At 40.0% G+C, this 126,811-nt stretch overlaps 2 protein-coding genes and 2 pseudogenes across 5 annotated transcripts; all 4 read left to right on the top strand.

Annotated features, from left to right (window-relative positions):
- The first annotated feature begins 2,888 nt into the window (after positions 1 to 2,888).
- NFU1 (NFU1 iron-sulfur cluster scaffold) lies at positions 2,889 to 48,511 on the top strand. 3 transcript variants are annotated; one of them, XM_064364196.1, is made up of 9 exons: positions 2,889 to 3,142; positions 4,142 to 4,206; positions 9,878 to 9,981; positions 18,752 to 18,887; positions 22,635 to 22,701; positions 28,368 to 28,482; positions 37,303 to 37,363; positions 44,664 to 44,838; positions 48,351 to 48,511. In XM_064364196.1, exons 3-9 carry the CDS (start codon positions 9,888 to 9,890, stop codon positions 48,393 to 48,395), a joined length of 693 nt encoding a protein of 230 aa, XP_064220266.1. In that variant the 5' UTR covers positions 2,889 to 3,142; positions 4,142 to 4,206; positions 9,878 to 9,887; the 3' UTR covers positions 48,396 to 48,511. The 3 variants fall into 3 exon arrangements, with proteins under 3 accessions (XP_064220266.1, XP_012289386.1, XP_012289387.1); XM_012433963.2 differs by lacking the exons at positions 2,889 to 3,142; positions 4,142 to 4,206 and adding an exon at positions 4,829 to 4,903; XM_012433964.3 differs by lacking the exons at positions 2,889 to 3,142; positions 4,142 to 4,206; positions 9,878 to 9,981 and adding an exon at positions 13,345 to 13,679.
- A 9,571-nt stretch (positions 48,512 to 58,082) lies between these two features.
- Positions 58,083 to 126,040, top strand: GFPT1 (glutamine--fructose-6-phosphate transaminase 1). Of its 2 annotated transcripts, XM_012433958.3 has the most exons (20): positions 58,083 to 58,253; positions 72,852 to 72,959; positions 76,740 to 76,847; positions 82,176 to 82,301; positions 88,566 to 88,624; positions 89,424 to 89,558; positions 91,034 to 91,095; positions 92,921 to 93,000; positions 93,177 to 93,230; positions 97,283 to 97,388; positions 99,098 to 99,261; positions 101,501 to 101,596; positions 108,492 to 108,589; positions 112,508 to 112,628; positions 113,012 to 113,169; positions 119,999 to 120,113; positions 120,354 to 120,481; positions 121,661 to 121,828; positions 123,334 to 123,495; positions 124,169 to 126,040. In XM_012433958.3, the coding sequence occupies exons 1-20, from the start codon at positions 58,247 to 58,249 to the stop codon at positions 124,211 to 124,213; spliced, it is 2,100 nt and encodes a 699-aa protein (XP_012289381.1). In that variant the 5' UTR covers positions 58,083 to 58,246; the 3' UTR covers positions 124,214 to 126,040. The 2 variants fall into 2 exon arrangements, with proteins under 2 accessions (XP_012289381.1, XP_012289382.1); XM_012433959.2 differs by lacking the exon at positions 93,177 to 93,230.
- LOC105704616 (ribosomal protein uL30-like) lies at positions 103,161 to 108,148 on the top strand (annotated as a pseudogene).
- On the top strand, positions 109,479 to 109,547 carry LOC135269877 (U4 spliceosomal RNA; annotated as a pseudogene).
- Positions 126,041 to 126,811: the final 771 nt, after the last annotated feature.

The raw sequence follows: 126,811 nt of genomic DNA, 5'->3' as shown, positions 1-126,811 counted from the left end.
TTTATTTGGGCCAAGGTTCAGGACTGTAGCCCTGGCCATACTTCAGGTTGTTTTGGAGAGTGCTCTGGGGAACAAAGGAGAGGCTCAACTTTTTAAAGAAAAAGACACAAATCAGGGGAGGGGAACAATTACAAAAGTTGCTGATCGGGCATTCTCATTGGACTTTTTAATTTTTTTCCTTGAGACACGGTCTTACGCTGTCACCCAGGCTGGAGTGCAGTGGTGCAATCACAGCTCACTGCAGCCTCAGCTTCCCAGGCTCAGGTGATTCTCCCACCGTAGCCTTTTTTTTAGAGACGGGGTTTTACCATGTTGGTCAAACTAGTCACGAACTCCTGACCTCAGGCAATCCACCCACCTCGGTCTCCCAAAATGCTGGGATTACAGGCGTGAGCCACCGCACCCGGCCTCCACCTTAGTCTTTCAAATAGCTGGCACTACAGGCATGTGCCACCATGTCTGGCTAATTTTTTGTGGAGACAGCATTTGCCGGTAGAGACTCCCAAAGTTCTGAGATTACAGGCATGAGCCACAGCACCCTGCCCTGATACTTTTTTTTAAGCTAGTCAATGGGCCTGATAATTTAAAGGGGCTCATCTTCCTCAGATATTCTGCCAGGTGCAGTGGCTCATGCTTGTAATCTCTCCCTGTTTCTCAAGCTGGTCTCAAACTCCTGGGCTCAAGCGATTTGCCTGCCTCGGCCTCCCAAAGTGTTGGGATTGTAAGTGTGAGCCACTACGCTCAGCAGGTGTTCTCACTGGTTTACAGAAATAATGTTGTTAGTGACTGGCTATGCACGTTGAACTATAGGATGTGTGGCATATCACAGCTTGACATTAGTCTAGTGCATACATAGCAGGTGACTTCAAGACGTTATTCTTTAGCTCAGGGGGGAATATTACTGCTGTGACATTTTAAATGCCTCTCTGGGCCTGATACTTTTTCTTTTTTAATATTTTTTATAGAAATGTGGTCTCACTATATTGCCCAGGCTAGTTTCAAACTCCCGGGCTCAAGCAATCAACCCACCTCAGCCTCCCAAAGTGCTAGGATTATAGGTGTGAACCACAGCACAGGCCTTTTTATTTATGTATTTGAGACAGGGTCTTGCCCTGTCATCCAGGCTGGAGTGCAGCAGCATAATCATGGCTTAGTGCAGTCTTGACCTCCCTAGCTCAAGCAATCTTACAGTTTATACCCACTAGGTGCAAGGGAGGCTGAGAAATAGGTTTCTTAAATTGGACTCATTGCTATTTGAACAAAATCAGTGTTCACAGGTAAGGAAGAAGGGAGAAATAGATATTGCAAGGTACCTCGCATTGTCTGCCACAAATCCTCAACAGTGCCCAGCACCGAGAACCCACTTGATGAATAGTTATTGAATCAATGAACAGATATATGAGTAAATGACCTTTTGGTCTTTGGCACATGGTCTGGGAATCTTCTTAGTCAACCAATAAAACATCTTTGCTAAGATATTAGAGAAAACATCAGTTGTCTATCAGTTATGAATGTATGTATAATGGTGCATGTGTGTATGTGTATGCATGTGTTATGGGGGTTATAGAGCTATAGATATCTTAAGTTGTATTTGTTCTTTTTCCTAAAAAGTTGCCCACTCTCTAGTATATGTAGGAAGAAGGAAAAGCTGTGTCACCTCTGCTCCTGGCTGCTGTCCCTAGTTTCACATGCCACTGGATACAGTCTTCTCCATAAAATGCAGCATCCTGGCTTGGCACAGCACCAGGTGAGGGGTGAACTGGAGAGGGCCACCCTTTCCTTCCTGACTTTCCCTTTCTGCTGTATATACAACCATCACACAGGGTGAAAAAGTGTACTGAATTTGACAAAGGGTTGAGATGAATCCATTCATTCACTCAACAAATTCTTTTTGAGCACCTACTGTGTGCCAGGCACTTACTAGGTGCTAAGGATACAAAAGTAAGGAGGCTGATATGTCCCTCAGGAGTCTGAGGCAGAAGCATCGCTTCAGCCCAGGAATTCGAGGCTGCAGTCAGCTATGATTGCACCACTGCACTTCAGCCTGGGTGACAGAGTGAGGCCCTCAACTCAAAATGAAAGAAAAGCAAGAGAGACTGACATGTCCTTCATCAAGCTTAGAGTATAGCAGGTGAAAGGATCATTAATCAGAATCCAAATTCATCATTTCAAGTTGTGAGAATGTGCTATGAAAGAAAAGGACAGGGTGTTTTGAGAGAGGCTAACAGAGGAGACAATTTAGATGGAGGTAACAGGGGGCGCTAAGGAAGGGATATTTAGGCCCAGACCTGGGGGACTCAGTACAAGGGAGTTAAGAAAAGAGGAGGGGAAAGGCATTCTCTGTAGGGGGAAGAACTTATGCAAAGGCCCTAAGGGAGAAATAATTTATCATATTTAAGGAACTAAGGATGGGATTGTGGGAGAGAAAGCTGACAATCTGCTTTTAGACACCTCTTGTGCACACATATACAAGCACACACAGACATACAATTTTATATAAATGAGATCACCCTATACACACTGTTTCTAATCTGCGTTGTTTTCATTTAAGTGATCAATAATTGGCAAAAATTAATGTTTTGTTAACCCAGATTTTGCAAGAGAGAGAAACATATTCTGGTGGCTGACAGAAATGCTAATTGGTGAAATCTGTCAATCACAAAAGAAAGGGAAGAGAAGAGGGCCTGGAATGGGGGCCCAAAAAGCACTAACATGGATGAAACCCTGCAAGGGAATCTGGGGAGGACTAACCAAAAAAGTAGCAGGGAAAATAGGGAAAATCTGTGGTTCTTGGAAAGCCAAGAAATAAGATTATAAAAGGGAGGGAGAGCTCCTCAGCCTCTGATGTTGTGGAGGTCAAGAAAGGATGGAAAACTGTCCTTGAGATTAGCAGCACAGAGGCTGTGGGTGGTTTGACTAGAGCAGGCCCGGGGAATGATGGGACACAGAAGTCTCCTTTCAGTGGCTTGAGGAGTGGGAAGTGAAAAGCTAGAGACTAAGAGTGTAGACAACTTTTTAAAGCCACTTGGCTCTGAAGGGAAGAAACGAGAGTGGAAGAGGATTTGGGTCTGGGAGCATTTTTCTTATGATAAGGAATCTACAAGAGAGAAAACAATTGAAGACAGAGAACAACTGTTCCCAGGTGGAAGAGCCACATTTTATTCTTGATTCAGGGTCAACAAGAGAGTCTTGGACTGCCTCAACCTTGAGGTCTAGAATGGTGGGGTGGGGGTGGGGACAGAGAAAGACCACTGGTGGTTAAAAACAAGTACACAGCATTGGGAAGCAAACCAAAAAGAGGCACAGCCCACTCAGCGGGGAGGCTCCAGGCGAGCTGCAGGCCTGAAACCCCACCCACCCTCTTAGATGTGTCTCTGGGCCATAGAAATGACTAGGGTTGTCTTGGGTGTGGTCTCAACCTGTTCAACAACAGGTGTGCTGTTTCCATTCTAGAAACCAGTCCTCTGTCTTCCAGAACTGTGGTTCTCAAATTCAGCAGGGATCAGAATCCCTGGAAGAGTTTGTTAAAACATTACTAGGCAAGGCCGGGCGTAGTGGCTCACGCCTGTAATCCCAGCACTTTGGGAGGCCGAGGTGAGTGGATCACCTGAGATCAGGAGTTCGAAACCACCCTGACCAACAAAGTGAAACCCCATTTCTAAAAATAAAATAAAAACATTACTAGGCAGGGCGAGGTAGCCTAAGAGCTTTTGGAGGCCTAGGTGAGAGGGATCACTTGAGGACAGCAGAGTTCAAGGACAGCCCAGGCAACATAGGGAGACCTCTTCTCTATAAAAATACTACTACTACCACTACTACTACTGCTACTACTAATAATAAAAATAGCCAGGCACGGTGGCTCACACTTGTAATCCCAGCGCTTTGGGAAGCTGAAGCTGGAGGATGAATCACTTGAGCCCAGGAGTTGGTTTTGGTGAGCTATGATTGCACTCCCGCTCTCCAGCCTGGGCAACAGATAGATCCTGTCTCTAGAAAAAACAAACAAAAAACCAAGTAACATACAAAAAGATTTCTAGTCCCCACCTATACAGATTCTGCTAAGTCTAAAGTGGGGCCCAGGATTTCTAACACGTTCTAACGTGCATTACTACCGTGTTCTCCTGCAGTTTTTGGCCTCTAGTCCGCACTTTGAGAACCGTTGTCCTAGAGAAAACTGAATTTCCCAGAAAGGTTCTGGAAGAATAGGTAATGGGCTTTGGAACTCTGCTCTGGAAACTAGTCAACGCCCACGTTAATCCAGAAAAGCGCAGCACTGTACCAGTACGTCCTCTGTACGGGTTGGTCCAAGATGACCGAGTGACTGGCGACAAGCACAGCCTATGAGGAAGGGTTAGAAACACGTCTACATCAGACCCATGGGGAAGAGAAACGCTAGAACCTTTGAGAGGGGATGCTCCGGGGAGTCTTTAGGGGCAGTCACTGAGCTGGGCCCGGAGACTGAGTAGGGTCCTACGGGGGGAAATGGGTCAGGTTTAGGGACGGGGAACAGCATTCGAAACCGTAGGACCAGCACCAGCTAAAAACCCAGCTAGCAGGGAAAGCAAAGTACGGAAACAGCCTGCGTTCAGGGTGCTACGAGAATTAACCAGAGCGCCTGCGCAAACAGCAAAGATTTTCCCCCGTCCCCGCGCCTCTCTCGGTCAGGCTGACGCAGTAGGCCGCAAACCTCCGAGCGCAGGCCACCGCACTTATCCGCAGCAGCGCCACCCGCAGCCGATGGGGTGCGCTCTTCCGAGTGGCCGCCCAGCTCCCGGCCAGCCTGCGCCTGCGCAGATCTTTAATAGTTCTGTCGGGGAGACCCCTGGGCACTCCGGACTAAGATGGCGGCGGCTGCCAGGCGGGGCTGGGGAGCTGCGGCTGTTGCCGCGGGGCTGCGCAGGCGGTAGGTGACGAGCCTGGAGCTCCGAATAGGGGTGCTGCTGGGCTTAGCCAGCGGAGCGGTCGCCGCCTTGCAGACCCTCTCTTGAGGCGGGGGGGTAGTGCATCTGATGGAGCCGGCGGGTCCGCCGCAGTTCGGGGAGAGCCCTGAGGTGTGTGGCTGTAGGTACAGGAGCTCGGAGCTTCTGTGGCCTAATCCGGGCGGACTCTGTGGAGCTTTGTGTCAGGCTCAGAGACCCGGTACTTGAGTCTCTGCGCTATGGAAGCTCGTAGAGCCTGGCTATAGAGCCAGAACGGAGGAGCTGTTTTTAAATCATGTGCCTCTCTGCCCCCAGGCCCTTTGCCAGGTGCATGTCCTCTTTTAAATACAGAATCAAACTGTCACGCAGAAGGGAAGAAAATACCTTGTCTCGTTTCTTCATTTTCCCAATAAGGCCCTGAAAGAGGAGGTGACGTGTCCACGGTCACACAGTTTCTAAGTGATGGAACTCCGAAGAAAATCCAGACCCCTAGATTCCCTGCACCCACCACCATTAAGTCCACTCCGTTCTCTTGTTTTTCTTCCTTCTCTGAGCCATACCTTTGAGTTTCACCTTTCAAAGACTTCTCTGAACATTGCTAAGAGGACATTTATGTAGGTGTACCTTAATTTTACTTCTGAAAAAAAGGCCTACAGAGAATTTGCCCTCGAGTATCGGACATTTTAGTGTTAATAATGTCTTGAGGTTTAAATGCATATCCTAAAAAGATTTAAGTTAGTAGAAGGATTTTTTGTTAGTTACCTACTGTGTTTGAGTAGATGTCGTCCTTGAATAATGTAATCCACTCTTACTTAAAAACAAGACTTTAAACTCATATGTCGGAATGTGCTTTTCTTTATTCATTCTGCTGCCTTTTCCCTGGGCTGAAGGGACAAGAATATTATTCTTCCAAATTCCAGTGCATCCGCAGATTCAGGTAGTGAGCTATAGAAAAAGGTATTTTTACCCCAAACCTTGGACTTCACTCATTTAATTAGTAATTATTGGGCACCAATTACATAATAGTGGTAGCAGCTGCCATTTATTGAGCACTTACTGCATGGCCTGGTACTGGTTTAAGCACTTTACATGGATTTTTGAATTCTTTATGAGGTAGCTGTGAAATTAATTTTATTGTGAGATGAAGAACTGAGGCCATTGTGCTAGCAGCTAGAAATGAAGACAGTTTCTCCCCTTGAGTATGCAGTCTAGCAAGAAAGATATATTAACAAATAATGACAAAGTCGTAAGTGCTGTAATAGATTCATATAATTTAAAGTGGTGACAGCTCTTACCAGGATGAATACTGTTTGGAGCTAGTGTGGGGAATGGCAGTCAGGACTTCACAGATTATTTGATTCTCATTCAGTGTTGACTCCATTGTTCTCTCGAATCCTCAGTGCCAATCCTTTCATCTCTCCAATAGCATCTAAGAAACTATATGAGTTACAGTCCCACAGTATCCCAGTAAAGTCGTCTTGCTTAGCAATGGCATATAAGGATTACCGAAGGTAGGAAACAGTTAATCTGTATTCTGTTAATACTTAATTTGTGCCCACTCATTCTTTTCCACAAGCAGAATTCCAGTTTTGTGAGAGAGAAAAATGTGACAGCCACTATCTGTTGCTTCTTGCCTATTTTAAGCAGAAACTAATGAGATAAATCTTTTTTTTAAAGTGATCTTGTGTATGATCACAATTTTTGCCTTTGCAAAAGCATTTTAACAGAAAATTGTGACAGTGAAAGACTGTTGTAACCAACCACCATGTTGTCTTTAACCTCTGGACTGCCCATTCCTGGGCTTGGCCAAGCTAACTTTGGGAGACATGGATAGTTCAAATGATAGTAGCCCTTCCCCAAAATTAAACCACCTTTATAAAGCTAATGAAATACCACCAGGTTTGGAGGTTGAGAGGAGCCTGAATTCTACTAAGGTATAGATGTAAATGATTGCCTGCCATTATTCTGGAGGTCATAAGAGTTGCAACTTCCCCAATTACTCCTGCAGACAACATCACTCTTGTAGAACCCAAGATTAGCCTTTTCAGGTTTTTGCATTTCTGACTGGTCCACCCACAAACAGACTAAGCACTCAGGAGGACCATTTTCCACACCCCTGTGATTGCATCCTCAACCAATCAGCAGCACCCATTCCCTGGCCTGTCAATCTATCCTTGAAAACCCCTAGCCTCAGATTCAGAGAGACTATTTTAGTACTAAAACTCCAGTCTCCCTTTCAGCTGGCTCCGTGTGAATTAAACTCTTCATTGCAGTTCCCTTGTCCTGATGAATTAGCAGTATCGGGACAGTGGACAAAATGAACCTATTGGCAATTATAAATGACTCCTGTGCTTAAAATTTTTCCATGGCTCCTAGGAAGTGGCAATCGTAATGGATAGCGATGATATTTTCAAGTAAACTGGATTTTAAAGTAAATTGCATTAGGATTCTAAGAATTTTCACTATTAAAGTCTCCTCTTCTTTTTCTAGTAATATTTGCTTTTCTTCCTTTGTTTTCAAAAAATAGCCAATTAAGTTTTCTCTGTAAGAGTGAAGTAAAGTTACTACACTGGGTTAATATGTTTCCATCCAAAAAGCATATAAAAAGCAGGGCATGGTGGCTCACGCCTAGAATCCCAGCACTTTGGGAGGCCAAAGTGGGAGGATTGCTTGAGCCCAGGAGCTGGAGATCAGCCTGAGCAACATAGTGAGAACCCATATCTACAAAAAGTTAAAAAAAAAACCAGCTGGGCATGGTGGTGCATGCCTGTAGTCTTACCTACTTGGGAGGCTGAGGTGGGAGAATCATTTGAGCCTGGGACATCAAGGCTGCATTGAGCCCTGATCATGCCACCACACTCCAGCATGGGTGACAGAACAAGACCCTGTCTCAAAATAAAACAGGAAAAGCATTATCAAGATTGTTGGCTGCGTAATCTCAGCATTTTGGGATGCGGAGGTGGGTGGATCACTTGAGGTCAGGAGCTCAAGATCAGCCTGGCCAACATGGTGAAACCCTATCTCTACTAAAACTACAAAAAATAACCAGGTGTGATGGTATACACCTATAATCCCACCTACTAGGAAGGCTGAGGCAAGAGAATCACTTGAACTCAGGTAGAGGTTGCAGTAAGCTGGGATCGCGTCACCACACTCCAGCCCGGGCAACAGAGCAAGACCCTGTCTCAAAAAAAAAAAAAGGACAATAGTATTTCTCTCTTTCTTCCTTCCCTCCTTCCCTCCTTCCTTCCTTCCTTCCTCCCTCCCTCCCTCCTTCCCTCCCTTCCTCCTTCCCTCCCTTCCTCCCTCCTTCCCTTCCTCTTTTCCTCCCTCCCTCTCTCCCTTCCCTTCCTTTCCCTCCCTCCCTTCTTTTCTTTTCTCTTTCTTTTCTTTCTCTCTCTCTCCTTCCTTCCTTTTTTCTTTGTTTCTTTCCTTTTTCTTTCTTTCTTCCTTTCTCTCTCTCTTTCTCTCTCTCTCTCTTTCTCTTTCTTTGTTGTCTCACTCTGTTGCCCAGGCTGGAATGCAATGGTGCAATCTCGGCTCACCACAATCTGAGCCTCCCGGGTTGAAGCGATTCTCCTGCCTCAGCCTCCCAAGTAGCTGGCATTACAGGTACCCACCACCAAGCCTGGCTATTTTTTGTATTTTTTGTAGAGATGGTTTCACCATGTTGGCCAAATTCGTCTAGAACTCCTGACCTCAGGTGATCCACCTGCCTTGGCCTTCCAAAGTGTTAGGATTACAGGCATGAGCCACCGTGCCCAGCCCAATAGTATACTTTCTATTAGACTTTGTGAATTATTGAAATACTTTTCAAAACAGGTAATATGGGTTATGAGAGAGGGAAACATGGTAAGCGACAGGAAAGGAGGGAGACTTTCACTATATATGCTTTTTTCCCTTATCAATTTTGAACCATCTAACTCTATTGCCTAGTTCTAATTTTTTTTTTTTTTTTTTTTACAGAGTCTCACCTTGTGACCCAGACTGGAGTGCAGTGGTGTGATGTAGGCTCACTGTAACCGCTGCTTCCTGGGTTCAAGCGATTCTCCTATCTCAGCCTCCCGAGTAACTGGGATTACAGGCTCACCCCACCATGCTTGGCTAATTTTTTTAGTATCTTTAGTAGAGAAGGGATTTCACCATTTTGGCCAGGCTGGTCTCAAACTCCTGACCTCATGATCGGCCTACCTCAGCCTACCAAAGTGCTGGGATTACAGGCATGAGCCCCCGTGCCCAGCCCCTAGTTCTAAATTTTTAAAAAAAAGAAAAAAGAAAAGCTTATAGTTATTTGCTTCCTTTGTGCATAACTAAGAGTCTAGGACTACAGGTTATAAGTTACTAATGTAGATACAATTCTGTTTCTTATACCTGGAATGCGATATTATTCTATGCATAACCAGTTATCAAGGGTAGGAATTTCCATTTGAGCTCTACCTGATTTTGAATTGTTTGTAGATATTGCTTGCCTAAGCAAGTGGAAATAACGTAGATTAAAAATGAAAAGTCGCCGGGCGCGGTGGCTCACGCCTGTAATCCCAGTACTTTGGGAGGCCGAGGCGGGTGGATCACGAGGTCAAGAGATCTAGACCATCCTGGTCAACATAGTGAAACCCCGTCTCTACTAAAAATACAAAAAATTAGCTGGGCATGGTGGCGCGTGCCTGTAATCCCAGTTACTCAGGAGGCTGAGGCAGGAGAATTGCCTGAACCCAGGAGGCGGAGGTTGCAGTGAGCCGAGATTGTGCCATTGCACTCCAGCCTGAGTAACAAGAGCGAAACTCCGTCTCAAAAAAAAAAAAAAAAAAAAAAAAAAAATGAAAAGTCAGCTCTCTAATTATTTCTATTGCTGGTTATGTTTAAATTTTACATAGGTCTTTTTTATCATGAGAAGTAGAAACTGACTTTAAAAGATTAGAGCTCTTAAAATGTCATTCATTATGTGTTTTTAAATGTAGGTTCTGTCATATGTTGAAGAATCCACACACCATTAAGAAACAGCCTCTGCATCAATTTGTACAAAGACCATTTTTCCCACTACCTGCAGCCTTTTGTAACCCAGGTAAAATTTCACCTCTTTTATAGCAATTATGTTTCATAAACTAATGGAACTGTGCTAGGATTTTGTGGATCATAAAGGATGAGAATTTGTACATTTTCTTTTTTTTTTTTTACAACCTTATTTATTTTTTTTAATTGCATTTTAGGTTTTGGAGTACATGTGAAGAACATGCAAGATTGTTGCATAGGTGCATACGTGGCAGTGTGATTTGCTGCCTTCCTCCCCTTCACCTATATCTGGCATTTCTCCCCATGCTATCTCTCCCCAACTCTCCACCCCCCGCTGTCCCTCCCCTATTTCCCCCTGACAGACCCCAGTGTGTAGTGCTCCCCTCCCTGTGTCCATGTGTTCTCATTGTTCAACACTCGCCTATGAGTGAGAACATGCGGTGTTTGATTTTCTGTTCTTGTGTCAGTTTGCTGAGAATGATGGTTTCCAGGTTCATCCATGTCCCTACAAAGGATGCGAACTCATTGTTTTTGATGGCTGCATAATATTCCATGGTGTATATGTGCCACATTTTCCCTGTCCAGTCTATCATCAATGGGCATTTGGGTTGGTTCCAGGTCTTTGCTATTGTAAACTGTGCTGCAGTGAACATTTGTGTGCACGTGTCCTTATAGTAGAACGATTTATAATCCTTTGGATATATACCCAGTAATGGGATTGCTGGGTCAAACGGAATTTCTATTTCTAGGTCCCTGAGGAATCGCCACACTGTCTTCCACAATGGTTGAACTAATTTACACTCCCACCAACAGTGTAAAAGTGTTCCTGTTTCTCCACATCCTCTCCAGCATCTGTTGTCTCCAGGTTTTTTAATGATCGCCATTCTAACTGGCGTGAGATGGTATCTCAATGTAGTTTTGATTTGCATTTCTCTAATGACCAGTGATGATGAGCATTTTTTCATATGTTTGTTGGCCTCATGTATGTCTTCTTTTGTAAAGTATCTGTTCATATCCTTCACCCACTTTTGAATGAGCTTGTTTGTTTTTTTCTTGTAAATCTCTTTTAGTTCTTTGTAAATTCTGGATATCAGCCCTTTGTCAGATGAGTAAACTGCACAAATTTTTTCCTATTCTGTTGGTTGCCGATTCACTCTAATGACTGTTTCTTTTACCTTGCAGAAGTTGTGGAGTTTGATTAGGTCCCATTTGTCTATTTTGGCTTTTGTTGCCAATGCTTTTGGTGTTGAGAATTTGTACAATTTCTATTTAGAAGCCTTTAGAAAGAATATTGAGAAAAAAGCTGTATTTTTCTTATAGGCTTCTAAGTAGAAAATTTATTTGCAAGGACATTTACAATAGATCTATGAAATCTCAGTATCATGTGTAACACATCCCCTGCAACACAAGAGTTGCTCAATAAACGGTAATAAAAATATTGTAGAAAGAAGTTAAAATCTGACTGGGTATGGTGGCTCATGCCTGTAATCCCACTGCTTTGGGAGGCTGAGGCAGATGGATTGCTTGAGCCCGGGAGTTTGAGACCAGCCTAGGCAACACAGTGAAACCCTGTCTCTACAAAAAATACAAAAAAATAGCAGGGCATGGTGGTGTCCCAGCTGCTTGGGAGGCTGAGGTGGGATTATCACTGTAGGCCAGGAATTCAAGCTTGCAGTGAGCTGTGATCATGCCACTGTGCTCCAGCCTGGGTGGCAAGTGGAACCTTGTCTGAAAAAGAAGTTTCAAATGGGGATTGTGTTTCAAGTAATTCTGTGTATTTCAAGCTACTGCTTTCTTTTCTTTTTTTTTTTTTTTAAGAATACCCCTAAAATTAGTAAATTTCTGGCATTTATCCAGACCTTAGAACACAGGATTTTGATGTGGTAAAAAAGTACATTCAAAAAAGAGAAAGAAAAACTTTTTTGTCAAAATTGATTACTATGGTTTTGTTAATAATCTTGATTGCTAACAAGGTATATACCTTGATTTTCTTTAATATGGGAAATGGATACAAGGAAACGATTTGAAAATAATTTGAAGTGTGATGACTATAATGTAGAGTTAAGGAAGCTTAAGGGGAGAGGGTGTGTGTGTCTACATATGTGTATGTATGTAAATGTATATCTATATGTGTTATGGAGCTGTAAGCATATAAATTCAGCCTCTCCTTTCCATCACTAGCTTGAACACATTCCTGTGGCCATACTCTGGAAGGTGGATGATTCTGGTTAAGAGCATGAGTTAAATCAGGGTAGACCTTACCCTTTCTGTAGCCAGGGGCCAGAAGAGGAACACTTTCCTGCAGGCTTGCCTGACTCCTTGAATCACAGAAGAGTTTAGATGTAAATATTGTAAATACTGAATAACTCAGCCCCTTATTGGACTTTTAAACTTCCTAAGACTGAAATACGTGGTCATAAAGGCTTTTCAGATTGGAAACCCATTAATTTTAGTCATTGATACTGACTTTAAGCACACTAATCTATATTTTGGGGGAGTTTACATCTACCTACTTAGGTACCTATTAGTACCAAGCATAATAGGAAGAAATAGACTGGGTGTGGTGGCTTATGCCTGTAATCCCAACACTTTGAGAGGCTGAGGCGGGCAGATCCCTTGAGCCCAAGAAATTTGAGACCAGCCTCAGCAACATGGTGAAACCCTGTCTCTACAAAAAAAATTTAAAAATTACCTGGGCATGGTGGTGCGTGCCTGTAGTCCCAGCTACTCAGGAGGCTGAGATGGGAAAATCACTTGAGCCTGGGAGGTCGAGGCTGCAGTGAGCTGTAATCATGCCACTGCACTTCAGCCTGGGCAACAGAGTGAGACGCTATCTCCAAAAAAATAAATAAATAAAGGAAGAAATATTTTTTATCATTCTAACCTGTTGTAACTCATGACATTTTCATGAGCATGTTTCTAGGAGTCATTTTTGAAATACCAAATTAAACCCAATTGAGACTATAATTGGAATGATTTTATTAAATACCTATTCAAATTTGGTGTATTTTTATTTTAAGCAGGATCTCACTATGTTGCTCAGGCTGAAGTGCAGTGGTGTGATCTCGGCTCACTGTAACCTCTGCCTCCCGGGCTCCAGCCATCCTCCCACCTCAGCCTCCCCAGTAGCTGGGACTACAGGTGTGTACCACCACACCCAGCTAATTTTTGTATTTTTTGTAGAGACGAGGTTTTATTACATTACCTAGGCTGGTCTCGACCTTCAGAGCTCAAGTAACCTGCCTGGTTCAGCCATCGAAAGTGCTGGGATTACAGGCATGAGCCACCGTGCCCAGCCTCAAATTAGCTTTTTAGTAATAGCTTTATTTATTGTCAAAAGTAGTAAGTTCTGTAGTGATATCATTCATTTTCATACTTTCTACTTTAGACAGTATAGAGTATATGCTCTTGACTTTTTCTTTTCTTTTTTTACATTTGTAGTTTTTACCCTCAAGGATTTCTAAAAGTTTTTCTTTCTGCAGGTGTAGTTTTTCTCAAATTGATTGAGTAGAATAAAGCCAGATTTTTTTTTTTGTCTTGGCTCACTGCATCCTCTACTTCCTGGGCTCAAGCAGTAGTCCTCTTGCCTCATCCTCCCATATAGCTGGGATTATAGACACATGCCACTGCAACTGACCAATTTTTGTATTTTTTTGTAGAGACAGGATCTCTGTTTCCCAGACTGGTCTCGAACTTTTGACCTCAAGTAATCCTCCTGCCTTGGCCTACCAGAGTGCTGGGATTATAGATGTGAGTTGATGTACTCGGCCAAAGCCAGATTTAATTCTTCAAATACTGGTAGAGTACTGTGTGCAGATTTTGGTTAGCAATAAATTATTAATACAAGCTGCAATAAATGATTGGTTCAGAACCAGAGTTAGATTATTTACAGAAAGGGTTGGCAGCCCTTTGTTTAATGTGTCATTGAAAAATCATTCCCTTGTAACACAGATTTTCAGAGGAATATCTTGCTGGAAGTACACATATTTTAAAGGAAGCGCTTGGACATTGAGGTTATTTTTTCATTTTTTAGGATTTGCCTGGTGTCTGATTAGGACAGTGACTTAAGCAAAATGTATGAGAGTTCACTTTCAATTTTTTTCTTTATCCACAAAATGGTTTCATATCAGCTAGCTGGAATTGCATGGCAAAGTGCAAAAACGACTCTTAGTTGTCAAATTAGAACTTTTTCCCTAATGGCTAAGAAAAGCATTTTTGTACCAACCATATGTTTTGCCAAATTTAATCTCTTTCAAATTTAAAATAAAACTGTTGCTTTTTGATATTCTCTCTCCTAAAATAGGCAATATGAAAATTAGAACAGAAAGACTGATTTTAAATGTGTTTTCCTGTTTCGCTTGGCAGTGTTAGATAAGGATTAGCAATATGTACAGTGGCTAAAAGAGTCAGCACCTAGAAAATTGTCCAGCTTTGAATCCTGGCTCTGTCACTTAGTAGCTTAGTGACCTTTAGTTTTCTTATTATAAAATAAGATAAAAACAGTATCTTGTTGAGAGGATGTAAGGATTAAATGATCTAATACATGTAAAGTGCTTCACACCCTGCCCAGCACAGGATAGGCACTAAGTAATTTTTTTTTTTTTTTTGAGACGGAGTCTCGCTCTGTTGCTCAGGCTGGAGTGCATGGTAGCTCAATCTCAGCTCACTGCAAACTCTGTCTCCTTGGTTCAAGCAATTCTCCTGTCTCAGTCTCCTGGGTAGCTGGGATTACAGGTGCATATTACCATGCCTGGCTAATTTTTGTATTTTTACTGGAGACAGGGTGTTTCACCATGTTGACCAGGCTGATTTTGAACTCCTGACCTCAGGTGATCTGCCCACCTCAGCCTCCCAAAGTGCTGGAATTACAGGCATGAGCCACTGTGCCTGGCCAGGCACTGAATAAATTTTAACTATTATATCCTATTGTCAATCTATTTAAATATACTCCTGTAAGATGGAGGATTTCTTCTTATTCAGAAGGTTCATTTTCTTTTTTTTGAGATGGAGTCTCGCTCTGGGTCACCCAGGCTGAAATGCAATGATGTGATCTGGGGCGATTCTCCTGCCTTAGCCTCCTGAGTAGCTGGGATTACAGGTGCCTGCCACCATGCCCAACTAATGTTTGTATTTTTAGTAGAGACGGGGTTTTATCATGTGGGTCAGTCTGGTCTTGAACGTCTGACCTCAGGTGATCCCTGCCTGCCTTGGCCTCCCAAAGTGTTGGGATTATGGAGTTAGCCACTGCTTTGTTTTTTTTTTTTTTTTTTTTAACTGAATCTCACTTGTTTGCCCAGGCTGGAGTGCAGTGGTACACTCTTGGCTCACTGCAACCTCTGTCTCCTGGGTTCAAGTGATTCCCCTGCCTCAGCTGCCTGAGTAGCTGGGACTACAGACGCACGCCACCACACCCAGCTAATGTTTGTATTTTTAGTAGAGACAGGGTTTCACCATGTTAGCCAGGCTGATCTCAAACCCCTGACCTAATGATCCACCTACCTCAGCCTCCCAAAGTGCTGGAATTACAGGCATGAGCTACCATGCCTGGCCTTCTTTTTTTTTTTTTGAGACAGAGTTTCGATGTTTTTGCCCAGGCTGGAGTGCAATGCTGCGATCTCAGTTAACTACAACCTCCTCCTCCCAGGTTCAAGTGATCTTCTGCCTCAGCCTCCCAAGTAGCTGGGATTACAGACACCTGCCACCATGCTCAGTTAATTTTGTATTTTTAGTAGAGACGGAGTTTCATCATGTTGGCCAGGCTGGTTTTGAACTCCTGATCTCAGGTGATCCACCAGCCTCAGCCTCTCAAAGTGGTGGGATTACAGGTGTGATCCACCATGCATCTGACAGAAGATTCCTTTTCTTTTCTCTTTTCTTTTCTTTTTTGTTTTTGAGACAGAATCTCTGTTGCCCATGTGCTGGAGTGCAATGATGAGATCTCTGCTCACTGCAACCTCCGCCTCCCAAGTTCATGCAATACTCCTGCCTCAGCCTCCTGAGTAGCTGGGATTACAGGCATGTGCCACCACTTCCAGCTAATTTTTTTATTTTTTTAGTAGAGAGGGGGTTTCACTATGTTGGCCAGACTGGTCTCGAACTCTTGACCTCAGCTGATCCACCTGCTTGGCCTCCCAAAGTGCTGGGATTACTGGCGTGAGCCACTGCCCCTGGCCAGAAGGTTCATTTTCCATAATGAATAATCAGATCTGTTTAATAGTTTTAAAACTATTAAAACACCAATGATGTATTTTTGTCCTGCAAGCTGTTGTCATAATAGCAAAATAGGAAATTAAAGATTCTGTTATATCTTTATTGCTTTAGTGAATTCATTCTCAATCTAAATATGGTCCTAGAAAAAAAGGTAAGAAAAGAGTTGGCCAGGTGCAGTGGCTCCTGACTGTAATCCCAGCACTTTGGGAGGCCAAGGTGGGTGGATCACCTGAGGTCAAGAGATTGAGACCAGCCTGGCCAACATGGTGAAACCCCGTCTCTACTAAAAATACAAAACATAGCTGGGCGTGGTGGCGCGTGCCTGTAGTCCCAGCTACTCGGGAGGCTAAAGCAGGAAAATCGCTTGAACATGGGAGGTGGAGGTTGCAGTGAGCTGAGATAGCACCATTGCACTCCAGCCTGGCGACAGACTAAGACTCTGTCAAAAACAAACAAACAAACAAACATTAGCTGGTTATGGTGGCATGTGCCTGTAATCTCAGCTACTCAGGAGGCTAAGATGGGAGAATTGCTTGAACTCGGAAGGTGCACGTTGCAGTGAGCCGTGATCACGCCACTGCACTCCAGCCTGAGCAACAGAGCAAGACTTGTCTTAAAAAAAGAAAAGAGTCTTTAATGATATCTTTTAGGACAGGCACAGTGTCTCATGCCTTTAATCCCAGCACTTTGGGAGACCAAGGGAGGCGGATCACTTGAGGCCAGGAGTTTGAGACCAGCCTGGCCAACATTGCAAAACCCAGTCTTCTACAAAAAATACAAAAATTAGCTGGGTGTGGTGGTGCACACCTGTAGTTCCAGCCAATTGGGAGGCTGAGGCATGAGAATGGCTTGAACCCAGAAGGCGGAGGTTGTAGTAAGCTGAGACTGTGCCACTGCACTTTAGCTTGGGCAACAGTGTGAGACCTTGTCTCATTAAAAAAAAAAAAAAAGGTATCTTTTAAATATTCCAGGAAGTAAATTGCATAGATTTATGCTTATGTTGTTTTGTTATGTTACTTACTGTATCATTAGGCAACTTAATATCTCTTAGCCTTAGTGTCTTCATTTGTAAAATGGCAATAAGAGTTTCTTCTTTATAGGGTTGTTAAAGGTATACATACATTTAAAGCACTTGGGCCAGGCCACGATGGCTCCTGCCTATAATCCCAACACTTGGGGAGGCTGAAGGAGGTAGATCATTCAAGGCCAGGAGTTTGAGACCAGCCTGGGCAACATGGTGAAATACAGTTAAGAAAAATTAGGCTAAGCATAGTGGCTCACACCTGTAATCCCAGCACTTTGGGAGGCGGAGGTGGGTGGATCACCTGGGGTGAGGAGTTGGAGATCAGCTGGGCCAACATGGGGAAACCTCATCTCTATTAAAAATACAAAAATTAGCCAGATATGGTAGTGCATGCCTATAATCCATACTACTTGAGAGGCTGAGGCAGGAAAATCTCTTGAACCTGGGAGGCAGAGGTTGCAGTGAGCCAAGATCGCGCAACTTTACTCCAGTCTGGGCAAAGAACGAAACTCTGTCTCAAAAAAAAAAAAAAAAAAAAAAAACTAATTAAAAATAAATAAAGCACTTAGCCCCAGAGCTGGATATGATGGCTTACACCTGTAATCCCAACACTTTACTTTGGGAGGCCAAGGTGGGAGGATCACGTGCAGCCAGGAGTTTGAGACTAGCCTGAGCAACATTGAGAGACTCCACCTCTACAAAAATTTTTGTTTAAAAAAGGATTTGGTCCTGTATTTGGCATATAATAAGCACACAATAAATATTTATTATTACTATTATTATAAACTGCTAACTATTGTCTTTAAAACAATGATGGCACTTTGGAAAGAGGATGTAACATTTTACTGTATTAATGTCATAGCAATAAGTGATCTATGATTATGATAGCCATTGGTATGAAGTCACCAAATAGAATATATATAGGACTCCTGAATTATGAATATATATAAGACTTAAGTGTAGACTATTTCTGGAATCTGTTTCATAACACAACAACTATTTAAATAATCAGAGTATTGGCTGGGCACAGTGCTCACATTCTAATCTCAGCTCTTTGAAAGTGTGAGGTGGGAGGATCATTTGAGTCCAGGAATTTGAGACCAGCCTGGGCAACATAGTGAGACTCTGTCTCTACAAAACAAACAAACAAAAACAAAACACAAACAAACAAACACAAAAATTAACTAGGCGTGATTTAAGCTGAATAAAAGCTGGGACTTCAGGTGTGATGGTGCACACCCTAAGTCCCAGCTGTTTATTCACCTTAAATAGGAGGATTGTTTGAGCCAGGAATTTGAGGTTGTAGTAAACTGTGATTGTGCCACTGTACTCCAGCCTGGGCAACAGAGCAAGACCTTGTCTAAAACAACAACAAAAAACCCAGAGTATTAATAGACAACTGTATGCACTTAAATATAATGATATATGTCTTTGTTATCTTTATAAATGCTTTGTCAGGACAATAAAGCCCTGGGTTTTCCCCCAGTTTTTCTTATTTCTTCTGGTTCTCTGCAAATGAACACTTCATACTCCATAAACTTGTTAACTATTTTTTCTAGAATAACGTGTTCTTCTTTTTCTTTTTTAGTAAGATACATGTTTATTCAAACACAAGATACCCCAAATCCCAACAGCTTAAAGTTTATACCAGGAAAACCAGTTCTTGAGACAAGGACCATGGATTTTCCCACCCCAGCTGCAGCATTTCGCTCCCCTCTGGCTAGGTATATTACTGTTTTCATTTGCTTTTACCAAGAAATGTAAATAACTGACTTTGGGGTTAAGACAACCTTATTTAACTGCTGCCTTTCTATGTGTACTGATTTTTTTAAGTGTAGAGAATAATTTTTTTTTCTTTTCAGATAAGAGATTTTTTAAAAAATGCCTGTTGCAGTAGCTCATGCCTGTAATCCTAACGCTTTGAGAGGCCAAAGTGGGAGGATTGCTTGAGTCCAGGAGTTTGAGACCGGCCTGCACAACATAGAGAGACCCAATCTCTACCACACACACCACACACACACAACCCCATACACCCATCTCTACCACACACACACACACACACACACACACACACCCATCTCTACCACACACACATACCCACACACAAATTTAGTGGGTGTGGTGGTGTGCACCTCTGGTCTTAACTACTCAGGAGACTGAGATGGGAGAATCACTTGAGCCTGGGAGGTTGAGGCTGCAGTGAGCCATGATAGTACTACTGTGCTCCAGCCTGGGCAACAGAGTGAGACCCTGTCTCAAAAAACCCCAAAAATGTTGAGGAGGCTGAGGAGCAGGGGATCACTTGAGCTCAGGAGTTTGAGACCAGCCTGGGCAACATGGTGTAACCCTGTATACAAAAAATACAAAAATTAGCTGAGTGTGGTGGTTTGTGTCTGTAGTCCTAGCTACTAAGGAGGCTGAGGTGAGAAGATCACTTAAGCCCAGGAGGTTGAGGAAACAATGAGCTGTGATGCCATGATTGTGCCACTGCATTCCAGCCTGAGCAACAGAGTGAGACCCTGTCTCAAAAAAGAAAAGAAAAATGAGAGTTGATATTAAAAAATCTTTCTCCTGAAAAGTGTTATATTTGAGAGATCTATCGCATGAATAAATAAAAACATATTTTTACTTAAGAAAAAATATTCATCAAATTGATAAATATGGTAAATTTCCATTTCAGATCTTTAAAAATCTGATTTTTAAGAATAATGAGAACTTGCTTATTTTATTCATAAGGGTAGTTGAATTTGTAGATGTTTCAAGATGGAATAATTTATAAAATATTCAGAACTATGAATGAAAATAAGTCAGTGGAAACAGTTTTAAAATTTACCAGATAAAGGCATGTTTAAACCAGTAGTTCCCCCCTTATCTGTGGTTTCACTTTCCCTGGTTTTAGTTACCCAAGATCAGCCATAGTCTAAAAATATTAAATGGAAAATTTCAGAAATAAACAATTCATCTGTTTTAAATTGTGCTGCCTTTCTGAGTAGCATGGTGAAATCTTTCGCTGTCCTCCCCAAGGCATAAATTATCCCTTTTCCAGTATATCCGTGCCATATACACTATCCATCTGCCTGTGTCCTCCCCTCTGCTGATCCCTCCCTCCCTCCCGCCCTGCCTCCGCTGCACCATTAGTCACTTAGTAGCCATCTCTTGCAGTCAAGTAGCTGGCATATTGCTATAATTGTTCTATTTTATTATCAGTTGTTAATCTCTTTTTGTGCCTAATTTATAAATTAAACTTTATCATCGGTATATATGTATAGGCAAAAAACAGTACTTGCAGGGTTCAATACTGTGTATGGTTTTAGTGATCCACTGGGGGCCTTGGAACATATCCCTGAGGATAAGGGGGAACTACTGTATGTTAGAGATGATAAAGCACAAATGATAAAATTGTTGGAATTAACCTCTTTTTAACTGATAGAGAAGTTAATAATAAGGAATATTAGAGTCATTTAGCATCAGTTGAAATTTTTGGGAACTAAAGCCTCAATCTGATTGCCAGGAATACTCAGAAAACAGAGCTTAGGTAACTACTTCTATACATATAGCCATTTTATATGTCTCATTTAAGGAACCTAGGGATTTGCTAAGCTCTGGAATAGTTTTTAAAATTTATAATTAATAAGTACTTTTTTTACTTAAACATATCCGTTCTCATAATATACCTTAGAGTATTTATTTTTCATATTTTATTTTTTACTTTTTATTTATTTTTTGAGGTAAGGTTATACTCCTGTCACCCAGGCTGGAGTATGATGGCACGATCTTGGCTCCCTGCAACCTCCCGTCTCCTGGGTTCAAGCTATTCTCCTGCCTCAGCCTCCCAAGTAGTTGGGACTATAAGCATGTGCCACCTCACCTGGCTAAATTTGTTATTTTTTGTAGAGACTAAGTCTCATCATGTTGCCCAGGCTAGTGGTCTTAGACTCCTGAGCTCAAGTAATCTGTCCTTCTCGCCCTCCAAAGTGGTGGAATTACAGGCTGTTTTTCATACTTTTTTGATATAAGCCACAGTAAAAAATATTTTACATTATGTGTGTGTATGTGTGAGATAACAAATGTTTGATGGGATAATTTTCACTTGTTTTTTCACCCGTACAATGGGTAATAGATTCTTGCATTTCCTTTCTTCATCTCTTTTTGTTGTTATGTTTTATTTTATTAAATAAAACCCTGTCACTGCATATTTGATTCCACAACTCACTACTGGGTTTGAAAAACCCTACCCTAGAAGTTACTTGCACATGTGCCCAAGCTGTGTGGAGGGATGTATTTACTGTCATAGAAGGACATCTGAGACATACAAGTGAAGAAAGCAATTTGCAGAACAGTGAGTCCAATAAGATATTATGTATATAAATACAAAAACCACAGAACAACAAATGCACTGACAAAAAGATCTGGAAGAATATGTACAAAACTAATAACAGGATTTGGGTAGGGGTGGTCAAGGGGCATTTAAACTTTATTATTTGAAACATTTACATCAAGAATGAGTTCATATTTTGTATTAAAAAATATAAAAGTAAAAGCCCCATTTCAGCTATAGATTAGTTAAAGATTATTTCTGTCAGATGTTCGGTTGGCAAAATCTCTTTTCAAATTAGTCTTTTGGAAATAGTCTATTAAGGCCGGTCGTGGTAGCTTATACCTATAATCCCAGTATTTTGGGATGCCGAGGCGGGTGGATCACCTGAGGTCAGGCATTCAAGACCAGCCTGGCCAACATGGTGAAACCCCATCTCTATTAAAAATATAAAATTAGCTGGGCATGGTGGCATATATCTGTAATCCCAGCTACTTGGGAGGCCAAGGCAGGAGAATGGCTTGAACCCAGGAGGCGGAGGTTGCAGTGAGCCGAGACCATGCCACTGCATTCCAGCCTGGTTGACAGAGGGAGACTCCGTCTCAAAAGAAAAAAAAAAAGAAAGAAAATAGTCTGTTTAGTACTTAGTACAGTGCCTCGCACTTAGTTGGTATCAAATTATTTGTTGAATGAATGATTGATTGTATGGATATAGCAGTCTATTCATTCACCAGGTGGTGGACATTTCCATATTTTGTGTATGTGTGGCTATTTTATTTATTTTTTATTTTTCCTTAGTTCACATTTTTTAATAACATGGCACAGTTTACATTACATAAGAAGGCTCTGCCGATGAGAACATACTGAAGATTCAGTTGCTTCACTTTTCTTTGTGGCTATTTTAAATGAAGCTGCTATAAAGATTTAAGTACAAGTCTTGGTGGATCATGTGTTTTAATTTCTTTTGGGTATATACCTAGGAGTGGGATTGCTACATCATAGAGTAGGAATATGAAACAAAATTGGCCATGAGTTGATAACTGCTGAAGCTGCAAAGGATATGTGGAGAGTTTTTCACTTTTCTCTACTTTTGTGTATGTTTAAACTTTTCCATATTCAAACATTTTATTATCTCTTATTTTTTCTTTATTTGCAGGCAGTTATTTAGGATTGAAGGAGTAAAAAGTGTCTTCTTTGGACCAGATTTCATCACTGTCACAAAGGTAAACATAGAATTATATAAAATAAGACTTGAAATAATTTTTGTTTTTTTCTGAGTCCAGTGCCTCTCTCCAACATTTCCATTCTTTCTGTTCTTTAATTTTTATTTTTAATTTTTGAGACAGGGTCTTACTCACTTGCCCCCTGAATGTCACAAAATCAAGCGAAATACGCTGTTTTTCAGCAGTCAAGGCAGTATCTGCTAGAAACAGCTATTCATTTTTGATGTCTCTAGATTAATGGGACATGAACTATTTAAATTTGAACTGTGTATCTTTTTAAATCTGTTAATTGACATATATCCACTGAACTTAAGTCACTTGCCTGATAATGTATGAAAATCAAAAGTATTCATTAAACTCCCCTTAAGCAATTTGAAAGCATTAGTCTGATTTCTTTATGTCCTTAAAAGTGGACTTACTGGGTTAGTGACATGTTAAATCTAGTCCAGTATTCTCTTGTAGTTATTTATTTATTTAGAGACAAAGTCTCGGTCTGTCGCCCAGGTCAGAGTGCAGTGGCACGATCTCAGCTCACTGTAGCTTCAGCCTCCTGGGCTCAAGCAGTCCTCCCACCTTAGCCTCTCTAGTAGCTGGGACTATATGTGCATACCATCATGTTCAGCTAATTTTTGTATTTTTTGTAGAGATGGGGTTTCACCATGTTGCCCAGGCTGGTCTCAAATTCCTGAGGTCAAACAATCTGCTCACCTTGGCCTCCCAGAGTGCTGGGATTACAGGTGTGAACCACTGTGCCCAGCCCCCAATTCTTCAGTTTTCTTTCTTCCATGTTTTTTAAGGGGAAAAAGGACAAGCATTTATTTAATGTATTCAGTGTCAGATAGGGCACTAGTGCTTTACATATATTATCTAATTCTTATAGCTATTCATTTTATAAGTGGGAAATTATATGTTTATTTTTTAGTTATTTAGTTCTTTTACATGTAACCTATGCTATATAAAAATTTTTATAAATAAAAATGTGATTATATCATAAAGAGTTTTTTTTTTTTCCTTTTCCTTTTCCCTTTTTTTCTTTTTTTTGAGACAGAGTCTCAATTTGCCACCCAGGCTGGAAGTCTGGAGTGCAGTGGTGCAATCTTGGATCACTGCAGTCTCCACCTCCTGGGTTCAAGCAATTCTCCTGCCACAGCTTCCTTAGTAGCTGGGATTACAGGCATCTGCCACCACGCCCAGCTAATTTTTTTGTAATTTTTAGTAGAGACGGAGTTTCACCATGTTGGTCAAGCTGGTTTTAAACTCCTGACCTCATGATCCACCCACCTCGGCCTCCCAGAGTGCTGGGATCACAGGCATTCCCACTGGCCTCCTCCTGTTTTTCTTGATTAGATTTAGTAAGTCATTTTTTAGCTCTCTTTCTTTTTTTTTTTTTTAGTAGAGACAGGGTTTTGCCATGTTGGTCAGGCTGGTCTCTAACTCCTGACCTCGGGTGATCCACCTGTCTCGGCCTCCCAAACTGCTGGGATTACAGGCATGAGCCACTGCACCTATCAGCTCTCTTACTTTCATTATTTAGTTACCCTATTTGAAATTGCTCTAGCTCTACTGTTTTTTCTTAAGTAAAATGACATAACTAATAGACAATATTCCAAGTTAGGGTATATGTTGATATGTGTGTGTGTGTGTGTGTGTGTGTATCCATCCATCCATCCATCCATCCATCCATCCATAGATATAGATGGGATCTCGCTCTGTTTCCCAGGTTGGAAGGCAGTGGTTCGATCATGGGTCACTGCAACCACTAACTCTCAGGCTCAAGTGATCCTCCTGTCTCAGCTTCCCAAGTAGCTGGGACTACAGGTGCTTGCCACCATGCCCAGCTAATTTTTTTTTTTTCTTTTTTCCTTTTTTTTTTTTTATAGAGACAGGGTCTTTCTATGTTGCCCAGGCTTGTCTCAAACTCCTGGGCTCATGCAATCCTCCTGGCTTGGCCTCTCAAAATTTGGGATTACAGGGGTGAGCCACCACGCCTGGCCCATGTTGGTATCTAATAGATGGAATACTAGATTTGATTTGTTTTCTTTCAGTAAGCTTTCTCATCATAGACTGTCACATTTTACTGAATGTCTTCAGCAATCACCTGTTTCTATTTCTGATTTCCAGTTGGTAATTAGACTTCTTTATGCATCATTTGTGTTGCTTTTTCTAAATGTATATGTATATTTGCAGCTTATATGCTTCCTTTTTTCTCATTCAGGCAACTTGAGAATGTTTTTCTTTTTATTACCAATATTTTCCTATTTAGTAAGCCTGCTAATTTACTGAAGATCTGAGGTAGCACTCTTATTTATTTTCCAAATAATTTATTACCTGGAACTAGTTTTGTTTCCCAATCACTAAGATATTTCACTAGTTTTCCTTTACTGTTATAACCTTAGCAGTCCCTGTTTATCTCACCTTTTACGTACTATCTCTAAATTCATTCTTCGTTTGTTTTGTATTTTGTTTTTTGTTTTTTTTGAGACGGTGTCTCACTCTGCTGTCCAGCCTGGAGGGCAGTGGAGCCATCTCAGCTCACTGCAACACCAGCCTCCTGGGTTCAAGTGATTCTCCTGCCTCAGCCTTCTGAGTAGCTGGGATTACAGGCATGTGCCACCACAGCCAGCTAATTTTTGTATTTTTAGTAGAGACAGGGTTTTGCCATGTTGGCCAGGCTTGTCTTGAACTCCTGACCTCAAGTGATCCACCCTTCTCAGCCTTCCAAAATACTGGGATTACAAATGTGAGCTACTGCACTCAGCCTCTAAATTAGTTCTTAATCCATGAATTAAAATAGTTTCTTTTATCTATGTTGACTCAATTCTTTTTTTTTTTTTTTTTTTTCGAGACAGGATCTTCCTCTTTTGCCCATACTGGACTGCAGTGACATGAACATGATGTACTGCAGCCTCAACCTCCTGGGTTCAAGCAGTCCTTCTCTTCAGCCTCCTAGTAGGCAGGACTATAGGATATTACCATATCCAGCGAATTTTTTATTTTTTTGTTGAGATAGGGTCTTGCCTAGCGTGGTCTGAAACTCCTGGGCTCAAGCAATCCTCCTGCCTTGGCCTCCCAAAGTGCTGGGATTACAGTTGTGAGCCACTATGCCCAGCCTCAATTTTTAATAGTATTTAAGTATAGACTCTAGCTAACAGGATCCTAAGAGTCTAAATAGACTGCATCTAATATTTTTTCCTCCTATAGAACCTCCCTTTGAAAAACTAGAACAGGCTGAGTGCTATGGCTCACGCCTGAAATCCCAGCACTTTGGGAGGCTGAGGTAGTAAGATCACTTGAGACCAGGAGTTCGATATCAACCTGTGAAGCATAGTGAGATACCATCTTTATAAAAAAACAAAACAAAACAAAAAACATAAAAATGATTATCTAGGCTTGGTGGTACATGCCTGTAGTCTCAGCTACTCAGGAGGCTGAGGTGGGAGGATCACTTTACCCTCAGAGGTCTAGGCTGCAGTGAGCTATGATTGTGCCACTGCATTCCAGCCTGTGTGACAGAACCAGACCCTGTCTCTAAAAAAATTTTTTAATACACGAGGCCAACAAACATATGAAAAAATGCTCATTATCACTGGTCATTAGAGAAATGCAAATCAAAACTACATTGAGATACCATCTCACGCCAGTTAGAATGGCGATCATTAAAAAATCTGGAGACAACAGATGCTGGAGAGGATGTGGAGAAATAGGAACACTTTTACACTGTTGGTGGGAGTGTAAATTAGTTCAACCATTGTGGAAGACAGTGTGGCGATTCCTCAGGGACCTAGAAATAGAAATTCCATTTGACCCAGCAATCCCATTACTGGGTATATATCCAAAGGATTATAAATCGTTCTACTATAAGGACACATGCACACGAATGTTCACTGCAGCACAGTTTACAATAGCAAAGACCTGGAACCAACCCAAATGCCCATTGATGATAGACTGGACAGGGAAAATGTGGCACATATACACCATGGAATATCATGCAGCCATCAAAAACGATGAGTTCGCGTCCTTTATACGGACATGGATGAACCCGGAAACCATCATTCTCAGCAAACTGACACAAGAACAGAAAATCAAACACTGTATGTTCTCACTCATAGGAGGGTGTTGAACAATGAGAACACATGGACACAGGGAGGGGAGCACTACACACTGGGGTCTGTCAGGGGGAAATAGGGGAGGGACAGCGGGGGGGTAGAGAGTTGGGGAGAGATAGCATGGGGAGAAATGCCAGATATAGGTGAAGGGGAGGAAGGCAGCAAATCACACTGCCACGTATGCACCTATGCAACAATCTTGCATGTTCTTCACATGTACCCCAAAACCTAAAATGCAATAAAAAAAATCTAAAAAAAAAAAGTTAAAAAATAAAATTAAAAATTGAAAAACTAGAACAAAACATGGTGCCTTTCTCTTTGTAGATATTAGTACTATTTAGGTATTTAATAATTTCATCTTTTTATTTATGGAAACAACTAGTTGGCCAGGTATACTGGTGAAACAGTTATGGAATCCTTCTTTAGGAGACCAGTCTTCTTGACAGTCCACAGGTCCTCCAGCAGAATAACATTGATTCTACAGTTATATCATTGAATTTCCTTTTTTTTTGTTTGTTCATTTCTTTTTTTTTTTTTTTGGAGACAGAGTTTCACTCTTCTCATCCAGGCTGGAATGCAGTGGCACGATCTCGGCTCACTGCAACCTCCACCTCCCAGATTCAAGTGATTCTTCCTCAGTCTCCCAAGTAACTGGAATCACAGGCATGCACCACCATGCCTGGCTAATTTTTGTATTATTAGTAGAGACAGGGTTTCACCATGTTGGCCAGGTTCGTCTCAAACTCCTGACCTCAGATGATCCACCTGCTTTGGCCTCCCAAAGCGCTGGGATTATAGGCATGAGCCACCATGCCTGGCTGAATTTCTTTCATACCCTTTAAGTAATATAGGTAAGTAAATTTTTTGAACAGTCGTAGGCTGTCCTGTATACTTGATCAAGCAGTTACATCCTATTTTCTTTTAAAAGAATGGGAATCTCTTTATCATCCTCTTAAAAGACAGAAAATCCATTAAATATTTGTTTTCACATCACAAAAAAAGTCTTTTAATCATTTAAATCATCCCCTATACATAGTACATACAACACAATGAAAGTTTGATAAGTTAATAAATTAATGAATGAATGGAGGATGTTTAAGATTTTATCTTCTGAAAGTCATTTAAACAGCACCCTTTAAGATGTGGAGCTAATATGTATTCTTCAGAAATGGTTGCCATTGCATAGTATAGTATGTATATAGGAAAAGATATTTTTTTCTTTTCTTTATTTTTTCTTATTTTCCCTTTCCCTTTTCCCTTCTCCTTCACTTTGCCTGCCGGCTTGCCTTCCTTCCTCCTTTCCTTTTTTCTGCTTCTTTTTTTCTTCCTTTCCAATTATATATTATTTTTAAAAATATAAAAAGAGATGAAGTCTCACTATGTTGCCAAGGCTAGTCTTGAACTCCTGGACTCGAGCAATCCTCTTGCCTCAGCTTTGGGATTACAGGGATGAGCTATCACACCTGGCCAGGAAAAGATTCTTAAGAGGTATAAGGTAGTGTTCTGTATGGGTCTTTGTCCTTGCCTGAAAATATAGCATTTTCCTTTGAATGTTTATAGGAAAATGAAGAATTAGACTGGAATTTACTGAAACCAGATATTTATGCAACGATTATGGACTTCTTTGCATCTGGCTTACCGCTAGTTACTGAGGAAACACCTTCAGGAGAAGCAGGTAACATGTTGTATTGAGTAATTAATATCTGTCTTTTTTTTCAACTTTTCTATTTTCACATTTACCTTTATTTCAGAAGTCATATGAATATAGATGTCTATCATTTAATAGGTTTAGGTCTGGGAATTTATCATTTTGAAAACTTGTATATAAATTGGCATTAATATATAAAACCAAAATTTTTAATTATAAAAATTTTCAAACATGCAGAAAATAATGTCATGCTCACCGATATGCCCTTCACTCATATTTAACAAATGTTAATTAAGTTACAGAATGGGTTTTTAGGAAAAACAAAACAAATGTTATCTTTTGCCACAGTTGCTTTAGACTCATTTTAAATAAAATATTAAACATACAGTGTTAGATTCTAGAGCATAAAGTAAATAAAAAAAGAAACAGCTAAAACCGCTACACCCTCATCCCTTCTCCCTTTCTACTTTCAGAGATGTGTGTAAACTTATTTTGTTTTTATACTTTTATTATACATGTAAGTCTTTTCAGGGAATAGCTATTATTAGTTTTTGTTCTTAAGTTTTAAATTTTTTTTTTTTTTTTAAGACAGACTCTCACTCTGTCACCCAGGCTGGAGTGCAGTGATGTGAAGTCAGCACACTGCAACCTTCGCCTCCCAGGTTCAAATGTTTCTCATGTGTCAGCCTCCCAAGTAGCTGAGATTACAGGCGTGCACCACCACACCCAGCTAATTTTTGTATTTTTAGTAGAGGTCAGATTTCATCATGTTTGCCAAGCTGGTCTTGAACTCCTGACCTCAGGTGATCTGCCTACCTTGACCTCTCAAAATGCTGGGATTACAGGTGTGAACCACTGTGCCCAACCTTAAATATCTTGTGTTGTACTGCAGCTTGCTTTTTTTACTAAGTATAATATTTTAAAAATATATCCATTTCAAAAAATATAGTTCTAGTTTACTAATTTTACATGCTAGATAGTATTTCATTAGAGGAATAAGATATAGTTAATTTGTTCCTTTGTGTTCAAGTGAAGTTTTGTACTAATTTTTATTGTAAACATTGCCGTAGTGGGCATCCTTATACAAGTCGGTTTGTGAATATGTGGAGAGCTTCTTTCTTTATTTGTTTATTTATTTATTTTATTTTAATTTATTTTTGAGACAGACTCACTCTGTTATCCAGGCTGGAGTGCAGTGGCACCATCTCAGCCCACTGGAACCTCTGTCTCCCAGGTTCAAGATTCTCCCTCATCCTCCCGAGTTGCTGGGATTACAGGTGTGCACCACCACGCCCAGCTAACTTTTGTATTTTTAATAGAGACGGGGTTTTGCCATGTTGGCCAGGCTGGTCTCAAACTCCTGACCTCAAGTGATCCACCCCCCTTGGCCTTCCAAAGTTTTGGGATTATAGGTGTGAGCCATTGTGCCTGGCCAAGAGCTTCTTTAGATGATGTTCCTAGATGTGGAATTGCTATATCATAAGTTGATCTAATTAAATGCACATTAGCAGTATATTGTAAGAATTTCAACTTTCTTACATTTTTGTCATCATTTAGTGTCTCTTATTATTTCTTTAACCCAGTATGTTGGGTATAAACTAGTATCTTTTTTTTTTTTTTTTTGAGATGGAGTTTTGTACTTATTGCCCAGGCTGGAGTGCAATGGTGCAATTAGCAGTATATTGTTAGAATTTCAACTTTCTTACATGTTTGTCATCATTTAGTGTCTCTTATTATTGCTATTACTGTTTTTTACCAGTATGTTGGGTATAAAATGGTATCTTTTTTTTTTTTTTTTTGAGATGGAGTTTTGCTCTTGTCCCAGGCTGGAGTGTAATGGTGAGATCTCAGCTCACTGCAACCTCTGTCTCCTGGGTTCAAGCCATTCTCCTGCCTCAGCCTCTCAAGTAGCTGGGATTACAGGTGCCTGCCAATACACCCAGCTAAATTTTGTATTTTCAGTAGAGATGGGGTTTCACCGTGTTGACCAGGCTGGTCTCAAACTTCTGACCTCATGATCCAACCACCTCGGCCTCCCAAAGTATTGGGATTATAAGCCTGAGCCACCACGCCTGGCTGGTATCTTGTTTTAATTGCATTTCCTTGATTAATACTGAGTGTGAAGAGTTTCATATGTTTATTGGCCATTTACTTTTCTTGTCAGTAAATTTTCTATTTATATCTTTTCCACTTAAAAAAAAATTCAGTCATGTGTCTTTTTTTTTTTTTTGAGACAGTGACCTGCTCTGTCACCCAAGCTGGAGTGCAGTGGCATGATCATTGTTCACTACAGCCTCATCTTCCCAGGCTAAAACAATCCTCCTGCCTCCATCTTCCAAGTAGCTGGGACTATAGGCACCTGCCACCATGGCTGGTTAATGTCTTTATTTTTAAAATTATTTTGTAGAAGCCAGGCATCATGGCTCACGCCTGTAATCCCAGCACTTTGGGAAGTCAAGGTGGGGTGGGGGGTCACAAGGTCAAGAGATTGAGACCATCCTGGCCAACATGATAAAACCTCGTCTCTACTAAAAATACAAAAATTAGTTGGGCATGGTGGTACATGCCTGTAGTCCCAGCTGCTCGGGAGGCTGAGGCATGAGAATCACTTGAACCCAGGAGGCGGAGGTTGCAGTGAGTCCAGACCAGATTGCGCTATTGCACTCCAGCCTGGTAACAGAGTGAGATGCTGTCTCAAAAAAAAAAAAAATTTTTTTTTGTAGAGATGAGATCTTGTTATGTTGCCCAGGCTGGTCTCAAATTCCTGGCCTCAAGTGATCCTCCTGCCTCAGCCTCTCAAAGTATTGAGATTATAAGCATGAACCACCACCACCCGGCCCATATATTTATTTAAGTATGTTTTTAAAAAATATTCTGGGCCGGACACCATGCCCCACACCTGTGATCCCAGCACTTAGGGAGGTCAAGGCGGCAGATTGTGTGAGCTCAGAAATTTGAGACTAGCCTGGGCAATATGGCGAAACCCTGTCTCTACAAACAAATACAAAAATTAGCTGGGCATGGTAATGTGTGCCTGTAGTCCCACCTACCTGACAATCTGAGGATTGCTTGAGCCCACGAGGTTGAGGCTGCAGTGAGCCACGTTCACGCCACTACACTCCATCTCAGGTGATAGAACTAGACCACGTCTCTTAAAAAAAATAAAAAATCTCATTCTTTCTGTATATATATAAATATTCTGAATATTAATTCTTCCTTAGGTATATTCTTAGCAAATGATAGCTCCCTAACTATGACTTAACTTTTCACTTTGTTTATGATGTCTTTTGTCATACAGAAGATTTCCATTTTAATGTAGTCACTTTTCTTCATCTTTTTCCTTTGTGGCTTGTGCCTTTTGTACCTTGTTTTAGTAAGTTATTTAGTGTAAAGTCCTTGGAAAAGTAACTATACCTGGAGTTCAATAAGTATTTGCTGATACTGTTATATTTGTTGTTGATGAAGTTTTTCCTTTCTTTAGTATCACAAAGATATTGTCATATGTGTATATGTGTTTTTGTTTGTTTTATTTTTTATACTTACATATTTAATCACTGTGGGATTTGTTTTTCTATATAAAGTATAACAATTTTATCTTTGTCTACGTAGGTAATCAATTATCCCAGTCTGTTCTTTCCTCATGAATTTATAATTTTATACGTGGGTCTTTTTCTAAGATGTTTTTCGTTCGTGTGGTCTTTTTGCTTCCCTTCCTATTTCAATAACATATATGATTTTAATTACAGTAGCTCTGTAACAATTAGTATAGTATATGATAATATCTGGAAGAAACAGTTCCTCAAAAAAACTTTCTGGTGGTCTGATCGCTTTATTCTTCTTTGTAAATTTAATAATCATCTTGTAAAGTCTCTGAAAAACTCTTTCAAGAGTTTGGTTGAAATTGCATTAAATGTATAGATTAAATTTGGGAGAATTAACATTTCTGCAACATTGATATTTTTTCATCCCCAAATTTTCCCATTTACTTGAGACTTCTCTTATGTTATTTTCTTGATATGAGCTCATATTAGTTCTAGGTACCATATAGGTTTTGTTGTCATAAATGGTTCTTATTTTGTTCGTAAGCACAACTCTAAGCACTTTACAAGTATAAACTCACTTAATTCTTAAAATAACCTTATAAGATAGGAACTGTTACCACATTTCATACATGAGAAAGCTCAGGCACTGAAAGGTTGAGTAATTTGTTGAAGGTCACACAGGTAGTAAGTGGCAGAGATAGATACTAACTTTGGGCAGTCTGGCTCCAGCATTCATACTCTTAACCACTCACCATGCTGCCTGTATCTGTTTTTTGGGGTTTTTTTGACAGAGTCTTGCTTTATCGTCCAGGCTAGAGTGTGATGGTGCAATCTCGGCTCACTGCAACCTCTGCCTCCCAGGTTCAAGCAATGCTCCTGCCTCAGCCTCTTGAGCAGCTGATTTTTGTATTTTTAGTAGAGATGTGGTTTTTGCCATGTTGGCCAGGCTGCTCTCGAACTTCTGACCTCAGGTGATCTGCCCGCCTTGGCCTGCCAAAGTGCTGGGATTACAGATGTGAGCCATCTCACTTGGCCCTGTATCTGTTTTAAAATAATGTTTTCTAATTTGGGGCATTGGATATAGGAATACTGTTGATTTTTATATTGATCTTATATCTGTCAGGGTTAACGCTCATTAGTTTTAATAGTTGATCAATGTTAATAAGCATTGACCACAAAAACTGAACGTTTATATGTGCATACATATACATATATACTGCTGTAGTTTGGATGTTTGTCCCCTCCAAATCTCATGTTGAAATTTGATCCCAGTGTTGGAGGTGGAGCCTAATGGGAGGTGAGTGGGTCATGAATGCCCTCTGGAAGAGCTGAGGGTGTGAGGGGATGTGAGTAAGTTCTTACTCTATTAGTTCTCTTGAGAGCTGAGTGCTAAGAAGAGCCCCAGTAACCCATCTCCTTCCTATCTCACCATGTGATCTCTGCATGGGCCAGCTCCCCTTCTCCTTCTTCCATGAGGTGAAGCAGCTTGAGGCCCTCAACCAGATGCCAAGTCAACTTTTCTAGACATCAGAATCAACCAAATTTTTTTTTCTTTATAAATTACCCAGACTCAGTCATTCCTTTGTAGCAACACTAAATAGACTATGACATACAGAAACATTTGTATAATTGTCTTTAGATGATACAGGTATACTTTTAGACATAGAGTAAGAGTCTTAGACATGTGCACAAGGCAACAGGTATAAACATGTTCACTGAAAAATTTTTTTTTTTTTGAATGGAGTCTTGCTCCCATCGCGCAGGCTGGAGTGCAGTGGCACAATCTCAGCTCACTGCAACCTCTACCTCCCAGGTTCAAGTGATTCTCCTTCCTCAGCCTCCCAAGTAGCTAGGATTACAGGCGTGTGCCACCATGCCTGGCTAAATTTTGTATTTTTAGTAGAGACAGGGTTTTGCCATGTTGGCCAGGCTGGTCTCGAACTCGACCTCAGGTGATCCACTTGCCTCAGCCTCCCAAAATGCTGGGATTACAGGCATGAGCCACTGTGCCTGGCCCACTGAAATATTTTTTAACTATACTGGCAGTTAAAAGGAATGAACTAGATTGGGAGATACCAACATGGAAACATAAAAAAGAAAATATTAAGTGAAAAAGGAAAATTCAAATGTATGTACATTTATAAATGTGTCATTTATGAAAATTTTTAGTACTACATGCTTGATTGATCTATATGTAAACCTTATGACTTTCTTAGAATAATTTGACTATATCTACTAACATTAAAAATGCACAAGCTGGCCAGGCGTGGTGGCTTATGCCTGTAATCCCGGTAATTTGGGAGGCTGAGGCTGGTGGATCACCTGAGGTCAGGAGTTTGAGACCAGCCTGACCAACATGGCAAAACCACATCTCTACTAAAAATACAAAAACTTAGCCATGTGTGATGGCAGATGCCTATAATCCTAACTACTTAGGAGGCTGAGGTAGGAGAATTGCTTGAATTCAAGAAGCAGAGGTTGCAGTGAGACAAGGTTACGCCATTACAATCCAGCCTGGGCAAAAAGAGCAAACCTCTGTCTCAAAAAAAAAAAAAAAAGCACAAGCCTGTTTACTCAGATATCCCACCAGTAAGAATTTATCTCATAAATATAATTGCAAAAGTACATTGATTGTGTGTGTGTGTGTGTGTGTGTGTGTAAATAATTTTTTTTTGAGACTGCGTTTCACTCTGTCACCCAGGCTGGAATGCAGTAGTGCGATTTCAGCTCACTGCAACCTCCACCTCCCAGGTTCAGCGATTCTTCTGCCTCAGCCTCCTGAGTAGCTGGAATTATAGGCACCTGCCACCACACCCAGCTAATTTTTGTATTTTTAGTAGAGATAGGGTTTCACCATCTGGCCAGGCTGGTCTCAAACTCCTGATCTCAAGTGATCCGCCCATCTCAGCCTCCTAAAGTGCTGAGATTACAGATGTAAGCCACGAAGCCCGTCCTTTTGATGTATATTTATATAAGCAAGTATGTTGCAGGATTGTTAGAAATAGCAGCAAACTGTGTAAACAACTGAAATAATGAAGAAACTGGCCAAAGACAAATCTATATAAAAGTTACTGTGCACCTATTTTAAATATTGTGACATATTTGTATATGCCAATGGGGAATGACCTTCAAGATATATTACATAGAAAAGAGCAAGATATAGAATAGTGTGTATAGTATAATCTCATTTGTGTTAATTTATACATGTAAATGTAAACACATGCTGGGAAGATATAAACTAAACTCATGACAGTGATTGTCTATGGAAGGGATGGTGGGGAAGTAGAATTTAGGTTTACTGAATTTTAGCTTTTGAGCTTTTTTCCCCCAACAAATTTATTTATTTTTATTTGTTTTATTTTATTTTATTTTTTGAGGTGGAGTCTTATTCTTTTGCCCAGGCTGGAGTACAGTGGTGCCATCTCAGCTCACTGCAGCCTCTGTCTCCTGGGTTCAAGCAATTCTCCAGCCACAGCCTCCCAAGTAGCTGAGATTATAGGCGTGTGCCACCATGTGCAGCCAATTTTTATATTTTTAGTAGAGACAGGGTTTCTCTACTAAAAATATAAATATACATGTTTAGTAGACCATGTTGGCCAGGCTGGTCTCAAACTCTTGACCTCAGGTGAGCCGCCTGCCTTGGCCTCCCAAAGTGCTGGGATTATAGGCGTGAGCCATCGTGTCCTGCCCTTCTGTGTGTTTTATTTGTCTTGTCTTGTCTTTTTTTTTTGAGACAGAGTCTTGCTCTGTCACCCAGGCTGGAGTACAGTGGCATGATCTTGGCTCACTGCAACCTCTGCATCTGGTTTCAAGTGATTCTCATGTCTCAGCCTCCCGAGTAGCTGAGATTACAGGCACCCACCACTATGCCTGGCTAATTTTTGTATTTTTAGTAAAGATAGGGTTTCGGCATATTGGCCAGGCTGGTCTGGAACTCCTGACCTCAAGTGATATGCCCACCTCAGCCTCCCAAAGTGCTGGGATTACAGGCATGAGCCATGTTTTATTTCTTTTCTTAAAAAACTCAAAGTTAATGTAATTTAATTTTAATAGTCATTATTTGTGGGGTTGCCAGAATCTAGTGTATGTTATAATGTAATATGAAATCTCTACATTTGTGGTTTTCCCAAAGGCTACCTTTTTGCTCAGAAGATTTGTAGAACATTTCAGAGTCCAGTCATGGCTCATGCTTGTAATCTCAGCACTTTGGGAGGTGAAGGCAGGAGGATCACTTGAGCCCAGGAGCTGAAGATCATCTTGGGCAACTGTATTAGTCCTGTCTCATGCTGCTAATAAAGACATACCTGAGACTGGGTAATTTATAAAGGAAAGAGGTTTAATTGACTCACAGTTCAGCATAGCTGGGGAGGCCTTAGGAAAGTTACAATCATGGCAGAAGGGGAAGCATGTCCATATTCACATGGCGGCAGCAAGGAGAACTACCAAGCAATAGGGAGAAAAGTCCCTTATAAAACCATCAGATCTTGTGAGGACTCACTCACTATCACTAGAACAGCATGAGGGTAACCACCCCCATGATTTAATTACCTCCCACCAGCTCCCTCCCACAACATGCAGGGATTATGGGAACTATAGTTCGAGACAAGATTTAACTGGGGACACAGCCAAACCATATCAGCAACATAGCAAGACCCCCATCTCTACAAAAAATAAAAAAAATTGCCTGGGTGTGGTGTCTCACACCTGTGTTCCCAAACTACTTGGGAGGCTGCGGCAGGAGGACTGCTTGAGCCCAGGAGGTTGAGGCTTCAGTGAGCTGTGATCATGCCACTGTACTCTGGGCACTGACTGGGCAACAGAGTGAAAAAGAACATTTCAGAAATTTCCAGAAGGCTTACATCTATATTTAGTATGGTTATCATTTTGAAAATCAGTCAATTGAGAAACTGAAGATGTAACTTACAAAGTAGGTGTGGCTTTTTGTCTCAAAGTTTCCATCAAAATTCAGTCTCTTTTCTCTAATACTTTCAATCCTTGAGAACAGAGAAAGTCTGCAAATTTACTGGCTTAAAATTTCAAACCCTAATATCATTAGTATATCAAGATGTTTTAGTGTATTTGTCTTTATCATCAAATGTTGAGTTGATTGGTATTCCTTAATTTTTCCAGAGAATTAAATGAATAATTGTCTCTTCAGTTTCCCGAAATATATCTCCATACCAGGTTACATGTTCTATAGTTTTATTTAATGAATCATGTAATTAAAATCATTCTGTTTTAATATTTGTATTTGCGTGGCTATAAAATTTTTACTCTTGATGTTTTTATATGTAATTATTTCTAGGATCCGAAGAAGATGATGAAGTTGTGGCAATGATTAAGGAATTGTTAGATACTAGAATACGGTACGTGCTCCTCTCTCTATCCGAAATCAAGTGCTTTGGAGGCATTTTTCATTATAGCAATATAGTTTTAGTTGGCCATGAGATTAGAGTAGATTTTTTAAATAAGTGCAAGTTAATGTAAACCACAACAGGTAACCATGACAATTGAATTTAAAGCCTGTATCTTCTTTACATTTACTTAAAATTTTAAAGCATCCAATATATTTAAACATATTCAATGAAGAAATGTATTCTTCACAGTCTCAATTTAGGTTTGATATTGTTATAATACCAAATTTCTTAAAAAGAAAAAAAAAGACTTAATGTTTGGGAAGGTTTTAAAGAGAGAATGAGTACCTATTTTTAGGATGTTGTCCATAAAGAATAAATTTAAATGAGTGGAGAACAGCAGGCTTCTACTTTTGCTTATAGCAGAACAGTCACGCTGAGAACTCCCAGAAAAGCTGGATAAAATACAATAAAAAGAATTTGTTTGAAGGCATTAAATAGCTGCCAGAGCAACTAAGATTTGAGGTGCCAAGATCCTGGAGAGAAGGGAAACTCACTGAGTTTTCCCTTCAGGCATGTGCTGTTCCTTTCTATATAGCTAGGGTAGGAGAAACTGGGCAGAGGGCAGCTGCCAAGAATCAGAGAAACCATTGGGCATTCAGAAAATTTGTTTAGATGGGAAGACATAAGTTAAAATTCTGGGTTACCAGTGAAGTCTTGATTTGAAGGACCAAGATCCTAGAAGGCAGGAAAGTTAAGAAAAGTAAGCCTGTAGTTTTTTTTTGAGATGGAGTCTCGCTCTGTCGCCCAGGCTGGAGTGCAATGGCACAATCCTGGCTTACTGTAACCTCGCCTCCTGTGTTCATGCGATTCTCCTGCCTCAGCCTCCTGAGTAGCTGGGATTACAGGTGTGTGCCATCATTCCCAGATAATTTTTGTATTTTTAGTAGAGACAGGGTTTCACCAGGTTGACCAGGCTGGTCTCTAACTCCTGACCTCGTGATCTGCCCACCCCAGCCTCCTAAAGTGTTAGGATTACAGGCGTGAGCCACTGTGCCCAGCCAAGTAAACCTATAGTTAATAACAATGTATTGTATTCTTGAAAATTACAGCTGGGCATGGTGGCTTATGCCTGTAATCCCAGCACTTTGGGAAGCTGTGGATCACCTAAGGTCAGGAGTTCAAGACCAGCCTGCCCAACATGGTGAAACTCCATCTCTACCAAAAATACAAAAATTAGCCAGGCGTAATGATGGGTACCGATAATCCCAGGTACTTGGGAGACAAGGCAGGAGAATTACTTGAACACAAGAGGGAGAGGTTGCAGTGAGCCGAGATCACACTATTGCACTCCAGCCTGGGTCACAGCAAAACTCCGTCTCAAAAAAAAAAAAAAATTGCTAAAATGGTAGCTACTAAGTGTTCTTGACACAAAAAATAAGTATGTGAGGTAATGTATATGTTAATTAGCTTGATGTAGCCATTACACAGTGTATGCATATTTTAAAACATCATGTTGTACATGTAAATATATATAGTTTCTGTCAATTAGAATAATTAATTGGCCAGGTGGGGTGGCTCATGCCTGTAATCCCAGCACTCTGGGAGGCCACCAAGGCAAGTGGATCACTTGGGGTCAGGAGTTTGAAACCAGCCTGGCCAATATGGCAAAACTGTGTCCCTACTAAAAATACAAAAATTAGCCAGATGTACCGAGTACCAGCTCGGCCAGAGAGACCCCCACCCAGGCGGTGCTGAAGGAAATGAGAGGCAGACACCCAGATAGGACAGCAAAGTGGGTCTCTGGGTGGGAGCAGGCAGCAGCCTTCCAAACTGAGAGCCTCAGGGGCTGACAGCATTCCAGGCTGACGGCATTCCAGGCTGAAGGCCTCCAGCAGATTCTGATCCACTTATTTATTCTCTCTGGACAGGTGATTATTAGTAACAGACAGGTGATCTGTATTTTCTCATAACTCAAAGATATACCAAGTAGGCAGCTGTTGCCCGCTTACCATTGATTACAGACAAACTAAAAGGTATTCTGCACGAGGGAGCCCTGGGGGCAGAGTCAGATATCTCAAATAGTTGTTATAACTGGTGTATGATATTTATACATTGTCCTGCCACTTTGAAATGCCCCAGGTGATTTTCCACTTGGAGTGGGGTGCGGCCAGGTTTTCCTTGCCATTGTTCTTCCTAGCAAACAATATATTCTATCATATACTCAGCATTCATCAATGTTCATAAACTTAATATTTCTCAACACAGGTGTGGTGGCACACCCCTATAATCCCAGCTACTTGGGAGACAGAGGCATGAGAATCACTTGAACCCGGGAGGTGGAGGTTGCAGTGAGCCAAGATTGTGTCACTGCACTTTAGAGTGAGACTCTATCTCAAAAGAAGAAAAAGAAATAGTAATAATTAATTTAAAAATAAAGAAAAATAAGCCTAACACTCAGATTTTCTATCATAAGGCACTACTTATTTGTAGCTATGTAAAAAAGGCTAAGAAGTTAAAAAAAAAAAAAGTACTTGGAAGGCAGAGCAGACTTTTGGCAGTTTTATGATGCTGGGGTGGTGGACAAAAATTAGAGTTTAAGCTCTGTCAGGGAGGTTGGGTCTTAAGAAACATTCAAGCCTGGCTAGGCTTAGTGGCTCATGTCTGTAATATGAGCATTTTGGGAGGCCAAAGTGGATGGATCACATTAAGGTCAGGAGTTTGAGACCAGCCTGGCCAACATGGTGAAACTCCATCTCTATGACAAATCCCAGCTACTCTAGTGGCTGAGGCAGGAGAATTGCTTGATCCAGAAGCAGAGGCCCAGGTTGCAGTGAGCCTAGGTCACACCATTGAATTCCAGCCTGGGCGACAAAGAGTGAGTGTGTCAAAAAAAAAAAAAAAAAAAAAAAATCCAAGCTCTTGGTTAGGCTCTCCAGAGAACTATACTCTTAAAATGAAGACACATTAGAGGTAGACTAAGCTTACAAGACTGTAGGCCAGTATTAAGTCAGTTTAATTTCAAAGTAGATGAGCTGTTGCCAGAACGTAGGATGAATCCTTTTTTTTTTTTTTTTTTTTGAGACAGAGTCTTGCTTTGTTGCCAGGTGCCAGGCTGGAGTGCAGTGGCACTATCTCGGCTCACTGCTACCTCTGCCTCCTGGGTGCAAGCAATTCTTCTGCCTCAGCCTCCTGAGTAGCTGGGACTACAGGTGCATGCCACCATGCCCAGCTAATTTTTGTATTTTTTTTTTTAGTAGAGACAAGGTTTCACCATGTTGACCAGGATGGTCTCGATCTCTTGACCTTGTGATCTGCCCGCCTCAGCCTCCCATAGTGCTGGGATTACAAGTGTGAGCCACTGCGCCCTGCCTTTTTTTAAAATTGGAGACAGGGTCACGCTTTGCTGCCCAGGCTGAAGTGCAGTGGCACGCTCATGGCTTATTGCATCCTCAGCTTCCTAAGTGTAAGTGATCCTCCCACCTTGGTCATTTGAGTAGCTGGAACTACAGGTATGTGCCACCACACCTAGCTAATTTTTATATTTTTTGTAGAGATGGGTTTTCCCCATGTTCCCCAGGGTTGTCTCAAACTCCTGTGCTCAGGTGATACACCTGCCTCAGCCTCCCAAAGTGCTGGGATTATAGTGTTCATAATTCAGTCAGATATTGCTAGGCATATCTAGAAACTAAACCAAGATAAAATAACACGGATTCATAGGAAACCTAGATATTGGATATTTTAAACACATGGTGTTTAAAAAACTGTGATTAAAAAAAAATAGCAAGATGAAGAATTTCATTAGGGAACTGGAATCTAAAAAAAGAATTAGTAACTCTGGAACTAAAATGATAATAACTGAAGAACTCATTAGGTTAACATTAGATTGGACATAGTTGAAGATAAGATTAGCATACTGGAATTTAAGTCAGTAGAAAATATTCAGCTTGAAGCACAGGGAGATAATAGAATAGAAGATATAGGAAAGAAGCATGAGAGGGTGGGCATGGTGCTCACACCTGTAATCCTAGCACTTGGGGAGGCTGAGGCAGGAGGATTGCTTGAGCCCAGAAGTTAGAGACCACCCTGGCAACATAGTGAGACATGTTAATTTTTCTCTACAAAAAATTAACAAATTAGGTGGGTGTGGTGGTGTGCACCTGTAGCCTTAGCTGCTCATGAGGCAGAAAGATTGCTTGAACCCGGGAGGTTGAGGCTTCAGTAAGCTGTGATCACACCATTGTACCCTGGTCTAGGTGATAGAGCAAGACCCTGTCTCACCAAAACAAAAAAAAAAAAGTTTCAAGCCTATGAAGGGGAGAAATAGAATAAAAAGTACTTCATCGATCCAAAACAGTGCAAAATAGGAAACAGTAAATGCTAATATAAACCCAAAAGTATTGGTGTTTAAATGACAATATTTTGATGAACAAAAATAAGATTGTCAAATTGGATGTGAAAAAACAAAACCAACTATATACTGCCTAGAAGAGATATAGGGGCCAAGCATGCAACTATATACTACTTAGAAGAGAGATAGGGGCCAAGCGTGGTGGCTCATGCCTGTAATCCTAACATTTTGGGAGGCTGAGGGGCAGATTGCTTGAGCCCAGGAGTTTGAGACCAGCCTAGGCAACATAGTGAGATACCATCTCTACACAAAAGAAAGAGAGAGAGAAAGAAAGAGAAAGAAAGACAGAGCGGGAAGGAAGGGAGGGAGGGAAAGAGGAAGGGAAAGAGAAAAGGAAAGACAAGAAAAGAAATAGAATTATTTGTATGACCTTTGGGTAGGCAAATATTTTTTTCAATGGACATAAGAAATCAGATAAAAATCAAGGAAAATACATATAAATTGGGCTACAGTAAAATTGTGACTCTCTCTTCATCAGAAGATGCCATTGGCTGGGCACAGTGGCTTATGCGTGTAATTCCAGCTACTTAGGAGGCTGAGGTGTAGGGGAGGCTCCCTTGAGCCTAGGAGTTTTAGGTAGCAGTGAGCTGTGATCATGCCACTGTACCTCCAGCCTATGTGACAAAGTGAGACTGTTAAAAAAAAGCCATTTACAGTGAAAAGGCAAAGCACAGATTAGAAGATATTTATGCATTTATATGACAGAATATATAAATAACTTGTACAAATTGGTAAGAAAAAGACAATCAGAGACTGGAGCAGATAATTCACAAAAGATAATCAAATAGCTGCTGGGAGAGGTGGCTCGCACCCATAATCACAGCACTTTGGGAGGTTGAGGTGGGTGAATCACCTGAAGTCAGTAGTTCAAGATCAGCCTGGCCAACCTGGTGAAACTCCGTCTCTACTAAAAATATAAAAAAAATTAACCAGGCATATGAACGCATGCCTATAATCCCAGCTATCCAGGAGGCTGAGGCAGGAGAATCACGTGAACCCAGGATGTGGAGGTTGCAGTGAGCTGAGATTGTGCCACTGCATTCCAACCTGGACAAGAGTGAGACTCTGTCTCAAAAAAAAAGACAATCAAGTAGCCACTAAACTTGAAAAGGTGCTTAACCTTATTAGTTATTTTTAACATTCAAACCACAATGAAATATTAGTACAAATCCACTAAGAAAGTTAAAACTATTAAGACTGGGCTGAGCGCGGTGGCTCACGCCTGTAATCCCAGCACTTTGGGAGGCCGAGGCGGGTGGATCACGAGGTCAAGAGATCGAGACCATCCTGGTCAACATCGTGAAACCCTGTCTCTACTAAAAATACAAAAAATTAGCTGGGCACCGTGGCGCATGCCTGTAATTCCAGCTACTCAGGAGGCTGAGGCAGGAGAATTGCCTGAACCCAGGAGGCGAAGGTTGCGGTGAGCCGAGATCGCGCCATTGCACTCCAGCCTGGGTAACAAGAGCAAAACTCTTGTCTCAAAAAAAAAAAAAACTATTAAGACTGGCAACACTAATTGTTGGTGAGGATGTGGAGCAACAGAAACTCTCATATACTGCTGGTGGGAATGTAAGTTTATGTAACTGGAAAACTATATGGCAGTATTTATTAGATCTCAACATATTCATACTCTTCATTCAGCAATTTCACTTTCAGGTATATTTCCAGTAGTAATATATATGCATAACAAAAACACTTCTAAGAATCTTTATAGCTGCACTATTTGTAAAAGCCAAAACCTAGTATTAACCTAAATGTCCATCAACAGTAGAATGGATAAATAAATTCTGGTATATTTACTTAATGGAACACTATGCAGCAATGTGAGTAAATGACCTAGTACTATATTCAGCAACATAGATGAATCTCACAAAGAGCACAAGAAGCCAGATACAAAAGAATTATTCTATGTTATTTATAAATATAATTCATATTTATAAATTATAAAGTTTAGAAACAGGCAGAACTAATCAGTGGTGATATGAATTAGGATAATGGCTGTGTTTTGTTTGTGGGGAGTGATTGGAAGGAAGCCCAAAGGGGACTTCTGGAGTCTTGGTGTTGTTTCTTGGTTTGGGTGGTTTTAAATATGTGTTCACTTTGTGAAAATGTAGTGAACTGTATATACATGATTTAAGCGTTTTTCTTTATTAATGTTTAATTTCAATGAAAAATTACCTGAAAATGAAGCCAGCATATGACAGTCTCCCTCTTCCTTCACTCAAAAGAAGTGACTGAGTATATCTTAGATAATCATAATAATTATTAGGAAATTTGAAATCTTAAATGCTTTAAAATGTCATAGTTTTAATTTAATTAATTAATTAATTAATTAATTTGTAGAGATGGGGTTTCACCACGTTGGCCAGGATGGTCTCGATCTCTTGACCTTGTGATCCTCCCACCTCGGCCTCCCAAAGTGCTGGGATTACAGGTGTGAGCCACCGCGCCCGGCCCATAGTTTTTATTAAACATTTTTTTTTTTTTAGACACAGGGTCTCTCTGTGTTACCCAGGCTGGACTGCAGTGGCATGATAATAGGTCACTGAGCTTCCAACTCCTGGGCTTAAGCAATCCTCCTACCTTCGCCTCCCAAATTGCTGGAATTACAAGTGTGAGCCACCATTCCCAGCCTTGAAAAGATTATTGGTAAACAAGATCAAATGTGGTAAGTGGAGTAAATATTTGTATGAGTGAATTTTGGTATTTTATCTGAGAGTGAAAAAAAAGTTAAAATTATAAATAAAACTTAGCCACAGTTATTATTCTCTGTTTTAAAAGTAGCTCTAACTTTGTGAATTTTACCATTATAACATGTAAGCTCTGAGCTGTGTTAAATTTTTTCATTGATAACTTGTATTTTAAAGAATAAGTAATAAATATTCTTTGACCTCACAGGCCAACTGTGCAGGAAGATGGAGGAGACGTAATCTACAAAGGCTTTGAAGATGGCATCGTACAGCTGAAACTCCAGGGTTCTTGTACCAGCTGCCCTAGTTCAATCATTACTCTGAAAAATGGAATTCAGAACATGCTGCAGTTTTATATTCCAGAGGTAGAAGGCGTAGAACAGGTATGCTAATATTATATGACAGTGTAGATTTTTTTTTCTTTGTAGATATAAAGGCTGGAAATAGATGTTAAGGCAAGTATTTGAAAAGAAGTTCATGACCTAGCTTTTTCTTCAAAGGATAGATTTTTGTGTTGCAATTTTTTTGTTTGTTTGTTTTTTGAGATAGAATCTCAGTCTGTTGCCCAGGCTGGAGTGCAGTGGCAGGATCTCAGTTCACTGCAACCTCTGCCTCCCGGGTTCAAGCGATTCTCCTGCCTCAGCCTCCTGAGTAGCTGGGACTACAAGCGTGTGCTACCACACCCAGCTAATTTTTTGTATTTTTAGTAAAGACAGGGTTTCACCGTGTTAGCCAGGATGGTCTCGATTTCTGGACCTCGTGATCCGCCCACCTCAGCCTCCCAAAGTTCTGGGTACAGGTGTGAGCCACCTCGCCTGGCTCATTGTCTTGCAATTTTTATCAGACTTGAAATCTCTTATTATAGAAGTAACTTTAGTGTTATGAATACCTACTATATGCCAGGCATTTTTACTAATATTACCTCATTTCATCTTCTAATAAACATAGTCCATTAAGTCATCCCCATTTGCACACAATACAACAGAGACTTAGAGGGCATATTGCTGCTCTGATTGCACAAAAATTATGAAAAAGGTTTAAACGTAACACAGTGTTTTATAGATGAAATTTAGAAATCTTTAGTGGAAGAACTCTACTACATCATATTTATTCACTCTGTTGTTATTGTTGTTGTTGTTGGTAGAGACGTGGGTCTTGCTATGTTGCCCAAGCTGGTCTTGAATTCTTGGCCTCAAGCGATTCTCCCAAAATGCTGGGATTAAGGATTAACACAACTGGCTTAATCTATGTATCCTTAAACATGCAAGCAAGAAGTCCATTAAGAAATCATAGGTTGTCGCTATATTGAGTAGAATTCTAGAGCTTTATGTATAGCACAATATCAACATTTTTTTCTTGCCAACATACCTAAGGAATATAGCATAGCACCTTGTCATCAGTGATAGACTCTCACTGCAGTGATTCTCAACCAGAAGTCATGGCTTTATGGAGAGAGATTATCAAGGAGGGAAGAGGGATGTGTGGAAATTAGAAATTTTCAACCCACAGAACCTCAGGTAATTCTGTTTTTTTTTTTTTTTAGACAGAGTCTTACTCTGTTGCCCAGGCTGGAATGCAGTGATATGATCTCCACTCACTGCAACCTCTGCCTCCCGGGTTCAAGCAATTCCCATGCCTCAGCCTCCTGAGTAGGTGGAATTACAGGCATGTGCCACCATTTTCTGTATTTTGTATTTTAGTAGAGACTGGGTTTCACTATGTTGCCCAGGCTGGTCTCGAACTCCTGAGCTCAGGCAATTTGCCCACCTCGGTCTCCCAGAGTGCTAGGATTACAGGCATGAGCCACCTCAGGTAATTCTGTGCCCTAGCTCCATTAGGAATCACTCATCCTTGGGTAGCATTAAAATTCAATGGTTCCACAGTGAACAGGTCTATACAAACCTATCCCAAAGTCTGAGGTTGCTGAGAGGCTGAAGAAAGAGGCTGACGAATCCAGTTGGTCAGAAAGAAACATTTAATATGGACTGAGGAACAGAAGCCATTTCTCCGGTGGTTGCAAGATGATGGATCCCCACATTGTTACCCCATAGACTCAGGGCTCATATACCATGAGGAATGGGTATACATGCTTCAGATGATATGCATAGGACAATTAAAGTCAATCCCTCTGGAAAAGGCAAGAATGCTTATTTCCCTAATAGCATAAGCAAATTATAGGCTAAGTATGTGTTTAGGATAACACCAAGATTGTTTTGACCTAAAGGCAGGATTAAGTAGAAATCTTAGAGGCATTCCTAGAACTGAGGTTAGTCAACATGGCAGATTAGCATTTAAGATGGAGTTGCCTTAGCCTACACACCATCGTTTTTGTCCGGTATATGCCATCTCCTCTTTGAAGTCTTTATCAGTCTTCCACTTAGAATTAAGTTCTTCTTTGATAGGTCCAAAGCTTCTGTTTTGGCTTTATGTTTATGCGACTTTCCGTATCTGTTTTAGCTTTATGTTTATGTGGAAGCTCCCTAAGAGACTTGAAATCATATCCAAGTCTTTGTATTCCCCTGCAACAACTAGCCCTGTGCCTTAAAAATGTCCTATACATGCTTTATTATTCCAAATGAAGGAACAATTCTGCCTAAAATATGAGTTCGTTGACAAAATTTTTTGGATTGGGTATTGTTAAAATTAGATGTAAAATATTAATTTTTTGGAAATACCAATTTTTACTCAACTGAAAAGATATCCTATGAAAGAATTCTTTTTCTATTGATTGTCTCAGATCAGAGCCAGAATCTATCTCTCTCTCTCTACATATATTTTTTGAGACGTAGTTTCACTCTTGTTGCCCAGGCTGGAGCCGAGTCGTGATCTCGGCTCACTGCAACCTCTATCTCCCAGGTTCAAATGATTCTCCTGCCCCAGCCTCCCGAGTAACTGGGAGTACAGGTGTGCACTACCATGCCCAGCTAATTTTTGTATTTTTAATAGAGATGTGGTTTCACCATGTTGACCAGGCTGCTCTCGAACTCCTGACTTCAGGTGATCCGCCCACCTTGGCCACCCAAAGTCCTGGGATTACAGGTGTGAGTCACCACGCCTAGCCTAGATTGTTTCTTTCTTTCTTTCTTCTTTTTTTTTTTAAAACTCTTATTTTTGTTCCATTATCATTTATATGCCTTTAAAAAATTAGTTAGTTGACAGTTTGGTGGATTGACTGAGGAACATTTTTATTCGTTTGTCCAGGGTGGGGTGATGAATTGGCCTTCAGATTATAAACTTGAATTGGCATCTAATTGTAGTAGGTGTGGTGAGGAGAAAAAACATTCTTAGGTTTATGTAACTTTTTCCTTCCCAACAGAGTTAGTCTGTTATCTTAGTAATAAGTCATGGAAAGATAATAGCTGTGGTAATGTTTTTCTGAGGTTTAAAATGATCTTTTATATGAATAAGACAAAAATAATTAGTTCCTAATATGGGTTTTTTGTTTTTTTACTTTCTTTGGGGATTCATTTTAACAAAAATAAATATTTTTATAATAACAGTTTGGTATAGCTTCACAGAATATATTTTAAGTAAATAAGATGGTTTTGAAAAAAAGAAGACAAGAAGTCAATTACATTAGTCTTATGGCTAGAGAATACCAGTTAATTATTTATAGTCATTTCTGCCTAGCTGAGACTCTGCTATGTGTAGCCTCTTAGAGACAAAGAGAAGTGATCAGTGCTTTAATTAATTTCCAAATATTTAATTTGCTTTTATGTTTTTATGATACCAGGTTATGATTCAAACCTTGTTCTTTGGGGCTGTTGATAGATTTATTCTTACTGGCTTGCCATGCATTGTTATAGAGTATATCAGGTAAAGAAGTAATATAAAAATCAGGAAAATAGCAAAATCTAATCATTTTCTTAATTCTTAAATTGTTTTTTGGTTTTAGGTTATGGATGATGAATCAGATGAAAAAGAAGTAAACTCACCTTAAAATAATCTGGATTTTCTTTGGGCACAACAGTCAGACTTGTTGATAATATATACAAGTTTTTATTATTAATATGCGGAGGAACTTGAAGATAAATAAAATATCTTCAGAGAATGATATATAAATATTGCGTGTTTGCTTTACCTCAGATGAGTTATTTATAACTTCTTGAATCATCTTCTCTACATGTGGATTTTATCCAAGGATATTTTTATTTTTGTTTCTCATTTCCCATGGCTCCTTCTTTGCATATGTGTGAAGGAGTTTAAAATACATTTCTCCTCATCTAATTTATTTACTTTTTTTACACAGGAAGAAACAGAATGCTATTAAAAAATTCTAAAATGACTTTTTGTGAAATATCTAAAACTATTTTTACTGAAGTTTTGTTGTTGTTGTTATTGTTTGAGACAGTCTTGTTCTGTCACCAGGCGCCAGGCTGGAGTGCAGTGGCACGATCTCGGCTCACTGCAACCTCTACCTCCCGGGTTCGAGCAATTCTTCTGCCTCAGCCTCCAGAGTAGCTGGGACTACAGGCGTGCACCACCACGCCCAGCTAATATTTGTATTTTAGTAGAGACAGGGTTTCACTGTGTTGGCCAGGATTGTCTTGATCTCTTGACCTCGTAATCCGCCTGCCTCGGCCTCCCAAAGTGCTGGGATTACAGGCGTGAGCCACTGCGCCCAGCCTTTTACTAAATTTTTAGCTTAAGAAACAGCTAAGCAATTCTGTTTTAAAAATCGTAGCCCCCAATTAAGTAGCACAGAACTTTTTAAGAACAAAACAAAACAAAAAATGGCCTGGTGTGGTGGCTTACGCCTGTAATCCCAGCACTTTAGTAGGTAGGCAAGGCTGGTGGATCAGGAGGTCAGGAGTTTGAGACCAGCCTGACCAACATGGAGAAACCACATCTCTACTAAAAATACAAAAATTAGCTGGGTGTGGTGGCGCACGTCTGTATTCCCAGCTACTCAGGGAATTCAGCTCTCAGGCTGAAGCAGGAGAATCGCTTGAACCTGGGAGGTGGAGGTGGCAGTGAGCCGAGACTGAGCCACTGCACTCCAGCCTGAGTGACAGCGACTCCACCTCAAAAAAAAAAAAAAGTGAAAAACTCAAAAACTAATTCCAGAATCTGGACAGTTTCTATTGGTTAAGACGGAGAGGGCTGAATAAGAAAAACTGCCTCAATATGCCCAGCCTTTACCTTATAAATCAGAATTGCTGAAGACAAGGTAAGAAGCTGCTTTGGTCCTTCCACTGGCTTCTGACTCAGTTGTCTTTCTACCATAGGGGTACTGCTTTTTCAGGTACCCAAAAGAGTGATTTAGCCTTCCCTCTCATTTTTCTATAGTAATTCAGAGACTGCACTTAACAAAATACTGGGAAAGGAAAGATGGGAAAATAGTAGTGATACATTGCATCTCTGGAATTCTAGTCCCCCAAATTAAGGAGATTAAGATACTGATGGAAGCAGGAAGAACTCTAGCAGTTGTGAGTGCTGGGAATTGAAGTTTTTACTTTTGTCCTTTGGTTCACTGAACCAGATAGTAGGGTTGGAGAATTCATTCCTTGAGATACCATGTGTGAATTTAATTTAGACACTGGGAATTGCTCTATAAGCAAGGCAACTTAACCTGCCCTTTAGTTGAAGCTACAGGAAATTAACATTGTGGATGAGATACAAGTAATGACAGATCTTGGATATGGCCATGAAATAAGTGGCTGAATTGGGTGGAGATTTAGATTATTAGAAGAGAGGAAATTGGCCAGGCATAATGGCTCATGCCTGTAATCCCAGCACTTTGGGAGGCTGAGGCAGGCAAATCACTTGAGGTAAGGAGTTCAAGACCAGCCTGGCCAACAGTGAAACCCCATCTCTACTAAAAATATAAAAATTAGCCAGATGAGGTGGCATGTGCCTGTAATCCCAGCTACTCAGGAGGCTAAGCCACAAAAATCCCTTGAACCTGGGAGCTTGCAGTGAGCTGCGATGGTGTCACTGCACTCTAGCTTGGGTGACAGAATGAGACTCTCAAAAAAAAAAAAAAAGGAAATTATTCAATTGAGAGGCCAAAGTATTGGAAAGATTTTCCATAAAAGGGAACAGCCATGAAGAATAAGGAGGAAAGGTGTGGGAAGAATATTCTAGGCATAAAGAGCAGTGTAATCAGAATTATAAGTGTGAAATGTATTTGGGAAGCTCAAGAAGCTAAGTTTGGCTTGACTATAAAGTGGAAATGGTGCACAAGTAGGCAGTGGTAGTATAGAGTGTCACAGAAACTCTTGGTTGCCTACCCAACATATACCCTCACTTCTTGTTAAGGAAAGCCCTCTCAGTAGGTCTCACCTCAGTCCCAGGGGATAAGTTAGGACTAGTTTAAACTGGTCACTTTAACTCCATTTCTTTCCCAATCATTAGTCTGTGGGTAGCCATATGACCTGGCTGTGGCCACTAAACTCGAAGAAAAAGTCTGGAGAATTCTGGAAATATTGTCTTTCCTGGTTAAGAGAGTGTGTGTATGTGAGTTAATCTCTGGAAAGAAGGCTCTTATTTTCTTCCCATCTGTTCCTTTCCTTCTTGCTTGGTATACTGTGGAGTGTGATGTTCAAAGCAATGACAGTAAACTTATAATCATGACTAAAAGATGGTCCACTAAGAATAGCAACGAGCAAAGAAAGGGAGCAAATCCTTGGCTGGGTGCGGTGGCTCACGCCTGTAATGTCAGCACTTTGGGAGGCCGAGGCGGGTAGATCATGTGAGGCCAAGAGTTTGAGACCAGCGATGCCACCGTGGTGAAAACTTGTCCCTACTTAAAAACACAAAAATTAGCCTGGTGCAGTGGCACGTGCCTGTAGTTCCAACTGCTAGGGAGGCTGAGGCTTGAGAATCACTTGAGCCTGGGGGCAGTGAGCCAAGATCATATCACTGTGCTCCACCCTGGGCGACAGAGCAAGACTCTGTCTCAGAAAAAAAAAAAGAAAGAAAGGGTCTGAATCCTTGATGCATTGTTGGCCTTTTGGCCAGACTAGGAATTACCCACTTCCAGAGTTTATATGAAGTGAGATCAATGTTTTTCTTGTTTTAGCCACTGTTACCAGGTATTCTGTAACTTGAAGCTGATTGCATTCTGAGAGACTGGTAAATCATGGAGGACTTGGTAAATGCTTTTGCTGATTTTTCATTTGTGGTATACTGTCTAATGTCAACCTTAAAATGAAAACAGGCCAGGGGTGGTGGCTCACGCCTGTAATCCCAGCACTTTGGGAGGCCGAGGCCTGATCATCTGAGGTCAGGAGTTTGAGACCAGTCTGGCCAACCTGCTGAAACCCTGTCTCTACTAAAAAAATGCAAAAAAAAATAGCTGGGCATGGTAGTGTGTTCCTGTAATCCCAGCTATTCAGGAGGCAGAGGCAGGAGAACCACTGGAACCTGGGAGAGAGGCAGTGGTTGCAGTGAGCCAAGATCACACCAACCACTGCACTCCAGCCTCCGTGACAGAGCAAGACTCCATGTCAAAAAACAAATTAACATGTACGTTTTAATTAATTGAACCACTATTCAAAGATTAATCAGGTAATAGTTTTTATTTTGGAATATTTATACTGAATTTCTCCCTATATAATCCCAAAGAAAGAATAATAATCACTATTAGTTGTGTTTAGCTAAAACAAAAATTGAAAAAAAAATCCCCAAAATGTATAAAAAATATATTTTTTAATTTTTATTTTTAAAATAGAGATGGAGTCTTACTCTGTTCCCCAGGCTGGAGTTGCAGGTATATAATCATAGCTCACTGCAGCCTCAAACTCCTGGGCTCAAGCCATCTGCCCGCCTCAGCCTCCCAAGTAGCTAAGACCACAGGCATGCACAACCATGTCCAGCTTTTATGAAATATTTTTACATGAAATATTCTGAAAACACTTTGTAAATATAGGATTCTTCAATAAGTATGTGAAACTAAGATTACTTGTCAAGAGAAAGCCAGGCACGTGGAGGATTTTTTTTCTTTTTCTTTTTTTTTATTTTTTACTTTGAGACGGAGTTTTGCTCTTGTTACCCAGGCTGGAGTGCAATGGCGCAATCTCGGCTCACCGCAACCTCCGCCTCCTGGGTTCAGGCAATTCTCCTGCCTCAGCCTCCTAAGTAGCTGTGATTACAGGCAAGCGCCACCATGCCCAGCTAATTTTTTGTACTGTTAGTAGAGACGGGGTTTCACCATGTTGACCAGGATGGTCTCAATCTCTTGACCTCGTGATCCACCCGCCTTGGCCTCCCAGAGTGTCTTTTTTTTTTTTGAGACAACGTCTCTATTGCACTGGAGTGCAGTGGCGTGATTATGGCTCAATGCAGCCTTGACTTCCCAGGCTCAAGAGATTCTCCCACCTCAGCTCCCAAGTAGTTGGGACTATAGGTGTACACTACCACACCCAGCTAATTTTCTTTCTTTTTTTTTTTTGTAGAGATGGGTTTTACCATGTTGCTTAGGTGGATCTGCAACTCCTGGGCTCAAGTGATCCAGCTGCCTCAGCCTCCCAAAGTGCTGAGATTACAGGCATGAGCCACCACGCCTAGGCTGAGGATTTTTCACAAAAATCCTCAAAATTAGGATGAAGCCCTATACAGGATAACATACAGTCATATGAGAGCAACATATGATAAAGATAGCGAATGTTCATTGACTATTCAGTGTTCATTAATTCATTGAACATCCTTTGTCCTCAAGCCTGAGGTTTTCACACTGTTTTAAGCACCTTACATTTATGGAGTCATTTAATCCTGTGAGATAGGTAACTATTGTCTCCCTTCACCCTCCCCGCCTTTTTTTTTTTTTTGAGACAAAGTCTTGTTCTGTTGTCCAGGCTGGAGTGCAGTGGCACCATCTCAGCTCACTGCAACCTCCTCCTCCCAGGTTCAAGCAATTCTTCTGCCTTAGCTTCCAGAGTAGCTGGAATTACTGGCGTGCACCACCACACCCGACTATTTTTGCATTTTTGGTAGAGACAGGATTCACCATATTGGCCAGGCTGGTCTCACACTCCTCACCTCAAGTTATCTACCCTCCTTGTCCTCCCAAAGTGCTGGGATTACAGGTGTGCGCCACTGCGCCTGGCTTATTGTTCCCATTTTTATAAACTGGAAGATGTAGGCACAAGGAAAAGCACATTGTCCATTGCCATGCAACTTGGAGTGGAAAAGCCAGGAACATGAACTCCAGCATTCTGGCTATAAGGCATGTGCATATTATAGCTATACTATTCTGCCTTAAGGAAGTTGAGCCCATACCCCTCTTGAGTATTCCTACTTGAGGGAGGAGAGACGCTTTCTTTACTTGCACAGGTGCTTACTAGTGGGCAAGAGTCTAGAACCACAGTAGACAAAAGCAGTGGTATGTACATGTATGTCCATTTTATATGCAGGAATATGAAGCTGGTTGCTCTCCAGTCCAGAGGAAATCTACATCCCTCTTGGGAAACTCCAGCCAGACACTCCATTTTGCCATCAGTGTTATCGGTGATTATTCCCTAGGGGCTTACAGGATCTACAGAAGCAACTTTTGCATCCCTTGAAAGAAACCCTAGAAAATAGTACCTTTTCTGTGTCTTTACATTTCAAGTGTTCTTTCAGTTCTAGGCAGCTCTCTGAATGGTCCACCCCTTATTGTGGCTCTGTTCACATTCTACAGGATAGAAATAGTAGGTTAAAGATAGGACCAGTTAATCTCATGGTTTTCAATTTATTGACTTTCTTGGCAGTAGAATGAGTTTCTTTCCCAAAGAGCTAGAAAACTCTGCCCAGCTTCTGCCTACAGGAAAAATTTGGAGCTACCTTGGAGAGGAGTATTGGCAAGGCACAACTTCTAGTTGGAGTCAGCATCCTTTGTCCTCAAGCCTGAGGTTTTCTGGGGGGCAGTCAGGTCATATTTGCTTGACATGGTGGACATATTTTTTTGTGCCTTCTTGGTGTTCTTCCTTCTTTTAGTAACACCTTCCCCTTTTCTTTGAAGAACTGTTCCCTCTTGCTGTATGACTCTGTAGGGCTCTGGTAGAGTCCTATCACAATGTCCTGCCTTCTTTGCCACAGGAGTGGGGCATATGACTCACACTGTACTGGCCAGAATTGTTGTCTAGAAAATAAAAAATAAGAAGGGAGGAATAGCCTCTCTCTCCTTTTGGGCTGCAAGCTATAAAGATGTGACTGCAGAACTATTTGAGGGTTGTTTCCCTGTCCATGAGGTCAGAGAGAGGGTCAAAGAGTTCTGACAACATTCTGTCCCTAGGTATAGATGCGCTGAAAGCTGTTTGTATTCCTGTCCTTTCCAATTAAGGGAGCCAGTAAATCCCCCCTTCTTCATCTAGTTCGAGTGGGCTTCTATTATTTGTCATTGAAAGCTCTGTCCTCTAGGCACATCTTTCACCATGACTGTGAGAAATAAATTTGTGAGAGCTGGATCCTTCAAGAGCTCTCAGAGAGCCTTTCTCTTTGGGAGTGCTGCCACTGAATTGGGAAACCTAGTACTCATCCATGGGTGAAGAGTACCCATGGAACTGGAAGCAAGGAAACATGGGATCAGATTTGTATTTCTGAAAGGTCCCTCTGGATCCAAAGTGTGTGGGATAGATTATGGGGGCCAAAGGGGTTCACTCACAGAGTCTTTCTGAGGCCCTGATTGGTGCCTTTTGTTCCTGTCCTCATTTCTTTTCACAGGCCTCAGGGGCTCAACCTATTTCTTTTTCCTTTGATACCTGCTATCATTTTTCTGTCCACCAGGGTACATTTCTCCACAAAGCTCCCTAAAAAGTAGGACATATGTGCCCCAGCTCCCCATATTCTTATCATGCAAAGGAATTTTTATTTTAATAATTTCATTGCTATGTATTATGGGCATTCACATAAGGGTTAACAAAAATTACTATAGCTATTTCAACTAAGGTTCTTCGTTGTGTTGGTAATGGCAACTGGAAGTTCTGATGGCCTTCAGCCATCAGATCCAATGAGACTAAATCTATGAGCAGGGAAATGGACTTACATAAAGAGATGGTGAATGACACCCCCTTGCCATCATTACTTTTTTTTGTTGTTGATCAGAATGTTTTGATCAGGAGAGAAAATCCATTTCCTCAGATGTTTGAATTAGACCCAGATGTCCCCTTTCCTTCACAGATCGTTTATTTTCTTTTCCTCCAGGCCTTATTCCCAAAGGCCCAGCTAAGGTGGAGCTCTGTATAAAGGGAGGTCAGGCACCCAAAGTGTGTATCTTAACTGGCACATGGTTACAAAGGGTTCTTTGTTGTATTGGGTTAGTGAGGTTTTTCAAGGCTGGGTTGGGAAAATACTGTCTTTCAGTTTCTTCTTCTTATTTTGTCAAATTATTATTATTATTATTTTGAGATGGAGTCTCGTTCTGCCACCAGGCTGTAATGCAGTGGCACTATCTTGGCTTACTGCAACCTCTGCCCCCTGGGTTCAAGTGATTCTCCTGCATCAGCCTCCCAAGTAGCTGGGACTACAGGTGCACACCACCACACCCTGCTAATTTTTGTATTATTAATAGAGAGGGGTTTCACCACGTTGGCCAGGATGGTCTTGATCACTTGACCTCGTGATCCACTTATCTCGGCCTCCCAAAGTGCTGCGATTACAGGTGTTAGCCACTGCACCCAGTCTCAAATTATTTATTTATTTATTTATTTTTTTAACTTTTGAGGTAGGGGGCTTTCCAGTCTTTACTGGAAACTTAAAAATTTGAATTTAGACAAATTCTAAAAGACCTGTAACACTAGTTTGTTCTCAACTGATTCATAGGTATCTTCCAAAATAGCTTGTTGAGTAGAGATGTATAAGACAAGTTGATAGTCATTGTGGCAGAGTAGCAGGCAGAAGTGGAAAGCAAAGGGTTAAATAGATTATTATAGTTGGAGCATGAGAACTCTGGTTGTATTGCTGACATTTTCTTTGTGGTATTGACAGATTTGCTGCCAGTGTACAAAGATGTTGCTTAACCATTGGAACCATATCCTGGCTTCTAAGTAATATGATGGAGTACTCACCAGAGCCTTAGATGAGGGTTCTTAGGCTAGGTGAATATCCACAGTCTTTCTGTTTCTTGAATTAAGAAATGTATTATCACCAAAAAGCTTACTTTTTTTTTTTTTTAAACTTTGCTCTGGGTGATCTAGGGACCTGTTTAAGGGCTTGAAGTATCAAAGGGCTTTTAGGTGAGAAATACTTTGCTTAATTAAATGTGACATTTTTCAGCCTCTCTAAGGGAAGTGAAAAAAAGGCACTTTTCCTCGTAAGAAAAATTGAAAGCCTTATGCTGACTTAACCAGCCATAGAAGGTTAATCCGCTAAGAAAATAACTTTTCTCATTCATTCCGAAATAAATTTGTTCTCTTATACTATGGTCTATATTAAGTGTTGGGTATGTAAAATCTAGTTCTAGCGTCAAGAAACAGCTCAGTGGGGAAATATACAAAGAAAATCATAAAATATCAAAGCGTATTTCTTTACAGTGAGTAGCTCAAAGAGTGAGAGGTCTCCAGGTCTGTCTGGGGGAGATAAAAAAGGCTTTCCTGAAGAGGTAGCATGTAAAGAGACAGGGTGGGTATTCTACGCAGAGTAATCAAAGTGTGCTTTTAAAAGATTTGAGAATCTTGGCCCAGTTGAGGAACTACCTGTTGAGCCTGTTGGGAGTGTATAGGGCTGGAAGGACGCCTAAGACCAGACACATGAACAGCAGTGAACACTTCAGGAATTCTGTGTGCCATGTAAGTTTCTAATACTATTCTACTCTAGAGCCATTATAGAGTTCTGATAACTCTACATTTGACTAAAGAGACCATTTAAGGCTGTTTAAAGCAAATGCCCAGGAATAAATTCTCAGAAGCATCATCCCTCTTTAATCAAGTTTCTCTTGTCAGGCATGGTGCATTAACTCACAGAATTAATCTTTCTTGAGTCAAACGCGCGGCTGTTAAAGCTAGGGAATTCCTAGCCCTCTCAGGTGGGCCATGGGAGGAGGTGGGCCAACAGTTTCTTACGTCCAGGCTCACAGTCGGATAGTTGAGCCTTACATTGCTCCTCTAATCCTCCACAATAAACTGGTTGTTATGGAGGCAATGGAAGCGGAGGGCTTTTAGAGGCCAAGCATATCACACAGGGAACTGAATTGCTTATTACCAGAAAGGCTGACCTTTGGAGCTTCGAAGTAAAGAATTGTGGTATCTTTCTTCCCCCACCTCCCCCATTCTTTTTTTTTTTTTTTTCAGCCCTATGTCCCCCAGGATTCCCTTTTCAGACTTCCTGCTTTCTTCCTCCTCTTTCCCCACTTCGTGGAGTGCTGGCGCGTGGGGCCTGGGGCTGCATTGGGCGCGCACCCGGAGCTATTGCTTTGCTAACAATTCCATCCTTCTCTTTCCGTCATTCCCTGCCAGGCGCTGAGTTTTTCCCTCCCTCTCGGCTCCTTCGGGAGGGCGTCTCCAGGAACTCTAGGCGGACGCGGCCACGAGCCGCTGCCACGTCTCCGCCGCCAGCAGTCCAGCGCCTGCGTGGACTCGGGGGGCGGGGCAGCGCTGGAAGGCGGGACCTGCGCGTGAGCGGCGCGTGAGCGGTCCAATGGGGCCTACCGGCGGCGGCGCGATACGCGCCGTGGGGCGGGGCCTGGCGGCGGTTGCTGGCGGATCCCGAGAGGCGGTGAAGGCTGGCGTTGCCTTGGTCGTCGCATCCCAGAGGGAGTCGTGTCGGTATCACCCCGGCCTCCGAGCCCGCGGATTGTCCACCGAAGCTCGTGTGTGCAGCCCCCGATCCCGCCAGCCGCTAGTCCCTGGCCTTGCGGAACGTGTCTCCGGCATCATGTGTGGTGAGGGGGCTGGGGGCGGGGGGCGTGTTGCCGGGCGGCGCTGGGGTGCTGTGTGGGCGCCGCTGAGGCCCGAGGCTACGGGCGGAAGCGGGAGTGTGGAGGGTGCGAAGTCTGGGTGATGGGCAGGGGGCGTCCCGTGGTGGCTGCGTGGGGCAGGGGCCGGCATCCGCGGGCAGGAGATGGGGTGGCGGCCGGGAGAAGGGCACCTGGGAGGAAGGCGGACCCCCTCCGCCGGGGGCCAGCGGGAGCCTTTGCGCGGAGAAGGAACCGAGTAGGGAGAGAAACGCTTTTATTGAAAAAGGAGGAGAGGGCTGAGGGAATTGAGATGTAGAAGGGGGTGCCTTCAAAAGGGCCGACCAGGTGAGTGAGGCAACCTGTGGAACATCGGGCTAGGTCTCTTGAACTTATCTTGCATTTTTCTAGGATATACCTTTCAAAAAATAATCTGCTTTTACTTGTTTTCGGGCAGGCCCAATAGAAAACAGACCCTAGCTAGAGCCACGATAGTGGCGTTAAACGTGGTCTTAATTCCTACCATCCCTTGTCTCAACAGAAACCATTGCTAATCAATAACTTGGTTAATGGGCTTAGACCTGATCCTCTGGTGGAAGAGGCCTGGAAATGTCTGTGGCGATAGGTTATACATCATTTATCATTTGTATGTGCACCCATTAAAAATGCCAGCTATGAAAAATATAATTTATCCCTTGGATGTATACCCCTTTGTAATACCAACTATGAAAAATATTTATCATTTATCCCTTGCATGTGTACCCATCAAAAATATTAGCTATGGAAAGTTTAACAAGTATCTTTCCTACAGCAGTTAAAAAATTAAAGATAGATTCTTTTATTTTATGTTTTGACAGTCGTTTTTATTATTACCTAAGTGTTAGTGATAGAGATTGTGAGAATCATGTCTGACATGACTGATGTCCTCTAAAATTGGTATTAATTTGGCTATGGCCAGTAAAAATAATTGTATTCTTATCTTTCTTATTGAAATTTACAACCGACTTTATCCCTGGAAGAGAGAACACTTTTTTTTTTTTTTTTTAAGGGAAGTACCATTGTAAGTGAATTGAAACTCTCTGGGAGACTTATTTGCAGCCTTTTGCACGAAGGAACTGAACAGGAGGTGGATTGTACTCATTAATGTATATATTTCCTGTATTTAACTTTATGCTCATTTCAGCTTTTTAAAATGAGGAGCAGGTTTAAATTTAGAGTAGATTAAAAAAAACCCACATAAAAACAGAAACACCTATAAATAGCTTACTGAAATTATTAGAGTAGAGCTGACTTCAGAATCAGACTTTTGCAGTGTCTAGTTAATAGAATGGTTTTGCATTTAGTTTAGAGCTGTGAAGTAGTGAATTTGTCAGCTGGTCAATCTCCAGTGTGCTTCATTTGTTTAACTGTTTCTGATTGATTAGGCGTGTGCCTCATTAAGTATTCAGTGTTCTGGTTGCAGGTCATTTCCTTATGTTCCAGAAAAAAAAACAGAGTTCGAGACCAGCCTGGCCAACATGGTGAAAGCCCCGTCTCTGCTAAAAATTCAAAATAACTGGGTGTGGTGGCACGTGCCTGTAATCCCAGCTACTCGGGACTGAGGCAGGAGAATTGCTTGAACCTAGGAGGCGGAGGTTGCAGTGAGCTGAGATTGTCCAGCCTGGGCAAAAAAGAGTGAAACTCCATCTCAAAAAAAATAAAAATAAATACATACACAAATAAAATCACATATAGAAATCAGGTTCAGATAAGGGAAATACACCATTAGCGTGGAGACTAAATGTTGGGAGCGTTCACACAGTCTGTGTCTCCATTCTACAGTTTTACTGCTGAGGAAATGGGTATTGAAGAAGTAAAAAGTGAGTATTTGAGACATTTCTGAGGTCCTGCTTTTAAGTCATACCACAGTTTTGCATGATTCTAGGGATAGGGTTCAGAATTTATTTTCTCTCTAATGTAAATTCTGAAAGAAGATGAGTGTCATTATTTTTCACCCACATCTTAATCATTGAACTAAAATTTCTGAGCAGAGAAATGGAGTGAAAATTAGACTAGATGGGAAAATCTGGAAGCTTACTTTCTGATTACTTGCTACCTAATTAAGTTTTTCTTCTTCCTTCTTTTCTTTTTTGAGACGGGATCTCACTCTGTTGCCCAGGCTGCAGTGCAGCAGCACGATCTTGGCTCACTGCAGCCTCTGTCTCCCAGGTTCAGCCTCCTGAGTAGCTGGGATTACAGGGGTGTACCACCACGCCTGGCTAATTTTTGCATTTTTAGTAGAGGTGGTGTTTTACCATGTTGGCCAGGCTGATCTCCTGACCTAAGGTAATCTACCTGCCTCAGCCTCCCAAAGGGCTGTGATTACAGGAGTGAGCCACTGTGCCTGGCTCTAGTTAAGTTTTTCTAAAAGATTATTTTATTTCAATGTTGTAAAATGTTCAAACAGAAGAATGAGGATTGACGATTCTGACAGGCTTTTTTCAATCAGATATACTGATTAAACTGATATAATGTTTACCAACTTGTGTTGGGATGTTAATAAGTGTTAAGAAAAAAGGGTCTATGGTCCGGTGAATTTGGGAAGCAACATATTAAATAGCATGCTAATGTTTTGTTTTGTTTTTTGATTAGAGGACTTCTTGGAATCTTTAATGTTTTTTTTTTTTTTTGAGATGGAGTCTTGCTCTGTCACCAGGCTGGAGTGCAGTGGCGCCATCTCGGTTCACTGCAACCTCCACCTCCCGGTTCAAGCGATTCCCCTGCCTCAGCCTCCCGAGTAGCTGGGACTACAGGTGTGTGCCACCTCTCCTGGCTAATTTTTGTGTTTTAGTAGAGACGGGGTTTCACCATGTTGGCCAGGATGGTCTCGATCTCCTGACCTCGTGATCTGTCCACCTCGGCCTCCCAAAGTGCTGGGATTACAGGTGTGAGCCACCACGCCTGGCTAGAATCTTTAATTTATTAATAATAAGCATTGCGAATCTCCCAGAGAAGAAAGGTGTGTCTATTTTCCAAATTTATCTTCCTTTTTTTTGGTTGGAATATAGTTTGTCCTTTTTATTTGTATTATTTTTGGTTTTGCTGAGATAGTGTTGAGTCACTTAAACTATCCCTAGCTTTTAACAGATTTTGTTATTGTTATAAATGTGGGGTTATACCCTTCTGATCCAATGGTGTATATAAAATGGAATTTTTGGGCTGGGTCCGGTTGCTCATGCCTGCAATCCCAGCACTTTGGGAGGCCGAAGCGGATGAATCACCTGAGGTCAGGAGTTTGAGACCAGCCTGACCAACATCGTGAAGCTCCATCTCTACTAAAAATACAAAAAAATTAGCCGGGCGTGGTGGCACACGCATGTAATCCAAGCTACTCGAGAGTCTGGGGCAGGAGAATCACTTGAACCTGGGAGGCAGAGGTGGTGGTGAGCTGAGATGGTGCTACTGGACTCCAGCCTGGGTGACAAGAGTTGAGACTCTGCCTCAAATAAATAAAATAAAATAAAATAAATGGAATTTTTGCAAATGAGATCCTTTTTAAAAGCAGTAAGTGAACTTGTAATTTTAAAGTATCCTGAAATAAATTTTGCAAAAGTTTTTTGTAATTATACTGTCTAATGGCTTTGGGGATAATTGAGGGATGCTGAGATTGGCTACTAGGATTGGTCATAAAAGCAGTACTATTAACATATCCTTAGAAGTCATACTGGATATGAAGAAGTTGTGAGAGAAAATAATTGCTTAATAAGCATTTCTTCAATTATGTTCCCTGGAAACGGAAGTTAATAGGTTCTGGTAATGAGCACTAGAAGGGGGAAAAGGTTTTGTTACACAAGTTTGGGAAATTCTGCTCTTGGAGATGAACAATTAGCAAGATTAAAGGTTCTAGAAAGTTCTAAATATATACCTAACTTTAACCAGGTATTTCTTAAACCTTTAATTATGAAACCTTTCTTCATTTCCTTTCTTTTTAGCATCCTGTGAAATATCGTTTTGTTTCTGTGGTTTGGGATTTTTTTGACCATATATTTCAAGTGCCTAGAAAGTGTTAGAAGATACTTGCAGATATTTGAAATGATGGCTTTATACTTGGCACTCTGCCCTTTTCAGAGATGACTAAAGTAAAAGAGTTGCTTTCAAGGAATTGCTGCCTGATCAGAGGAAAGAAAATTAATGCACATGCAGCAGCTTCAGATGAAAATACACAGTCCTTGTTCATTGCCATGTCGTAGATCATAACCTGAATGAATAGAAATTTAGAGATTGGAGAGCTCTGGGCTTTGGGTGTCTGCATTAGGTCAGGAATGTTCTGGGTGATGGGGCAGGACTCTTACTTTGAGGAATAATGCCAGCTTGTAGAGAATTAGCATACTGTGAGAGATAATCATTGATGGCTTTTGGTACCCATCAGTGAATGGAGGCAGAAATAGGTTGAGAACTACTACCAGAGGGGTTGAAGGAGGAAATAGAAGTAGACCAAAGAATAGTGGTTAAAGGCAAAAGAGTTCCAAAGTAGTACTGGAACAGAGTGTGTAAAAGTAGAAAAAGGTCATTCATATATAATACTTCAGAGAAGTTAATGGGATATGGTTATGAAGAAATCATTGGAGAATGTGTATGTCAAGGCAGAAGGGTCTCAGTTTGTGTTTAGGAGGAGGGCTGCAAGTAATACCAAAAAGAAGAGGGAGTGTTTTGGAATTGAAGTTCCCTGGGAGTGTTGAGAAGTTGGATTCTAGAACTGTGGTTCCTGACCTACAAGCCCTGAAGTTGTTACAGGGTGTTCATTGCTTATTCATATGCTTATAACTTTGTCTATAAGTTGAATGAAAATTGTTCTGTATCACTGAATGGTAAATATTTAACCCATTATTGTGAAGGAGCCTCAGAATATTTTGATGTTAACAAAAGCGTTCTGTATTCACAAAGTTGGAGAAGAGTTGTAAGTAAGGCCGAGGGCAGTGGCTCACACCTGTAATCCCAGCACTTAGGGAGGCCGAGGCGGGTGGATCACTTGAGGTCAGGAGTTCAAAACCAGCCTGGCCAACATAGCAAAACCCCATCTCTACTAAAAATACAAAAATTAGCTGAGTGTGGTGGTGCCCACCTGTAGTCCTATCTACTCAGAAGACTGAGGTGGGAGGATTGAGCTCAGGAGTTTCAGGCTGCAGTGAGCTATGATTGTGACACTGCACTCCAGCCTGGGTACTAGGTGACAGTGCAGGTCTGTCTCTTAAAAAAAAAAAAGTTACAAGTAGGGGAGAGGCTAGCTTCAGAGAGTAGTGTGTGGAATATATCTCTCTTGAGCTTCAGGAATAGGAAGTAATTCATATATATGCTGTTAAACTGTTGAAAAGATGATGGATGAGGGGCAGTGACTCACGCTTGTTAACTCAGCACTTTGGGATGCTGAGGCGGGAGGATCTTGGAGTTTGAGGCCAGCCTGGACAGCATAGTGAGATCTTGTCTCTGTATTTTAAAAACAAAAAAAGAAAATGAAGACTTTAATTCTGGCTGGGTACAGTGGCTCACGTCTGTAATCCCAACACTTTGGGAGGCTGAGGCAGGCAGATCACCTGAAGTCAGGAGTTTGAGACCAGCCTGGCCAACATGTTGAAACCCTGTCTCTACTCAAAATACAAAAATTAGCCAGGAGTGGTAATGCACACCTGTAATCCTAGCTACTACTTGGGAGGCTGAGGTGGGAGAATTGCTTGAACTCAGGAGGTGGAGGTTGCAGTGAGCCGAGGTTGCAGTGAGCTCACACCACTGCACATCAGCCTGGGCGACAGAACAATGCTCCATCTCAAAAAAAAAAAAAAAAAAGACTTTAATTCTATAAAGTAAGAATCTGCCAAAAATGAAAAGGAACCTGGGAAGAGAAAATGAGGATTTGAGAGTAGTATATAGCTTAGAATCTAAAATAATATCTGGGAGAAGTTTGAAAGTTAAGTGATGAATTAATACAATTGGTCAGCAGTTGGGAGGGCCCATCTGAAAGTGGACTGAAATGGGTAGATGAGTTCTGCATGGCTATCAAAGTTCAATGTAGAGATGCCCAGAGACTTAGGAGTCAAAGCACAGTGGACACAGAGGGTTTGACTTGGCAGAATGATGAAAAATTGTGGTCTGATGTGAATGGTCAGAGAGAAGAGAGAGAGAGGGAATATTGAAAGGTTGTGAGCAGGAAGTGCATGCATTTTTCTTTTCTCAAGAAAGATAATGACATAGATAGACTGTGAAGGAGTGTATAATTAGAGATGGCAGAGCTTAAACTAGTGATTTGTGCTCCAGAATGTTAAATGTGCAAGAGACGTGTCATGGAGCCACTTCTAGTGGCAATAATTACAATAAAGTAGGGGAGATGTGAACCAATATTTTGTAAATAGAAAAAAGATGTAAAGCAATTAAAGAACACATAAATAATTGAAAGTCTTGTTTCACTCCGTATGTTACTTTTGTATGTGTGCTTTTATTTAATTTTTAAATTTTAAATTAAAAAAATTTTTTTTTTTTTGAGACAGTCTCACTGTGTCACCCAGCTTGGAATGCAGTCGCGCCATCTTGGCTCACTATACCCTCCGCCCCCTGCCCCCCAGCCTCAAATGATTCTCCTATCTCTGCCTCCTGAGTAGCTGGGATTACAGGTGTGCGCCATCATGCCTGGCTAATTTTTGTATTATTATTATTATTTTTTTGAGATGGGGTCTCGCTCTGTTGCCATGCTGGAGTGTAGTGGCGCGATCTCGGCTCACTGCAATCTCTGCCTCCCAGGTTCAGTTCTCCTGCCTCAGCCTCCTGAGAACTACAGGCGTGCAACACCACATCCAGCTAATTTTTGTATTTTTAGTAGAGACAGAGTTTCATCATGTTGGCCAACTTAGTCTCAATCTCTTGACCTCGTGATCTGCCCGCCTCATTCTCCCAAAGTGCTGGGATTATGGGCAGGAGACACCATGCTTGGCCTGTATGTATGCTTTTAGGATTGTAGAAAATGTATCTTGACTGGGTACGGTGGCTCATGCCTGTAATCCTAGCACTTTGGGAGGCCAAAACAGGAGGATTGCTTCAGTCCAGGAGTTCGAGATCACCCTGGGCAATATGGTGAGACCTCATCTCTACAAAAATTTAAAAAATGGCCAGGTGCAGTGGGTCACACTTGTAATCCCAGCTACTTGGGAGGCTGAGGCAGGAGAATCACTTGAACCTGGGAGGCGGAGGTTGCCGTGAGCTAAGATTGCACCACTGCACTCCAGCCTGGGCGACAAGAGTGAAACTCCATCTCAAAAATTAAAAAAAAAAGAAAAGAAAAGAAAAATAAATGAGCCAGGCACAAAGTCCCAGCTATTTGGGATGCTGAGGTGGGAGGATCACTTGAGCCCAGGAGGTGGTGGTTTCTGTGAGCTGGGATTATACTACTGTACTCTAGACTGGGTGACAGAGCAGAGCCCCTGTTTCGAAAATAAAAAAAAAAAAGAAAATGTATCTCAAATAATACTTAATTTTAAAGAAATCTTACATGCAGAATGTGATTCTATAGTTATAGTATTGACTAGTTCACTGCAACCTTGAACCCCTGGGCTCAAGTGATTCTCCCACCTCAGCCTCCCAAGTAGCTGGGACTACAGGCATGCACCACCATGCCTAATTTTTTACTTTTTGTAGAGACAGGGTTTTGCTCTATTGCCCAGGCAGATCTCAGACTCCTGCACTTAAGTGAGCCTCCCGCCTTTGCCTCCGAGAAAGTGCTGGGATTACAGGCATCAACCACTGTGTTTGGCCTGTAGAAAAATTTGTAGCTGAAGGACTGGGACTGTGTGTATCGGATTAACAGTGGTTATCTCTGAGAAAGCGGTTGGAACCTGTGTGGAAACAGAAAGGAGAATTTTCACAATTAATTCTATAGCATCTGTATAGTTTCAGTATTTATTTATTTACTCATTTTAAATTTTAATAGAGACAGAGTCTTGCTGTGTTGCCCAGGTTTGAACTCCTGAGCTCAAGCAATCCTCCTGCCTCACCTCCCAAAGTGCTGGGATTACAGGTGTGAGCCACTGCTCCTGACCTAGTTTGAATCTTTAATGATGATGATAAATTAATTTATGACTTACATTATAAGAAAAAGAAAACAAATTTAAAGTTTAAGTGACATTGAAAGTGGATTTTGATTCAGAAGTTTTAAGCTTAGAGAATGAATTTGAACACTTGTCATTCATAAGTTACAGTGTCTAGGGTCCCAAAATATTGAAGCTGTCAAATGATAAAATATATAAAAATAAAATTTCCTATTCATAAAGACATAAATGCATCCAGGCATAGGAATTTTAATAATTTGACTAGTCAGTTGTTTTCAATTTTCTTTCAATAAGGTTTAACAGTCTTTTGCAGCTACATTGCTTTCAACCAGGTGTGTCTAGTCTGTGATCCAGATTGCTTCTGAAATTTTGTTAGCAAGGTGCTCATAAGTGCTTTTTTGTCATTGAATTTAAGTTGCCATTTTCTGAGAATGATACCTGTAGGTGCAAGCATCAGCTTCAGTTAGGGAGTTACTTTATTCCAAGTATATTCCATTAGTAAGAAAACTTACATTTGTGAAGTGCATGCTGATTTGGGGTAGAAAATCTATGCTAATACAGCTACTGTGTGTGCTCTTAAAGCAATTACCGAAGAGTGGCGGAAAGTTGATTTTAGGCTTTTTGTCATTACCTTAGTTAAGAACTGTTTATTGTGAGTTTAGGCTGGGTGCGGTGGCTCATGCCTGTAATCCCAAGTAGCTGGGACTACAGGCATGCAATTTTGGGAGGCTGAGGCGGGTGGATCACCAGAGGTCAGGAGTTTGAGACCAGCCTAGCCAACATGGCAAAAACCAATCTCTACTAAAAATACAAAAAATTAGCCGGGCATGGTGGCAGGTACCTGTTATCCCATCTACTTGAGAGACTGAGGCAAGAGAATTGCTGGAACCTGGGAGGTGGAGCTTTCAGTGAGCCGAGATCATGCCAGCTTTAGTGACAGAGTGAGACTCAAAAAAGAAAAAAAAAAAAAAAAAAAAAAGAACTGTTTATTGGGAGTTTTGATAAGTCAAAGACCTGAAAGCAGAGGTCAAACTAACGATTTCTGCTCTAACAAGCATCATTGTGAGTTGTGAATGCCTCCCTTGTGAACATGTCCTGTGTGCCTGATTAACTGCTGCCAATATTGTCCTGGGCACTCCAAGATCACAGTTAACCTGGTATCCCTGCAGATGGAATGTCTTGGGCTAGTAGTGCTATCAAAGGGCAGGGCTATGAAACTGACAGGTTCAACTTTTTAGCTCCCATTTTCCTCATCAGGTATGCCTTAGGCTAATCCCCTTCCTTCTCCCAGCTCTATTACTTTTTTTTTTTTTTTTGAGATAGAGTCTTGCTCTGTTGCCCAGGCTGGAGTGCAGTGGTGCAGTCTAGGCTCACTGCAACCTCCACCTCCCAGGTTCAAGTGATTCTCCTGCCTCAGCTTCCCAAGTGGCTGGGACTGCCAGCACACCCAGCTAAGTTTTGTATTTTTAGTAGAGACGGGGCTTCAGCATGTTGGTCAGGTTGGTTTCGAATCCCTGACCTCGTGATCCACCTGCCTTGGCCTCCCAAAGTGCTGGAATTACAGGCGTGAGCCACTTTGCTGGACTGTTACTTTGATCTTAGGAAATTGCCCTGCATGTGTCCTGGTGTCTCTCATCCTTTTCTTCCTTTTAGTACCTGCCCAGTTATGTAAGAAGAAATGTTGCTCCTACTTCTGCTTCCTGTATTCCTCCTTCTCTCCTTTTTTTTTTTAATTCCAGTAGCAAACCAAAAAATGACAGTAGTGATTATCAGTAATAGCAGTGCTTCCTCTATCAAGGAAAATGCAGATTTTGAATTGGAGTTTGATATATGATAATTTATTGAACTAAGATGCCACTGATTGGGAAATGCACCGTTATTATAAAATCAGTGCTGTCAACTTCTAAAGCCTTAGAAAGTATTCTGAAGATGTTTGCAGAGTATCGTAGACTCAGGCCCCTTAGGTTTATCTTCTCAGTTTACAGGAAATGTAAGGGATAAAGGAACTAGGAAGACCACATAGTGGAAAGAATTAGACATACTCAGATGGTGAGACATTCAAGGAGAAAATTAACCCCAGGTTTTTCTCAGGGGAAATTATGCAACAAGGGAGACCATTCTGGATTCAAAGAGACTTAAACATAACAGTCAAATGTGAGGTATGATCCTTTATGAGATACCAGAATGAACAAATCAGCTATAAAAGATATTCTTTAAAAATAGGGAAAATTAGGATGTGAACATTGTATTAGATGATAATAGAGCATTATTATCTTTTTAGGTGTGATAATATGATTTTGTAGAAAAATGTCCTTTGTATTACTTTGCTTTTATTCTTAACAGTATAGCCTGAAAACAATAAGGCCCTTCACCAGATTTCCAGTATTAATTTGGTAGATACAAAGTATACAGAACACAATCATGTAAATGTTTGTTGTAACAAAGAAGTGTGACCCAGAAGAGAAATGCAGTCTATAGAGCTATTAAAAAATGTCAACTCCCATTGGGCGAGGTGGCTCATGCCTGTAATCCCAGCACTTTGGGAGGCCGAGGCGGATGGATCACGAGGTCAGGAGATAAAGACCATCCTGGCTAACATGGTGAAACCTCATCTCTACTGAAATTAAAAAAATTAGCTGGGCATGGGTGCCTGTAATCCCAGCTACTTGGGAGGCTGAGGCAGGAGAATTGCCTGAACCCATGAGACAGAGGTTGCAGTAAGCCAAGATCGCGCCACTGCACTCTAGCCTGGTGACAGAGCAAGACTCCGTCTCAAAAAAAAAAAAAAAAAGCGTTAAATCCATCAGGAATGGCTCCAGAGTAATCAGAGAAGAATCCTTAGAAACTGTAGAACATCAACAGAGGGGATGACTCTAAATGCCCTCAAATGTCAGAGGTAGGAAATATTTGGCACTTATGTTGCTACTTTCTATGTAATATGTGATGCCAATCAATCATGACTTTTCTTCCTTTTGAGGAGATGGGGCCACTGAATCCTTTTCTTTCCCTTTTTTTTTTTGAGGGGGGATGGAGTTTCGCTCTTGTCAGGTTGGCCAGGCTGTTCTCGCACTCCTGACCTTAAGTGATCCACCTGCCTCGGCCTCCCTAAGTCTTGGGATTACAGGTGTGAGCCACCGCACCCGGCCAGTTTATCAGATAGTTAGAATTTTATGTTTGTTTGGGGGGAGTTATTGTTTAGAAGAGCTCTTTCCTTTCTATGAAAATGTTCTTAAGCTCTCAAGATTCATACAGTGAGCCAGTTTAAACTACGGAGACTGAAGTTAGAAGTATTATCAAAGTTGAATGCTGTTGCTGTTACATTATTAAAAATGGTGAATTTTATATTGCATTACTTTTTTTTTTTTTGAGATGGAGTCTTGCTCTGTCTCCCAGGCTAGAGTACAATGGCATGATCTCAGCTCATTGCAACCTCTGCCTCCCAGGTTCAAGAATTCTCCCGCCTCAGCCTCTAGAGTAGCTGGGATTATAGGCACCTGCCATCATGCCTGGCTAATTTTTGTTTTTTTGTAGAGGTGGGGTTTCACCATGTTGTCTAGGCTGGTTTTGAACTCCTGACCTCATATGATTCACCTGCCTTGGCCTCCCCAAGTTGCTGGGATTACAGGTGTGAGCCACCCAGCCTGGCTGCATTACTTAATCTTTAAAAAAAGTAGAGTCTATAAATTGTCTTAAAAACAGTTTTATATCATTAGCATTTAAATGGTTTTAACAAATTGGTGTACATATTTAATATTTATTTCTTTTACCATCACAGTTACATTTTTACCATCCAGCTTACATTTTTACTTTTACTATCAGATTTAGATTTCCCATCACAGTTACATTTTTACCATCCAGCTTACATTTTTACTTTTACTATCAGATTTAGATTTCTTAAAAGAGAGTTTAGGAGTCAGTTTTTCTGGATGTGCTGCATTATTAGAATTTGGCAGCTCTGGTCAGACTGCAGACAATCCTTGACAGCCTTGTGTTTTCAAATAAGCTAGATTGTATCCTTTAGTGGATTCTAGCCGATGCTAGTCACAGTGGTGGGGACTAGTAGAGAATCAGTTTTTTTTCACACTTTTAAAATTTTTTATTTTTATTTTTTTTGAGACATAGTCTCGCTCTGTCCCCCAGGCTGGTGTGCATCGGTGCGATTTTGGCTAACTGCATCCTTTGCCTCCCAGGTTCAAGTGATTCTCCCTGCCTCAGCCTCCTAAACTGGGATTAGAGGCGTGCACTGCCATGCCCGGCCAATTTTTGTATTTTTAGTAGTAGTGACGGGGTTTCATCATGTTGGCTAGGCTGTTCTTGATCTCCTGACCTCAGGTGGTCTGCCTGCCTCAGCTTCCCAAAGTTGGGATACAGGCATGAGCCACTGCGCCGGCCCACATTTGTATTAAAGTATTGTTTTAGAAAAGATTTGTGTTCTGTGTATCTTCTTTTAATGACCTGGTTAAAATACTGAACTAATAGTTATCTGTTGGTATTTAATCTTTCTTTCTCAAAGATCAGTGACCCATGGGTGAGGAGTGCAGAACACATAAAAGTTTGATTTACAATTGGGTTATTGGTTTATGCATATTACAGATAACTTGGTGAAGGAACAGCAGTAACAGCAAAAACCCCAGACTCATTCTTCTGAATTTAACGGGTGGACATTGGTCTTGGGACTCTTCTACTGCCCTCTAGTGTTTATCATGAGTAGCCATTGAAAGTTTGAAACTCCACTTTGCTGTGCCGCTACCACTCTTACCTTAGAAATATCCTGAAGCAGCATGTTGTTTATCCTTATCTTAATTGCTGTGCTTTGAGGTTAGGAATGGTATTTGTGAGTATCTCTGGGATATTAGTTAACTCAATTTCTGTTTTTGAATTACGTAAGATAGATGTTCTACCCTCCCTTACGGGGTGCTGGTACTGTGAAAGTAAGATGACTGTCCATTACAGGAAAGCTTAAAAAATATAAATTTAAGGTGTGTGTATGTGGATGTGTGTGTGTGTTTGAGATGGAGTCTCACTCTGTTATGCGGGCTGGAGTGTAGTGGCGCAGTCTTGGCTCACTGCAATCTCTGTCTCCCTGGTTCAAGCGATTCTCCTGCCTCAGCCTCCTGAGTAGCTGTGATTACAGGTGCGTGCCACCACACCCGGCTAATTTTTTGTATTTTTAGTAGTGATGGGGTTTTACCATGTTGGTCAGGTTGGTCTCTAACTCCTGACCTTGTGATCCACCTGCCTTGGCCTCCCAAAGTGCTGGGGTTACAGGTGTGAGCCACTGTTCCTGGCTGTGGTTTTTAAAAAATATCTGAATGAAATACAGGATTTCTATAAGTCTTTGGCCTGGAACTACTTCTTTGTGGAGCGTTGAAACCGTTGTTTCAGATTGTTTTGGATTTTAATGTGTGTGTTTCTCTTATTATCTTTCTCTTATTATCTTTAGGGCGTGATAATATATTTGAGAAAATTGCAGTGTGTTGATCATGGTGATCAGCATATATGTTATGATGTCTTTTCTGTTGGTTATCAACAATGCAGCATTTTTGTATGCTGAAATGTTTCAGTAGGAAACATTCATATTCTATAGAAGTAAAGACTTAGATAGAAATGAAGACTCGTCATTCGGGAGTTCTATCTCACAGAATTAATTTAAACTTATGAATCAGTAGAATTACAGTGAAAGGAAAGTTAAGAAAAAGGGAAGTTTTAAAATAAGCAGCTTGAACTTGTATTTTTATATATTTTAGTCTTCAGTTTTGATACATTGTAACTGCTCTGGCCAAAGCTCAGCCATGGAAAACCTCAGATACTGTCCATGCTGCAATTGCTGAAAGTGTGGATTTCCCTTACCTGTGTTCTGTTATTTCTTTACTTTTCTAGTTCAGTTCACATTGTATTAATCCTTTTATTTCTAGTTTTGTTTTTCCAAATGATTGTTCTTTTTCTATGAATTTTCAAGAGTTATTAACATGTGGTTGTCTTTTGGTAATATTTGATGAACAAGTGATTCAAACAGTTATCTTCTAAGATGGTTATAAATTTGGTCAATTTTTACTATTTTATAAAATTATTTAAGTTGTATTATTCCCATCATCTATTATTGGAAGTAAGCAAAATTAATCTCATTAGTATAGATTTTAGGGCCTATATGTTGCTTAAAATACTTCAGATTTTTTTTTTCTTGAAACCAAATGCTTCGAATATAGGACATAAACCATGAATTTGCAAACTGGTTTTTTTAAAAACATTAAATTTCACTTAACAAAATGTCAGTCATGGAAAATAAGTAGCCAGCTTTATAAGCTTCTTTGAAAAAATTATAAACATGTATTTTGACGTGTTTAGTTTTTTATACTTACGAGAAATTCCTCCTTGAAAAAGTTCCATTGCCTTTAAATGGTTGGAAGTGATGTTTGAAAGATGGAATCTAACTTCACATTTTTTCACATACTTGACATAATTATGCTAATTTTGATTTTTAAATCAGAAATTTTCATTAATATTTGTTTACTTGCAGGTATATTTGCTTACTTAAACTACCATGTTCCTCGAACGAGACGAGAAATCTTGGAGACCCTAATCAAAGGCCTTCAGAGACTGGAGTACAGAGGATATGATTCTGCTGGTACTTCCTTTTAAAAAATTACTATGGATTTTGCGTGATTCTTTAAGCAGAGATTATTTTTATTATTAGGAGACTAGATTCTTATTAAAGTCTCTTGTTTTGAATAAGCGTAAATTTGAAGAATTTTTGTCTTTTATCATGTTTAAAGGATTTATTCATGTAACCTCAACAGTGTTACCATTAATGTGGAGTATTGCTTCTTACAGTGACCTTCTATTAAGAATACTACTATAAAAACATCATATGGGGCATTATTATGATAAAACAAAATTCATGAAGGCTTATTTTTGAGACAGGGTCTCACTATGTCACCCAAGCTGGAGTATAGTGGTGCAGTCATAGCTTACTGCAGTCTCAAACTTCTGAGCTCAAGCAATTCTCCCTCCCCAGTCCTGAGTAGCTAGGATCATAGCTGTGCACCACCAAGCCCAGCTAATATTTAAAAAGTTTTTGTAGAGATGAGAGTCTCACTGTGTTGCCCAGGCTGGTCTCAAACTCCTGGCCTCAAGTGATCCTCCTGCCTTGGCCTCTCAAAGTGCTGGGATTACAGGAAAGCTACTGATTCCAGCCTCTTTTATTTTAAATAAATGACACGTAAACATAGCTTTCTGGCAACTTTATATTCTACCCTAGCTCCTTCCTCAACTGTGTCAGAGATTCCTAAGACCATCCTTAGATTTGTTGATTCCCCAGGAGGACTCACAGGACTCAGCATTTTGTTTTTAAAAAAAAATTTTTTTTTGAAACAGAGTCTTGCTCTGTTGCCAGGCACCAGGCTGGAGTGCAGTGGCACAATCTCGGTTCACTGCAGTCTCCACCTCCTGCGTTCAAGTAATTCTCCTGCCTCAGCCTCCCGAGTAGCTGGGACTACAGGCGCACGCCACCACAACCAGCTAATTTTTTTTTATTTTTTATTAGAGGCAGGGTTTCACCATGTTGCCCAGGATGGTCTCGATCGCTTGACCTCGTGATCCGCCTCCCTTGGCCTCCCAAAGTGCTAGTATTACAGGCGTGAGCTACCGTGCCCGCCCAGCATTTTGTTACACTCATGACTATGTTTCATTATAGCAAAAGAATACAAAGCACAATGAAGGTGCTTTGTGTGAAGTCTTGAGAAAGCTAGGCACAAGCTACTCGCTAGTGAATTAGTGCCCAGGGTTTTCACTGGGGGCCGGTCACATAGACACCCTCTGCCTAGCATGTACCAAAATTCTAGACTTTCAGAAGAAAAGCAGATGTTCAGCATAAACCACATTGTTTGCACAGTTTGCATAATAACCCCCTCTTAGTTAGGGTGGTAGAAATCCTTCCAAAAACCAAGTTTCTAGATGCTAATGAAGGGCCAGCCTTGAAAACAAGCTTTTCTAAGGATAGCAGTTTCACATCTTCTGTGTTACTCTTTTTTTGTACACTTAACATTGCCACATGGAAAGGGCATTTATCTTCCTTGACTTTCCTTAGTAATGGAAAATCAGTTCCTCAACTCCTTTGTTTTTAAAATTCTTTCCTTCTTTAGCTTCTTTGACAGCACATCTTCTCATTCTCTTCCTAGATGCTGATTACTTCTTTTCTGTTTGCTTTGGAGGCTCCTTTCTTCTACTCAGTGTTTTCTTCTGCTCAAATGTTAATGTTCTTCAAGATTCTTTTTTTTTTTTTTTTTTTTTTTTTGAGATGAGTCCTGCTCTGTCACCCAGGCTGGAGTGCTTTGGCATGATCTCGGCTCACCATTGCAACCTTGGCTCACCGCTGCACCTCTGCCTCCTGGGTTCAAGTGATTCTCCTGCTTCAGCCTCTCCAGTAGCTAGGATTACAGGCACGCGCCACCATGCCCGGCTAATTTTTGTACTTTTAGTAGAGATGAGATTACACCATGTTGCCCAGGCTGGTCTTGAACTCCTGACCTCAGGTGATCTATCTGCCTCGGCTTCCCAAAGTGCTGGGATTACAGGTGTGAGCCACCACATCCAACCAAGATTCTTTTCTAGGCCCACTTTTCTTATTTTGTGTCTTCTTGTGTGAGCTCTGACTTCATCAGCCTTCTATTATGTTGGTAACTTCTTTTTTTGTTTCTTTGTTTTCTTTTTGTTTAATTTTTTTGTGTGTAAGTATGTTGGTGACTTCTTTTTTTTTTTTTGAGATGGATTTTCACTTTTATTGCCCAGGCTGGAGTGCAATGGTGCAATCTTTGCTCACAGCAATCCTCCGCCTCCTGGGTTCAAGCGAGTCTCCTACCTCAACCTTCCGAGTAGCTGGGATTACTGGCATGTGCCACCACGCTCGGCTAATTTTGTGTTTTTAGTAGAGATGGGGTTTCTTTATGTTGGTCAGGCTGGTCTTGAACTCTTGACCTCAGGTGATCCACCTGCCTTGGCCTTCCAAAGTGTTGGAATTACAGGTGTGCGTGAGCCACTGTGCCTGGCCATATTGGTGACTTCTAATGAAGGTGGATTTACCTGATCCAGATGTATCTCCCAAGCTGTATTCTAGGCCTCCTAGAAGTTTCTTTCTAGATAGACCATGATATTTTAAACTTTGCATGTTCAAAAATTGAACTGAGGCCGGGTGTGGTGGCTCACGCCTGTAATCCCAGCACTTTGGGAGGCCAAGGTGGGTGGATCACTTGAGGTAAGGAGATCGAGACCAGCCTGACCAACATGGTGAAACCCTGTTTCTACTAAAAAAAAAAAAAAAAAAAAAATTAGCCACGCATTGTGTCATGCGCCTGTAATCCAAGTTACTTGCGAGGCTGAGGCAGGAGAATTGCTTGAACCTGGGAGGCAGAGGTTGCAGTGAGCCAAGATCGTGCCATTGCCCTCCAACCTAGGCGACAGATTGAGACTCTGTCTCAGAAAAAACAAACAAACTGATACACTGCAGTCCTCACCCCACTCCCCACTCTGTTTTTTGTTTGTTTTTGAGATGGAGTCTTGCTCTTTTGCCCAGGCTGGAGTGCAATGGTGTGATCTCAGCTCAGTGCAGCCTCTACCTCCTGGGTTCAAGCCATTCTTCTGCCTCAGCCTCCGATTATCTGGGATTAAAGGCATGCCCAGTCTGTTTTTTTATGTCCCTTTTGTTAAGAATCATTCAACAAGTCCTTTGAAGTATTCCAGACTTCTCCTGCCTTCTCACTTATATTCTCAATTCCACTTCTCAATATCACTTATCTCTTTCTGCATTACCACTGTTTAGTTCAGGTGTTCTTCATTTTTGCTTTGCTGTAACTATAACTTTTGACAGCTGGTTTCTTCCTTCCGTTTCTCTCCCTCTAATTCTTTCTCTACACTGTTTCTAGAAGGACTTTGCTAAACATTTTTGCTGAATCACTTCTCTGCTGACAGGACAAAGTGTTTTCCCAGTATCTTCAGGGTAGCTTTTTCAAATTCCTTAGCAACTTAAGGATTCTTTTAAGAGATGTGTTCCCTGACCTTCCCTCCTTAGCCACCTTCTCAGGTGGGTGCCCATCTTTTGCATTTCTCCATTGTACTCCAATTGTAACCTGTGGTATTTTTATTATAATTCATAATCATGCTGAATTATTTTTTCCTTGTCTATCTTCTTGATAGACTTTGAAATTTGAGGACAGGAATTGAGTTCTTTTTATTTTTGTCTCTAGCAGCTATCCTGGTTTTTGACACACAGTAGGTTTTCAGTAGATGTTGAATTGGTAAATAAGTGGATTATTTAGATGAGTATTTTTTTATTTAAAAATTTATGCCTCATATTAATAATTTTATCAGTAGCCAGTTTCTAAATCTTGTTCTTTTACTTATGATGGTTTAGGTGTGGGAGTTGATGGAGGCAATGACAAAGATTGGGAAGCCAATGCCTGTAAAATCCAGCTTATTAAGAAGAAAGGAAAAGTTAAGGCACTGGATGAAGAAGTTCACAGTAATGTACTTAGTTTGATTTTTGTCCCACCTCCCCTTCTCTTCCTTTTCCCCTCCCCATTCCCCACCAAGTTACTCCCTCCCCTCATATTTTGAGACCCATTTTAATGATAATGGTCTGTAACATTAAAGGGAGGGAAGAAAAGTAGTTTTGTTACCGTCTAGACTAGTTTTAAAAAGTGCCTGAACCTGAAAAATAATGATTGCAACTAGGGAAGGAAATTAGTTAGGCATATTACCTTCAGCGCAAGCTTGAATATTAAATCAAGTAGCTTCAGAGCCACCATTCCTGAGTAAGAGCCTTTCATAGGACAAAAGGTATTTTTAGTGGTGACCTTATACATGTGTCTTCACTTGCTAATTGTCTTCGCTTTAGACTAAATGCCTAACTTGGATGTAGTCAATTTGGACAGTGCACCTTTTAGTAGGTCTGATATAATCTGTTAAGGATCATGTTTTCCCTCACAGTTTTTTCTCTGGCATAAGGAGTTGTCAGAGATGTATGCCCCATCAAAGAGATTTACTTCTCAGTATTTAGATCATAACATTATGCTTGCACATTTTATTTTTGCACAAGAAACTTGAAAACAAAGCAAACTTTGAAGTAGACTGATTGAAAAAATATTTTTAAAATTCTCCACAAAACCCAGGAAACAGCAAGTATTTTATGTACCTACTCAAATGAATGCCATCATAATCATTGTGAAAGAGTACAGGTAGAGGAAAATGATGGATTTTGTTTTTTTTTCCCACATAAGCCATACATTTAGCTTTGTAGTACTTGTTTAACAAATTAAATCAATACTTATTTTGCCTGTATTGTAGTGTAAGATTAGCTGGGGTAAAGCAGACACCCAAATAACTACACTTCAAAAACAATAGTATAAATATCTACTGTGTGTTATACACATACAGGTATACATCCTGTATACCAGGCTGATTACAGTGGGTTCTGTAGGAGAGAACAGACATTGCTGTGAGATTCAGGGGAGAGTTCCCACAAGTTGATGAGACTGGGACTACATAGAGAATGATTGCTGATTTTATTTGGTCAGTGAATATGTGAAGGGAGGATCTTCTCAGTAGAATAGCATAGCTAAAGATAAGAATAGGGTTGGCAGGTTTGTTGATGGAATGGTAGTAGTCCTTTTTATTTCCATTATTGATGGACAAATATGGGAGGCTAGAAAGGCAGATGTGACCAGAATCACCAGTTTTGAATGTCAGCATATTGAAACATGCCTCTTCAGCAGTAAACTCTTTTTGTTTTTGTTTTTTTTTCTTTGAGATGGAGTCTTGCTACAGTGCACAGGCTGGAGTGCAATGGCGCAATCTTGGCTCACTGCAACCTCCACCTCCCGGGTTCAAGTGACTCTTCTGTCTCAGCTTCCCGAGTAGCTGGAATTACAGATGCATGCCACCATGCCTGGTGAATTTTTGTATTTTTGGTAGAGATGGGGTTTCACCATATTGGCCAGGCTGGTCTTGAACTCCTGACCTCAAGTGATCCACCCGCCTTGGCCTCCCAGAGTACTGGGATTACAAGCATGAGCCACTGTACCTGGCCAACTGGTTTATTTTTCAAGTGTAGTTATTGGGTATCTGCTTTATTCCTAATTTTTTTTTTTTTTTTTTCAAAGAAGTAATCTTGCTCTGTCACTCAGGCTGGAGTGCAGTGACAGATCTTGGCTCACTGCAACCTCTGCTTCCTGGTTTAAGCAGTTCTCCTGCCTCAGCCTCCTAAGTAGCTGGGTTTACAGGCATGTGCCACCACACTGGGCTAATTTTTGTATTTTTAGTAGAGATGGGCTTTCGCCGTGTTGGCCAGGCTGGTCTTGAACTCCTGACCTCAGATAATCCACCTTCCTCGGTCTCCCAAAGTGCTAAGATTGTAGGCCTGAGCCACCGTGACTGGCCAACCCCTAGCTAATCTTACCCTACAATAACATGCAAAGTAAGTATTGAGTGAATTTACTGTCTATAGATGGAAACTTGCAGATATTGCTGGTGAATTGGTAACTGGTAAATCATTTTAAAGAGCAGTCTGGCAATATCTGCATGGGAAATGCCTATACCCTGAGACCAAGCACTTTCACTCTTGGATATATACTTGAAGGAAACACAATGAACAAGGTGACATGACAACAAGATTCATTGTTGCAAAATTTAGAAATAGCCTAAATGTCTATAAATAAGGGAATGGGATGATATAATAAGTTGTATATGCTGGGCGTGGTGGCTCACGCCTGTAATCCTAGCACTTTGGGAGGCCGAGGCAGGTGGATTGCCTGAGATCATGAGTTTGAGACCAGCCTGGGCAACATGGTGAAACTCATCCCTACCAAAATACAAAAAGTTAGCCAGGCATGGTGGCGTGTGCCTGTAGTCTAAGCTACTTGGAAAAAAAAAGTTGTATATGATAGTGAATGGCCATATGTAGCCTTTGAAAGGACTGCACTGAATCTGGTTCTGCATATAGGAACATGGATAATTCCTGGCATGTAAAGTATAGGACATTTAAAAACACAAAACAGTACTATCATTTATGGTCTCATGTTAACATAATCATAGTTTAAAAGGCATGAGTAGTAAGACTGTGTCAACTTGAGAATCCCCTGGGGAGGAAGTGAATGAGATGGGGATATAAAGGAGATATCAACTGCATTTTTTATGTTTATTTCAAGTTTCCCTATACAACATTGATTTTTTTTTTACATTTTAGATCTTAAAAAAATATGTAAAGCACAAATGACTAGATGTTTTGTTAACTCTGAGTGTGGGCATTTGGATGTTTATTATTCCCAGCAAATTTAAATATGTTTGAAGTATTTTTTTAAAAAGGGGAACATGACATCTGAGAAAAGGCAGGCAGAGGGCAAGAAGCCGTGGAGTAGAGGTGGGGTAAGATAGAAGATGCAAATCAGGAAATTATTGAAGCACTGCAGTTCAAGAAGACTAAGACACAGGCAAGGAGTTAGCCTTTAAAAGAAAGAGTGTACTCTAGGAATCAAAGGTGAAATACAAACTAAACAAAGCAGACAATTACCAAGTAAAAGTTAAAAGCTGAGTAAAGTGGAATTGAGGGACTACAGGTATTGAGCCTTAGAATAGTAAAGTTATGAGCTGTCAGGGAACCGGATTGAACTATCAGTTTAATGATTATTTTTCTTACTAACTATTAGGTAATAATTAGGTCATAATTTTTTTCTTACTAGATATTAGGTAGTGTTCCTATGGCAACAGTAAAATAAAGGTATGGTAATTACCATGAATTTGAAATGGATTCTATATACAGAATCTTGTGACTTTCTCCAATATTGCTTGCCAGCATGTGCAGGGAGATACTGCTTTAATTACAGTTAGCTTAAAAAAGTAGTCAAAGAAATGTTTTCATTTCTTGCCTTATCCTGTTGAATAATGGTAAACAGTAATCCTTTGGTGGGCGCCTATAATCCCAGCTACTTGGGAGGCTGAGGCAGGAGAACATAGGAGGTGGAGGTTGCAGTGCGCCAAGACTGTGCCATTGCACTCCAGCCTGGGCAAAAAGAGTGAAACTCCGTCTCATAAAAACAAAAAAAAAAAAAGAAAAAGAAAAAGAAAAAAAAGCAGTAATCCTTTTTTTGAGGAGATCATTTATCAGGTTGCCTTAATTATTCAGAAGACAGTTAAGCAAGGAAAGAATACATGCATGATTTTATTCAGTGATAGATTGAGCCATCCAACAAAAATTTATCTGTAATGTATACCTTTTAGTGCTTAGGATTCAAAAATAATAAGGTAGGCTGCTGTTTTTGTAGAATTCAAATTCTAGTGGAAGATGTCATAAATGTAATAGTACAACAGAATATACTATTTTATTTATTTATTTATTTATTTACTTACTTACTTTTGAGATGGAGCCTTGCTCTTTCACCCAGGCTGGAGGGCAGTGGCATGATCTTGGCTCACTGCAACATTCCCTTCTCAGGTTCAAGTGATTCTCCTACCTCAGCCTCCCGAGTAACTGGGATTACAGGCATGTGCCACCACGCCCGGCTAATTTTTGTATTTTTAGTAGAGACAGAGTTTCACCATGTTGGCCAGGCTGGTCTTGAACTCCCAACCTCAAGTGATCTACCCGCCTTGGCCTCCCAGAGTGCTACGATTACAGGCATGAGCCATGATGCCCAGCCAGTTTGCTCTTAATTTAGACCTAATTCTGATAAACTTTGTTATCTGCATTCTTAGCCAAATGAAGTTTGTATTTAGGAAATTAAAAGAAGGACATTACTAGTTAATAACTGGAGCTGTCCATTTTTTTTAAGATGCAGCAAGAAAAGATAGCTTATATGAAAAATAAGTTACTTTTCACAATAAAGAAACATCGGCCTATGCCGATATCCCAGTAGCCCCATACTTTCATAGCATTGCTGTGTTCTCAAATACCTGTTTGATTTAGAGGCACTCCATAATTGCAGTTTATATTGTGAGATGTGTGTACATTCACCAGAGACCAAAGAAATTGCAGTCATAAGGTTGTGTGTCATTGGGAAAATGAATTTATTTTTGCATGTTTAATTAAATTGATAAGGATTTTTTAAGACAAGAATTAAATACAGATTTTAAAAATTACAATAATTGTTTTTATCCTTAACTCTTGAGTTTTCATATCTGTAGGAAACTTGAAAGAATAGTACATTATTACCTATATATACTTCATCTAACTTTATCAGTTATTAACATTTTGTCATGTTTGCTTTAACTTTATATTAGTTTTTTTGTTGTTATTGAAACCATTTGCCCTCAATATTTGAGTTGCATAAACTCTTAAGTCTTTATCTTTATTTTTAATTTTTGTGTGTAAATAGTAAATGTATATATTTACTGGATGAATGAGATGTTTTGATACAGGCATATGATGCATTCCTAAGTCGCCCAGACTGGAGTTCAGTGGCGTGATCTTAGCTCACTGTAACCTCCGCCTCCTGAGTTCAAGCAATTTTCCTGCCTTAGCTTCCGGAGTAGCCGGGATTACAGGCATGCACCACCATGCGAATTTTTGTAGTGGTAGTAGAGATGGGGTTTCCCCACGTTGGCCAGGCTGGTCTTGAACTCCTTCCTCTGGTTATCTGCTTGCCTTGGCCTTCCTTAGTGTTGGGATTACAGGCGTGAGCCACCGTGCCTGGCCTCCTAAGTTTTTTAATCACTATTTTGAATATGCCTGATCTTCAGTTTCAATGATTGTATATTCCAAGTGAGCAGCATTGTAATAATTATATTTAAATATAGCTTATAGCATTATCTCTGCAGCATGATTTAATACTGAAATTTTTCATTTCCTCTTCTTCAGAGCAACAGGATATGGATTTGGATATAGAATTTGATGTACACCTTGGAATAGCTCATACCCGTTGGGCAACACATGGAGAACCCAATCCTGTCAATAGCCACCCCCAGCGCTCTGATAAAAATAATGGTATGGAAAGATTTTTCGTGCTTTGGAATGATTGTGGAAGCCTAATAATGGGGGCAGAATGAAGGCTTTTAGATTTTCATTATTTTAATTTTTTTTCATCTGGAAAATTTCGAACGTTCAGAAGTAGTAGAGAGTATATAGAGCTGAGAGTGCTGGCTCACGCCTGTGATCCTAGCACTTTGAGAGGCTGAGGTGGGAGGATTGCTTGAGTCCAGGTGTTCATGATCAGCCCTGGCAACATAGTGAGATCCCATGTCTACAAAAAATAAAATTAATTAGGCATGGTGGCTCATGCCTGTAGGCCCAGCTACTTGGGTGGCTGAGGTGGGAGGATCATTTAAGCCCAGGAGGTTGAGGCTGCAGTGAGCCATGGTCAGGTCTCATGCCATTGCCCTCTAACCTGGGGCAACAGAATGAGACCCTTTCTGTCCACCATGCCCAGCTAATTTTTGTGTTTTTAGTAGAGATGGGGTTTTGCTATGTTGGCCAGGCTGGTCTTGAACTTCAGCCCTCAGGTGATCCTCCCGCCTTGGCCTCCCAAAGTGCTGGGATTACAGGCATGAGACACTGTGCCTGGCTGAGAATTTTTGTTACTGTTTTTGTCCTTAGGGCATATCTCTGTAGGAATGTGTAATCAAATTACTGTGTTTTAGAGTTACTTGGGATAGTCTTTCTCCATGCAGTTGTGCTACTGGGCTGGATATGTGTTACTTTAATATTTTCATTTTTTAGTTTTTAGTTTTAAGGATTGATATTCTTTAAAAAAATAAATGTTATTTATAATTATTTAAAATATTACATAATTCTGAAGTTATATCTGTAAAACAAGACATATTAAAAGAAGTCTTCCCAACACTTTGAGAGGCTGAGATGGATGGATTGCTTGAGCCCAGGAATTTGAGACCAGCATGAGCAACATGGTGAAACTCCATCCCTACAGAAAATACAAAAATTAGTTGAACAGTGGCATTCACCTATAGTCCTAGCTACTTGGGAGGCTGAGGCGGGAGGATCACCTGAGGCTGGGGTTGAGGCTGCAGTGAACTGTAATTGTGCCACTGTACTGCAGCCTGGGCGACAGAGTAAGACCGTGTCTCAACAACAAAACAAGTCTAGACTCTTCTGTTTCCTCTTATTCTCCCTGTAGATAACATTAACCAATTTTTTGAGTCTGTTCTTTCATTAAAAAAAAAAAAAAAGCGATCCAAGATGGCTGATCACTAGCGGCTTGGGCTCATAGCTCCCAGTGAAAGCGCAGAGAACGAGAGGACGCCACACTTTCAGACGAATTTTTGTTGCTCACGGATGAAGAGATTCCCAGCGGAGGAGCCCCACGGGTCGCTAGGGCAACTCTTGTGGCCAGTGCGGCGGTTTTGCTGGCGCCTCAGCACAGCAGTTCTTGGTGCAGAGTCCGGAGATTCCCGGGCAGAAAAGCACCATCAATCTTAACACCGCTGTTTTGGACGGCGCAGTGGATTGCTCAGATTTCGGCGCTGGGAATAAACAAGTTGGATGTCTGCTCAGAGACCTAGTTAGAAAGTCAGTAATTACAAAGATGACAGAGGGATAAATATATAATGAAGGGAAGAAACCAGCCTAAAAAGGCAGAGAATACTCAAAATCAGAATGCCTCTCCCTCTACAGGGGATCACAGTTCCTCATCAGCAACGGAACAAGGCTTAATGGAGAACGAGTATGTTCCATTAACAGAAGCAGGTTTCAAAAGGTGGGTGATAAGAAACTTCTGTGAATTAAAAGAACTTGTTCTAACCCAATGCAAAGAAACTAAGAACCTTGAAAAAAGGTTTGATGAAATGCTAACGAGAATGGACAATTTAGAGAGGAATATAAGTGAATTGATGGAGCTGAAAAACACAACACGAGAACTTCGCGAAGTATGCACAAATTTAAACAGTCGAATTGATCAAGCAGAAGAAAGGATATCAGATGTTGAGGACCAGCTTAGTGAAATGAAACGAGAAGACAAGATTGGAGAAAAAAGGACAAAAAGGAATGGACAAAAAGGACAAAAAGTCTCCAGGAAATATGGGACTATGTGAAAAGACCTAATTTACGTTTGATAGGAGTACCTGAATGTGACGAAGAGAATGAATCCAAGTTGGAAAATACTCTTCAGGACATCATTCAGGAAAATTTTCCCAACCTAGCAAGGCAGGGTAATATTCAACTCCAGGTAATACAGAGAACACCACAAAGATATTCTTCAAGAAGACCAACCCCAAGGCACAGAATCGCCAGATTTATTAGGGTTGAAATGAAGGAGAAAATACTAAGGGCAACCAGAGAGAAAGGTCAGGTTACCCACAAAGGGAAACCTATCAGACTTAACAGCAGATCTCTCAGCAGAAACCCTACAAGCCAGAAAAGAGTGGGGACCAATATTTAACATCCTTAAAGAAAAGAACTTTCAACCCAGAATTTCATATCCAGCCAAACTAAGCTTTACAAGCGAAGGAAAAATTAATTTTTTTGCTAACAAGCAAGTACTTAGAGACTTCACCACCACCAGGCCTGCTTTACAAGAGCTTCTGAAAGAAGCACTATACATATAAAGGAACAATCAATATCAGCCTTTCCAAAAATATATCAAAAAGCAAAGAGCATCAACACAATGAAAAATTTACACCAACTAATGGGCAAAACAGCCAGCTAGCATCAAATGGCAGTATTAAACTCATATATATTCAAATTGGATAAAAAGCCAAAACCCATCGGTATGCTGCATCCAGACCCATTTCACATGCAACGATACACAAAGACTCAAAACAAAGAGAAGGAGGAAGATTTACCAACCAAACAGAGTAAAAATAAACAAATAAATAAAAAGCAGGAGATGCAATTCTCGCCTCTGATAAAATAGACTTTAAAGCAACAAAGATCAAAAGAGGCAAAGAAGGATATTACATAATGGCAAAAGGATCAATGTAACAAGAAGAGCTAACGATTCTATAGATCAACGAGACAGAAAATTAACAAGGACATCCAGGACTTGAACTCAGACCCGGAACAAGTAAACTTAATAAACATTTATAGAACTCTCCACTTCAAATACACAAAACATACATTACCACCTCACACCTATTCCAAAAGTGACTACATAATTGGAAGTAAATCACTACTCAGTAATCGCATAGCATTTCATAGGTTTAAATGAAATATTGGTTGGCTACTTGTTTGTTATTTTCTTCCCTTATTCCTTCCTGTGTACATCATTAAGTATAATTATTGGTATAAAAGAGGTTTTCAATACCCATTTCTAAACTGGGTATTGAAATGGTATTTCTAAACCATTCTAGCCTGGGCAAGAAAGCAATACTCCCATTCTCTCTGTCTCTTTCTCTTCCTTTTTCTTCTTCTTCTTCATTCTTTTTTTTTTCTTTCTTTCTTTTTTTAAAAAAAAAAAAAAAAAAGAGAATATGACTGCCAGAGGGAAAATAATTCTATTCATGCTGGTTTGCTTAAAAAAAAAAGAAAAAAAAAAAAAAAGCAAATACATGCAGAATACATACAAAAGTGCGTATGTGTGTATTTATCCCTCCCCATTTTTTTCCCTTTTATTTTAGTGACAGGGTCTCACTCCTCCACCCAGGCTGAGTATAGTGGTGGGATCATAGCTCCCTGTAACCTCAAATTCTTGGGCACAAGTGATCTTCTTGCCTGAGTCTCCTGTAGTAGGATCACAGGCTTGCACCACCACACCCAGCTAATTTATTTTATTTTTGTAGAGATAAGGGTCTTGCTTTGTTGCCCAGGCTGGTTACAAACTCCTGGACTCAAGTAGTCTTTCCATCTCAGCTTCCCAAAGTGCTGAGATTACAGACATGAGCCATTGCACCCAGCCCTTTTTGGTTTTTAATTTAATTCAGAAGGTGCCTATTTAGGCTTCTTGTGCTTCAGTAATTACTATTGAATTTGATTACAATACTAGCAATCATTTAGACTTTTGACATAAGGCCTTTATAAAAGATTCCCGAAAACTTACGTCTAGATTATGTTTTGAGAATTTGGCTTTAAGTTAAAGCCTTTTAATTAGTTATTTATGAATCTCTTTGTTCTAAGATTGATATATATATATATATATATTTTGGAGATGGAGTCTTGCTCTTTTTCCCAGGCTAGAGTGCAATGGCATGATTTGGGCTCACTGCAACCTCCACCTCCCGGATTCAAGTGATTCTTCTGCCTCAAGCTTCCCAAGTAGCTAGGATTATAGGCTCACGCCACCACGCCTAGCTAATTTTAAAATTTTTAGTAGAGATGAGGTTTCACCATGTTCACCAGGCTGGTCTTGAATTCCTGACCTCAGGTGATCCGCACATCTCAGCCTCCCAAAGTGCTGGGATTACAGGCATGAGCCACCACATCTGGCAAGTTTTTTATAAATTTATTTTTTAGTTGCTATCATCTTCTCAAAAATCTAGTGAAAATGTTTATTATTTGGTTTCTAATTACTGTCAGCCAAAATGTCAGATCTTTATGTATATTAAGAACATTGCGGGTGCTGGGTGTGGTGGCTCAGGCCTGTAATCCCAGCATTTTGGGAGGCTGAGGCATGTGGATCACCTGAAGTTAGGAGTTCAAGACCAGCCTGGCCAACATGGGAAAACCCCATCTCTATTAAAAATACAAAAATCAGCAGGGTATGGTAGCATGCACCTGCATTCCCAACTACTTGAGAGGCTGAGCCAGGAGAATCGCTTCAACTTGGGAGGCAGAGGTTGCAGTGAGCCCAGATTGTGCCACTTCACTCCAGTCTGGGTGACAGAGCAGGACTTTGTCTCAAAAAAGAAAAAACATTTTGGCCTTGCATAGTGGCTCATACCTGTAGTCCCAAGGCACTGGAAGGTTGAAGTGGGAGGATTGCTTCAGCTCAGGAGTCTAGCCTGGGCAACATAGTGAGACTCTGTCTCTGCAGAAAAATAAAAAAATTAGTTGAGTGTGATCATGCGTGCCTGTAATACCAGCTTCTTGGAAGGCTAATGTGGGAGAATCACCTGAGCCCAGGAGGTCAAGGCTGCAGTGAGTCATGACTGAGCTACTGTACTCCAGCTTGGTGACAGCAACATCCTGTCTCAAAAAAAAAAAAAAAAAAAAAAAAAAACAGAATATTTTGATAATTAAAATAAAATTTAATTTAGCAGTAATTTTCCTCCTAACTGAAATGGACTTTGAGTAATAAATCCAGGATTGGTAGTTTTTTGTTTTGTTTGTTTTGTTTTGTTTTTATTGACCAGACTGGAGTGCAGTGGCGTGATCTCAGCTCACTGCAACCTCTGCTTCCCAGATTCAAGTGATTCTCCTGCCTCAGCCTCCCGAGTAGCTGGGATTACAGGCTTGTGCCACAACGCTCAGCTAATTTTTTGTATTTTTAGTAGAGATGAGGTTTTGCCATGTTGGCCAGGATGATCTTGAACTCCTGACCTCAGGTTATCCACCTGCCTCAGACTCCCAAAGTGCTGGGATTACAGGTGTGAGCCATCATGCCCAGCCGGATTGGTAGTTTTTATGTACCATCAGTGGCTACCAATAATAATATCGTCAATTCTTGATTATCTGTTCTTACAGTTTTGAAAGTCAGTTAACTTAAAAAAGATAAAAATTATCCCATAATCATATTTATCTCTTCTTGGAATGATATTTTAACATTATTTTTCTGACATTCCATGACTTATCTGGATCTCAAACAAGTAAATTTAACTATAGAACTGATTGTCTGGTTTTTCTTAGCAAGTTCCTTAGTTTTAGTTATTAAACTGATTTAGTGTAAATCAGATTATTGTTTTAGTTTGAAAGGCCTTCACTTTAAACTTATACTCAGTTTGAAGGGTCTTCTTTTTAAACTTATACTCAAGAATGAATTACTATGAATGAATAAGAATAATACTTAGTTCAGCTCTCTCATTTTGCAAATAGGCAACAAACCCAATAAACTTGCTCCTTTCACATGGTAACATTTGATTAGTAGTTTAGCCACAACTGCAATTGTTATCTCTAGACTTCCTGTTTATTTCCCCACTATACCCACCGCCCCTGCACTGTGTGCTTTGGCTATGCCACATAAACAATGCTGCTGATCTACCTGATGATAATCTGGTAACAAGAAGTAGATGTAATTATCATGTTATAAATAACAAATAGTATGGCATATTACAGATTTTTTGACTTGAGAAGAATCTAGTTATAGCTATTTTAGGTTTATCAGACTTCTAACTTTTTTGTCATCAATACTTTTACCTCTTTTAGAATTTATTGTCATTCACAATGGAATCATCACCAACTACAAAGACTTGAAAAAGTTTTTGGTAAGTAAGGTCATCTCAAAAGACACCAGTCTTTGAGAATACTTCTAACAAGAGCAGTGAGGTTGGTTATTAGGATGTACACCATCATATAGGTGTCATCAAGTGATTCCTTAGATAATTTCAAGGGCATGGTGGTTTATTGGACTTTTCTTTGCTAGCAGTAGAACAATCTTGTTTTTTAATATGAAAAGGAAATAATATTTGACTGTAATATACATGACAAAAGGCTCAAATAAAATTGGAATTTTGTGGAGACATTGTTTGCATTGTGAGAGACTCTCATGTTTTAAAGTTCTTAGAATATATTAATATAAGAAGAATCAGGACAAACTAAATGAAAGTTCTGTGTTTTAGATATATACTATATAGTAATGGTCATAATGGCGACCTACATGAGTGCTTTCTTAGGGTTGTTCAACTGAACTTTCTGCAGTGATGGAAGACATAGTATATCTGGGCTATTCAGTATAGTAGCCACTGTCCATATGTGGCTGTTGAGCTAGTATGACTGAGGAACTGAATTTTAAATTTTATTTAATTTTGGTTAAATTTAAATAGCCACATACAGCTAATGGCTATTTATTGGACAGTGAGTTAAGTGTATGTTCAGTTATACAGTGTACCACACTGTTTTGGATTCACTCTAGTCAGATGGTGACTTTAATTTTGAATAATGGGGTATGGTGTTCAAAAAATATTACAAATTAGTGACATTTTTGAGGGAACAACTTTGTAGAAAAGATTTGTATTTCATGAATATTTTCTTAATTATATCTTTTTTTTTTCTTTCTACTTACAGGAAAGCAAAGGCTATGACTTTGAATCTGAAACAGACACAGAGACAATTGCCAAGCTTGTTAAGTATATGTATGACAATCGAGAAAGTCAAGATACCAGCTTTACTACTTTGGTGGAGAGAGTTATCCAACAACTGGTATTAAGCCACACTTTTAAAGATAATTATGCCAGCAATAATTATGAGAAACTTTCTGAAAATTAAGTTTGATAAGCAGGAACTGTGCTATTCTTTTTGAGTATTTTTGGCTTTTATTTCTCATATAACTATTCAACTTGAATAATTTTAAGACACTGTTTGGTTTATTGATTTCCCCTACTCTCCACTTAAAATTCTACTTACTTCATTCTGATTTAATGTCATGAGAATGAAAAATAATTGAAAATCAAAGTGTGTCTAAAAACTATGCATATATACACACATCCATACACACCACACGTGGATATGTACACAGTACACACAATGGAGGATTAGTTATTCCCTTGCTTCCTGTTCGTCCGAGTGTTCTTCTCAACCAGTAACTTAGCACAATGGTACCTTCAGTGAAACACAGTTTATATTCTGGGATGATGCCTGCATGTCTCTGAGCCAAAGAAGTCAGCTACTTATTTTTCCTTTCGGGGACTTTTCCTTGTCCCTGAAACTCTATTAAAAAGCATTTCCCAGCCCAAGAGAAAAGCAATATTCTTTTTGATTCCATTCAACATTCCTAATTAAAGATTAAAGATATCAAAGATCTACAGAAGTCTAAATTCATAGTGATACCTACATCCCTCTTCCCCACTCATAACTCTAGTTTTCCCATTTTAATGCCCAACTAAGGTCCAACCCTCACACTGTTCCCACCTGCATGCAAATCTTATATCTGTAGCAAAAAGAGGAAGCAGGAAGATGGAGAATGTGTAGCCCTATTCCTTCCCTTTTACCCAAGGCAGAGTGGAGTAGTGTGCCTTTTAGCCTCTTCTCCTTTCTAACAGACTTTGCCTTTTATTCATTGTATAATCCAGTTTGTGTTCCATAGTGGTTCTTCACTCTCCTATTTCGTGTTCCTCTTTTATCTGTTCTTAATTCCTGTAAGCCCTGTCTCTGAGGATTTGGGCTGATGGAGTTGTATGGTATGCATGTTAATAATTCTAATTATATATATTTATATCTCTTAATATTGAGGTCAGAAAGAGTGGAAGTTAACAGTGGTGTACAATTACTAGGGCAGAGAATAGGTTTTAGATTTTGATCTTGGGATCTTTTCTAATTCTGTCTTTCCTCTGATAATTCATAGTATGATAATATAGATAGGTGGATGATGGAGATAGGATCTATTGGTTGAGAAGTGTTCATAGCATGTACAAAGGGTGACTTTTTAAATTATCTGTTTTTGGAGTTGTTATCTATTGATCATATTTTGATCGTAGGCTTGGTTAAAAAAGTGGGTCTTGGATACACCAAAGCTTAGGAGTAAGTGTTTACGTAAATTTTAGACTTGTTTATAAACTGGCACAAAAGAGCATTTGTGTGAACCAAAAATTTCTGTGCTGAAGACAGTATGTTCTAGGCATTTTGGACTTATAATTGATTACAGTAAATATTGCTAATACATTTTTTTCCCTCCATAGGAAGGTGCTTTTGCACTCGTATTTAAAAGTGTTCATTTTCCTGGGCAAGCAGTTGGCACAAGGTACATATAACTCTAACAATGACTAATGTATTTCAACATATTTGAGTTACATGTTTATTCTTCATAGACTATAAATGACCCTTTATTACAAAGGCTCTGCCCTCTTTTAGATATATTCATGTGAGCATATTTTCACATGCTCCTTCTTGTCTGTTGTTTTACCACTCTTCCATTTAACAGAATCCCTTAAGAAAGCAAATACAGGCTGGGGATGGTGGCTTACTCCTGTAATCTTAGCATTTTGGGAGACTGAGGCAGGTGGATCACCTGAGATCAGGAGTTTGAGACCAGCCAGGCCAACATGGCAAAACCCTGTCTCTACTAAGAATATAAAAATTAGTCGGGCTTGGTGGCACAAGTCTGTAATCCCAGCCACTCGGGAGGCTGAGGCAGAATTGCACATGCCTGTAATCCCAGCTACTCTGGATGCTGAGGCAGAATTAGCAGAGTTACTTTGTGAATTTGGATATTGAATATTACCTAATAAGGTTAAAATATTAGCTTTCTCTGTATTTTTTGAAACATATGCTCTAGACAAATTCCTAGATAATTGTACCATCACTACTTTTTGTTAGGATATTTAGGCCTGATCGTGAAGTCCTAAGTGAGGCGCCCTAAAATATGGTAAGAGAGAGATATTTTTAATCTGAAGACAGGGTGACTAAGAAGAAGGTGCTACACCTTCCTATATTAGCCTTCTGTGCACAATTGAAAGGAAGGTTCCATTTCACATTACAAAGGAAAATAATTAAAATACACTGTTATAGAACAGGGGTTGGCAAACTTTTTTGAGTGGGCCGGATAGTAACTATTTTAGACTTTCTGGGCCATGTAGCCTGTGTAGCAACTACTTAATTTGTGGTTGTATTGTGAAAGCAGCTACAGAAAATAAGTAAAAGAGTGGGCATGGCTATGTTCCAAAATAACTGTATTTAATACAGTTTTTATTTGTCAATTATAAAAGAATTAAAAAAAAAAACCTGTATTAGACTTGGCATGGTGGCTCATGCCTATAATTCCAGCATTTTGGGAGGCTGAGATGGGTAGATTGCTTGATCCAAGGAGTTCTAGACCAACCTGGGCAACATGACAAAACCCCGTCTCTACCAAAAATAAAAAATTTAGCTGGGTGTGGTGTTGCGTGCTTGTAGACCCAGCTAATCAGGAGGCTGAGGCAAGGGGATCACTTGAGGCCTGGAGGTCAAGGCTGCAGTCAGCTGTGATTGCACCACTGCACTCCAGCCTGGGAGACAGAGCAAGGCCGATCTCAAAAAAACCAACCAAACAAAAACCCTTTATTTATAAAAATAACCCTGGGCTTCAGGTCAGTTTGCTGACCCTGATACAGAATTTTTTTTTTTTTTGGATATAGGATCTTGCTCTGTCACCCAGGCCAGAGAGCAGTGGTGCAATCTTGCTCACTGCAGCCTCCACCTTCCAGGCTCAAGCAGTTCTCCTACCTGAGAACAGCTCAAGCAGTTCTCAAGCCTCCTGAGTAGCTGAGACTACGGGCATGTGCCATCACACTTGGCTGATTTGGAGATGGGGTTTTGCTATGTTGCTGAGACAGGTCTTGAACTCCTGGGTTTAAGTGATCTGCCTGCCTTGGCCTCCTGAAGTTCTGGGATTACAGGTGTGAGCCACTACACCTGGCCCAGTACAGAATATTTTTTAAAAAATTCTGTTTATGTAGTTCTTTTTTATATCTGAACTTGAGCTTGGGGGGAGAATTTAAACATTTGAAGAATATTGGCTCATTAAATTTTATATCATTAGTCCATTATTTATAAAAATGGTTTAATTCTGACTGCTCTTCCAATTACAGGCGAGGCAGCCCTCTGTTGATTGGTGTACGGAGTGAACATAAACTTTCTACTGATCACATTCCTATACTCTACAGAACAGGTAAAATTTCCTCTACAAATGGAGTGCAGTAGTTATGAAGAATTATTTTCCTTAAGTTGGAATAAATGCCCTTTTGGTCAGATGGACATGTAAATATAGTTCTGTCTAGACATGAAAAAGATTTGTTTTTGTGAGTTCTCTGATGATTAGAATTTTTTTCTGTTGTGTATCCTTAGCTAGGACTCAGATTGGATCAAAATTCACACGGTGGGGATCACAGGGAGAAAGAGGTGGGAAATGCACTCTGCATGGATGGGGAAGATCTTATCCCCCCTTTTTTTTCTTTACTAATTCTTTTGTTCTTGGAGTGAATGAATGTGCTGGGCCTCTAAAAATGTGCTTATTTTATGGGGAAGCGTATTTTGACATTTTTCTAATTTGCAGAGTATATTTTGTGTGTCTGCTTTTGGCATTTAGAAAAGTGCTTTTGATAATTTCATTAAAATTTCTGAAATTTGAGAAAATAGTTGAAATTCTGAATTGTTTTTTCCTTTGTTTTAAAATCATGTAGGATATATGCTTAGATTAGGAAAAGAGCATTGTGTGCTAGGTTATTTTAGATTGACTAAGTGGTAGTTATTTGACTCATTTAGCCTAACTTTTAACTGAAATATGTTTAAATGGTCTTTATTTTATGCATGACATGTTACTGTTAGATTTACATTTGCTATCTTGATTGGCTTTATTTGAATTTGTAGTGATTGTTCTTTTATATTGTTTATGTGTAAAGTTTATTTTTTGTTTTTCTTATTTATTTACTTGGATGGAACTTTCCATATTGCTTTTTTTACAGAGCAGCTGGGAGAGACAGGGTCTTGTTCTGTTGCCCAGGCTGGAGTGCAGTGCAGTGGTGAGGTCATACTTCACTGCAATTTTAAACTCTTGGGCTCAGGCGATCCTCCTGCCTCAGCTTCTCAAATAGCTAGGAATACAAGTGTGTGCCATCATGCCCAGCTAATTCTTAGACAGGGTTTTGCTGTCTCAGCCAGGCTGGAGTGCAGTGGCTCAGTAATGGCTCACTGCAGCCTTGACTGCCTGGGCTCAAGTGATTCTCCCACCTCAGCCTCCTGCTGGGACCACAGGCATGTGCCACCAGCCCCACCTAATTTTTTATTTGTAGAGAGGAAGTCTCACTATGTTGGCCAGGCTATTCTCAAACTCTTGGCCTCAAGGGATCCTCCCACCTCAACCTTCCAAATTACAGAGATTATAGGAATGGGCCATTGTACCTGGCTCCTAGCTAACTGTAAATTTTTTGTAGAAATGGAGTCTTGCTATGTTGCCCAGGCTGCTCTTAAACTCCTAAACTCTACCCAGCTCAGCCTCCCAAAGTGTTGGTATCACAGGCGTGAGCCACTGTGCCCAGCCCAGAAGTGTTCTTTTCATTTAAACAGACATTGATACCTCAATTTTTTTTTTACTTGATTGATTGATTAATTGATTGATTGAAACAGAGTCTCACTCTGTGGCATGATCTTGGCTCACTGCAACCTCCACCTCCCGGGTTCAAGTGATTCTCATGCCTCAGCCTCCTGAGTAGCTGGGACCACCAGTGCACACCACCATGCCCGGCTAATTTTTGTATTTTTGGTAGAGATGGGGTTTTGCCATTCTGGGCAGGCTAGTCTCGAACTCCTGACCCCAGATGATTTGCCCGTCTCAGCCTCCCAAAGTGCTGGGATTATAGGCCTGAGTCACCGCGCCTGGCCTCAAATTCTTTTACATATTTTAATTAAATATACTTTGTTATTCGAAGAATGAAATTATCAATATTTGGAGAAAAAACAGTGAAACTCAAGCCTGCTAGGACATTTTATAAGCAAATGTAGTTGCATTTATTTTTAAAAAATGCTGAGCTCTCTTTTTACATGTATTTTTTAATTCACTTTTTTGTTTTTGTTTTTGAGATGAAGTCTTGCTTTGTCACCCAGGCTGGAGTGCAATGGCATGATCTCAGCTAACTGCAAGCTCTGCCTCCTGGGTTCAAGCAATTCTCCCACCTCAGTCTCCAGAATAGCTGGGACTACAGGCGTGTTCCACCACACTCAGCTAATTTTTTGTATTTTTAGTGGAGAGGGGGTTTCACCATGTTGGCCAGGCTGGTCTTGAACTCCTGACCTCAAGTAATCCACTTGCCTCAGCCTCCCAAAGTGCTGGGATTACAGGTATGAGCCACTGTGCCTGGCCTCAGTTTTTTAAACATACAATATCTACTCTTTTTCATGTAGTTTCTTGAGTTTTGTCAGATGTGAAGTTGTATAACTATCACCACAATCAACATACAGAACAATTTCATCACCCAAAAAGTTCCCTCAAGTTGTCCTCTGTCATCAACCCTTGTCCCATTCCCAGCCCTTGGCAAACACTAATATGTTACTTTTCTATAGTGTTACCTTTTCTTGGACGTCATCTTATACTTACTTTTTAAAGTTTGGCATCTTTGCTGTTAAATATGAATGGGAAAAGTTACTTTGTTTTCATGGCTAAATCATCAAGTAGTCACAGATGGTGGAAAACTTTGAATATACTTTTTTTGGCTTTTATTATTTTTAATAGATATATATTTATGTGGTGTAGTATATTTCATTCTTTTTTTTTTTTTTTTTGAGATGGAATTTCGCTCTTGTTGCCCAAGCTGGAGTGCAGTGGCATGATCCGGCTCACTGCAACCTCCGCCTCCCGGGTTCGAGCAATTCTCCAGCCTCAGCCTCCCAAGTATCTGGGATTACAGGCGTGCGCCACCACGTCCAGCTAACTTTGTATTTTTAGTAGAGACAGGGTTTCTCCATGTTGGTCAGGCTGGTATAGAACTCCCAATCTCAGGTGATCCGACTGCCTCGGTCTCCCAAAGTGTTGAGATTACAGGTGTGAGCCACCGTGCCCATCCTGGTGATGTAGTATATTTCAGTACATGTATAAAATGTATAATAATCAACTCAGGATAATCAGCACATTTGAATATACTTTTCTAATAATTATTATCAAGTCTGTCTTTATATGTGCATTTTAAAAGGATAGATAAAACACCAGTTTTTATAAGTATACTTGTGATGTTCTCTGGCTATTGTTTCCATAGTTCTAAGTTCTGTTATGTCTTGGCCTTGGAGAAAAGTGCATTTTTGTCTCTAGGACATTTATGTAGACTTCAACTAATAGATTTTTTCCTATATTAGGCTAATTTATAAAACTTTAGTATTCCAGTCTTGATGAAAAAAGTTATTAATGTCTTGACAAATTGAGATGTCATAATTCTGAAATACAAGAATTAAAAGGATATTAGCTTTGCAAAAGGATCCTCCTTTATTCTGACTTAAAGGAGGTGTAAGAAAACCCAAGTTAAAGAAAGGAGAGTTTCTTGTTTTATAAATATTATCTCTAACAGTGGGTGCCACATATGATATACCATGATTAGAGAGTGAGATGCATCTTTGTTTTGTTTTAAAATCAGAATTAGTGGAGACTAAAACTTGATTTGTTATGCTGACTTGCTGCTAAAATCTAGTGAGGTTTTGTTATGATATGATATAATAAAAATTAATTTGCTACTAGCCTCATTTTCTTTTTTTTTTTGGAGACAGAGTTTTTGCTCTGTTGCCTAGGCTGGAGTGCAATGGCACAATCTCGGCTCACTACAACCTCTGCCTCCTGGGCTCAAGTGATCCTCCTGCCTCAGCCTCTTGAGTATCTGAGATTACAGGCGCCTGCCACCATACCCAGCTAATTTTTGTATTTTTAGTAGAGGTGGGGTTTCACCACATTGGCCAGTCTGGTCTTGAACTCCTGACCTCAAGTGATCAATCTGCCTTGGCCTCCCAAAATGCTAGGATTACAGGCATGAGCCACTGTGTTCATTTTATTTTAATTGCACAATTTTGATATTTTAAATGCAATTTTTGTGATAATTATAGGTCTACAGATTTTATGTGTTAAGATCATCAAGTGTTGTATAAAGTTAAAATTAATTTATACTTTTGATTAAAAAAATTAATATTAAGGAATTACTTGTCTTTTACCTGGAAAAGAAATATTATATTAAAAAACATATAATGTAGCACATTTACCTGCCACACACTCTTTGATAGTTGCTACTTCACTGTACACTTTTTTTCTGTTTTTATTGGCTTATTGCATGGAAATAAGGTGATCTACCTGGCTTTTTAAATTTGCTAAAATTGTTTTGTGTTGCTATGGTTTTTTATGATTTTTTAGAAAATTATGCATATTTCTACATTGGACATGATTTTCTACATGTTTGCCAATTCATGTTAACTATATGCTTTAGGCAAAGACAAGAAGGGAAGCTGCAATCTCTCTCGTGTGGACAGTACCACTTGCCTTTTCCCAGTGGAAGAAAAAGCAGTGGAGTATTACTTTGCTTCTGATGCAAGGTGAGCTTCCTTGGTTGATTCAAAGAGATTTTTAGTAAAACTTGTCATGCTACAGGAAACCAAGAAGTCATTGTGTATTAGTCTAGTTGTGCTCTGTGAGAGAACTTTTTTTTGAAGATGGGACTACAAAGACACTTTTTCTCTCATTTCAAAGTGTGTAGGTCAGTTTATCAAGAACACTTCAGAGAATACTCCTTGAGACTTGTTGCAGTGTATTTTAGAGGTCTTACATTTTTTTCCTTATTTCAGGAGCCTTATCCAGGTTTTGTAGGGAGGAGATTCTAGATTAGAGAGTAAAATGGCTTAGTTAGTATCCCAGTCATTATAGCGTAGTTGCTAAACTATTGTAGTTTTATTGTAATGTAGATACTTATCTTTTACATTTAGAATTAATTGCAGCATAATCACTTTTATAAAGGGATAGTAGTAGACTAAGACATATTGAGAGAAAATGCAAGGGGATGTTTAAATGCATTTATAAATGAAATAGTAATGAGGATAAAATAAAATCACCCAAATTGCAAACAAGTATTTGAGTCATTCCCTGTGCCTGAAAATAAGAGAAAATAATAAAAATGAGAAAATACTGCCATTTAGGACTTCAGGGAATGTATTATCTCAGTGGGAAAACAAGCTTCACTCTTTAATATTTTTACAGGTGTGTAGTCAGGGCTAAGATGTGTAAGATTACACAGTTGACAGTTAATGGCTTAAATACACTGGAATTACAGAAACATATCAGCCTTTTCTCATTCATTTATACATTCATATTGAACACTCTGAGTAAAGCCATATGGTAGCCTTGGGAGATAATGGTGAGTAAAAATAAAAATATTAGTTGTCCTTAAGGAGCTCTTCCTTAATAAGGAGGCAAATTTTAAACAATAATCATACAAGTGTAGAATTCCAACTGTGACAAGAGCTGCAGAATGCGAGTAACAGAGAGATTTACCCTCCGGTGGGTAAATTTCTTTAAGGGAACGATATTTGAACTGAGAGTTAAGGAGAGATCAGGAGTTAATTAGGTGAAGAGATAGAGGGAGGAACATTCATTCTTTGTGAATGGCTCAGCCTGTGAGCATTCAGGATGGCTATGAGTGTGGCTGGAATAGAGAGTGAGAGGAAGCTTGGTGGGAGATGAAGCTGGAGAAGGAGCCATAGGGATTACGGTAAGGCACTTTGTTGTCTCTCTAAGAGCCAAAGGGAATCTGTCAGATGATTTGTTGAGTGAAGGAGAAATCTCTATTAGAGCTGTTGCCTTTTAATATCAATTTTGGCATAAATGGAGAGTGGATGGAGAGAGATTAAGAGAGAAAGTGGGTGTACAAATTGGGAGGTTGCTGCAGTAGTCCAGCCAGGGAGCTGATGGGAGTTTGTATTTGTCTGGTGGACATAGAAGCTTTGAGAGTATTTGGAAGTTAAAATTTCAGGATTTGGTGATGGATAGAATGAGGAGGAAATAACCGTGCTTTCTGATCCAGTCTATTTGGTTTAGGTTGCTGTGCAGAGATCCTTTTATTTTTTTGCCGCAGTGACCACCTTCCCCATACTTTCCTATAGGGGATGGCATTAGTAACCAGAAAGTTCTCTGATATACTGCAGAGTAATAGAGTTTATATTGAAATTTGGTTCTTGTATCCAAATGATAGTTTCATTTGTAATAATGATCTTTGGTTATTGATTGTAATATCTCCTTGAAAATTTTATAGTGCTGTCATAGAACACACCAATCGTGTCATCTTTCTAGAAGATGATGATGTTGCAGCAGTAGTGGATGGACGTCTTTCTATCCATCGAATTAAACGAACTGCAGGAGATCACCCTGGACGAGCTGTGCAAACACTCCAGATGGAACTCCAGCAGATTATGAAGGGTAAAAGTTTTTGTCATGTTATAGCTTGGTGTCATTAATGGAAAGAATATATTCTACTTCTTTTCCTAGCATATTGAATCGAATATTGAATGATGAGTGGAATCTTCCACATGATTAGTGAATAGTGAAGGGACAACTCTAGGAAAAGGGATGATTCTTTAGAGAAATTATTTGCTGGTTTTACAATTGTCTTCAAACTAAAGATTTGTTATTTCTAACATAAAAAAGAGATTATTAGCACTTGATACTTTATTTATTTTTATTTTTATTTTTATTTTTAGAGATGGGTTTCACCATGTGGCCATGCTGGTCTGGAACTCCTAACCTCAGGTGATCCATCCGCCTTGGCCTCCCAAAGTGCTGGTATTACAGGTGTGAGCCACTGAGCCTGGCCAACACTTGATACTTTAAAGATACTTTATAAACATAAATATAGTTCATGTTCTGTTCCTTTTTATTCTCTTTGTGCTTTAGTTTTCTTACATATAACATGGGGATAATAGAGCCTACCTCATTAAGGTTGTTTTGAGGATTAAGAAGCTATTATATGGCCAGGCGCAGTGACTCACGCCTGTAATCCCAGTACTTTGGGAGGCTGAGGCAGGCAGATCACCTGAGGTGGGGAGTTCCAGACCAGCTTAACCAACATGGAGAAACTCCGTCTGTACTAAAAATACAAAAATTAGCTGGGCGTGGTGGCGCATGCCTGTAATCCCAGCTACTTGGGAGGCTGAGGCAGGAGAATCACTTGAACCTGGGAGGCGGAGATTGTGGTGAGCCAAGATTGCGCCATTGCACTCCAGCCTGGGCAAAAAGAGCGAAACTCACATCTCAAAAAAACAAAAAAACAATTATATATAAAGCCCTTAAAACAGTGCCTGACACACTTAGGCCTGTGTGATATTTGCTTCTCTTAACTATTATTGTTGTTACGATTTGGATTTTTATTTTCTTGCTTTCTGGTAGGATTGTGATAGGAATAAAAACTAACATTGGCCAGGCATGGTGGCTCATACCTGTTATTCCAGCACGTAGGGAGACCAACGTGAGAGGATCACTTGAACTCAGGAGTTTGAGACCAGCCTGGGCAACATAGCAAAATCCTGTTTCTACTGAAAATATGAAAAAATAATTATGGGCATGGTGGCACATGCCTATAGTACCAGCTAATGGGGAGGCTGAGATGCAAGAGTCGCTTGAACCCAAGAGGCAGAGGTTGCAGTGAAGCAAAATCATGCCATTGCACTCCAGCTTGCGTGACAGTGCAAGACTCTGTCTCACAAAAAAAAAAAAAAAAAAAAAAAAAAAGCCAGGCCTGGTAGTGTTCGCCTGTAGTCCCAGCTACTCAGGTGGCTGAGGTGTGAGGATTGCTTGAGCCCAGGAGATCAAGGCTGCAGTGAGCAGTGATTGTGCCACTGCACTTCAGCCTCAGTTACAGAGTGAGATCCTGTCTCAAAAAAAAAAAAAATAAGAAATAACATTTATTGCCTAACTCTACTATATGTCAAATTCTTTGCTTTATTAATCCACACTACAATCCACACTATGAAGTAACTGCTCTCTTATTTTATAGATTAGATAGTAAAGGATAGAACTATAATTTGAATGTAAGTTGCACTCTAGAACTTAAAGCTTGTCTCATTTGGCTGGGGGTGGTGGGTCATGCCTGTAAATCTCAGCCCTTTGGGAGGCTGAGGCAGGTGGATAACGAGGTCAGGAGTTCGAGACACCCTGACTAATATGGTGAAACCCTGTCTCTACTAAAAATACAAAAAATTAGCTGGGCATGGTGGCACATGGCTGTAGTCCCAGCTACTCAGGAGGCTGAGACCGGAGAATCTCTTGAACCCAGGAGGTGGAGGTTGCAGTGAGCCAAGATCGTACCACTGCACTCTGGCCTGAGTGACAGAGTAGAACTCGGTCTAAAAAAAAAGAACAAAACAACAAAACAAATGTTTGTCTCATTCTCTTGTTTTGTTTTAACTGCACATTTCAAGTATGAAGTTAATTAAAAGTGACTTTTACTCTGTTCTTATTTTTTTCCCATGTAGGAGTAAAATATATTCACCCAATCTTTTAGGCAGTCATATAGTCATATATAAATAACTTTCTCTATTGCATGACCTTTTGTTATATTTAATTTACCAAGATTATATTAAAGGAGAGAGACTTTTAGTTGTGTACAAATTATTTCTTATTCTTTGTTTTTGTTTTAATTATATGATTTCTATTACTGTAGGCAACTTCAGTTCATTTATGCAGAAGGAAATATTTGAGCAGCCAGAATCTGTCGTGAACACAATGAGAGGAAGAGTAAACTTTGATGACTATACTGGTAATTACATAAGAATTATTTTGTTATTTCAGTGTCTCTTATAAGAGGTGCCATTAACAACCTGAAAGTTCGTTGCCCTTAATAGACTTGTAGAACAACTATAACTGGCAGCCATCAGTAGAGCCCAGCCATCTTGGAAAAAGTTCTTTAGTGTATGATTCTACCTATATAAGATCTAGAGTAGTCAGATTCACAGAAACAGAAAGTAGATTAATGGTTACCAGGGGCTGTGGAGAGGGGAGATGGGGAGTTATTGTTTAAAGGGTACAGAGTTTCAGTTGTGGGATGATGAAGAAGTTACAGAGATGGATAGTAGTGATGGTCGCACAACAATGTGAATGTGCTTAATGTCATTGAATTGTACATTTAAAAATAGTTAAAATGGTAAATTTTATGTATTGGTCACCCATTGTGTACCAAGGAGTGTCCTAGGTACTGTGAATTCTAAGAAGAATGAGACCTGGTTTTGTTGCTGGGCAGCTTACATGTATCTGCCTAGCCTAGGTTTCCTTTCTCAGTGTATGCATGAGTAAAAGTGTAAACTTCCCCAGAGGTCTTTCAGGTATTTGCTTGATGCCTTTTGAATAGCCTATACCCTCCTGCATTTTTAGGGTAGAGGTAAGAGTACAACACTAGTCTTATTTCTGGAAATTCTCTCTAGACTGTGTCACAGGAGTGTTTATGCACTCCTGTTTGCGAGATGAGTTTGAGATTGACATTATGTGCTCATAAGATGTCCCTAAAATTATTGCTAAATCATGTTTTCAGAGTACTGCTCTTTCATCATGACCAGTTTAATAAAAAAAGCTTGTTTAGCAAACAAGCTTTGGGCTGTCTGCATATTAGGAATTAGTTTTTGAGAAATAATAAGTGATGTGCAAAATCTTTTGTTCCTGAATCTATGTGTCATATGTACAATATTTAGTGTCGTCTTCATGTCATATCCTGCTAATTGATAGGGAATTATCTTTAGGAATAAATGCTGTTTCACATCTTTTTTTTCTCTGAGTAAGTGTTAGACTCTTAGTAGGAGAGATTTGTTGAAGGCTGAATTAATCAATTGGATATCTGTTATGTGCAGTGCACCATGCTGGATGTGTTAGGAACTATGGGAAAGCTATCTCTAATAAAGTCTTGTTCTTGAGGCTCTTATGATCTAGGAGAGGGGGGAAGAATATATAATTAACTATTTAGGCCAGGTGTGGTGGCTTATGCCTGTAATTCTAGCACTTTGGGAGGCTGAGGTGGGCAGATCACTTGAGGCCAGGAGTTTGAGACCACCCTGACCAACATGGCAAAACCCATCTCTACTAAAAATAAAAAATTTGGGCCAGGTGCGGTGGCTCAAGCCTGTAATCCCAGCCCTTTGGGAGGTCGAGGTGGGCGGATCACCTGAGGTCAGGAGTTTGAGACCAGCCTGACCAACATGGTGAAAGCTCATCTCTACTGAAAAATATAAAAATTAGCCAGGTGTGGTGGTGCGTGCCTGTAGTCCCAGATACTTGGGAGGCTGAGGCAGGAGAATCGCTTGAACTCAGGAGGTGGAGGTTGCGGTGAGCTGAGATTGTGCCATTGCACTCCAGCCTAGGTGACAAGAGCGAAATGCCGTCTCAAAAAAACAGGCAACACTAGAAAGATGGTGGAGCAAGAGCAAAGAAAAATCCCTTTGTTTCCAGAAAATCTCCTGAAAAAGAGGAAGGCTTATCAAGCCCCCAAAGCCACCCAGGCAAACTCGGCACTTTTGGCAAAGAAGGAGCAGAGCAAAGTAAAATAGATCAGCGTTAAGTAACTGAAATAATTCCTACATGATTCCTGGTGTTAGAAACATGATAAGGTGCGTCTCAGACTACTAGAAGTGAAACCTCATGCCTTGGAATTGCCAGATAAACATTCCTTGGCCTTTGTTGTTGTTGTATGCATCGAAAGGATTGATGGCATGAATTTACTGGTACAGAGAACCATTGCAAGGCTTTGCCTAAAGAAAATTTTTAGTGGTGCCTTTGTAAAAGTCACCCCCCAGAACCTAAAAATGCTGCATATAGTGGAACCTGACGTGACCTAGGGATTTCCACATCTGAAGTCTGTCCGGGAACTCATTTTGAAACGTGGACAAGCCAAGGTCAAGGATAAGACCATCTCTCTGACTGACAACACAGCGATTGAGGAGCACCTGGGGAAGTTTGGTATCATTTGCTTGGAAGACCTCATTCAGGAAATTGCCTTCCCAAAGAAGCATTTCCAGGAGATCTCATGGTTCTTGCACACTGTCCACCTCTCAGTGCCCAGTTATGCTACCAGAAATAGAGTGAGCTTCCTCAAGGAGATGGGCACACTTGGCTATTGGAGTGAACGCATCAATCAGCTTATCTGTCAGCTGAACTAGACCCAGGTGCCAAAATGCAGTAAATTTTTATTAATGAAGTAGAAGCATGTGTTTTTGGTTTTTTGGGAATTTTTATCAAGTATCTTCAGAGAAGATTATTTCCTGCTTTATCTTCAAAAACTGGAAAGGAAGCGTCAAAAAAAAGTCAGTAGCTGGCCGGGCACGGTGTTTCACGCCTGTAGTCCAAGTACTTTGGGAGGCCAAGGTGGGTAGATCACCTGTGGTCAGGTTTGGGAGGCCAAGACGGGCTGATCACTTGAGGCCAGGATTTTGAGACCAGCCTGACCAACATGGCAAAAACCCATCTCTACTAAAAATTCAAAAATTTAGCTGGGTGTGGTGGGGCATGCCTGTAATTCCAGCTACTCAGGAGGCCGAGGCAGGAAAATTGCTTGAACCGGGAGGTGGAGATTGCGGTAAGCTGAGATCGCGCCATTGCACTCTAGCCTGGGCAACTAGAGCAAAACTCTGTCCCTCCCGCCAAAAAAAAGGAAAAGGAAAAGGCATTAGCTTATGTTTATGGCAAGCACCTCTCATCACAGTCCAGTTCCAAGGAAAAATTCCAGTGTTTTCTACCTTGGCTGCTGCCTCATCTGAAATCGGCTCATTCCATGGAGGAAGGAGTCCTGCTTTGTTGCATCTTCTATCCTGGGGCTTAATGTTGGTAAATGAGTAACTCTAGCATTTGTACAAGGCTCTCTAAGACTTGCAGCAGTCGACCAAGCCCAGGGACATAATTGAATCTGGAGATTCCTGGGGCCTTGTTTTGAAAAAGACTTGAAATACTCGTAGGAAGAAAGGCACAAAATAAATGTTCACTTGTCAAAACAAAAAATCAAAATATTAGCTGGGCGTGATGGTGCCACGTGTGATCTCAGCTACTCAGGAGGCTGAGGCAGGAGAATTGCTGGAACCCAGGAGGTTGAGGCTGCAGTGAGCCAGGATTGCACTACTGCACTCTAGCCTGGGCAAAAGAGCAAGACTCTGTCTCAAAAAAAAAAAAAAAAAAAAAAAAAAAATTAAAGAAAGGTAAAATATGATAAATAACATTAGAAACACCTTTTACTGTTGAAATGCTTTAATGCTGAATTTAGAGCAAGTAGTGAATCTGTGGGAACGGGCTTTGGGATCAGGAAAGGCTTAAAAAGTAGGCAGGTTTGGGTTTTGAAGGATTTTGAAGATTTACATAGATGAAGATCAGATGGGAGCATTTCAGTTGGCTAGAAGAGCATTAGCTAGTGGAATTAGTATTAGCTAGATAGTGAGACCTTTAGAAAGTTGCTTATTAAATAAATGTAGTCTCTATTGTCTGCCAGATCTAGTGCTTGAAGAGGAGTAAAAAGAAATGTCTAGAAAAGAAGCTGAGAGGAACTGCTTGCTATAGAGGGCTTTGAATGCATTCTAATGTGAGAGTGGAGTGGGAGGTACCTCCTTTTATAGAAATTACAGAGCTATTGAAGGCTAAGAAGCCAGGGGGTATGCTAACTGTTTTTACTGAGGTGAACTGGCTGCCAGTCTTGAGTGTGCACCACAAAAATGAGAGGCTGAGATGTGGTTGTCAGATAGGATGTTGTCCTGGCTGAGGTACAGCCATAGGGGAGGGAGGAGGGGACCAGGAGAGAAACAGAAGCAGTATAAACTAGAAATTATGTCTGCCTCTATAGACAGAAGAGGGTTGTTGAAGATGGTTGAGCTGGAAGAACTGGGAGAGTAGCAGTAAACTCTTTAATGGTATTTATGGAAATGAGGTCAGGAAAAAGATTTGTTTTATAAGGGAAGAAAATGAGACAAATCTGGGGAACATGGTTTTTTTAAAAAGTACTTTTGGCTGGGTGAAGCAGCTCATGCCTGTTAATCCCAGCACTTTGGGAATCCAAAGCAGGAGGATCACTTGAGCTCAGGAGTTCTAGACTAGCCTGGGCAATCTAGGGAGATCTTCGTTTTTACTAAAAAATTTTTTTAAAATGAGCTGGGTGTGGTAGTGGGCGCCTGTAGCTCTGGCTTCTCAGGAACCTGAAGTGGGAGGATGCTTGAGCCCTGTAGATTGAGGCTGCAGTGAGCTCTGACTCTACCACTGCACTGCAGCCTGGTTGAAAAACTTGTCTCAAAAAAAAAAAAGAGTACTTATATCTGTATTATGTGCATAAAAGTTCTGTAATAAAACAGATTAGTTGTTGTCTTTTTGTTATTAAGATGAAGAGATTGAGGCTGTCAGTTTGCCAGAGGTCACATTGTTAGTCATTTGTTGAAGCAAAGTAGTCCCCATGTATGTGCATTGTTGTGTTCTCCATCCCCTCCCCTGTCCATCAGGCATTCTTGCTTTTGCCTGTAGTGATGGCCTACCTCATCTCAAAAGGGATCAGGCTTTTCTCAAAAGCATCAAATTCAGAGCTTTGGGCAACTCCTTTCAGAACTATTCCAACTCTCCTCAGTCACCAGAAATTTCTAGGACTAATTTTAAGGAAACACCATGGCCAGCTAATCTCACCAGCTTACACATCCATGTCATTCTTCGTCATTGTCTGCATTGCAATACAGGTCTTTTTTTTTTTTTTTTTTTTGCTTTTATATTGAGTCTTTGCCTTTGCATGACCCCGAGCCAGCCTTTTACTGTTGTTTCCTTTCTTTCCAAACATTTGTAATTAATGCCGAGGTCTGTGGAAAACACTGTAGGCAGAGGTACACAAACAGGCTTGGTCTAGTGCAGGAACAGCAAGAAGACCAGTCTGGCTGGTGTGGCCTGAGTGAGAGGGGACGTGCTAGGATATTAGGTCACAGTAAGCATGAGAGAGATCGTATGGGACTTGAAGGCCAAAGGAAGGAGTTTGGATTTGATTCTAAATTATTTGGGAAGTTGGTAACACTTTTTATTTTGTTTGGTTTTGTTTTCTACTTGCTAATTTTTTAAAATAGACAAACATACCTTCTTTTATTATTGAAATTCAAAAAGAAGAACATACAATTATTCAAAAGATAAAAAGTAAAACATGTACCTTGGTTTATAGTATAACTAACTAAGATAAGACAGAAGGTGGCCTGGTCGGGCATGGTGACTCATGCCTGTAATCCCAGCACTGGGAGGCAGAGGCAGGTGGATCACTTGAGTTCAGGAGTTCGAGAACAGCCTAGCTAACATGGTGAAACCCTCTCTCTACCAGAAATTCAAAAAATTAGCTGGGCATGGTGGCTCATGCCCGTAATCCCAGCTACTAAGGAGGCTGAAGCTGGAGAATTGCTTGAACCTGGGAGGCGGAGGTTACGGTGAGCCAAGATTGTGCCACACTGCACTCCAGCCTGGGCGACACAGCAAGACTCCGTCTCAAAAAAACTAAAAATGAAAAAGAAGGTGGGGAGATGAAGAGAGCAGGGACAGAGTAGACAGACTGAGGATGGTTCAGAGAGAGAAGCAGGATGAGGTCCACGAGGAGGTACCTGCCTTTCTCCTTAGCCAGTTGTGGAACTGTTTGAGTCTAGAACTTGGGTAGCCTCTCAGTGTCTTGACCACTATATTCACTTGGTGGGTGGTTAGGGAATTTTAGTTGTGTAGTTGAATGAATGTTGAATGGGAATTTCTCACAGGTAGAAAACTAGCCTGTGTGGAAGGATTTCTGGACAAGACACATGGAGAACAACATGTAAATAGCTATAGAAACTGAAAAAGAAAAAGAGGACAGACTTCATTGGAGGGTCTTTATGTTTTCAAAGGATCACTCTAAAAGATCCTTCTCGCAGCGTATGGAGAGCAGACTCTAGGAGGTGGAGGACAGAAAAGAGAACTGGAGAATGTTGCTGTCATCCAGGGAGAGATGCGTGGTTTGAAGATAAATGTGGAGGGATAGGAACAATCAAGCATTTTGACTGAAGCATTAGGGGAATGGGGATGGCAAAGGCTGAGAGGAGAGTGGGTTTATGTTGTGTACAGAACACTTTTCTGGGAACCAGAAGGGAAATAAACATAACTGAGATGATGTTTTTCCCACACAGGTTTATTGAGACATAATTAGATACAATAAAATTCACCCATTCCTAGTGTATAACTCTTAGGTTTGACAAACCTCTACAACACAGTCATAATCATAACCTCCTACAAAGTCAATATGTAGAACAGTTCCATCACTCCGAAAAATTCCTTGCACCCTATTGTTGCCACCCCCTCCTCCAGCTCCAGCCTTCAGCATCTACTGACCTGTTTTCTGTGTCCCTTTACTTTTGCCTTTAAGATAACTTTTAAAGAGAAGAATGTAAAAATGACTGACAAAGGTAGATGTATTAAATACTGTGATTGTGTGGGCATGTAGAGAGTTGAGTAAGGTCAGTTACAAGTTTGGAGGGGCCAGTTAAGTTGTGACTTATTTAATTTACTTTTCAAAATTACAGAGAACTGTGCTTTCTAAGAGGAATATGAATTCTTTAAAACAGCAGTATTCTTTCTCATATTGGCAGTGGATACTTATAAAATACGATTCACATGGTTCTTTGCTAAATAATTATGTACACAAACTTTTATTTCAGTGAATTTGGGTGGTTTGAAAGATCACATTAAGGAGATCCAGAGATGTCGGCGTTTGATTCTTATTGCTTGTGGAACAAGTTACCATGCTGGTGTAGCAGTAAGTGCCTCTTAAAATTTTAATTATAGAGGATATCTATAGAACAAGTAGTACCTCTAATATATGTTAAACTCTCTTTTGTTAAAATGTGTTATCTTTTCACTTTTGTGATGAAAAAAAGAAGGTAGGGGAGAAATTTTACCAGCTGCTCGGAATTATTTATCAATGGAAGATCTGAGAAAAGGTCCATAGACATACAGATAGACCCCCTGCAACGGACTTCATGGAAGGCCAAGAAGGGGAGAGTTTCAGTACTGTCCTAGACTTGTAGCCTAAGGAGCTTACCTATGTGTATAAGAGCAGTCATAGGGTTTTGCTTAGTGTTGTTCACTTGCTCTAGACAGATGACCCATATCATGTGTGAACTTCAATGCAGTTTTATTTTGTGGGCACATTACTGCAAAGAAAGGGAGTCTGCTTTTTTTTTTTTTTTTTAAATCAGATTTTATTCTTAAAATTCTTCTTTTAGAAGCTGAAATTTGGTATCAAAAACTTGTATTGTTGTCACTGCAGAAGCATAGGTATATGAGGGTATTTTATTCTAATAAGTCAGATTCACATGTAGTTTCCTTAAAAAGAGACAGTTTATGTGCTGTTGATGTTAACTCTTATAAACAGAAGACCTTTACATTCAATTTCTGCTTTGAGGATTGATTTCCAAAATTCATGACATAGTAATTTTTTTATTTTCTGAGGCATAAATATTTATTAGGAGCCATTTATTTAAGCAGTGAGTGAAACTATCTGGTCACTAGCCCTTGCATCTCAACAAGCTTTGCTCTTTTCTAAGACTACATCCTACACCTTCCCCCAATCCTCCAAAATTATATGGTCCTAAACAGAAAGTCTATGTAATATTAAAGGGTAGAGGTCTAAAAAAGTGATTGTTAGCTTTGCGCAATGGCAGTATCATAGCCAATGAGGTTTATCTGAGGCACGATTATTGCTAATTAAAAAAGTGATTGTTTTGTCCGGGAGTGGTGGCTCACACCTATAATCCCAGCGCTTTGGGAGTACAAAGTGGGAGGATCACTTGATGCCAGGAGTTTGAGCCTGGGCAACATAGTGAGACCTTGTCTCTACAAAAAGAAAAAAAATTATCAGGGTGTGGTGGCAAGTCCCTGTAGTCCTAGCTGCTTGGGAGGCTGAGGCAGGAGGATCACTTGAGTCCAGAAGGTTGAGGCTGCAGTGATCCTGGATTGCACGGCTGCACTCTAACCTGGGTGACAAAACCAGACCCTGCCTCAAAAAAAAATGTTTTTGAACATGGGAAGAATGACATAAACACATTAGTGGTAGCTTAGATCTATTGCTGAATGAGCCCTCTATTAACAAATAAAAAAGTTGATTAAATGCTTCATCTAGTACTAAGAAAATTTTGGGGCAGAAATTTATATGCTCTGTTAGAATTCTCTAATGTAGGATTTTTTTTGTTGTTTTGTGGATGCCAAGACTGCTACAGTTAACAAACACTAGAAATCCCTGTGGTTTATCAGACAAAATAGTACCATTTATTTTACCTTGTTTTACATTCTTTGTTGTTGTTTTATGACACATTTGCATGGTTTTTTAGTATCTCTCTGTATCCTGAATAATAACTGACTACACTCTAATTATTCTTAACCCATTTATGCGAGAGGTTGCAAATTTTTGTGTGAAAAATCAGACCTTGGCAATAACATAGAGCAGTAGAATATAAATGACTCCCACAAGCTTAGTGTTCCAATAATGGAATACTAGGCATAAATGGTTTAAGTATAGCCTACTTAGTAGACTTTTCAAAATTTTAATTTTCTCTACATTTTGTCGTGGCATTCAGTGGAATTTATGCATTAAGTTACTCTATTGTGGTGGAAATAGGTCATTTTGTGTATTTATAAAAAGTTGTTTCTAGCTGGGTGCAGTGGTGTGTGCTTGTAGTTCCAGTTACTCGGAAGCTGAGGCAGGAGAATCACTTGAGACCAGGAATTTGAGGCTTCAGTGTACTGTAATCATGCCTCTTAATAGCTACTGCACTCCAGCCTGGGCAACAAACCAATACCTCATCTTTAACCAAAAAAAAAAAAAAAAAAAGGTTGCCTCAACTAAAAGAATAAACTGTTAACTAGCACAGCTAAATCTTGAGATTACTTTTTTGGGGTCTGTTACTTTTAAATATCTGGTAAGTGTCCAGATTTCTTTCTCTCTTTTTTCCCCATCTTTTTATTTTGAAGAATATTATTCTAATGTAACATTTATATTATAAACTGAGTGAAAAGGTTTGGTTTATATTTATTTGTGAGAAAACAGTTAGCATTTTAGTGTCAGTAACTTAATTATACATTATAAATAAAATATATTAATGGAAAAGAGTGATCAAAAATAGGAGCATTTTATCTTCAATGATTTTCTTTACGTGATGTTGTAATGTTAAAAAATGCCAAACCAAAGTTATTTAATATATTTTGGGAAACCAAATAAATCAATTCTGCCCAAATTTGTGAGGAAGCAAAAGTTAAAGGGCTGTGAAATAAGGGCACCTTTAAGTTCTTTATTGCTGAGAAGGAAGAATGCTGAGATGGGTGAAAGATGGGCAGGGCCACTTGCCTGAAGAGGCTGGTGAAAGGCTGTCAGGTGATCTCCAGAGTTAGAATTAAAGCAACACTAAATATATACATTGGTTGAGCTTAAAGTTTTTGCTGCCTAAAAGTTAATTTGTCTGTTGTTTTTAGTTTTCCAATGTTTAGTGTAAAAGGAATTTAATTAGAATAGAAATTTACTGAAATGAAGGTTAAGCTACCTTTTGCACAGAGGCATATATCCCCTTCTTTATTCCCCCTGCCCCATGCCACAAAGTTTGAAAATAGTGAGACCTCTTAAACAAGATTTCTTAAATATATTGATGACTTTTGCAAAATTGTCCTATTTATGAATACATTGCATTTTTTTTTTTTTTTTTGAGACGGAGTTTCGCTCTTGTTATCCAGGCTGGAGTGCAATGGCGCGATCTCGGCTCACCGCAACCTCCGCCTCCTGGGTTCAGGCAATTCTCCTGCCTCAGTCTCCCGAGTAGCTGGGATTACAGGCACGCGCCACCGTGCCCAGCTAATTTTTTGTATTTTTAGTAGAGACGGGGTTTCACCATGTTGACCAGGATGGTCTCGATCTCACGACCTCGTGATCCACCCGCCTCGGCCTCCCAAAGTGCTGGGAACATTGCATTTTTAAAGTGTTTAATTTTTCTCTCTATATTTGTACATCTCTTATTTGAAACCCTTCACTGGCATGGGTATTATGTGAATTTTCATTTTAAAGATTAGGAATTGGGAAGTTAGAGATAACGCACAGTCTGACCCAGAATCATGCTCTTTCCACTTCTCAAAATGTTTTATATGTGTGGGTTTGTTTCCTTATAAGAATGTGTGTGGCCAGGTGTGGTGTGTGGCTCACGTCTGTAATCCCAGTACTTTGAGAGGCTGAGGTGGGCAGATCACGAGGTCAGGAGATCGAGACCATCCTGGCCAACATGGTGAAACCCCATCTCTACTAAGCTGGGTGTGGTGGCACATGCCTGTAGTCCCAGCTACTCGGGAGGCTGAGGCAAGAGAATTGCTTGAACCCAGGAGGCGGAGGTTGCAGCGAGCCAAGATCGTGCCATAGCACTCCAGCCTGATGACAATGTGAGACTCTGTCTCAAAAAAAAAAAAAAAAAAGAACGTGTGCATAGATAGTTGTCTAAAGAGAGTGAAGAAAAATGTTAGCCATGCTTATCTCAAGTGGTAGGATTTTTATTTTTATATTTTAATCTGGGTTGTTTGTATTTTCTAACATGTCATTTTTGTAATCAGTAAAAGCGAAAACTATACATTAAATCCAGAGAAGTCCAGTGAAAGATTATTTGAAAGAGAGTTCTGTGACCAAGTCATCTTTTCTCTGCAGACACGTCAAGTTCTTGAGGAGCTGACTGAGTTGCCCGTGATGGTGGAACTAGCCAGTGACTTCCTGGACAGAAACACACCAGTCTTTCGAGATGATGTTTGCTTTTTCCTTAGTCAATCAGGTGTGCTAATTTAAAAAACTTAAAGGGAAGGACAGTGATTCTTTCCAATAATTCCAGCATATCTTGGCAAAAGCTGATATTTAAAGATAAACTGGTACTGCAGATAACTTGACAAACCCAGATTTATTTTAATATTACCTAATTCTTTATGAGTTAGTAAAAATGAACACCTTTTATGTTCAAAGAGCTGGAGTTTCAACAGCAGAAAGAAGAGAGATCTGACAAGCCATATTACTTAAAGTTTTATAAATTTTTTAAGTGCATATTTTGTGTTTTATTTAAAACAAGTAATATTGTTACAAGTATGGGCAATTTGGTTTTGCTTCTAAAACAGTATATGCTATAACTGTTGGTATGTTATGGTTGTCCTACTTTTTACACAGGTGAGACAGCAGATACCTTGATGGGTCTTCGGTACTGTAAGGAGAGAGGAGCTTTAACTGTGGGAATCACAAACACAGTTGGCAGTTCTATATCAAGGGAGACAGATTGTGGAGTTCACATTAATGCTGGTCCTGAGATTGGTGTGGCCAGTACAAAGGTAAATTCTTGCCTCATTTCTCTGGTGATTATTATTTAATCATAGTGTTAGTGAAGCAGACTAGTCTATAGACAAGTCTGTATCTTATTTTTTGTTAGCAGTTACAGAACTCATATATTTTACTAATCATTGTAATTATCGTAGCACTTAAGGGTCAATAATAGATAAAAGACTTCTCATTCTCTCCCTTCTCCTAATCTTAGAGTTTAAAAGGGACATATGTATATAATGTAAGTCCATTTTGAAAAGGTCTCTGCTGGCTATCCCTGTCTATCACTTACTGTCCTCCTGCTAGGCATAGTAGGATACATAACAAGTATATAACATCTCCTTCTTTTATGAAGTATAGTCAGGAATTAGAAAAGTAACAAATTAGAAACATCCAGTTTAACCATTTTTGAAATTCGGATTTACCTATTTATGGCTACTAATAAATATGTCACAATGTACATACTACCTCTGAAAGTTTTTGAGGAGGAGTACACCTTTGGTATAAAATTTGGCAATTAAAAATTTTTTTTTAATGAGTATTGTATGACAATATCTGTTTCTCTTTAGATACTGCTCTGGGGAGGTTTAAAGGTACTGTCTTGTTTTTTTGAAGGCCTAGTAAAACTACTTTGCTCTTTGAAGTTAGAATATGCATAAATTTAGGTGGGTAATAAAAATAGGAAATCTTAGAAACTTGTATAAATACAAAATATGTTATCTTTCCACAAGTGTGTTTTGGGGTTTTATGTTTGTTTTTTAGAGACAGGGTCTTGTTTTGCCACCCAGGCAGGGGTGGAGTGCAGTGGTGGAAATCATAGCTCACTGCAGCCTCAGACTCATAGGCTCAAGTGATTCTCTGCCTCAGCATCCTGAGTAGCTGGGACTACAGATGCACCACCATGCCTGGCGACTCTTTTTTTGTTTTTTGGTTTTTTTTTTTTTAAAGACAAGGTCTTGCTATGTTGCCCAGGCTGTGTATTACTTTTTATGATTTCACATTTTTGTTTTCTCAGTATTTTTCTGCTTAAGTCTGATATTTCTTGCTGATTGTCTAATATGATTTTGGGGTATTAGTGTATTTGAGTTTAATTAAAGGTTTGTGGAAGACAATGTTAGTGTGTACATAACCACATTTGAATATTTCCTCTCATAGAGAATTTTTTGTAGAAAATTTGTGATTCTTACATAAAAACTCTTTTTCTTTTCTTTTCCTTTTTTTTGTGCGGTGGGGGAGATGAAGTCTCACTCTGTTGCCCAGGCTGGAGTGCAGTGGTATAATCTCAGCTCACTGCAACGTCACCTCCTGGATTCAAGCAATTCTGCCTCAGCCTCCCAGATAGTTGGGATTACAGGCACCTGCCACCATGCCTGGTTAATTTTTGTATTTTTAGTAGAGATGGGATTTCACCATGTTGGCCAGGCTGGTCTTGAACTCCTGACTTCAAGTGATCTACCTTCCTCAGCCTCCCAAAGTGCTGGGATTACAGGCATGAGCCACTGCTATACCTGGTCCTTTTTTTTTTGGAGACAGGGTCTCTCACTCTCTTCCACGGTAGATAAAGTACAGTGGTACAATCATCATGACTTACTGCAGCCTGGGCCTTCCTAGGTTCAGGTGATCCTCCCACCTCCACCTCCTGAGTAGCTGGGACTGCAGTTGCAGCCTACCACCTATGCCTGGCTAATTTTTGTATTTTTTATAGAGATGGAGTTTCACCATATTGCCCCAGCCAGTCTGGAACTCCTGGGCTCAAACGATCTGCCTGCCTCGCCCTCCCAAAGTGCTGAGATTACAGGCATGAGCCCAGCATAAAAAAACTCTTGAGTGAGATTTTTATTTCTTGGGTATTTTGATATTACTAACACTATAATTTAGAGTGCTGAAATGGGAATTTTCTCCATATAGTAATTAAAACATGTTACATGTTTGTGCTTGGGTTTCCATCCTGTGGATGAATTAATGACCAGCCACCTTTAGTAACACTTAATGGATTTTTGAAGCAGTGTCCGGATGGCTTTGATTGGGAGACTGGAATCCCAGAGCCTTTTTATTTATAACAGATTGTGAAACAAGGGCTTCAAGTATGTGGGATATGGGATTGTTTGATTGAATGGATGCCATTGACTTAACCTTCTCATAAAATTTTTCTGGAATTGTGAGCTGCCAAGGAAACTATATATATTTTACATTTCTCATTCCTTTGTTTATGAGAACTTTAATTTGCCTCAACATTTTATAATGATGATTTTCAAATATACAGTAGAGTTTTAAAATTTTTACATACAGGCTGGGTGCAATGGCTCATACCTGTTATCCTGGCACTTGGGGAGGCTGAAGTGGGAGGATCACTTGAGGCCAAGAGTTCGAGACTAGTCTGGGCAACATAGTGAGACCTCATCTCTATAAAAAATACAAAAATTAGCAGGGCATGGTGGTGTGTACCTGTAGTCCTAGCTACTCAGGAGGCTGAGGCAGGAGGAGCCCTTGGGCCCAGGAGTTTGAGGCTGCAGTGAGCTATGATCACACCACCACACTCTAGCCTGGATGATAGAGCAAGATCCTGTCTTAAAAAATAAAAATTTTACATTAACATTGGTATACCCACCATCTAGCTTCTACCATAGCATATTCACCAATTTTACGTGTTCAGTTGTAGTGAATTTGTTTGACTTTGCAACTGTTATCACAATCCAGTTTTAGAAGATGATCACCTGAAATATTCCTTTGTGTTTCTTTACAGTCAATCCTCACTCCTACCCTCCAGCCTCACACTCAGGAACCACTGTTTTCTCCTACTGTATTGTGGCACCTTCCAGAAAATTCTTGTAAATGTAATTTATATAATACATTTTGTGTTCTAGCTTTTTCATTAAGCCTGAAGTTTGTTTTTTAAATAAAGCCAGTTAAATTTAGCAGTGGGGTTTTGTGTACCAACTTTAGTAATGCTAATGTTAATGAGTTCTGATGACCCACTGCTATTGGACCAGCCTAGCCTGAAGTTTTTGAGATTTGTTCATGTTATTTGTATCAGTAGTTCTTTATTTCTGCAAGTCCTTTGTTTTCTTAAAAAAAACAACAACTTTTTATTTTGAAATACCTATATAGGAAGTTGCAAAGATAGTACAGAGAAGTCTTATGTATTCTTCACCCAATTACCCCCCAATGGTTACCACCTGTATAAGAAAAATTAGCATCTTTTTAGTACAGACTTTAATTTCTTTCAAAAATGACTCTTGAAAAATTTACTAAATATGGCAATTTAGTATTACTTTATTTTTCTTGGATTTTAAAGTAATTTTATTCAACTATCTTAGACATTTTGGGCTTAGTTACTTATAATAAATTTTGAGTTATACAGTCATAGACAATTCCAGGTGGCAAATATAAGTTTTTATGTTAGTGGATATTGAAAGAAGTTGATTATTATGATTTTTTTTTTTTTTTTGAGACAGAGTTTTGCTCTTGTTGCCCAGGCTGGGTGCCCAGGCTTGTTGTAGTGGTGCGACCTCAGCTCACTGTAACTTCTGCCTTCTGGTTTCAGTTTCTCCTGCCTCAGCCTCCTGAATAGCTGGGATTACAGGCGCCCACCACCACGCCCATTTATATTTTTAGTAGAGATGGGGTTTCACCATGTTGGCCAGGCTGGTTTTGAAATCCTGACCTTGTGATCCACCTGCCTAGGCCACCCAAAGTGCTGGGATTACAGGCGTGAGCCACCGTGCCCAGCCAGTTACTGATCTTAATCCCTGGGCCCAGTGATGGAGCTAGTAGAAAAATTCAGTGATCTTGCTTATAAATTCTCAACTTTGCCTGAAAAACTGTCAGGATTAGAAGGATCTTTCTGAGTTTCTCATAGTGTCAGATGATAGACATTTCAATACTTCTGGAGGAATTGATGGGTATAAATGTTAGGTTCAGCAACTTTTATATGTTATTGCAGGTGTTTAGAATTTCACCACAGTGCTGACTTTTGTTGATTTAAAAAAATAAAAATGTAACTTTGTTTTTGGCTGAACAAAAAGAAAAGCCAAGTTTAAAATTTCAGAGTCAGCATTTTCCTGGTAAACCTTTTCAAACCTCAGTAGATGCTAAATGTAGAATATAGCTTATTTTTCCTCATAATTGGTTTCTTGGTATGTGTTTAAAAATATGAAATTGAAATTACAAATTAAACTGTAATAGCAATGCAATGGAAAAACATATGCATTAAAGTTGCTCTGTTTAATATTTGTACTTAAAAACTAGTGTTCAGATGTTTTCAGTTCAAACAAATAAATGCTAGTTTGTAGAATAACATTTTTAGTTATGGGCTAGAGGAACTGGAATAATCATTATCTGATCAATTTGGATTGGAAACAGTGTAAGTATCCCAGGGGTCCAAGATACCTCTGACCTGGTAGTATATTTTGTGATTAATTGATTTATTGAAAAGTAAACCACAGTAGGAAGAAGTAGACTAGAAGAGATTGGAATTTAGAATATAGATGTGCTCTTTAGTCTTGGAGGCAGGGGACTCCAAATTCACTTTAGTGCTATGGGAAAAGATTCCAGTTTGCTGGTGGAATATAATAGGTGTACATGGAGGCTGTTGTGGAGGACCATGTGAGCAGCTGGAGGCTGGGAAGTCCAGCAGGAGGAAATAGGGAGTCTCATTTAATGATTGGGAGATAGGGAGTTGCCAGACTGATTTCATTATAGAGGGAGTCTCGTCCACATCATGACAGGAAAATATTCACTAATGGAGTAATCCCTTATCAAGAGAAGAGTAATAGAAATTCAGCATATAATCCATGCACATGCACACACACCCTCAGAATAAATTTCCTAAAGTTAAAATTATATCTGCCATAACCGACAACAGCACAATAAGTTACTGTTTTTATAAAAGAGACATAAATAAAAGCCTCAAATGTCTGAAACATAAAAATCGATGTTTTTCTAAATAACTATTGGATTAAAAAAATATCAGAACTACCATAGAGAAAGACTTACTGGAAAAAAGTACACAATGAATAATAGGGATAAAAATTTAGAGTGTGTGGCCGAAGTGATAAATAGAGGTAAACAGCACTAAATTCCTAGCACAAATTGATGAAAATACCATATTTTTAAATGAAAAGATTGTTTTGTAAAGAAATGACATACCTCAGGACAGAATTAGTGTTCCTGCAACTTGCACTAAAATTAATTTCAAACAGACGAAAAGGGAAAATGTTTAAAAAAGAAAAAAGGAACAATGAAAACAACAGAAGTAAGAAAATTTAATAATACTTAGCTTATGTTAGGATGTGGATGGATTATCTGAGTCTAAAAGTATTACATAAAAGCGAAAAAATTATGTCAATCAACACCAATATAAATCAATATAAAAGGTAAGTTCATGCCGAGAAAGTATTTAAAACATAACAATAACTACCTTCTTAAAACCGATTTGAAAAAAACAAACTCAAGTTGAAAAACAGGTGAGGAACAACCAAGTTGTCAAAAGAGAAACTATACGTGGCCAACAAACATGGAGAAAAAAGCTTAGTTTTAGGATTCGGTATATGTATGGTATAGTATTGAAGGTTCATTATCCAGCAGTCAAAATGGTAACCGTTTGCTAAAAAGATAATTCTCAGTATTTTATAATATGCAGTTAAACAGGCACATCTCACATTCACAAAGAATGAAAACAGTCTTGGTGGCATTTGGACTGTGAATTTTAAAATATGTACAATTTTGCATCCTAAGAAAATAATTGTCTTTTATTTCCATCTGTCATCCATAACATTTATAGTACATTTTGAGCCTATATATCAGGCATTATACAGAACTGAATGTTTTACATTTGTCTCATTTAATTCTCATGTTAATCTTATAAGTGTGTCATGTGCATTTAACAGATGGGGTGTCTGAGGCCTAAAGAGATGAAAACTACTCAAGGTTATAATGTAACTTGACAGAGTTCAGTCTTGGAAATACACTTTACTATTAATTAGGAGTGAAAGCAAGTTCTAAAATTGTACCTGCTAATAATTAATTTTCTTAACTATGTAATGAAAATAAAACTGGAAGTGAGGAACAGGCAATAGGCAAAGGTGAAAATCAAAGAGGAATTAAAAAAAAATCCAACAATACCAGTGTGAGTACCCCAAGGAGAGTTTTTCAAGCACTTGCCTTTTGACTTACACCAAAAACTAAATTTGGTTAGGCACATACTGATTGACTCAACTCATCGTTTCCTTCCTTTCTTAGGGGTATTAGGAATTTTATAAGCATTCAATAGATTATAAGGTGTTTTACTTTTGTATCTAAGAAATAAAGGTTAAGTCATTTGTTCAAGATTCAGAAAAGGAGAATAGCGATAGATTTCCCAAGTTCTGGTTCATTCATTGTTACTAAGGTAGATTTATTTATTTTATTTTATATTTAGTTTTATTTTTGTTTTTTGGAGACAGGGTCTCCCTCTGTCCCAGGCTGCAGTGCAGTTGTACGATCCTGGCTCACTGCAACCTCTGCCTCCTGGGCTCAAGCGATCCTCCTGAGTAGCTGAAACCATGTGCACCACCACACCCAGATAATTTTTGTTTTTTGTTTTTGTAGAAACAGGGTTTCATCATGTTGCCCAGGCTAGTCTCGAACTCCTAAGCTTAAGCAATACACCCGCCCCGGCCTCCCAAAGTGCTGAGTTTACATGTGTGAGCTACTATGCTCGGCCCTAACGTAGTTTTAAAAGATGGATAATGTATACTATAAAACCAATGGGAATTTTATTTTCAGCATTTTAAAATTAAAAGTTCTAAATTCTTAAGATGTAACTGCAACTAATTCTCCTGCTTTTTTGTGATGTTTCAGGCTTATACTAGCCAGTTTGTATCCCTTGTGATGTTTGCCCTTATGATGTGTGATGATAGGATCTCCATGCAAGAAAGACGCAAAGAGATCATGCTTGGATTGAAACGGCTGCCTGGTACAAAGATATTCACATATTATATTTTTGTTTTCTAAGGGAGTGGTAATAGGTAAAATTCTCAAGCTGTGGCTTGTAGCTATTTAGTCAGTAAGATCTTTCTACTTTTGCTCCAGTGTATTAAAAAAACCCCACACTGATAGCACAGAGGAGTAGAAACACTGGTCTTTTGTTGGTTGCTACCAACATATTGTTATTTTATTTGTTTGGTTTATTGTCTTTTTTTGCTAATATTCTTAGATTTGATTAAGGAAGTACTGAGCATGGATGACGAAATTCAGAAACTAGCAACAGAACTTTATCATCAGAAATCAGTTCTGATAATGGGACGAGGCTATCATTATGCTACTTGTCTTGAAGGGGCACTGGTAAGTTTTCTCAGTTCTAATTAATATTCGTCCATTGACTTGTAGAACTGGCACATAGTTATACTTTTACATTAAATGAATGAAATAGGTAGAACTTTTAAAAGTGCTTCTGTATTTATGCATTGTGGTTTGTTTACTTTAAAAAAAGTGCAACAGAGAGCTCTGTTCAGAAGTGAATATCAAAAAGAGTACATTTTAGCATGATAAACTTGGATTTAGCAGATAACTTCTGTTAATTTGTTCAAATATGAATAAAGATTAAGTTCTCTAGATAAAAAATTTAAATTTAACTGAGGTCAGGCTAGACACAGCAGTTCATGTCTATAATCCCAGCACTTTGGGAGGATGTGCAGGTGGCTCACTTGAAGTCAGGTTTGAGACCAGCCTGGCCAACATGGTGAAATCCCATCTCTACTAATAATACAGAAAAATTAGCTGGATGTGGTAGCACATGCCTGTAATCCAGCTACTTGGGAGACTGAGGCAGGGGGAGCACTTGAACCTAGGAGGCAGAGGTTGCAGTGAGCCAAGATTATACCATTGCGCTCCACCTGGGTGACAGAGTGAGACTACATCTCAGAATTTTTTTTTTTGAGACAGAATCTCACTCTGTCACCCATGCAGAAGTGCAGTGGCACGATCTCGGCTCACTGCAACCTCTGCCTCCTGGGTTCAAGTGATTCTCCTGCCTCAGCCTCCCAAGTAGTTGGGACTGCAGGTACGTGTCATCATGCCCAGCTTATTTCTTTTAAATTTTTAGTAGAGACGGGGTTTCACTGTGTTAGCCAGGATGGTCTCAATCTCCTGACCTTGTGATCTACCTGCCTTGGCCTCCCAAAGTGTTGGGATTACGATTGTGAGCCACCACGCCCGGCCAAAAAAAGTTTTTTAATTGAGGTTAAATGTGAAGCAAGAGGGAGAAGAGTTATCAAGAAATATGAATATGTTTGTGATAATCTAAAATCTTTAAAAAGTCCTTGTAGAGCTTTAAAACTTCCAATTACTCGTTATCTTATAGAAATAGTGATCTATTAACTTGTTAGATACATTTATCAGTGGTCCTTTAATACTTTGGATAAATAGACAGTGGTTTGACATATCAGATGCTTTGTATAATGTTTACTTAAAGGTGGATTTTTGAAAAGTGGACTGAAGACATATCTGGTTCTTTCCTATTAGAAAATCAAAGAAATTACTTACATGCACTCTGAAGGCATCCTTGCTGGTGAATTGAAACACGGCCCTCTGGCTTTGGTGGATAAGTTGATGCCTGTGATCATGATCATCATGAGAGATCACACTTACGCCAAGTGTCAGAATGCTCTTCAGCAAGTGGTTGCTCGGCAGGTAATTCGGGGGACTGTGAATACACCTTTGGGATCAAAGAGGGCAGTTATGCTCGCTTATTTGAATGACTTGCAAAACATGTTTACATGTGTTAACTCATTTACTTTATAATACAGCCTTTGAGGTTTACATGTGAGGAATAAGATACTTGGAGGGTTTTGCTTTTTTTTTTTTTAAGACAGAATCTTGCTCTGTTGCCCAGCCCGGAGTGCAGTGGTACAATCTTGGCTCACTACAAGCTCTGCCTCCTGGGTTCAAGTGATTGTTCTGCCTCAGCCTCCCAAGTAGCTGGGATTACAGGTAAATACTACCATGCCTGGCTAATTTTGTATTTTTAGTAGAGATGGGGTTTCATGTTGGCCAGGCTGGTCTCAAACTCCTGACCTCAAGTGATCCACCTACTTTAGCCTTCCAAAGTGCTAGGATTATAGGTGTGAGCTGCCATGCCCAGCCCAGATACTTAGAGTTTTCAGAAGACCAAGGTCATAGATCTCATACTGGGCAGAACCAAACCAGAACTGAGGTCTTGGTCTCTACATCCTATCTTCTTTCAGTTAACATATGCTGCTCCCTTTTAATTTAATACTTCTAAAACATTTCAAAATGTATTTTAAAATATTTTTAAATATATGTTTCAGCTGGGTGCAGTGGCACATGACTGTAGTCCCAGCTACTCTGTGGACTGAGGCAGGAGGATCACTTGAGCCCAGGAGTTTGAGTACAGCCTGGGTAAAGTAGTGAGACTCTATCTCTAAAAAAGTAAATAAAATTGAAAAAAGGCCGGGTGCAGTAGCTCATGCCTGTAATCCCAGCACTTTGGGAGGCCGAGGCAAGCGGATCGTGAGGTCAAGGGATTGAGACCATCTTGACCAACATGGTGAAACCCCATCTCTACTAAAAATACAAAAAATTAGCTGGGCGTGGTGATGCGTGCCTGTAGTCCTAGCTACTTGGGAGGCTGAGGCAGGAGAATTGCTTGAAACCGGAAAATGAAAGTTGCAGTGAGCCATGATTGCGCCACTGCACTCCAGCCTGGTGATCGAGACTATGTCTCAAAAAAAAGTTAAAGTAAAATAAAAAAAAAAAAAAAAAGAAAAAACATACACATGATATATTTCAGGGGAAATCTAACATCTAGGTTTTATTTTAATATTACTGAGTTTTCTTCAGGTCAGTTGGCTTTATATATAAATTCCAAAAGATATTATTCCCTAAGCACAGTGTAGTAGTAATGAACTTGAGATTTGAAGTTAGGCAAACCTGCATTCAAGTACTAAACCTGGTATTTCTTAGTTGCATGAGTTTAAACAAATTACTGGATCCCATAAAGCTTCTGTTTCCTTGACTGTAAGTACTAACAGTCAGATATACTACATAGGAATTTAAAGAAGGCTGTCAGTCAGGCTTCATATGGATTATGCAGTGCAATTTTTGCACATTCATAAGCTATAGCCCTGCCTTTGCCTACCAGTGGTGGTGTGTATGTGTGTGATTTTCTTTCCTAGGGGCGCCCTGTGGTAATTTGTGATAAGGAGGATACTGAGACCATTAAGAACACAAAAAGAACGATCAAGGTGCCCCATTCGGTGGACTGCTTGCAGGGCATTCTCAGCGTGATCCCTTTACAGTTGCTGGCTTTCCACCTTGCTGTGCTGAGAGGCTATGATGTAAGTCATCTACCACTGCAGAAATCTTGGGATGTTTTTCACTTGGATACATTGTGATTTTTTTCTCCTAAATTTTTAACAATAGTGTTTGAGAACTCTTTCAAATATGTATCTGTCGCCTGTTAAATTTTCATGGTCCAATTTGTAGGTTACATCACAACATTATTTACCCATAGAACTTGAAGATACCTTGGGGTTCACCTCCAAGATTGTGAGTCACCTTGAGGAATCTCCACCTGTTTTCTTACTGTAACCCCATGTCACTTAATAGTGCAGCTCTTGGCATTTGGCAGGACAATTCTTTGTTGTTTGGAACTTTCCCACACATTGGAGACTTTTTAGCATTCCTGGTTTCTCAGTTATTGTGGCAACCAAAACACCATGTTTTTGTTTTTAGTGTCCCTTTTGAGGGCTAGTACTTCTGTAGGGGACCACAGTACCTCTTTCTGTGTGAACTGGCACCTTTAGAATGCTTTTTCCTAACCAATTTCAGTTTTTTTTGGACCATTATGTGATTATGTTTTTTAATCTAATTCTTTGTAGTCTACAATAAAGATGGTTAATGAACATACTGTTTTCAGTTTTTATAAACAAAAATAATTTGCTTAGAGCAACCACCCCCTTCCCCAGTCTGTATAATCTCTCAAATCTTGCTTTTTTTTTTTTTTTTCAGGTTGATTTCCCACGGAATCTTGCCAAATCTGTGACTGTAGAGTGAAGAATATACAAAATGTACGAAACTCTGTACGATTAAGCAACACAAGACACCTTTTGTATTTAAAACCTTGATTTAAAATATCATCCCTTGAAGCCTTTTTTTAGTAAATCCTTATTTATATATCAGTTATAATTATTCCACTCAATATGTGATTTTTGTGAAGGTACCTCTTATATTTTTCCAGTAATTTGTGGAGGACTTTGAATAATGGAATCTATATTGGAATTTGTATCAGAAAGATTTTAGCCATTATTTTCTTTAAAGAATGCTGGGTGTTGCATTTCTGGACCCTCCACTTCAATCTGAGAAGACAATATGTTTCTAAAATAATTGGCACTTGTTTCACCATACTTCATTCAGACCAATGAGAGTAATGCATTTAATTGGAATATCTAAAGCCAGTGGCAGTGATGCTTATATTTGGACAGTTAGGGAAGGTTTTGTGAAATTATATAAAGAGGAGATGTGATTTATTTTGAAATTTGTTTCTGTTTTGTTTTTAAATCAAACTCTAAAACTTAAAACTGAAAAATTTTCTTGGTAGGATTTATATCTAAGTTTGGTTAGCCTTAGTTTCTCAGACTTGTTGTCTGTTACCTATAGGTGGAGGAAATTTAGGAAGCAAAATATAGTAGTGCATTGGTGGTCTCCAATCCTTAACATATGTGCACAGTTTTATAGCACAAACTTTAAATTTGAGCTGCTTTGGACAACTGACAATATGATTTTAAATTTGAAGATGAGATATGTACATGTTGGGTATTCTACTTCTTTTGTTTTCATCTCCTAAAACTGGTTTTTATTTCCTTGTATCTTTAGTCTTTTATTTTTAAAATGACTTCTGAATGACATAATTTTATCTTTTTCTTTAAAATCACAACACAGAGCTGCTATTAAATTAATATTGATATATTCAGTATTCTTTTCAACTTTGTTGCAAGGAAGAATTTCCTATAGTTAATTTTAACTTTCCTTCACTGCATTGTTTCGTAAAACTAGTCCCTTAGTGCCAGTTTGGAAGTTATTTGCAATTGTTTGGAAGATGTGCAAGTCGTTGACCTCATCATTTCACTGTAAGTATATGTGGTAGGCTAGGCTGAGAAAAAGGTATGTATGCTTTACACTGATAGGCACCAAATTTTGTATTACGTCCTAGGTATTTTTTCTCTATATTTTCTGTGCTCTTCTCCTGAAATATACTTAGAAATAAAAAAGATATAAATAGAGTGATACTGGGGTATGTTCAGCTTGTAGGTGTCAGAAATGAAAGTTGACAATTTGGATTAAAATATTTAAAGTAGAATGTTATTATTTGATACCCCCAAAATCGTGAGTAATAATTTCTTCATGGAGCTTTTCTGGCCAGATCTTTGGGGCTATAGGAGAATGTGTTTGTTTTTGGTTAAGTCCTTCTTTTTCAAAGGTTTTTACTTTTAAATTGTGAAGGTGAACTATTTAGCACAATTAGTTAAGTAAACTAAGTCTTTTCCTTTCTGTTTTTTGGTGTTTGAACTTCTCGGTGAGGTTAAGATTTTCTAATAGCTGTTGCTGTTGCCAGAGAAGCATAGATTTCTGCTTGTGTATTAGCGTTAGAGAAAGATTTGGTGTATTTTGAGGTAATTTGGAAGGACTTTCATAGATGGTGACTAGAAACCTCATCTTTTTAAGAATAAAATAGGGTCACTATTTATATTACGTATATATAGCTATTATAGCTATATTAATCTACTTTAATTGTTTCTAAGATTATTTTGTGTAAATCAGCTAGTTTAAATGTGTGTATAGTGTCATTTCTTCTGTTTGGTATATTAAAGAATATGATTTGTGTGGGTTTGTAGCATTTCTTTTTCTTTTCTTTCTTTCTTTTTTTTTTTGAGACAGTCTCACTCTGTCACCCAGGCTGAAGGGCCGTGGTGCAGTCTTGGCTCGCTGCAACCTCTGCCTCCTGGGTTCAAGCAATTCTTCTGTCTCAGCTTCCTGAGTAGTAGAGGTTAAAGGTGTGTATTACCACACCTGGCTAATTTTTGTATTTTTAGTAGAGATGGGGTTTCACCATGTTGGCCAGGCTCGTCTCAAACTCCTGACCTCAGGTGATCCACCCGCCTTGGCCTCCCAAAGTACTGCGATTACAGGCATGAGCCACTGTGCCCAGCCTGTAGCATTTCTTTCTTTCTTTCTTTCTTTCTTTTTTTTGAGACGGAGTTTTTGGGAGTTTCCTCCCCTAACCATGTCAACTTTTTTGGATTCTTGCTCTTGCATGCCTTGAATATCAAAAACCAAAATTAAGAACAAAGAAGTGATATTTTCCCAACAAACATGGATTCTCTGCTGCGTGCAGTGGCTCAACCTGTAATACCAGCCTGCACTTTGGGAGGCCTAGGTGGGAGGATCACTTAAGCCCAAGAGTTTGAGAACAGCCTGGGCAACATGGTGACACCTGGTATCTACAAAAATTTTTTTTAAAAAGTTGGCTGTACCTGGTGGCTTGCACCTGCAGTCCCAGCAATTTGGGATGCTTACATGGGAGGATCACTTGAGCGTGGGAGGTGGAGGCTGCAGTGAGCTGTGATTGTGCCACTGTGCTCTAGCTTGAGTACA

The sequence above is a fragment of the Aotus nancymaae genome, unplaced genomic scaffold (genome assembly GCF_030222135.1).
Source record: "Aotus nancymaae isolate 86718 unplaced genomic scaffold, 86718_ANA_hifiasm-v0.15.2.pri h1tg000057l, whole genome shotgun sequence".
NCBI classification, from domain to species: domain Eukaryota; kingdom Metazoa; phylum Chordata; class Mammalia; order Primates; family Aotidae; genus Aotus; species Aotus nancymaae.
The sequence above is the reverse complement of the archived record's forward strand: the minus strand, read 5'-3'. Positions and strand labels throughout refer to the sequence as shown.

What these genes read in the sequence shown, in the direction of transcription:
- NFU1 (XM_012433963.2), top strand. Translation starts at nt 4,842, where the DNA reads ATGGCGGCGGCTGCCAGGCGGGGCTGGGGAGCTGCGGCTGTTGCCGCG. An exon ending in TTTCGCTCCCCTCTGGCTAG is followed by an intron (nt 18,888 to 22,634) that starts GTATATTACTGT and finishes CTTTATTTGCAG; the next exon opens with GCAGTTATTTAGGATTGAAG. An exon ending in AACACCTTCAGGAGAAGCAG is followed by an intron (nt 28,483 to 37,302) that starts GTAACATGTTGT and finishes AATTATTTCTAG; the next exon opens with GATCCGAAGAAGATGATGAA.
- GFPT1 (XM_012433958.3), top strand. An exon ending in GGGATCACAGGGAGAAAGAG is followed by an intron (nt 93,231 to 97,282) that starts GTGGGAAATGCA and finishes TATATGCTTTAG; the next exon opens with GCAAAGACAAGAAGGGAAGC. An exon ending in GTTACCATGCTGGTGTAGCA is followed by an intron (nt 108,590 to 112,507) that starts GTAAGTGCCTCT and finishes TTTTCTCTGCAG; the next exon opens with ACACGTCAAGTTCTTGAGGA.